This window comes from Ambystoma mexicanum, chromosome 4q, assembly GCF_040938575.1.
Source record: "Ambystoma mexicanum isolate Mex_15411 chromosome 4q, UKY_AmexF1_1, whole genome shotgun sequence".
Classification (NCBI taxonomy): domain Eukaryota; kingdom Metazoa; phylum Chordata; class Amphibia; order Caudata; family Ambystomatidae; genus Ambystoma; species Ambystoma mexicanum.
In genome coordinates this window covers 1,205,486,368-1,205,630,546 of record NC_090928.1, presented here as the reverse complement: position 1 = coordinate 1,205,630,546, position 144,179 = coordinate 1,205,486,368, and positions in this window count along the sequence as shown.

The window sequence follows — 144,179 nt, the reverse complement described above, 5'->3', positions numbered from 1 at the left end:
GAATCCTCTTACAAATTGGGGGCTCGGCCGGACGTTTGGGTTAGAATACCACTTGTGCAGCTTAATACAGTGTGCTAACTGACGGGATACATACATCCGGTCGGATCACCACGCTGCATTACGCTGCGAAGCATTCCTCAAAAGGGACACTCCAAGAAAAGTTCTGTTCTGCAAAAATAAAATACTAACTTCTGTAAGTCAGGACAGAGACCAATCTCTAGAATGACGACCTTGGTAGATATGAAAATAGCCAGAGAGCACTTCTTACATAAACTATTTGTGAGAGGTGAATGGGCTGAGCAGGGCCAGGATGCCTGGTTGCAGGCCATCACGCGACAGGTCACTGAAACAGGGTCAGACTTATGGAGAGATCAGGGTCCATTACATGTGGCCCTGAGTGAACTATATATGGCTCCTAAAGCCAAAGAGGAACACAATAAGATTGCCAGGATAGCAGCATACCTGTACCTATATATGGGAGACATGCAGGATAGATGTGCTGAAAGCCAAAATCTGGCAAATAGGCAACAGGTGGTGTTAGAGAAGGTCCAATCTGACCTGGTCTCTTCTGAGCAGAGGCTGCAGGGGAGCCAGGAGTCAGAAAATGACAGCAGGCAGTACATCATTAAAATAAAAGAGGATATGGGCATCCTACAACAGGAAAAGACAGACCAGGATACCAGATTTCTGGCCCTGCAGAAGGAGCACCAAGACAGTTTGGACTCCTTACTGCAGAACCAGAAAAAGTTGGAGCAACAGATCAATTTCAACAGGGCATGCGCGGAGCAGGTAGTCACCCTGCAAAGCCAGCTAGATAGAGAGAAAGAGGAGAGCAATAAACTGATTCTGAAAGACCTGGATACCCAGGCAGAGTTTGATCAGGAGCGCCAGAAAGCTGGTGCCTTCCAAAGGCAGAGGGACGACCTGGCGGCACAAATGCAGGCTCTTAGTCAGGAAAGAGACGCCATAGGCCAGGAAGTCTGCCATTTAAAAAGGAAAATGGAAGAAAATCACCTGGCCCTCCAGGGGCTGGGTGACCTCCAAAAAGAAAACCAGAACTTGTTAGAGCACACCAGGAGGGTGGAGGATGCTCTAGCAAGAAAGGAGCAGGCCAATAGGGACACAGCTCAGGAGGTAAACCTCCTGCAGCAAAGACTGGCCCAGTTCTCCAGGACCAACCAGGAAGCACAGAGGGAAAATGAGGCCCTCTGTCAACACAATGATAGGCTCCAACAACAGGTAGCGATGCAGGAGAGACTGATAGAGTCTAGTAAGGCCTTAACTGAGGAACTGAAGGCACAAATGCAGGCTCTTGCATTGCAACAGGGAGCAGGGGCGGATAGAGATGAGGTTCGCTGGGAAATGGAAACTCCGGAGCATAACCTCAGGAGCCCTAGTACCAGAGGCCCTCATACCTCTCAGTCCCTGGACTCTGCCACCCCCATGTCCCCTGGCGCACGTGAGCACAGGGCCACAGGGATGGCAGATTACTATCCAGCTAAGAGTATGGGGCTCATAGGCCAGTACCACCCAGGAATGGAGGGGTGGGCATCCGGGTATGGGCACCCAAGTACAGTACAGTTCAGTGGGGAACCCCAGGAGAGTAGGCCCCTTAAGGGCATCCTGAAAACCTCTGCCCAGTTAGGTCAGTGGGGGGGGTACCCATCAAATCCTGGCAGCAAGGAGGAATCTGAAGACTCCTCTGAACTGCGCAGGACACAGGAGACCAGGTCCCCACATTCTGCCAGCCATTCCCAGGCTCGCAGAATCCGGGAAAACCTGGAAGAACAGACGGGAACCTCTGGGAGCAGTGCCTCCGAGTCCGAGGACGAATGGACAAGGGTTACCCGAACCAAAAAGGCCAATAAGGCAAAAAGGGCCTTGCTTAAGGACCCCTTAAAGCAGATTAAGGCGATCAGGAGCGTCATCACGCCTTACCATAAGAACGCTAAGTATTCTGTTTGGGAGCACTTAGAGTTGTTTGAACAAATGATGGAGACTTTCCATTTGAAGGACAGCCAAAGCTGTATTCAATATGTAAAGTGGACCTTCTCCCCGGAATACTCCAGTTTCTTTGCGGGGCTGGAGGACCAAAATCATTTAAGATGGTCCACCTATAAGGCGGCCATCCTGAAACATTTTTCCATTCATAGAAATCCTCAAGAGGCTCGCAAGGCAGCCTACAATTTACAATGTGGGGAGGATCAGGCCCCACAAGAATTTGTGCAGGAACTGAAACGTGCTTTTGCGCAGACCACCAGAAGGGTGCGCACAGACAGTAGAGAATTCATTAATACATTTTTTCATGCCTTGCCCAAATACATAATGACCCAGCTCGTGAGGGATTTTCACGAGAAAAGATCTTTAGACTGGGTCATTGAACAGGCTACCCGGATCTATGAGGTGCAGAAACCGGTAGATAGCAAAAGTAATGCCCAGAAAAACCCCAAAGCCAACACCACCCCTGCTGCTGCCAAGGTGGCAGAGGTAAAGGTCACCCCCGTTTTAGATTTGGAGATGGGGGGGCCTAAAAACCTACCTGCACCTAATAATGCTAGGCCCAGAAGGTCCTCGGGCCAGTCACAGACAGGGAGCCAGGGAGGCAGCCCCACAAATGGGGTCCCTCGCTCTCCTGATTATGTAAGTCCCCGTTACAAGGGAAACAGACCCATCCTGGGTTATGTGTGGACTCCTCCAGCCCAAGGGGGGGGGATCCAGCCAAGCACCTAACCCAGGGAACTTCCCTCCTAACTTCCCACCGGAGGGCAGAAACTCTCCAAATCCTGGGCAGAACTTTTTCCCCAGGTATCCACCCAACTTTCAGCCCCAAAACCATCCATCCTTCTTTCCCCAATTCCCTGAGCCCAGACCACTGAATCCGGGAGAGGGGAGGCCAAGGGTGGAGGGGTACCCAAATCTTCCCAACCCGGGGTATTACCAGAGGAGGGATAGCTACCCTTCCCGGGATCAGCCCAGGGGAGAAAACAGGGCCCCGTATCAGCCTGAGCGGGTTTCCCAGTTAGAGCGCCAGGTTCAAAACATGGCGCGGGATCTGGGTCACATACTGAGGGCTCAGCAGAACCCTCAGATCGGCATGCCGGCGCAGAACGCACCCAACTCTGGACCTGGTGCTCCAGAACAATGACGGGGGCAGCACCCCGATAACTCACCGGTTCCCAGGGAGGAGGCACAAAGGGAAGGGGGGTGTAAAGCCTTGGAGGAAGCTTCCTTCCTCACTTGTAAACAGCCCCTGGAAACCCAGGAACCGGAAACAAAATCTCTTGCCCCTGAAAGTCTGCCTCCTAAGGAGCAGAGGGGGGGTAGGAGAAACAAAAGACCCAAACAGACTCAGTTTGAGGAGGAGGTACAGATCTTCCAATTTGAGGGAGAGGGATCCTCAGAGGATCCTGGGAAAGGGATCTTCTCCTTCAGAGAGGGGGGAACTCCTCCCAAAGAAAAATGGGTCCCTAGGGATGCAAATCCAGACTGGGGAGATGTGGAGACTGAGCTACCGCCGCCCACCATCTCATCCCAGAACCAACAGCAAGAAAATCCCCTGGTTCAAACCCATCCTGGTGACTGCCTCCAAAAAGGGGGGGCGGCCCAGAACCGGAGCCAGGGGAACCCACAATGGCTCTGATCTCCAGTTGCCAACTTTTTCTTTCAGATTCCCAAGGCTCTCCACAGAATTCTGCCCAAAATTCTTCTCTCGCGATGTCCAAAACCAGAAAATTAGCCCACCAGTTGTCCAAAAATGTACATTATCTGTGCCCCCTTGAGGAGAAGGAGGGAAGATATTATGCCCCGGTACAAGTACAGGGGCAGGGTACAATCTCGGCACTGGTGGACACTGGATCTCAAGCTACCCTTCTGTCCAGAAGGGCCTTTGACGAACTGAATGCAGGAAGGGGAGAGAATTACCAAATTCCTCTCACCTCTCTTCCTGGGCAACTCCAGAACTTTGACGGGAAGGAAATTCCCGTCGAGGGGACGGTAGATTTGGACATTAAAATTGGGCGACATAAGTTGAAACACCCGGTCATAGTTGTGACCCCAGAGGGCACCCCTTGTTTACTAGGGAATGACCTCCTGAGAAGGTTGTCACCCCTAATAGATTGTGTAAACAAGGTCCTCTGGACCCAGACTAGCCGACCAATAAAATTAAAACAGAGTGTCAACCATGTTAGTTTAAACGGCACCTGCCACATGGTTGAACAAAAATCTGACCAAGTAGAATTTCACTTCCAGAATAACCAGATTCCAGACGTGACAGTAATAGCAGTAGGACAACAGACTGGTGATGGGGGGTCCTCTCTATTTCTGAAAATCAACCTTCCTTCCAGTCTAAAGTGGTATTCCACGCTGGAAGGAAACACTCTGAAATTCTATACCAATCCACAATCTGAAACTCCCACTCCTATAGTCCAGAAAGATGTGAAATCAGCTCAGAGCCTGGCTGAGATTCAGCAAATTGGAGAGCAGTTGTTCATCCCTGTTCAGTTAAATGATGGGAAGGACTCTGTTCTCGCTCGAGTGTGTGTGAACAACGGTAAGAGCTTCATCAGCGAAGCCATGTTCCGCCAACTCCCAAAAGATCCAGCCATTCCCTCCTTCAAACTGATAGACGAATGGGAAATGGACCTGGAAGCACCTAATTCCAAACATCTCCTGCCAAACAGGTGTATGCTCAAAATCTCCATTGGCAACAAGAGCATAGTCCACAATTGTTGGGTCGTGCGAGACGTCCCTGCCGCCTTTTACTTAGGCAGTGACATTCTCAATCGCTTTGCCATTAGTTTGGACCTAATAAACTTCAAAGCTTGGTCCCGTTTAGCGGATAATCCCATGGGCTGTGATGATCCAGAAAAAGCATTTAGGTCAGCTCAATTGCTACCTTATGCAGTTGAAATTCAGGTTAAAGAGGAAGTCACCATCCCAGAAAGGACCCGACAATTCTCCCTGGAAGTGAGAGTTAAAAGGGGACAAGAATTGAAAAACCCTGATGCTTACATACATCTAAATGCTTCTCTCCAACAGCAAGGGTTGGGGGTAAACCCAACTCCATTAGTCAACATAGAACATGACGCCATTCCAATAGAGGTGGATAACAGCGACTTAAAGAGTATTACTCTAGCCGCAGGCACCATTATTGGAATGGCGGTTGATGACCGACATTTTTCCATTGATTTAGGTAACGAACTGTTAGGGCCAATCCCCAAGGACTGCGTTGACAGTGACAGTGATGACAATACAACACCAGACAGGATTTTTACCCGGCATGGGGGGAACTTCCTGGTGTACACTTCCTGCCCTTATGGTAAGGAAGATGTGACTTGTGACTTCAGGAGGGATGAGGTGATTTTCCAGGTGCATGAGGGCTGCCTTTCCCACCTGAAGCCTCCGGTCCAAATCAGCACTCTGACCAGGGACTTCTCCACCCAGCTGGAGGAGGCCGCGGAGATAGCCAAACCAGAAGTCTTTCCAGGCTTCAGGCAGATGGTGGAAGAGAGAGTCAACCTAGCTGATGCCTGTGTGACTCTGGAACAAAAGCAAAAGTTGAAACAAGTTTTCTTGGATTTCCAAGATCTCTTTGCGGTAGACTCATATGACTGTGGTCGCACTGACATCCACACAACAACAATCCCCACGGACCCTGGCATGACTCCAGTGTTTGTGAAGCAATATCGCTTGCCTCTCGCATCAATGGAGTCCCTTACTGAAATAATTAAGAACCTTGAGTCCCGGGGAATAATCCGTCCAGTCCACAGCACCTTCAATAATCCGGTGCTGGGAATATTGAAGCCAAACGGCCAGTGGAGACTCTGCGCCGACCTCAGGGAGCTCAACAAACGGGTCCATACTTCCCGATGGCCTCTGCCCTACATTGACCAAGGGCTGGCCCAGATTCAGGGGTCACAGGTATTCACTGCAATAGACCTGACCAATGGATACTGGACTGTGCCTGTCAGTAGGGAGGACCAATACAAACTGGCTTTTACCTTTGGGGGCCAACAGTATACATGGACCCGGACGCCCTTCGGATACCTTAACTCCGGTAATGAGTTCAATATTTTCCTACATAAGGCGATGCCCGACCTGGGTGCAAGGGGTAACCTGGCTTATGTAGATGATGTCCTCATCAAAAGTTCATCTGTGGAGGAACACATAGCGGAGATCCGTTATGTTCTGACCCAGTTGAGAGCCGCCGGAGCAAAACTTTCCTTTCAGAAAGCACAGTGATGTAGAACCCGTGTTAATTTCTTGGGGCATGAGATTACTCCTCAGGGTCTCTGTCCCCAGGAAAAGAAAGTGGAAGCACTTCAGAAACTGAAAGACCCCACAACTCTGCGGGAACTAAGGAGCCTCCTTGGACTGACTAATTACAGCAGAAAGTTCATTGAGGGCTACGCAGAGATCACCAGACCCCTGATTCATCTCCTGAAGGGGGGGGTCAAGTGGGAATGGGGTCCAGAACAAGCCGAGGCGGTAAAACAACTCAAAAGAAGCCTCTCACAAGCGCCTTGCCTAGCTTACCCTGTCAGAAACAAGGAGTTCTTCCTGGAGACAGGGTTCTCTAATACGTGCTTGACGGCAGTATTATACCAAAAGCATGACAAGGTCAATAAAGTAATCTCCTATGCGAGCAAAACTTTATCCTCTGTGGAGGAAAAATTCAACGATTGTGAGAAGGCACTCCTGGCAACGGTGTGGGCATTGAAGAATTACCGCCCGTTTATCCAGGGGGAACACATCATAGTGGAGACTCCACACCAGCCTCTGCAATATCTCCAAAGTGACAGAATCCGGGCCGGAAATGTGAGTAATTCCCGAATTACTTCCTGGATTCTGTCAATGCAAGGCTTTCCTGTGGAGGTCAGATATGGCCAAAACAAGAAGAGTCCCCTCGCGCAAGGTCTGGCTGACTTACATGATTGTGCCAGAGAAAACTGTCTCGAGGACGAAAGTCTAAAAATCAAGGACAACATGGAGGCATACCTTAATTCCCCACACAAAGTCTTTGAAGAAGACAAGTGTGAGGGAATGCCCACTGTCTATGTGGATGGATGCTCTTACCATGTTGACAACAACGGGGAGAAAGAACTGGTGGCTGGCGTAGGGAATGCATGGGTGAATGAGTCCCCAGAACCCTCCGCTGGATACAAAATTGGTCCCCGAAGTAGTCAGGTGGCAGAATTGATGGCTGTGCATCAGGCCATCCTCACTGCTGTCCAGCATCAACTCCGCGAACTGGTCATAATCACAGATTCGGATTATGTACGGAACGGGTTCGTGGAGCACCTGGTTAATTGGAAAACCAGAGGCATGTTATGTGCTAACAACAAACCCTTGAAACATGGGAAGTTGATCCAAAACATTGATGATCTGGTCACCTCGAATGAGATGACCATCTATTGGAAAAAGATCAAGGGTCATTCCAAAGTAGAGGGACCAGACAAAACTGGAAATGACTTAGCTGATCAGCTGGCCAAAACCGGGGCCATCCAAGGGGATCTAATTGAGATTGAGTCCCTGTTGGGGGAAATCCAGGTCACTGCTATCACTAGGTCCCAGACAAATGCTCACAACGACCTTTCAATTGCACAATGGAGTAAGGAGACCCCTGATGCTGATTTTATTACAGCTCAGAAGGGGGATCCAATTATTGGTAAATTTTACCAGCACCTTGAGGACCCTGAGAACTTTCCCCTGACGGATACCGATTACATTGGGAAAGAGGACCTAAGAGTGTTGATGAAATGTCCAAAAATGTTCCGGATCCAAGACGGTTTGTTGGTAAGGAAATCCAAAGCTGGCCACGATCAGTGGGTGGTTCCTACCTCATTCCGAAGCCTGATGTTAAGTCACGCCCATGATGCGGCCACCGCCGGTCATAGGGGGTTTCACACAACATTGGAAATCTTAAGAGAGGTTGCATACTGGCCACACATGGGGCAGGACCTCGACCAATACTTGAAGGGGTGTCTTGTGTGTGCACAATTTCAGCCATCATCCCTCACGCACCGTGCGCCTCTCCAAAAGAGGGGGATGACACTGCCATGGTCAGATTTACAAATCGACTTTGTAGGCCCTGTGATTCGCTCGGCTAGGGGGAATAAGTACATGTTGACTGTGACATGCTTGTTTACCAAGTGGGTGGAATGTCTCCCAGCCCCAAATTGCAAGGCAGAAACTGCAGCTGCCTTGATGATTAACCACATCTTTTCCCGTTTTGGTCTACCTCAAAGGATTGAGTCAGACAGGGGTAGCCACTTCACCAGTGAAGTAATGACAAAGATGTGGGAGATACTGGGGGTCAAGAGAAAGCTGCATATTGCTTATAGACCAGCTTCTTCTGGGGCAGTAGAGAGATATAACCGGACAATTGTGAGCATATTAAAGAAGTTTGTGGCAGATTCTGGGCTAAGTTGGGATATCCGATTACCTCTGGTCCTAATGGCCATCAGATCTACCCCTTCATCTGCAACCAAAATGTCACCATTTGAGTTGATGACTGGGCGCAAGATGGTGCTTCCTCAGCATTTGCTCTACAGGACCCAAGAGCAGACACTGATAAATGCCTCCACTACCCATGAGTATGTAGAGAATTTAAGGAAACACCTCCAACATGCTTTTGCTTATGCTCAGCGGAATCTAGAAAGATCAGCTGATAGCATGAAGACCCATTATGACCTGAAAACTTCCAGGAAGGAATATCAGGTGGGAGACCGGGTCTATCTATACAACTTCCAAAGGAACCAGGCCAAGCAGCGCAAATTTTTGCCTACATGGAAAGGACCCTTGGAGATCATCGACAAGATCTCCCCTGTGGCCTACAAAATCCACATCCCCAAAGGTCCTTTGGCAGCGGGGGAAGACAAGTGGGTACACATAAACCAGTTGAAGTGTTGCCATCCCAGGCACGCTCTGCAACAACTGGAGGAATCCTCTGGAATCCTAGCGGGTACTGTCTCAGACTAATTCTGTTCCAATCATAAAACATACCACATCTAGTCTCTAAAATATTGTGATTTGCATGAAACTGTCTCTTAGTTATACTGTTTTTTTTCAAAATAAGAATGTAATGTTTCGTTATGATGAAATGCATATGCTGCCCCACTATCTCAACAGTGGTGGAAAAACGTCTATGAGTAGGTATTGCCGCTCTTCCTTTGTCGTCCTAGGAGAAAGAAAACCTGAAGACGGGCCAAGGAGGGCGATCCGGAGACCGGGAACGAAGATCCAATGGGCCCAGTGGACCGCCCAATATTCCCATCAGGACCCGCGAGGAGGACCGATCGATCAGTACCGGATGGAGAAGAAGATGCTGAACTGTGCCATCTACAGAGTAGGAAGAAGATTATGTGGACAGACCGGTGTGTGGGTCAAAACCCTTGGGCACGCGACTCCCCATCGACTCAAATTCAAAGTGCAGTCGCGTGGGGGGGCTTGTTGGGTGTCCTGACCCACGTTTAAGCTATCATGCTACAACATTTGGTGCTGTGGGCTTAGAAAATTCAAGATGGCGGAAAACCCACATGTGCGCCGAAATCCAGGAAAGCTGCGCAGTTTGTGCGCACACCAAAATGGTTGCCTCACTTGTCACCCACCAGTGCGAGAATGAAAGGCCGGGTTGCCATGAGGGAAATGGGTTGCCAAAGGAAAAACAGTAGCGCCGGTTAGCTTCAAAGCGCTTTAAAACCACCATTGGACTACCCGCACAGTAGTCTGAAACCATTGGGAATGGCAATGCTGATTGCCAAATGCAACCTAGAATTGTGGGGAATTCATTTCTTAAATCCCAAAAATGGGTGCAGTACCAGTACTCACCACTATCCAAAAGCCGGCGTTTTAAAACCACCCTGTGTTTCTCTGAAGGCAGGCTCAAAATGCCTATTTTCAAACATTGCAACATGTGCAAAATATTCACTGAACACCAGCAGACATTTGGCAGAATGGAGTTTTGTGTGCTTACAAAATCTGGGAAATGAAGAGCCCAAAACAATGCTTATAACAAAACTGCTATGGAGTCAGCAGTTTAAGTTGCACTGGATTTAAAGACACTAAAATCGAAAATGTTTAGATTAAATGAGTGACCTATGTTTGGTGTCACATGCCTTTGTAACTGTTGAAATGTCATAGTTTTGCACTTAGAATCAGCATTCTAGCTGCATGTGTAAAATTGCAAGTTAATTTAAAAAGCAACAAAAAAACATGACAGTTAGCTGAAAGTCTGGCTTAAGGAACTTGATTTTGCTTGACAGCTACCCCCATCAGGAGTGAAACTTGAGTCACAACTGTGTTCCCAGGCCTATCTGCCTTTTGCTGGCCACACTAAGGATATGCCATCTATCTGATAATTGAATTACCTGTGCTCTACAGGAGCTCTGAACAAAGCCTGTCTTGACTCAGGCAAAGGTTTTATTACAGCGGTCGTAAAATGTAGCTTCCTCTTGGCAGAAGCTGGGAGGGGCACTGCCTGTGAGAGCAAGCTGGCTTGGCAGAACTGGATAAACCAGTATTTCCACCATGTGACCTGGGAAACCACACCCCTTTGTAGCCAGAATATTGTTTAGAAAAAGATGAATAACTCATGGTGCGGACATGTGAAAATTTTATAAATGATACCATAATTCTTGTGATTTTTCTGCCCACAGTTTAAGAGGTTTTTAGAACCGGTGGCATGTTCAGGGGGGGTTTTAGCGGAAAAGAGGATATTACTCAAAATGTATGCATGTGAAAAATCTGAAACTTCATCAATTAATGTCCATACTCCTTGCGCACATGTGTGTCAATTTGGGTCAATGTCAGAAATTGCAAAATCCGTTAAAAAGTGAAATATGTGCCATTTCTCAATGCAAGCTCTTAGAAACAGCAGATTTGGGACAGAGTATACCTCATGTGATCTGTGACATGGGTATGTAATTTCAAACAACTGTGTAACTGTGAAATATGTGTTTTGATCATATATAGATTTGGGTGCACAGATGACAGGAGTTTTTTCAAGAGATCATAAATGGCTGACATCACTCTGACACAACTTAGCTCCCCCAATCAAATGAGAAATGGAAGTTTGACCAATTAGAAGCTGAGAGAGAGGTAGGGTCAGTGATGCTAGAACACACCCACATTCTAAACACATAAAAGCAGACAGACAGGACAGATAGGGACTTTCAAATCCATCTGCCGCTGGAAGCTCTGCCGGAAAAATCCATACTTTACCTCCATCAAACCTCCAGAGAGCCAAACTAGAGACTTCAATCTATCCAGAACTAGAGACCCAGACCAGAGAACCAGAGAGAGCTGACCCAGATCACTGTGAAGTGCAGAGACCAGAGGCGAGTTTAAAACCTGACCAGATCCATGGCGAGGCCCATTTCACTCAAGAATATAGTGTGAGTACCTAGAAAACTGTGCAGAACCAATCTCCTAGTTAAAATAATATAATTCAATCTAGCTTAATCTAAGTAGAACTGTCTCCTAACTGTCACCTGTCATTTGCATAGCTGTCACTTGTCATTTTCTAGTTGCAAGCTGCACTTGTCTTTTTGAGCTTTTAAAATTTCAAATCTGAAAAACGACCTTTATTTAATCGCTCATATCTCCGTGACCGTTTGTGCTAGAGACTTGCAGTAACTTTCATCTGAAAGCTTAGAATCGTGACTTTCCTACGAACCTAGAACCGCATTCCTACCCCCTATAGTTTTACCGCAATCGCGGAACACGCATCCGCGAATTTTACCGCGATTTGCAAATTTCTCCACGTGTAAAATCAGCTGCTGCTTGCCTTCCATTTGCCAGAAAATCGTTTGCCTCATAAAAACTATCCCTGAATCATTGCAAGAGTGAGCCTGAGCTAATATTAACTAGATACCACTCACCCTGAACCTCTAGAGGGAATCAAAAGCATTTTAGCATACTTTTCACTGAATTGCCAGCACATATCAAAGCATTTTGCCTGTGTTTTAAACTTCTGTTGTCTAAGCTTGCTGGGGATTGAACTGAATTACGTTGATTGCATTTCTGAGAACTGTGTGCTTTCCTCCCATTTCCTTGCATTGCATAAAGAGGGGGGGAGTGAATAGCCAGAGAAAAGTGATTACATTGTTTGGTTGAAATCATATTGAGTATTTTCTGTACTGCATTCATTGAATATTGCATCCACCTGAGCTTACATAAAGCATTCTGTACCACCTTCTTCTTTTGTTCCTATTCACCTGTGTGCTACCTTATCCATTTTATGTCAACTCCTTATTGATTATAGAGAAGCGTGTTAGTGCCAGATTCTCTGTTGTTAATATTTATCATATCAGATTAAGTGTGATATTCAATTATTAATTTATTATAAAGTGTGATATACATATCTATTGTTTAAATTATCAATTAAACCTTTTAACTTGCAAAACAGAACTACTTCTTGGCTCAGTGGGGTCAGGAGGATTCCAAGAGAGGGGTGTTATATAGGGGTAGTCATCCAGAACGCATGAACTGGACATAAAGGTATATCAATAAGGGTTTTCATTCAGTACTATAAACTAGGCGCTGACTTAGCTGTAGTGTTGAATTGAATCCTCTTACAAATATAACGTGAGGATAGCCACATCTTAAAGTGAGGATAGCCACAGCTTAACGTGAGGATAGCCACATCTTAAAGTGAGGATAGCCACATCTTAACGTGAGGATAGCCACATCTTAAAGTGAGGATAGGCACATCTTAATGAAAGGATAGCCACATCTTAACGTGCGGATAGCCACACCTTAAAGTGAGGATAGCCACATCTTAACGAAAGGATAGTCACATCTTAAAGTGAGGATAGCCACATCTTAAAGTGAGGATAGCCACATCATAACGTGGGGATAGCCACATCTTAAAGTGAGGATAGCCACATCATAACGTGAGGATAGCCACATTTTAAAGTGAGGATAGCCACATCTTAACGTGAGGATAGCCACATCTTAAAGTGAGGATAGCCGCATCTTAACGTGAGGATAGCCACATCTTAAAGTGAGGATAGCCACATCTTTAGGAAAGGATAGTCACATCTTAAAGTGAGGATAGCCACATCTTAACGTGAGGATAGCCACATCTTAAAGTGAGGATAGCCACATCTTAACGAAAGGATAGTCACTTCTTAAAGTGAGGATAGCCACATCTTAAAGTGAGGATAGCCACATCTTAATGAAAGGATAGTCACATCTTAAAGTGAGGATAGCCACATCTTAAAGTGAGGATAGCCAAATATTAACGTGAGGATAGCCACATCTTAAGGTGAGGATAGCCACATCTTAATGTGAGGATAGCCACATCTTAAGTGGGACACTCATCCAGGATTGGGAAACTGGGATAATATCTAGTTCTATCTACCATTTAAAATTCAGGGAGCATTTTGGCAGACATAATATTCTACGACAAAATTGATTTTCACCACTTGTAATATGTGCGAATCTTCAAAGCCTCAGATCTCTGAGCTGTATAACCCGATGGCTTTCGGACTTGCTGCATAGATTTCCATGATATGTTATTTATAACGTACTTAATATCCAGAGGTTTCTAAGCACGGACCCAGGGATTGAACCTGTGTTGCTCCATGTTGTCTTGCTTCCAAGGCGAACACGTTGCCCTTGAGCTATCCTCCTATGATGATCGACACAGGCTGTCGCCATATGTTGAAACTAAGGACGCCAATACTTTGGGTCATCTTTACGGGAGATGCCTTTAAGTGGGTAGGACCCCTTCGATTTTTATCAAAGGTTACCCCCAAGTAGGTAGTCTTTTTCAGGTTTCTGTTCAATTGGACCAGTGAAGTAAGTAAAGTGCGATTTGAGGCGCTTATTAGCCGAGAAGGAGACAACCACAGATTTGTCCGTATTTACTCGCAAGTCCAGCCAGGGCATGATGTTTGCATATCTCGTAATGAGTTTTTGGACTGGACCTGGGGTTCTTACAATGAGTGCCACGTCGTCAGAGGTGGGTCATCCTAGGAAGGCTGATGCAGGGAATGTGCGCTACAGAACACACATGTGCTTACACAGTACAAGTCATCATGCATTTGATATTCACTATCATCCTCACTTTGTGTGACAACATTTGTTTTTCGATTTGTGGTTTTTATTCATGTAAAATAAAATGTACATCACACCATCTCCCCAAAAAACAAGGCACTCTAAAAATTCCTACCCACCGACATTTCCCACATTCCCAGAATAATTATGTACCACCCCTCCCGATTAATAAACCATACCCACTCTTCCCCTTATCCACCACTACAATAACAGTGTGCACTCTTCCATAATAAACACACACCTATAGTTCCTACCCACCATTCGCCTTACACATCCACCCCCTAGAACAACAATGCCCACCACCTCATTACTAAACAACACACTGTATGCGACTTCAATTCAACACTACAGCTAAGTCAATGCCTAGTCTGGGATGCTGATGGAAGCCCTTATTGATGTATTTCTATGTCCAGTTCGTTTACTCTGGATGACAACCCTTATATAACACCCCTCTCTCAGAATCCCCCTGACCCCGCTGAGCCAAGAAGTAGGTTTGTTTTGCAAATTTAAAAGGTTTATTTGAAAATTAAACAATATATATCTATCACACTTTTATAGCAAATTAATATTTGATAGCACACTTGTGAAGATGATAGTGATCAACAATGGATAATGTTACAGCGGTATACTCTTTTTGATGGCTTAGAAGTGATATAGAGAGGATAAAGTAGCTGAGAATGCTTTTATGGCTTCAAAGACAATGCAATGATGAAAGAAATGCAGTACAGAAAATAAACTTGATATGATTTCAACCAAAACAATGTAATCACTTTACCTCCTGGTAGCAATTCACCCCCCCCCCCCTTTATGCAATGTAAAGAGATGGAAGAAAAGCACACAGTTCTCAGGAATGCAATCAAATATAATTCAGTTCCCCCCCTACCAAGCTTAGAGGAAAACAGGTTTTAAACACAGGCAAAGTACTTAAAGGTGGTATACAAAGAAGTGAAAAATATGCTAAATGATTTTAATTCCCTCTAGAGGTTCAGGGTGGGTGAGAGATACTTTAAATTAATTCAGGATCACTTTAGCAATGCTCTATAAATGATTGTCAGGTTGCAAACGAATTTCAGCAAAGGAAAGAGTAGCAAGTTGGTGTAGCTTGTTGGAAAGCTTAGAATCTCAGCTTCAAAATGAAAGTTAAATCTCGCTTCTATCACAAACGGTTCCGGAGATACGGCCGATTTAGTAAAGGTAGTTTTTCGGATTTGAAATTTTAAAGCTCAGAATGACAGATGACAGTTTTCAGGTTTAAAGATGACAGAATGACACAATTCTAGGAGGCAGTTCTAAATAGGTTAAAATAGTTTGGATTAGATTATTTTAACTAAGAGATTGGTTTTGCACAGTGAGTACTCACACTATATTTTTTAAATAAGCCTCAAGGTCTGGTCAGGTTGGATGGGACTTCCGGCGGGTGGTTCTGAAGACCCGGCTATCTGGCTCAGCTCTGCTCTCTGGGTCTGTCAGGGACCGGTTCTGCTCACAACGGTCTGGTCTGTGGTTCTCTCTGGTTCCGGATACAGCACTGCTTCCTGGATACTGCTACAGGTTCTTGCAAAAGTTCTTGGCAAAGAATTCAAACAGCTCGCCCGGCTGTTGAATAGTTTGGTTGGTTTTGAGGCCTGCTGACGAGAACTCAGCATGTGGGTTAGGCCTTTGCTTTGAGTTCTGGAGTCAGAGTTCTAAGTTCTGGTCTCTGTCTTGCTGGAGTCAGTCTAGGTCTCTGGAGTTCTGGATGTGAATTTGTCCGTCAGCGTGCTCCGCAGAAAATGGGAATTGAGTGTGTCTACCTGTCCCAGCAGTCTCTTTTTATGTGTTCTACAAGTGGGTGTGTGCATGGACATAACTGAGCCGGCCCCTCGCAATCTATCATTGGCCACGTCCTCCTCTCTCCCTTGATTGGGGAGCTGGGTTGTGTGTCATCTGTATGGCTTACAGAAAGACACTCCCCTTGTCAATGTGCACACAAATCTATTTCTGATCCAAATACATATTTCCCAGACACACAATTTGTTGAAATTACATGTACATATTACAGATTCCTTATGGTCCATGCTTGTCCGACTCTGATCTTCCTGGGGGCTTGCATTAAAAAATGACAACTTAATTTCATTTTTAATTGGTTTACCAATGTTAATCTGTATCAAAAATTACACCAATGTACACCCTCCTTCTACACACATTCCAGTAATTTACTAGGTTTCTAGCATAAACCCGGTGTCTGTAATATCAATAAATAGCAGGGTTTCGCCTCAGAACATGGTACAAAGTTGAATCAAGTCTTGAATTGTGGGTACATTTCTTAGATTGAGGTTCTCCAAATTGCACATTTTGTAAGCTTAATACAATATTTTAGAAGCATTTAACTTAAACATATATTTGCTGCAATATGGTTCCACAAAAGTGTCTGAGCCCACCCCCCAGAAACTTGGGAGTACCACATGTCTCTCCTCTCCCAGGCAGGGCTCTGTTTACAGTCCACACTGAAAATCAACATACCCCATTCAAGTGCAAGAGTCTCATGTGTCGGCTGAGCTCAGCAGGCCAGGGGGCCACTCTGCATTTTGTTAGCATGTCCATGTGATCTCCTGGGCTGTTGTGTGGGTCTCTGAGGTGAGAAGGTTTCCCAGCCTCTTGGCCTGTTAATGCAATCAGATTGTCTCTGGGAACAGCAGGTGGTTAAGAGTTTTAATTAACCAGCGGGCCTTTGAAGGTTTCCAGCTGTCTCAGGAGGCTGATTAGCTTCTGAAGTAGCAGTTCTCCTGTCAGAGTTTAGACCGCTAGCGCCGGTTTGTGGACAAAGCTGGTACTGCACCCATTTTTGGGATCTGTCTTGAATTAATGCATTTCAATAGAGTGGTCTTTTGCTTGATAGTATAGGATCCTTGCTTAACATTGTTTTGATGGCATCCTTACAGTAGAGTGGTGATGTGGCACCCCCCACAAGAAGGTTGTATCTTTAGAGTGGTCTTGTGCCCATGATTTTAGCAATTTTTTGACATCAATAAAAACGGATTTTGAACAGAACCATCTTTCTTTGCACTGGTGGGTGGCAGATTAGGTGACCCTTTTGGTGTGCGCAAACTGCGCCGTTCTCCTGGATTCTGGCGTGAATGTGGGCGGCGACAGCTCATCCCCACATCTACCCAGTCTATTGATTCAACATGGGTCAAAACCCGTGACAAGCCCCCCCGCCCGACTGCCTTTGATTTGGAGTCAAGGGGAAGTCGGGTGCAAAGGATGTTTTTGATCCACGCGCTGGTATGTCCACATCATCTTCTTCCAATTCCGTAGATGGCACAGTTCAGCATCTTTTCCTCCATACAGTTGGATCGATCGGTTCTCCTCGCCGGTCCTGATGGGAATATTGGGCGGTACCCCGGGCCCCTCGGATCTTTGCTCCCGGTCCCCGGTCATCCTCCTTGGTCAGTCTCCATGGTTTCATCTCTCCTAGGATGATAAAGCAAAAGCGGCAATACCTATTCATAGACATTTTTCCACCACTATTGATATAGTGGGGCGGCATATACATTTTATACATCAGGATACATTTTGCAGTCTTATTTTAAAACAAGATATAATTCAAGACAGTTGCCTACAAGAATCATAAGATTTTAGAGACCATATGGGGGATATTTTAGGATTGGAACTGAACTAATCTGGAGCGGTCCCCTCTGGTATTGCAGAGGACTCCTCCAGTTGCTGCAGAGTGTGCCTGGGATGGCAACACTTTAGCTGATTTATATGTACCCACTTGTCTTCCCCTTCCGCCAGACTACCTTTGGGGATGCGGATCTTATACGCTACTGGGGAGACCTTGTCTATAATTTCAAACGGTCCCTTCCATGTAGGCAAAAATATTCGCTGTTTGGCCTGGTTCCTTTGGAAATTGTATAGATAGACCCGGTCTCCCACAGTATATTCCTTCCTGGTGGTCTTCAGGTCGTAGTGGGTTTTCATGCTATCAGCTGATCTTTGTAGATTCCGCTGAGCATAGGCAAAAGCATGCTGAAGGTGTTTCCTTAAATTCTCCACATACTCATGAGTTGTGGAGGCATTTATGAGTGTCTGCTCTTGGGTCCTGTAGAGCAAATGCTGGGGTAGCACCATCTTGCGTCCGGTCATCAACTCAAATGGTGACTTTTTGGTTGCAGATGAAGGGGTAGATCTGATGGCCATTAGGACCAGAGGTAATCGGATATCCCAACTTGGCCCAGAATCTGCCACAAACTCTTTTAATATGCTCACAATGGTTCGGTTGTATCTCTCCACTGCTCCAGAAGAAGCTGGCCTGTAAGCAATGTGTAGCTTCCTTTTAACCCCCAGTATCTCCCACATCTTTGTCATTACTTCACTGGTGAAGTGGCTACCTCTGTCTGACTCAATCCTTTGAGGTAGACCAAAACGGGAAAAGATGTGGTTGAGGTAGACCAAAACGGGAAAAGATGTGGTTAATCATCAGGGCAGCTGCTGTTTCTGCCTTGCAGTTTGGGGCCGGGAGACATTCCACCCACTTGGTAAACAAGCATGTGACGGTCAACATGTACTTGTTTCCTCTAGACGAGCGAATTACAGGGCCTACGATGTCGATTTGCAAATCTGACCATGGCAGTGTCACCCCCCTCTTTTGGAGAGGCGCACAGTGTGTGAGGGATGATGGCTGAAATTGTGCACACACCAGACACCCCTTCAAGTATTGGTGGAGGTCCTGCCCCATGTGTGGCCAGTATGCAACCTCTCTTAATATCTCAAGGGTTGCGTGAAACCCCCTATGACCGGCCGTGGCCACATCATGGGCGTGACTTAACATCAGGCTTCGGAATGAGTTAGGGACCACCCACTGATCATGGCCAGCTTGGGATTTCCTTACCAACAAACCGTCTTGGATCCGGAACATCTTTGGACATTTCATCAACACTCTAAGGTCCTCCTTCCCAATGTAATCGGTATCCGTCAGGGGAAAGTTCTCAGGGTCCTCAATGTGTTGGTAAAACTTACCAATTATTGGATCCCCCTTTTGAGCTGTAATTAAATCAGCATCAGGGGTCTCCTTACTCCATTGTGCAGTTGAAAGATCATTGTGAGCATTTGTCTGGGACCTAGTGATAGCAGTGACCTGGACTTCCCCCAACAGGGACTCTATTTCTATTAGATCCCCTTGGATGGCCCCGGTTTTGGCCAGCTGATCAGCTAAGTCAATTCCAGTTTTGTCTGGTCCCTCTACTTTGGAATGACCCTTGATCTTCTTCCAGTAGATGGTCATCCCATTCGATGTGACCAGATCATCAATGTTTTGGATTAACTTCCCATATTTCAAAGGTTTGTTATTAGCACATAGCATGCCTCTGTTTTTCCAGTTAAACAGGTGCTCCACAAACCCGTTCCGTACATAATCCGAATCTGTGATTATGACCAGTTCGTGGAGTTGATGTTGGACAGCAGTGAGGATGGCTTGATGCACAGCCATCAATTCTGCCACCTGACTACTTCAGGGACCAATTTTGTATCCAGCGGAGGGTTTTGGAAACTCCTTCACCCATGCATTCCCTACGCCGGCCACCGTTCTTTCTCCCCGTTGTTGTCAACACGGTAAGAGCATCCATTCACATAGACAGTGGGCATTCCCTCACACTTGTCTTCTTCAAAGACTTTGTGTGGGGAATTAAGGTATGCCTCCATGTTGTCCTTGATTTTGAGACTTTGGTCCTCAAGACAGTTTTCTCTGGCACAATCATGCAAGTCAGCCAGACCTTGCGCGAGGGGACTCTTCTTGTTTTGGCCATATCTGACCTCCACAGGAAAGCCTTGCATTGACAGAATCCAGGAAGTAATTCAGGAATTACTCACATTTCCGGCACGGATTCTGTCACTTTGGAGATATTGCAGAGGCTGGTGTGGAGTCTCCACTATGATGTGTTCCCCCTGGATGAACGGGCGGTAATTCTTCAATGCCCACACCGTTGCCAGGAGTGCCTGCTCACAATCGTTGAATTTTTCCTCCACAGAGGATAAAGTTTTGCTCGCATAGGAGATTACTTTATTGACCATGTCATGCTTTTGGTATAATACTGCCGTCAAGCACGTATTAGAGAACCCTGTCTCAAGGAAGAACTCCTTGTTTCTGACAGGGTAAGCTAGGCAAGGCGCTTGTGAGAGGCTTCTTTTGAGTTGTCTTACTGCCTCGGATTGTTCTGGACCCCATTCCCACTTGACCCCCCCCTTCAAAAGATGAATCGCTGGTCTGGTGATCTCTGCGTAGCCCTCAATGAACTTTCTGCTGTAATTAGTCAGTCCAAGGAGGCTCCTTAGTTCCCGCAGAGTTGTGGGATCCTTCAGTTTCTGAAGTGCTTCCACTTTCTTTTCTTGGGGACAGAGACCCTGAGGAGTAATCTCATGCCCTAAGAAATTAACACGAGTTCTACACCACTGTGCCTTCTGAAAGGAAAGTTTTGCTCCGGCGGCCCTCAACTGCGTCAGAACATAACGGATCTCCGCTATGTGTTCCTCCACAGATGAACTTTTGATGAGGACATCATCTACATAAGCCAGGTTACCCCTCTCACTCAGGTCGGGCATGGCCTTATGTAGAAAAATGTTGAATTCATTGCCGGAGTTGAGGTATCCGAAGGGAGTCCGGGTCCATGTGTACTGCTGGCCCCCGAAGGTAAAAGCCAGTTTGTATTGGTCCTCCCTACTGACAGGCACGGTCCAGTATCCAATGGTCAGGTCTATTGCAGTGAATACCTGTGACCCCTGGATCTGGGCCAGCCCTTGGTCAATGTAGGCCAAAGGCCATCGGGAAGTATGGACCCGTTTGTTGAGCTCCCTAAGGTCGGCGCAGAGTCTCCATTGGCCGTTTGGCTTCAATATTCCCAGTACCGGATTATTGAAGGTGCTGTGTACTGGACAGATTTTTCCCCGGGACTCAAGGTTCTTAATTATTTCAGTAAGGGACTCCATGGATGCGAGAGGCAAACGATATTGCTTCACAAACACTGGAGTAATTCCAGGGTCCGTGGGAATTGTTGTTGTGTGGATGTCGGTGCGACCACAGTCATATGAGTCTACCGCAAAGAGATCTTGGAAATCCAAGAAAACTTGTTTCAACTTTTGCTTCTGTTCCAGAGTCACATAGGCATCAGCTAGGTTGACTCTCTCTTCCACCATCTGCCTGAAGCCTGGAAAGACTTCTGGTTTGGCTATCTCAGCGGCCTCCTCCAGCTGGGTGGAGAAGTCCCTGGTCAGAGTGCTGATTTGGACTGGAGGTTTCAGGTGGGAAAGGCAGCCCTCATGGACCGGGAAAATCACCTCATCCCTCCTGAAGTCACAAGTCACATCTTCCTTACCATAAGGGCAAGAAGTGTACACCAGGAAGTTCCCCCCATGCCGGGTGAAAATCCTGTCTGGTGTTGTATTGTCCTCACTGTCACTGTCAAAACAGTCCTTGGGGATGGGTCCTAACAGTTCATTTCCTAAATCAATGGAGAAATGTCGGTCATCAACCGCCATTCCAATAATGGTGCCTGCGGCTAGAGTAATACTCTTTAAGTCGCTGTTATCCACCTCTATTGGAATGGTGTCATGTTCTATGTTGACTAATGGTGTTGGGTTTACCCCTAACCCTTGTTGTTGGAGAGAAGCATTTAGATGAATATAAGCATCAGGGTTTTTCAATTTCTGTCCTCTTTTAACTTTCACTTCCAGGGAGAATTGTCGGGTCCTTTCTGGGATGGTGACTTCCTCTTTAAGCTGAATTTCAACTGCATAACGTAGCAATTGAGCTGACCTAAATGCTTTTTCTGGATTTCTGGATCATCAAAGCCCATGGGATTGTCCGCTAATCGGGACCAAGCTTTGAAGTTTATTAGGTCCAAACTAATGGCAAAGCGATTGAGAATGTCACTGCCTAAGTAAAAGGCGGCAGTGACGTCTCGCACGACCCAACAATTATGGACTATGCTCTTGTTGCCAATGGAGATTTTGAGCCTACACCTGCTTGGCAGGAGATGTTTGGAATTGGGTGCTTCCAGGTCCATTTCCCATGTGTCTATCAGTTTGAATGTGGGAATGGCTGGATCTTTTGGGAGTTGGCGGAACATGGCTTCGCTGATGAAGCTCTTACCGTTGTTCACACACACTCGGGCGAGAACAGAGTCCTTCCCATCATTTAACTGAACAGGGATGAACAACTGATCTCCAATTTGCTGAATATCAGCCAGGCTCTGAGCTGATTTCACATCTTTCTGGACTATTGGAGTGGGAATGTCTGATTGTGAATTAGTAAAGAATTTCAGGGTGTTTCCCTCCAGTGTGGAATGCCACCTTAAACTGGAAGGAAGGTTGATTTTCAGAAATGGAGAGGACCCCCCATCACCAGTCTGTTGCCCTACTGCTATTACTGTCACGTCTGGAATTTGGTTGTTCTGGAAGTGAAATTCTACTTGGTCAGATGTTTGTTCAACCATGTGGCAGGTGCCATTTAAACTTACATGGTTGACACTCTGTTTTAATTTTATTGGTCGGCTAGTCTGGGTCCAGAGGACCTTGTTTACACAATCTATTAGGCGTGACAACCTTCTCAGGAGGTCATTCCCTAGTAAACAAGGGGTGCCCTCTGGAGTCACTACTATGACCGGGTGTTTCACCTTGTGTCGCCCAATTTTGATGTCCAAATCTGCAGTCCCCTCGACAGGAATTACCTTCCCGTCAAAGTTCTGCAGTTGTCCAGGAAGAGAGGTGAAAGGAATACGGTAATTCTCCCCCCTTCCTGCATTTAGTTCATCAAAGGCCCTTTTGGACAGAAGGGTAGCTTGAGATACAGTGTCCACCAATGCCAAAATTGTACCCTGCCCCTGTACTTGTACCGGGGCATAGTATCTTCCCTCCTTCTCCTCAAGGGGGCACAGATAATGCACATTTTTGGACAACTGGTGGGCTAACTTTCTGGTTTTGGACATTGAGAGAGAAGAGATTTGGGCCGAATTCTGTGACGAGCCTGGGGAATCTGAAAGAAAAAGTTGGCAACTGGAAATGGTTTCGGGTTCTGGGCCGCCCCCCCCTTTTTTGGAGGCAGTCATCAGGATGGGTTTGAATCATGGGATTTTGGTATTGTTGGTTCTGGGATAGAATGATGGGCGGCGACAGCTCAATCCCCACATCTACCCAGTCTATTGATTCGGTTTTAGGTTCCCCTGGTTCCGGTTCTGGGTCGCCCCCCGCTCTTTGGAGGCAGTCACCCAGATGGGTATGAACCAGGGAAGTTTGGTTTTGTTGGTTCTGGGATAGGATGATGGGCGGCGACAGCTCAATCCCCACATCTACCCAGTCTGGATTGGAATCTCTTGGGACCCATTTTAACTTGGGAGGAGTTCCCCCATCTCTGAAGGAGAAGATTCTTTTCCCAGGATCCTCTGAGGATCCCTCTCCCTCAAATTGGAAGACCTGTACCTCCTCCACAAAGTGGGTCTGTTTGGGTCCTTTGTTTCTCCTACCTCCTCTCTGCTCCTTGGGTGGCAGACTTTCAGGGGTAGGAGATTTTGTTTCCGGTTCCTGGGTTTCCAGGGGCTGTTTACAAGTTGGGAAGGAAGCTTCCCCTAAGGCTTTACACCCCCCCCTTCCCCTTGTGCCTCCTCCCTGGGAACCGGTGGGTTATCGGGGTGCTGCCCCCGGCATTGTTCTGGAGCACCAGGTCCAGAGTTTGGGGCATTCTGCGGTGGCATGCTCATCTGAGGGTTCTGTTGGGCCCTCAGCATGCGGCCCAAATCCTGTGCCATGTTCTGAACCTAGCGCTCTAACTGGGAAACCCGCTCAGGCTGATACGGGGTCCGTTTTTCTCCCCTGGGCTGCTCCCGGGAAGGGTAGCTATCCCTTCTCTGGTAATACCCTGGGTTGGGAAGATTTGGGTACCCCTCCACCCTTGGCCTCCCCTCTCCCAGATTAGGTTGTCTGGGCTCAGGGAATTGGGGAAAGAAGGATGGATGGTTTTGGGGTTGGAAATTGGGTGGATACCTGGAGAAAAAGTTCTGCCCGGGATTTGGTGAATTTCTGCCCTCCTGGGGGAAGTTCTCTGGGTTAGGTGCTTGACTGGATCCCCCCCCTTGGGCGGGAGGAGTCCACACATAACCCAGGATGGGTCGGTTTCCCTTGTAGCGGGGGACTTACATAATCAGGGGAGCGAGGGACCCCATTTGTGGGACTACCTCCTCGACTCCCTGTCTGTGACTGGCCCGAGGGCCTTCTGGGCTTTGAATTATTTGGCGCAGGCAGGTTTTTAGGCCCCCCCCATCTCCAAATCTAAAACGGGGGCAACCTTTAACTCTGCCACCTTGGCAGCAGCAGGGGTGCTGTTGGATTTGGGGTTTTTCTGCACATTACTTTTATTTTCTATGGGCTTCTGCACCTCATAGATCCGGGTGGCTTGCTCAATGACCCAGTCTAAAGATCTTTTCTCGTGAAAATCTCTCACGAGCTGGGTCATTATGTACTTGGGAAGAGCATGGAAAAATGTGTTGATGAATTCTCTGCTGTCCGTGCGCACCCTTCTGGTGGTCTGCGCAAAGGCACGCTTCAATTCTTGCACGAATTCTTGTGGGGCCTGATCCTCCCCACATTGCAAATTGTAGGCTGCCTTGTAAGCCTCTTGGGGGTTTCTATGTACAGAAAAATGTTTCAAGATGGCCGCCCTATATGTGGACCATCTTGAATGGTTTTGGTCCTCCAGCCCCGCAAAGAAACTGGAGTATTCATGGGAGAATGTCCATTTCACGTACTGGATGCAGCTACTGCTGTCCTTCAAATGGAAAGTCTCCATCATTTGCTCATAGAGCTCCAAGTGTTCCCAAACAGAATACTTGGCGTTCTTATGATAAGGCGTGATGACACTCCTGATTGCCTTAATCTGTTTTAAGGGGTCCTTAAGCAAGGCCCTTTTCACCTTATTGGCCTTTTTGGTTCGGGTAACCCTGGTCCATTCATCCTTTGATTCAGAAGCACTCCTCCCAGAGGTGCCCGTCTGATCTTCCAGGTTTTCCCGGATTCTGCGAGCCTGGGAATAGCTGGCAGAATGTGGGGACCTGGTCTCCTGTGTCCTGTGACGCTCAGAGGAGTCTTCAGATCCCTCCTTGCTACCAGGATTTGATGGGTACCCCCCCCCACTGACCTAACTGGGCAGAGGTCTTCAGGATGCCCTTAGTGGGCCTACTCTCCTGGGGGTCCCCACTAAATTGCACTGTATTTGGGTGCCCATGCCCGGATGCCCGCCCATCCATTCCTGGGTGGTACTGGCCTATGAGCCCCATACTTTTGGCTGGATAGTAATCTGCCATCCCTGTGGCCCTGTTCTCATGTGCGCCAGGGGACATGGGGATGGCAGAGTCCAGGGACTGGGAGAGATGAAGGCCTCAGGTACTAGGGCTCCTGAGGTTATGCTCAGGAGTTTCCCTTTCCCAGCGAACCTCATCTCTATCAGCCCCTGCTCCCTGTTGCAATGCAAGAGCCTGCGCTTTCAGTTCCTCAGTTAAGGCCTTACTAGACTCTATCAGTCCCTCCTGCATGGCTACCTGTTGCTGGAGCCTATCGTTGTGCTGGCAGAGAGCCTCATTCTCTCTCTGTGCCTCCTGATTGGTCCTGGAGTACTGGGCCAGTCTTTGCTGCAGGAGGGTTACCTCTTGAGTCCCATCCCTACTGGCCTGCTCATTTCTTGCCAGAGCCTCTTCCACCCTCCTGGTGTGCTCTAACAAGTTCTGATGCTCTTTTTGGAGGTCACCCAGCCCCTGGAGGGCCAAGTGGTTTTCTTCAGTTTTTCTTTTTAAATGGCAGACTTCCTGGCCTAAGGTGTCCCTTTCCTGACTAAGAGTCTGCATCTGTGCCGCCGGGTCGTCCCTTTGCCTTTGAAGGGCACCAGCTTTCTGGCGCTCCTGATCAAACTCTGCCTGGGTATCCAGGTCTTTCAGGATCAGTTTATTGCTCTCTGCCTTTTCCCTATCTAGGTGGCTTTGCAGGGTGACTACCTGCTAGCACATGCCCTATTGAAATCTAATTGTTGCTCCAGCTTTTTCTGGCTCTGCAGCAGGGAGTCCAAACCTTCTTGGTACTCCTTCTGCAAGGCCAGAAATCTGGTATCCTGGTCAGACTTTTCCTGTTGCAGGATACACATGTCCTCTTTGATTTTAATGAGATACTCTCATTTTCAGACTCCTGGCTTCTGTGCATCCTCTGCTCAGAAGAGACCAGGTCAGATTGGGCCTTCTCTAACGCGATCTGTTGCCTATTTGCCAGATCTTGGCCTTCAGCACATTTGTCCTGCATGGCTCCCATATATAGATACAAATATGCCGCTATCCTAGCCATCTTGTCGTGTTCATCTTTAGCTTTAGGAGCCATGTATAGTTCACTCAGGGCCTCATGTAAGGGACCCTGATGTCTCCAGATATCTAACCCAGTTGCAGTGACCTGTTGTGTGATTGCCTGCAACCACGCATCCTGGCCCTGCTCAGTCCATTCACCTCTCACAAATAGTAAGAAGTGCTTTCTGGCTATTTTGATGTCTACCAGTGTCATCATTCTGGAATTTGAGTTCCTTCCTGACTTACAGAAGTTTGTATTTTATTTTGCAAAACAGACCGTTTCCTTAGAGCGTTCCTTTGAGGGGTGCTTTCACAGTGTAAAACAGCGTGGTGATCCAACCGGATATGTGTATCCGGTCAGTTGGCACACTGCATTAAGCTGCACAAGTGGTAAATCTAACCCAGAATATCCCGGCTCCGAGCCCCCACTTTGTAAGCGACTTCAATTCAACACTACAGCTAAGTCAATGCCTAGTCTGGGATGCTGATGGAAGCCCTTATTGATGTATTTTTATGTCCAGTTCGTTTACTCTGGATGACAACCCTTATATAACACCCCTCTCTCAGAATCCCCCTGACCCTGCTGAGCCAAGAAGTAGGTTTGTTTTGCAAATTTAAAAGGTTTATTTGAAAATTAAACAATATATATCTATCACACTTTTATAGTAAATTAATATTTGATAGCACACTTGTGAAGATGATAGTGATCAACAATGGATAATGTTACAGTGGTACACTCTTTTTGATGGCTTAGAAGTGATATAGAGAGGATAAAGTAGCTGAGAATGCTTTTATGGCTTCAAAGACAATGCAATGATGAATGAAATGCAGTACAGAAAATAAACTTGATATGATTTCAACCAAAACAATGTAATCACTTTTCCTTCTGGTAGCAATTCACCCCCCCCCCCCCCCCTTTATGCAATGTAAAGAGATGGAAGAAAAGCACACAGTTCTCAGGAATGCAATCAAATATAATTCAGTTCCCCTCCTAGCAAGCTTAGAGGAAAACAGGTAGGAGTTTTAAACACAGGCAAAGTACTTAAAGGTGGTATGCAAAGAAGTGAAAAATATGCTAAATGATTTTAATTCCCTCTAGAGGTTCAGGGTGGGTGAGAGATACTTTAAATTAATTCAGGATCACTTTAGCAATGCTCTATGAATGATTGTCAGGTTGCAAACGAATTTCGGCAAAGGAAAGCAAGGACAAATCTTTTTACACGTGGCTGAAATTAAGCAAAATGTCAAATCGCAGCAAATTCAGCAGCGTGCGTCGAGCGCAATTACGGTTCTATCACAAACGTTTCCGGAGACACGGCCGATTTAGTAAAGGTAGTTTTTCAGATTTGAAATTTTAAAGCTCAGAATGACAGATGACAGTTTTCAGGTTTAAAGATGACAGAATGACACGATTCTAGGAGGCAGTTCTAAATAGGTTAAAATAGTTTGGATTAGATTATTTTAACTAAGAGATTGGTTTTGCACAGTGAGTACTCACACTATATTTTTGAAATAAGCCGTCAAGGTCTGGTCTGGCCAGGTTGGACGGGACTTCCGGCGGGTGGTTCTGAAGTCCCGGCTATCTGGGTCAGCTCTGCTCTCTGGGTCTGTCAGGCACCGGTTCTGCTCACAACGGTCTGGTCTGTGGTTCTCTCTGGTTCCGGATACAGCACTGCTTTCTGGATACTGCTACAGGTTCTTGCAAAAGTTCTTGGCAAAGAATTCAAACAGCTCGCCCGGCTGTTTAATAGTTTGGTTGGTTTTGAGGCCTGCTGACGAGAACTCAGCTTGTGGGTTAGGCCTTTGCTTTGAGTTCTGGAGTCAGAGTTCTAAGTTCTGGTCTCTGTCTTGCTGGAGTCAGTCTAGGTCTCTGGAGTTCTGGATGTGAATTCGTCCGTCAGCATGCTCCGCAGAAAATGGGAATTGAGTGTGTCTACCTGTCCCAGCAGTCTCTTTTTATGTGTTCTACAAGTGGGTGTGTGCATGGACATAACTGAGCCGGTCCCTCGCAATCTATCATTGGCCACGTCCTCCTCTCTCCCTTGATTGGGGAGCTGGGTTGTGTGTCATCTGTATGGCTTACAGAAAGACACTCCCCTTGTCAATGTGCACACAAATCTATTTCTGATCCAAATACATATTTCCCAGATACACAATTTGTTGAAATTACATGTACATATTACAGATTCCTTATGGTCCATGCTTGTCCGACTCTGATCTTCCTGGGGGCTTGCATTAAAAAATGACAACTTAATTTCGTTTTTAATTGGTTTACCAATGTTAAATCTGTATCAAAAATGACACCAATGTACACCCTCCTTCTACACACATTCCAGTAATTTACTAGGTTACTATCATAAACCCGGTGTCTGTAATATCAATAAATAGCGGGGTTTCGCCTCAGAACATGGTGCAAAGTTGAATCAAGTCTTGAATTGTGGGTACATTTCTTAGATTGAGGTTCTCCAAATTGCACATTTTTCTAAGCTTAATACAATATTTTAGAAGCATTTAACTTAAACATATATTTGCTGCAATATGGTTCCACAAAAGTGTCTGAGCCCACCCCCCAGAAACTTGGGAGTACCACATGTCTCTCCTCTCCCAGGCAGGGCTCTGTTTACAGTCCACACTGAAAATCAACATACCCCATTCAAGTGCAAGGGTCTCATGTGTCGGCTGAGGTCAGCAGGCCAGGGGGCCACTCTGCATTTGGTTAGCATGTCCATGTGATCTCCTGGGCTGTTGTGTGGGTCTCTGAGGTGAGAAGGTTTCCCAGCCTCTTGGCCTGTTAATGCAATCAGATTGTCTCTGGGAACAGCAGGTGGTTAAGAGTTTTAATTAACCAGCGGGCCTTTGAAGGTTTCCAGCTGTCTCAGGAGGCTGATTAGCTTCTGAAGTAGCAGTTCTCCTGTCAGAGTTTAGACCGCTAGCGCCGGTTTGTGGACAAAGCTGGTACTGCACCCATTTTTGGGATCTGTCTTGAATTAATGCATTTCAATAGAGTGGTCTTTTGCTTGATAGTATAGGATCCTTGCTTAACATTGTTTTGATGGCATCCTTACAGTAGAGTGGTGATGTGGAACCCCCCACAAGAAGGTTGTATCTTTAGAGTGGTCTTGTGCCCATGATTTTAGCAACTTTTTGACATCAATAAAAACGGATTTTGAACAGAACCATCTTTCTTTGCACTGGTGGGTGGCAGATTAGGTGACCATTTTGGTGTGCACAAACTGCGCGGTTCTCCTGGATTCTTGCGGGAATGTGGGCGGCGACAGCTCATCCCCACATCTACCCAGTCTATTCATTTAGTTTGTTCTGGGATAGAATAATGGGCGGCGACAGCTCATCCCCACATCTACCCAGTCTATTGATTCAACATGGATCAAAACCCTTGACAACACTCTTATAGTCCCTACCCATTCTTCCCCTTATCCACCACCACTACAACAGTGCACACCCCTCCGTAATAAACAACACAAATCTATAGTTCCTATACACTCCTCTCCCCGTCCACCACCACAATAAAAGCATGCACCCCTCAATAATAAAAGCACACTCCTATTGTCCCTACCCACTCTTCCCCTTATCCATCACCACTACAACAGTGCACACCCCTCCATAATAAACAACACACTCCTATAGTCCCCACCCATTCTTCCCCTTATCCACGACCACTACAACAGTGTGCACCCATCCATAATAAACAACACACTCCTATAGTCCCTACCCACTCTTCCCCTTATCCATCACCACTACAACAGTGTGCACCCATCCAAAATAAACAACACACTCCTATAGTCCCCACCCATTCTTCCCCTTATCCACGACCACTACAACAGTGCACACCCCTCCATAATGAACAACACAAACCTATAGTCCCCATCCTTTCTTCCCCTTATCCATCACCACTACAACAGTGTGCCCCCCTCCATAATAAACATCACAAATCTATAGTTCCTATACACTCCTCTCCCCGTGCACCACCACAATAAAAACATGCACCCCTCCATGATAAAAACACACTCCTATTGTCCCTACCCATTCTTCCCCTTATCCACGACCACTACAACAGTGTGCACCCATCCATAATAAACAACACACTCCTATAGTCCCTACCCACTCTTCCCCTTATCCATTACCACTACAACAGTGTGCACCCATCCATAATAAACAACACACACCTATAGTTCCTATACTTCCCCTAAATGCAATCACTTGCATAGTAACAACAGAAGCAACATGCACATCCATGACAACACATGATTTGATACAGAAAATATGCAGAGAGCACCCACTGCGGAAGCACCACAGGGTGCAAGAGGGTGACAGGACAGATTGTTATCTGCTCAGGAATGCAGTGTACCACAACAGGGAGAGGGAGAGAGAGCGACACTGAGAGGGAAGACCAAGTAAATGCCACATTAAGGAGTACACTGCCGGGCTGGGAGATGTCCAATGACATGCACTACACCACAGCAGGTGCGGTCATAGATTAATTGACCAAGATAGGTAACACAGTGACATGAGTACCACTTAAATAACCATACCAGCATGGTAGCATGCAAAGCACATATAGGTAAGTTACACATGCAGCAAACATGGTGACCAATCACGCATGCTCAACATGCAAGACATTGCTCATGCTTGCCTGCTGAATGCATCGGCATGGTGTTAATCCCGCATTACCTTCACCCAGAACTGTGTCTCCAAATTAGGTACAGGAGTGACAGTGCCTGGTGGCGGGCATGGGGAGCATGGACGTCAAATGGTGCAGGGTGTCCCCCCAGGATAGCAGTCACCACCAAATCACGGATTACTGAAACAACATGGGAGAAGATATTACAACATGCATAGTGAAGTACCATTCACACAGCGCACATGTGTGAGGGAACACAGAACCCATAGTTAGCTGCACATGCCATCCTGTGCACCACCATGCAAACATGCAAGTTGACTTCACTATCACTGCAAATGTCATGGCATTGAGATGTGAACAGCACACCTCAAGGAAAAAATAAGTAAAGTGATAAAAATTAAACCTGACAAGGGCAACTCAAAAAAAGAAATGCCAACATCCGGTCCTGGGGTGAACAAAAGCATACAAAAAAATGTCCATCATGCACTGTGGGGCAGAGGGGGGTTGTATGCAGGAGGGGCAGGGTGCATGTCAACTTCCACATGGGTGGATGTAAAAAAACACTCCATGGGCTCTCGCACCTCACGGCTATGGTGGACCGTGAGGCATGTCTCTGGCGGCACCACCACCCTGGGTTGAATCAGAAGGTGATAGTGGTGCTTGAGGCTGACCAAGCAGTGCCCTGTCCTGGTCCTCAGTGGTAGCGTCCATGGGTGACACTGATGAATGGAACAGCACACTGAGGGCTTCGAGGTCACCATGCACAACCTGATGGTATGCACAGAGTTCCTCCGAGATAATCTGTCTCAAAGATAACATCTCCTGCTGGCTGCCTCTTCCTCATGGATTGCAGCTCTGTGGGCCAACAACTCTTGCCTCAGAGCTTCCCTGTGTGTCTGACCCTCTGCAAGCAGGGATGCCCGCAGAGATCTCAGATCTGCCCATCAGATCTTGATGTTGGCCTCCATGCACAGCCTGTTGGAGTGGCATGTGGACCGCATGACCTGCAGCTGTTACTCCACCTGTGTTACTTGTGAGATCATGGAACTGGCCACCCTATTCATGCGCTCAGCCAAACTCTCATAGGCAGCACCCTGTCAGTGTGTGGAATGCAAGATCTGCGCTGCTCCCACTCTGTCTGCCCAAGCTGCACACGTCCCCCCATGTTGTGTGAGCCCTTGCCTGCCTGACCCAAGGGAGCATGGCCCTTGCTGTGATACCACTGTCTCCGGCTGCAGGACTGCAACCCTCTATTGGACATCTGCCCCAGTACCAGGAACCAATACATGGGACTGTCGCCTTACATCCGTAACCACCACAGACGGCTCTGTCACCACTGACTGGCCTTGTGAAGACACCTGACCCCCTGCAGACTCACAGGCCCCAACAGTTCCAACAACTGGTTCACTCACCTCTGCCAGCATTGAGGACTACACATCCGGTTCAGCATCAGAGCTACTTGAGTCCAACGAGTAAGAGTTGTATGCAGTAAGGCCCAGGATGGTCTGTAGCACCAGTGGATTCTCACGGCTTGTTATGCCACATCCTCCAATGGTGGCCTGTATGGCCAAAGACTCTTCTTTCTCCTCTTTTTCCACCTCCTCTGCATCTGGTGCTTCCTCACCAGCACATGGACGGAAAAAGACATGAGGAGTCATGTGCAACGTGTCTACAGTAAACATGTGTATCACATTGCTGTCATGCAACAAAATGCAGGGCATGTCACCATTAAAGAAACAGAATCCACACACTGTGTACAAGAAGGTATCTGATCATGGCATATGCAGACTGGCAACACAATTCCCTTCACTGGGCCATGCTGCCAGTGGACACATTGGCAACAAACAGGGTCATTACCAAGCACACTATGGCACGCTGAACTATTGACTAATACCAATGAAATGGGCATGGTCATGTGGCTCAGTGATTTGCAATTACATGATATGTCAACAGGCAGACACACATATTCACATACAAGTCTGCATCCATTACATGCCACACCAGTGTTGACCTGGCAGAGGGACTGTACACAATGGGAACATGGTGAAGTGTAGAAAAAAGGAAACAGTTCCAGTTGATGCATGATTGTAAGAGTAACACCTAGCCAAGGTCTGTGAAGTGGAGAGAGTAAGTAAATGGAGTTGGAGATAGGCACAAGGTACAGTGAACCACAAGAGGGGCTGGGCCATGGACTTATGGAGAGTGTGGGCTGAGTGTGGAAGGGAAACAGGGATCAGGCCTCATAACATTTTGCGGCAGCGTGTATGTGCACATTCTAGACACATGCACACTCACTCAGGGAACGCCGTAAGGCGTGTTGGTTGTCATCTTGGATGCTAGCATGGAAGCACCTATGTACATGAACCTATACCCTGCAGTGCATGAAGTGTAACTCGTTTTTCAGACACAAGCACATGTCTAGCAGAGCAGAGTCACTGATATCAAGGATGCAACTAACAAGAGGGCAAGTTGTGGTATTTTGCAGATGTTGAGTGGGTATGCTATTGGGCAATGAGTACTGTCACACAGTCATGTTCAACTGATGTACAACACATTTGTTGTATCCACTCTTGTGCACACTGGACAGAAGTCAGTACACTACAACATGGTTCACCCAGGACAGTCATTAAAATGCAACCAGATGAGCACCACAATCATACATCTTGGTGATGCTTTACTACACGTACTCATGATGCACAATCTTGGTCACTCACCGGACCTGCACTTGTAATTTGGCAAGCCTCCCACGCCTTGCACCTGCTCCATTGGAATGAATTGGCTCATAGTCTCTTCATGCTGAGTGAGCTCCTCCTCCTCTGGTGACCCCCCTCCAGTTGCCATAGCAGAGGTGAGGTTGGCACCCAGCTTGGACTTGGTGCGACGGGTGAGGTAATTCCAGCGCTTCACTACCTGAGCAGCAGTGCGCTTCCCAAACCCTAAGGCATTGATGTCATCCGTGGCATGGGGCCAATGCACCATACGATGAGCAGCTGGATGTTTTCTCCCCAGTTGCAGGCACATGTCATGGTGATGCATGGTCACATAGTCCATGAGGATCTGGAGTTCATCATCATGGAAGTTCCTCTTCCTCAATGTGCCAGTGTCCTTTGCCATGCCATGAGGTTGAGCCGGTTCCTGTTGTTCAGTCTTTGCCTTCTCGCCATTTGGTGTTGGTGTTGACCCTGTTTGACTGGGACCAATCTGGGCTCCAGATGCCGGACCACTAGTGGCCTGGGGCATGACTGGGCTGGGACAACTGCTTCAGCTACATGTCACTTACCCTTTAGGGCTGTGACAGCTGCTTTAGCTGCACGTCACTTACCCTTCGGGGCTGGGACATCTGCTTCAGATGCACGTCCCTTACCATTCGGGGCTGGGACAGCTGCTTCTGCAGGAGGTCCCTGGATCCTTGGGCTGGGACAGCTGCTTACGCAGGATGTCCCTGACCCCGGCCACCTCTGCCCCTTTCCCTCTTGGGCCTTTCCACTCATGTTCCCGGTGTAAGTGAACAATGGTAGGCACACCAAGCAATTGTACTGGGCAATTAGAGTGAGGGGCAGTGTAAGTGATGGAAGACGTACTTCTGTGGTCCAGCAAGGCTTAAAGGTACCCCAGGTGCCAAAAATATGGGATGCATTATGCACAGGGACCCCAAAAAATGAAAATATTTATATGCTAGAGCAGGATAGCTTCCGTAAAAAGAAAAAGCATTACGCGATACGCCAAGCAACACAATAGATTCATATGCGAACCATGGTACACAACTCACCGTTAGCTGGGATAAATGCAAAAGTAGACACGTGTATGTGCAGAGGCAAATCCCCCACCAAAATAAGAAGTTTGTACGGTCCCTGAAGTGAAAGAATTGCGTGGACCTCAAAATTCACAGTACTCCACTCGTCCGTCTCCTCTCCTTCGCACACACGGTCAAAGTTGCTTCTACACGTACTTATGTATCCCCAATTCTGGCATGCTCAATGCCAGCATGCATCGCGTATGACGTAACTTACGCGCTGAGGGCCTTTCCTTAGATTTCACATGTCCACGCTCATTTTTTTTGCGCAACGTCATATCACTCTGTTTCCAGCTGACATCCGAATAATACACTGAAGACCCACGCTCCTGCCTCCGTGCCTTTTTACCTGCCTCCTACTGCCCTGTGCTGCCTCCTACATAGCAATTTGCTGCTGCCTGTCCAGTGTGTGTGCCTGCTGCCCATCTTCACTGCGTTTTGAGTGCCTGCTGTCCAGCCATTGTCAGTGCTCCTGCCCGTGGCCCTGTGACCACCTCAGCTGCTTCATTGGACTCCCACCTTACCATACCACCACCACCGCTCCACAACCCAGCTCCAGGATCATCTTGCTCACCAACACCTGCATTGGGGGTTGTAATGCCTGCACCATCATCTTCAGACCGCAGTGGCAACCCCATGGCAGAGAGGCAGAGGGCTATCAACTTCACCACCAGGGAAGTTGACATTCTAGTGGAGAAGGTCCTGGAGCATTATGATGCCCTCTTCAACCCAGTGATGCAAAGCGGCAAGGAAGGACATCAGCAGATCTGGGACATGATAATGGATGCCATCAATGCTGAGGGGGTGGCATCCCGCACCTTCAAGACCGTGCACAAGGGCTGGGAGTGCCTGGAATCCAGGACACACAGCAAGGCCCTGTGCTACATCCAGGCCAGTTCCACCTCAGAGGTGCACCGTGCGCACAGATGCCGGATATCAAATACCAACATGTGGGTCCTGGAGAGGTTTTACCTGGCACTGCACACCCAGGTCTGCGAGTTAAGTGAACGTCTGGAGTCGACTGGTGAGTATCCATGTAGTGCAATGCTCTACGGTGCATGTGCATGTTGCTACATGTTGGCAGTGAGCCCTTTAGACTTGCAGCAAGTATGCCTCTGAGACGGATGTCTGTGTGCATGCCCCAGACATTACTCTCCATGTGTGCATTCAGACGATATGTATTTTGAATGAGATATCACTTGCATTGTGTATTGTAATGCTACCTTTCAGACCATGCACATGTTTTGTTACTTGTGTCTGAGCCGTGCCATCGTGACAAGTGTGACAGTTGAGGTAGTGTCGCTTGTGTCATGTGCATGCATGTTGTTCATGTGTGTGTGCCAAAGATGAGAATGTGTGACTGGCCATCACTCACGCCTGGATGCAACACGTGCATTTGGATGTGTGAAGTAGTCATGCAGAGGGATTACAGTTCACGGGACTCTGATGTGATTGGTCATCACACTGCTTGGGGCCTCTCAGTTGATGTGTGTGCATGACATGTGCATATGCTTGTTGCTGTGGCATGCTGACATGTGCAAATGCAAATGATTCATGTGCGTGGACCTTACGCAATTGATTGGTTGTGACAGTGGCAAGTAGCCTGACGTGAATGTCTGCACTGATGGCCAGGAATGCATCTGCATGGATGTGGATTATATGTCCATGTGTGTGTGGGTGTGGAGGTTGATTGTTGTTCCCATCATAAGTTATATTCATATGAATGTTGGTATTGCCACGCACAAATTGGTGCAGTATACTTATTTTTTGTGTTCTGTGTCTCCTTTACCACCGTTGCATCTGATGAAGAGGGCAGAACCAGTGCTGTGGAGCATGGCAGCAGGGATGCCTCCACCAGGAAGAGGCACAGGGCGAGCCACGCCCCCATGAAAGTACCGGGGAGCGATGTGGCTGTGGCAGCGCCAGTGACATTGGGCATGGTGGCTGGGGGTAGGTTCAAGCAGGTGAAGGTGGGAGTGGACTCCTCAGCAGCAGTGGGGACAGGTGATGCCACATAGGGGCCATCCATGATGGAAGACACTCCGGAGTCACACATGTTGGTGGAGGGGGAAGAGGTGGCCGTTGATGCCCAGCCCATGGGGTCAGGTGGGGGTGTTGAGGTGGGCGTGCCTACTGCAGTCCTGTCCCAGGGGCAGGAGGCTGTGCAGGCTACCCTCGAGGTGCCTGTGCTAAATCTAATCCCTGGGCCATCGGATTCAGCTGTATGCGCCTGCCGGGATGCCTCCTCCCAAACCCATCACACAGTGTTGGCTGATGTGCCCGCCCAGACTGACACCGACTTACCATCTGGTGTTGCCATCCGGGACTATGTGCTACCCTTGTAGGCCGGGCTGGCGAGGCGTACATCCGTCATTCGTGATGATGTGCAGGCTACTTGTAGTCTGCTTGCACATCATCACAGTGAAGTATGCCACCTCATCAGCTGGATTGCAACATGGCTGTTCCATGTTGTTCTCCATGGGCTGTTCACTGACATGACCCCAATCCTCTTCTTCCTACTCTGTGCGCCAGTCATGCTCCAGGATGCCTTCCGACACAGGTATCAACAGGGCCTTCTGTGCATCAGTCCCACCCACATTGCCCAGTCTGGTGGAGCCAACATCCCTGCCCAAGTGGGGAGTCCAAGGTCAATCAGCTGAGGTGGTCACCGTGATTACCCAGGCACCGACAGGGTCACCAGCAATGGAGGGACAGCAGGCACCCAGAAGCAGTGCATGGGTTGTATGCCCCCACATGGCATCATCAGCTCGGAGGGTGTACGCAAACATAGCAGGCACTGGGCACTGTGGCAGCAGGTGGCCTCCATGCACAGCCTGAAGGAGGAGGCTACATTTCTCAGGGCAGAACATCCAAAGGGGGCAGGTGCGGGGTGTGAGGCGGGAGGCATATGTGGACCTGAGGTACAGGATGTCTTCTGTGCAGATCGGAGCAGAGAGGCAGCAGGCTCGGGAAGCAAGGATTGTTTTGGCCATGGCTGGGATTGTGCTGCGTTGGGCGAGGATGCGGGCTACCATCCTGGAGGCCACTTGCAAGAACGGAGGCCCGCCGGAGGAGTGAGGACGTGGTGCTGGACCTAGCCCTCGTAGAGAGTCTAAGTGAGATTGGTAAGGAGGAGTTGGACTAGCCCGCGGCTTGTGTACATAGTTCTTTAGGTGTAGGCTTCCTTTCTTTATTATTTTTCTCAAGACTTTCCAGACATTCCTTAACCATTTTTATTGTATATAGTTTTTTAGGCATAAGGTCATGATTTGTGTACATATTTAGCATGGACTACTTTTAGCTTCATTCGTGCATATTTCTTTAATGTACATTGTTCTGTTTGTTACATTCCATGTTTCGTGCAGTTCATTTGTGGGTCGGCCTCTTTGATAGTTCTATTTTCAGCAAGAGCTTGTGTATTTTTGTTGTTGGGATGTTTGCGGATGGCAGGATGTACATGTGCCTGACATGTGATGGTGAGTCCATCAGACGAATGGGTCTGCACTGTATTTTAGATTAACATTTACCTGTGCTGTATCACTGTGTGTTTGCCATCAGTGTGGTTGGGATGGAAGGAGGTGGTTCCATGGTCACGTTCATAACACATTAGTTTGTCATTGCTGTGTAAAACACATGTCGTGCAGACACCTTCACCAGCATGTGTAGTCACACAATGCCTTCTCTCATGTATTGCTCAAACTCTACCACTGGAATGCAGTAGTGGGCCATATTTGCTCTTCCATAGTGGATGCACAATTCACCAGTGTCTGTGAGTCATGCTCTCTCTGACTGCCCTACAATTGCCCACTTATGGCCCTGTCATGCAATTGTTCCCTGACAGGTATTTTGCCACCCAGCTCACTCATGCCTAAGCTGTGACACGCCTGGCCATTGTTTGTGGATCTTGCAAAAACTTTTGGAATGTTTGGTTCTGTCGTGGGCATACATTCGGTCATCGTGCTTTGATACCTTGGCAATGTGCCATGGGCAGCATGCACATGTTTTTGCATTCACTTGTCACATGTGAATGGTGGGGGATGATTAAGGCCTGGCAAGGTGTGTAACAGCGCCTCGATGCCTGCGGGCTGTGTGAGCGCTTTATAAATGTAAAATAAAAGAAGATGCTTCAATCATTGATGGACCTTCGGTGATTCCAGTTGAAATTCATGCTGCTGTCAGACTGTCAGAGGGTTGTCTTTGGGGGTGGTTCAGTCTGGAGGGTGCTGTCTCTGAGTGCTTTCACAGGTGAGGGGTGCTGGGGGGGTGTCCCGTCTGGAGGGGGCGGCCTGTGGGTGGTGGCACAGAGGAGGGTGGGCTGGGGGTGGTGTCCAGTCTGGAGGGGGCTGCCTGTGGGTGGTGTCAGAGGTTAAGGGGACTGTGGGGTGGTATCCAGTCTGGAGGGGGCTGCCTGTGGTTGGTGTCACAGGTGAGGGGGGCTAGGGTGGTGTTCAGTCTGGAGGTGGCTGCTTGTGGGGGGTGTCCAGTCTGGAGGGGGCTGCCTGTGGGGGGTGTTCATTCTGGAGGGGGCTGCCTGTTGATGGTGTAACAGGTGAGGGGGGCTGGGCTCTGGTGTCCAGTCTGGAAGGGGCTGCCTGTGGGGGATGTCCAGTCTGGAGTGGGCTGGCTGTGAGTGGTGTCAGGTGAGGGGGTAAGGGGTGGTGTTCGGTCTGGAGGGGGCTGTCTGTGGGGGGTGTCATGGGTGAGGGGGGCTGTGGGGTGGAGTCCAGTCTGGAGAGGGCTGCCTGTGGGTGGTGTCACAGGTGAGGGGAGCTGGTGGTGGTGTCCAGTCTGGAGGTGGCTGCTTGGTGGGGTGTCCAGTCTGAAGGGGGCTGCCTGTGGGGGGTGTCACAGGTGACGGAGCAGGGGGTGGTGTTCTGTCTGGAGGGGTCTGCCTGTGGGTGGTGTCACAGGTGAGGGGGCTGTGGGGCGGTGTCCAGTCTGGAGGGGGCTGCCTGTGGGTGGTGTCACAGGTGAGGGGAGCTGGAGGGTGGTGTCCAGTCTGGAGGGCGCTGCCTGTGGGTGGTGTCAGAGCTGAGGGGGCTGTGGGATGGTGTCCAGTCTGGAGGGGGCTGCCTGTGGGTGGTGTCACAGGTGAGGGGAGCTGGGGGGTGGTGTCCAGTCTGGAGGTGGCTGCTTGTGGGGGGTGTCCAGTCTGGAGGGGGCTGCCTGTGGGGGGTGTTCATTCTGGAGGGGGCTGCCTGTTGATGGTGTCACAGGTGAGGGGGGCTGGGCTATGGTGTCCAGTCTGGAGGGGGCTGCCTGTGGGGGATGTCCAGTCTGGAGTGGGCTGCCTGTGGGTGGTGTCAGAGGTTAAGGGGGCTGTGGGGTGGTATCCAGTCTTGAGGGGGCTGTCTGTGGGTGGTGTCACAGGTGAGGGGAGCTGGGGGTGGTGTCCAGTCTGGAGGGGGCTGCCTGTGGAGGATGTTCAGTCGGGAGAGGGCTGACTTTGGGTGGTGTCACAGGTGAGGGGTGATGGGGGTGTTGTCCAGTCTGGAGGTGGCTGCTTGTGTGGGGTGTCCAGTCTGAAGGGGGCTGCCTCTGGGGGGTGTCACAGGTGAGGGGGCAGGGCGTGGTGTTCTGTCTGGAGGGGTCTGCCTGTGGGTGGTGTCACGGGTGAGGGGGCTGTGGGGTGGTGTCCAGTCTGGAGGGGGCTGCCTGTGGGTGGTGTCACAGGTGAGGGGAGCTGGAGGGTGGTGTCCAATCTGGAGGGGGCTGCCTGTGGGTGGTGTCAGAGGTGAGGGGGCTGTGGGATGGTGTCCAGCCTGGAGGGGGCTGCCTGTGGTTGGTGTCACAGGTGAGGGGGGCTGGGGTGGTGTTCAGTCTGGAGGTGGCTGCTCGTGGGGGGTGTCTAGTCTGGAGGGGGCTGCCTGTGGGGGGTGTTCATTCTGGAGGGGGCTGCCTGTTGATGGTGTCACAGGTGAGGGGGGCTGGGCTCTGGTGTCCAGTCTGGAGGGGGCTGCCTGTGGGGGATGTCCAGTCTGGAATGGGCTGGCTGTGAGTTTTGTCAGGTGAGGGGGGTAAGGGGTGGTGTTCGGTCTGGACGGGGCTGCCTGTGCGGGGTGTCATGGGTGAGGGGGGCTGTGGGGTGGAGTCCAGTCTGGAGAGGGCTGCCTGTGGGTGGTGTCACAGGTGAGGGGAGTTGGGGGTGGTGTCCAGTCTGGAGGGGGCTGCCTGTGGGTGGTGTCAGAGGTTAAGGGGACTGTGGGGTGGTATCCAGTCTTGAGGGGGCTGCCTGTGGGTGGTGTCAGAGGTTAAGGGGGCTGTGGGGTGGTATCCAGTCTTGAGGGGGCTGCCTGTGGGTGGTGTCACAGGTGAGGGGAGCTGGGGGTGGTGTCCAGTCTGGAGGGGGCTGCCTGTGGAGGATGTTCAGTCGGGAGAGGGCTGCCTTTGGGTGGTGTCACAGGTGAGGGGTGCTGGGGGTGTTGTCCAGTCTGGAGGTGGCTGCTTGTGGGTGGTGTCAGAGGTTAAGGGGACTGTGCGGTGGTATCCAGTCTTGAGGGGGCTGCCTGTGGGTGGTGTCAGAGGTTAAGGGGGCTGTGGGGTGGTATCCAGTCTTGAGGGGGCTGCCTGTGGGTGGTGTCACAGGTGAGGGGTGCTGGGGGTGTTGTCCAGTCTGGAGGTGGCTGCTTGTGGGTGGTGTCAGAGGTTAAGGGGACTGTGCGGTGGTATCCAGTCTTGAGGGGGCTGCCTGTGGGTGGTGTCAGAGGTTAAGGGGGCTGTGGGGTGGTGTCCAGTCTGGAGGGGGCTGCCTGTGGAGGATGTTCAGTCGGGAGAGGGCTGCCTCTGGGGGGTGTCACAGGTGAGGGGGCAGGGCGTGGTGTTCTGTCTGGAGGGGTCTGCCTGTGGGTGGTGTCACGGGTGAGGGGGCTGTGGGGTGGTGTCCAGTCTGGAGGGGGCTGCCTGTGGAGGATGTTCAGTCGGGAGAGGGCTGCCTCTGGGGGGTGTCACAGGTGAGGGGGCAGGGCGTGGTGTTCTGTCTGGAGGGGTCTGCCTGTGGGTGGTGTCACGGGTGAGGGGGCTGTGGGGTGGTGTCCAGTCTGGAGGGGGCCGCCTGTGGGTGGTGTCACAGGTGAGGGGAGCTGGAGGGTGGTGTCCAATCTGGTGGGGGCTGCCTGTGGGTGGTGTCAGAGGTGAGGGGGCTGTGGGTGGTGTTCAGTCTGGAGGTGGCTGCTTGTGGGGGGTGTCCAGTCTGGAGGGGGCTGCCTGTGGGCGGTGTTCATTCTGGAGGGGGATGCCTGTTGATGGTGTCACAGGTGAGGGGGGCTGGGCTCTGGTGTCCAGTCTGGAGAGGGCTGCCTGTGGGGGATGTCCAGTCTGGAATGGGCTGGCTGCGAGTTTTGTCAGGTGAGGGGGGTAAGGGGTGGTGTTCGGTCTGGAGGGGGCTGCCTGTGGGGGGTGTCACGGGTGAGGAGGGCTTTGGGGTGGAGTCCATTCTGGAGAGGGCTGCCTGTGGATCGTGTCACAGGTGAGGGGAGTTGGGGGTGGTGTCCAGTCTGGAGGGGGCTGCCTGTGGGTGGTGTCACAGGTGAGGGGGGCTGGGGTGGTGTTCAGTCTGAAGGTGGCTGCTTGTGGGGGGTGTCCAGTCTTGAGGGGGCTGCCTGTGGGGGGTGTTCCTTCTGGAGGGGGCTGCCTGTTGATGGTGTCACAGGTGAGGGGGTCTGGGCTCTGGTGTCCAGTCTGGAGGGGGCTGCCTGTGGGGGATGTCCAGTCTGGAGTGGGCTGTCTGTGGGTGGTGTCAGAGGTTAAGGGGACTGTGGGGTGGTATCCAGTCTTGAGGGGGCTGCCTGTGGGTGGTGGCAGAGGTTAAGGGGGCTGTGGGGTGGTATCCAGTCTTGAGGGGGCTGCCTGTGGGTGGTGTCACAGGTGAGGGGAGCTGGGGGTGGTGTCCAGTCTGGAGGGGGCTGCCTGTGGAGGATGTTCAGTTGGGACAGGGCTGCCTTTGGGTGGTTTCACAGGTGAGGGGTGCTGGGGGTGTTGTCCAGTCTGGAGGTGGCTGCTTGTGTGGGGTGTCCAGTCTGAAGGGGGCTGCCTGTGGGGCGTGTCACAGGTGAGGGGGCTATGGGGTGGCGTCCAGTCTGGAGGGGGCTGCCTGTGGGTGGTGTCACAGGTGAGGGGAGCTGGAGGGTGGTGTCCAGTCTGGAGGGGGCTGCCTGTGGGTGGTGTCAGAGGTGAGGGGGCTGTGGAATGGTGTCCAGTCTGGAGGGGGCTGCCTGTGGGTGGTGTCACAGCTGAGGGGAGCTGGGGGGTGGTGTCCAGTCTGGAGGGGGCTGCCTGTGGTTGGTGTCACAGGTGAGGGGGGCTGGGGTGGTGGTCAGTCTGGAGGTGGCTGCTTGTGGGGGGTGTCCAGTCTGGAGGGGCTGCCTGTGGGGGGTGTTCATTCTGGAGGGGGCTGCCTGTTGATGGTGTCACAGGTGAGGGGGGCTGGGCTCTGGTGTCCAGTCTGGAGGGGGCTGCCTGTGGGGGATGTCCAGTCTGGAGTGGGCTGGCTGTGAGTGGTGTCAGGTGAGGGGGTAAGGGGTGGTGTTCGGTCTGGAGGGGGCTGCCTGTGGGGGGTATCACGGGTGAGGGGGGCTGTGGGGTGGAATCCAGTCTGGAGAGGGCTGCCTGTGGGTGGTGTCACAGGTGAGGGGAGTTGGGGGTGGTGTCCAGTCTGGAGGGGGCTGCCTGTGGGTGGTGTCACAGGTGAGGAGAGCTGCGGGGTGGTGTCCAGTCTGGAGGGGGCTGCCTGCAGGTGGTGTCACAGGTGAGGGGGGATGGGGGCTGGTGTCCAGTCTGGAGCTGGCTGCCTGTGGGTGGTGTCACAGGTCAGGGGGGCTTTGGGGTGATGTCCAGTCTGGAGGGGGCCGCCTGTGGGGGGTGTCACAGGTGAGGGGGACTGGGGTGTGGTGCCCAGTCTGTAGGGGGCTGCCTGTGGGTGGTGTCACAGGTGAGGGAGTGGGGGGTGGTGACCAGTCTGGAGAGGGCTGCCTGGGGTCTGGAGTGGGCCTTTTCGCTGGGGTGCAGCGTGGGCTTGCGAGGGAGGGCACATGTTTTCTATGGGGTGTGGCCTGGGATTGTGCGGTAAGGCGTGCGTTTTCGCTGGGGTGCAGACTGGCTTGCGAGGGAGGGTACATGTTTTCTCTGGGATGCGGCCTGGGCTTGCGATGGAGTGCATGCCTTTTCTCTGGGGCATGGCCTGGGATTGCAGGGGAAGGCACACATTTTCTCTGGGGTGTGGCCTGTGATTGCGAGGGAGGGCACATGTTTTCTCTGGGGTGCAGCCTGGGATTGCAAGGTGAGGTGCACGATTTTGCAGGGTTGCGGCCTGGGCTTGCGAGGGAGGGCAAGCATTTTCTGTGGGGTGCGGCCTGGGATTGCGAGGTGAGGCATGTGATTTCGCTGGGGTACTGGATGCTGGGCCAGGGGTGGTACAGAGGCTTGCTCCATGATGGACCTTTAGCTTGCTTTCTGGTGTGCATGGGGGCGTGTTGTGGGTGTTCCTCATGCAGCTTATTGTGACTTGCATGACGGCTAGTAATGCGTCTTGAAATCCATGAATATGCGTGGCGTGCAATATTTTTTCTGCGCCACAGCTTGCACTGGGCCCTTCTCGCCACGCTGCCCTTGCTCGATTTCTACGCAAGATTCCATGAATCGGGCCCAATGTATTATGGCACTATAGCAGCAGTGAGAGGAGAAAGGAAAGATCAGCAAAACAGGTAGGCTTTAAGTTTAGATTTAAAAAGATTAAAATCTGAAATAGCCCTCAACAGCAGGGGGATCGAGTTCCAGAGCTTAGGGCCTGCTACAGCGATAGACCTGCCGACACATTGAGCCAGCCGGCAGCGGGGAACCTTAGAGAGCAACAGGCTGGAAGAACACAGCGTACACAATGGGAGAGACAGCCTTGCTTGTAAAAGGCTAGATGTATTAGGCAAAGTGCGTTAAACCAATCTTGTGCCGAGACAAGGAGCCAGTGACATATCCACTGTGCTGAGGAGATAGGTTAGCCTTAAGGAATCCCTGTGGCTAGGTGAACAGCAGTATTCTGAAGAACCTGTAGACAGTTAAGATGATAAGGCGGAGCAAGTAGTGTGTCATTGCTGTAATTAAGACTGCCATTGATTGTGGTCTCCATATCTGGAGCATAATAACTAGGAGGAATGTAGTTTTGCACCTTCTTGAGTTGTTTCAGTTTAAAGAAGCCAGCACTGCAAATGGCACTGACCTGTGCCTTCGGCGAATGTGAGGATGTTAATTTAATGCTAAGGTTTATAACAACTTGAACGTGAATAAGCACCCTGACTAGCCAAGATGGCCAAAAATCAGGGGTTCAGCAGAGCAGGTGGGCCCACCTCCAACACCTCTGTCTTATCTCCAGTCTGTACTCATCCATTCACCAATGGCCTCAAGGCAGGACCTAAGACGGGTGGCAATGCCGTCGCGTTCCAGGTGCAGCCTAAGGAGAAGCTGGGTATCATCAGCATAAGTGTAGAAAACGGAGGCCATGGGAGTGGATGAGCTTAGCTAAAGGCTGAATGGAAATGTTAAAAAGCAGAGGTGAGGCACCACACACGTAAGAGAGACTGGAGAAGATCTAAAAGGAGGCACTGAAACAGATTGAGATTGAGAACAAAGAAAAGCATAAAACCACTCCAGAACTGTACCAGAGATAACAGATTCCCACATCCTGAAGAGGACAGTGGCCTGGTCAATGGTGCCAAATTCTGCAGAATGAGACAAGCCATTTATCACTGATACAAGGACTCATTCGGTGCCCATAAGAGGCCATAAACCTCACTGAAAAGGGTCTAAAACGCATGCCAACTTGAGAAGTTCAGAAGTAACCAGCACCTCAAGAAGCTTCATCAAAAAGGGGAGATGAGAGATAGGGCGAAGGTTTTGTGAAATAGAATCATTCAGGATGGGCTATTTAAGAAGGGGGACGATCAAAACATGTTTTAGAGGTAGGAAATTTGGCCCACTGACAAAGAATATTTAACTACTTTGATGGAGACCTCATCAAGATGGCTCACCATCAATTTAACAAGGCGAATGTGAATTGTATCCAGGGGAGAAGTAGATTTGAGACACAACACTACCCGAATAACAGCAGCACAATACGTAAACTGAAAAGAATTAAAACCTGACAAATCACTGATCCGTCGCGTTGTTGTGGGAAAGTGGATAGCAGGAGTTATTGTGTAGCTAGAGTGAGTGATACCATGCCCTAATATTTTCTATTTTCTCCAGAATAATGATAGATTATTGCATAAAATCTAAGAGGCTGGAGCAGAGGGCAGGGATTTGGGAGCTGCCAGATCTCGGAAAGTCTGGAATTGACTTTTGAAAGTGTTCTCTGCAGTTGATAATGACTTCACATAATAAAATACACTTAGCGACTCTAATAGATCTGTGATAAGTTACCTGTTTATCTTTTTGTAAAAAAAAGGTCTTAGCTGTAGCTTCATAATTTTGACACCATTAACGCTCAGCTGGATGCAGTAGAAGACGCATAGCTGTAAGCTCTGGTGTAAACCCAGGAGCTGAGGCACGCAAAGACGCATAGCTGTAAACTCTGGTGTAAACCCAGGAGCTGAGGCACGCAAAGACGCATAGCTGTAAGCTCTGGTGTAAACCCAGGAGCTGAGGCACGCAAAGACGCATAGCTGTAAGCTCTGGTGTAAACCCAGGAGCTGAGGCACGCAAAGACGCATAGCTGTAAACTCTGGTGTAAACCCAGGAGCTGAGGCACGCAAAGACGCATAGCTGTAAACTCTGGTGTAAACCCAGGAGCTGAGGCACGCAAAGATTTACAAATTAGTTAGAGGGGTGCCCATGTGTCAGTCGCACTAGAAAAGGCTGTCACAAGATTCGTAAGAGGTGAAGAAGAAGAAACTGCAGAAAGAGAGACAAAGTTAAAGTTGATAGTCTGGGCCAGGACCAAAGGTTCAAAGGATTTTCAGCTCCTTAATAGAGTTTTGGATGAAGAGGAAAAAGCTTGGGGGGCAGGAAACAATATTTTGAAAGGAATCAGATGATTGTCAGTCCAAGTCAACGGAAGGGTAGCCGATACTTGAACCAGTGAGGAATAAGCGAAAAACAGATCAAGCGTATGACCCTTACTGTGGGTGGGACCCACGATGTGTTGATGCAGAGAAATAGTCTGCATACATGAGGAAGGTGGTGCCCCAAATGAGTAATCCAAACCCTCAAACTAAATGTTAAAGTCACCAGACACTATGAAATGTTGATAGCCTAGCGCTAGATCAGTAATACATGAGGACAAACATGTTAAAAGGTCCAATCACGGATGGGGGAGGGTGATGCTAGACCACCAGGATATGGACTGCTAAGGAGGAAGACTCTGTAATGCAAGCAAACGGAAATTCAATGTTTACATCAGAATTTATTGATAAAAAGAACAAAGACACCTCTTCTTATATACAAGATGTCTGTCAGAATTTTTCTGTGTTTATACTGCGTGTGCATGGCATCCCTTTTCCTGACAATATCGAACATATTCATTTTTGTAATCTAGTGTATCAAGGGAAGGAGCACTAGCAAGTGTTTTTTACCTTTATTACATCTTTTTCAGCCTTGCGTCCATTTCAAGGATTCCGGAATGTGAAGGTGTCCCATTATCTGCAAGGGGTTTACCATGGCAGTGCATACTACTATCCACTGATGACAATATCCAGTTGTACCCAAGAAGGAACTAATCTGGATAATACTTGTGGGCTTACGACGTATTAAAATACATTTTATTCAGGAGTTAGTCATACCTGCTGAAATATGATGACCAGATAATGCGCCTTGGTATTTTACAGCTGTGACAATTGGCCTGATGCCTCATGCCCCTTTTCGGCTAATGTGGTTAGAAGTGCCATTGTCTCCTGTTTTCACCCTTCAGAAGAAAGGGATGTGACCCCAAGGTCCTCCATAGATTGAACCATAGATTGAACCATTCAATATCATCTACAACCTGTGAGAATTTGTGGAAAGGGTGTAAGACTCTCAGTGTGCCCTGTTCAAGCATAGACCATGTATTCTTCAAACCAGAGTGAGTAAAGGTGAAGGAATATGGACTGCTAGGATGTATAGGGTTCATGTGTGACCATGGGAAATGAAGATAAAACCGCTGAATTCATAGATCACAAATCTTGTGTATTGCGATATGTGCCCTTACCCTGATTTGAGTATTGTGTGGGCTAGTAATCAGAGCAATAATACCTCCTCCAACAAAGACTCTATAACCATTGCTATCCTTTTATCTGCTTCTAGCCTCAGGTGGGTGTTGGGTTTTTTGTGATAAAGGTTTAATTGGAATAACATGCATTCAAACTGTCTCTACATTCATGATCAAAACGACATCATTTGCATATTGTGACCACAATTAGTCAGGTGCCTTGGAAAAATGTGCAACCAGATCTTCATCCAATCTCATTCCTTTTGTAGCAAGCCTGTCTGCAATATAGCTAAAACCTTGTTTTTGTTTTCACAAGGATTATCCCCAAACATGCCTTCTTGGGTACAATAAATTAAACACCTTAATTTGCTTAACGGGTCTTGCCCCAATATATTTACCAGGGAATAAGGACTCTTGAGAAAAGCATATTCATCCAAGATTAGACCAACGGTTACTGTCGAGCGCTATAACAGGGTCATTAGAAATATCAACACCTTTTACAGTCATGGAAAAAGTGGCATAGCAGGGAAGTCGTTAGCCCTTACTCTAGAACGATTTGACCCCGATATCTACTAAGCAATTCACAACATTACCCTCAATTGTGCAATCAATATAGGGATCGTCCAGATGGATGGGTTTCAATCTTTGAACATTGTTACTTTTCCCCTTGGTGTCCTGATCCTCATGTTTCCCCTGAGGACTGAAAGGCTGTGCAATCATAGTTGTGAAGAGATGCTGTGAGGGATTGTGAGACTTCAAGCTGCAGTGTTTTTGGTCAGTCATATTCCCAGTGCTGTTCCTGCTTGCAATAAGGACATGCTGTACTACTTCTCACAATCCCATTCTGGAAACCCTGGAGCCTTGAGGATCCAGGTCGCCTCCACTTTCTCCTCCAACTCTGCCTCTTCCACGTCAAGGTCCTCATATAATCATTTGCACTCAACCACCCGCATTTGAATTCTTATTTGCATCCCTGCCCCACCCATATATCCTCCAATTTAAGGGTCGCCGTCGTCTTAAATTCAGTTATTTCTTGTTTTTGTTCTTGACATGGTTCTCAATGATTTGACACAGCCACTAATCCGGCGAATGGCTTTATTCACCACCCCGCGCAAATTCTCGACAGCTGTTCCTTGGGCATCAATTACTGCACACATGCCGTAGCCATGACTTCTTTAACAATTGTGGCATTTTATTCATTCCCAAATACTAATTGATCATGATAATCCGCCGGGGATTCATTATTAGTTTGTTAACCATTATTTTTCTGGGTTCTATGTTATTTCGCCGAACGAAATTTCATTGTGGGACTTTTCATCGCCGACCCTTTCATCGCCAACATTTTTATTTTTTTATTTTTTTATTTATGGGGGGGCTGTGCCCCGCCAACCCCTCCCCTCCTTACTTAAATAATCATACCCCAACCCGCACAAACACCCCCCCTAAAAAAAAATGTAAAAAAAAAATGTTGGCGATGAAAGGGTCGGTGATGAAAAGTCCCACGATGAAAAATACTTTGACGAAATGCGTGTATACCATTTTTCTGTATCCAGTCTGCTTTCCTTTAGCACACCATACCAATCTTTACTGACAGGTGCTCCCCTGCCTGTGCTAATTCCAACTCTTTACCTGCTTCCTGTGTGGGTCTATCACTCCCTTGAGTTAAGCGCTGGCATACTTCAGTAGGTATTAGCACCCTCATCAACTGGTTCATATCTGCCCAAGAAGGGTAACAACACTGCACCACAGCTGTCAGATCCTCAATACACTTGAAACAGCTTTTGACAAATTCCTCATCTGCCCACGTGTTCATGGGGCATTTGATGTCAAATTTACCAGGTCTGTCAGCAGCAACCCTTGGTAGTTGCCACAGCGGGAGATGCAAATATATTCAAGTCTTACCATACAAAATGCCTGCACGAATATGAGAAAGGCTGTTGATGGAAGCAGAAGCGCTTCCCTGGGATGTTCTCCTAGTGGGGGGATGCAGATGTGCCTGAGTGCCGATCTAAGCTGGGGTATGGGTCTGCATATGCTGGGTGGCTGTGGATGGGGAGTATGTCACTGCCCTCGATCTCCTCCACTATGATTAACCAGTTATACTGTGTTGTGAATCAATTCTAATCAATTGATTTGTTCAATTATCACTAATATGTTTACCATCACTTCCCCAGTCTACCCTTACCCCTACTCTGCCTCATTACTGGGTGTACCCAGCTGCCATAGAAAAGTTAATAAAATGGCTTTGGTGCAGTGCAAGAAGAGACACCAACCTCACGGATAGTCCTTCGTGGAAAACCCTTCTACGGGATTCATATGAACCTCTTATGTATCCCTTTGTGTGCACAGAGTCTATTTCTTCTGTTATGGTCTCAGCTGGGCATACATTCAAAACAATAAACACTGCAGAAGCAAGAGAGTCACTTTTTTATTTCTTTACAACTGTAGAGAAATGGACAGAGAAACCAACAGAGTAACCCCATCTGAGGAAAATGACCCCGAAGCACAGACTTCTCAGGAATTCTATAGGGCATTGAACATTAAGAATGATAAATTAAAGGGTAAGATGCATTTATTCCGTTACATTAAAACAATGCACTTCCTAACGCAACATCCGTCAACCTTGAAAGGCATGGCTTAACAACGCAACATTGTGCCTATACAATTCCGTTCTGCCGGCCCATGTGACGCCGTCAGCCCCTGTGGTGGATCGCCCCATAATGCGTAAGGAGTAGCGGTCTGGTGACTGGCACCCACGTGACATCTGTTCCAGTTCCCAGGAAAGGATGTCTCGCACTAGTGTGTGACATGTCACTTAGTACACACTACTCAGAGTGCTTATGTGTCATGATTTGCTCCCTTTGCTCTCTTTCCTGCCACTTGAGGGCCTGATTTGGGACTTATTCCCCATTGGACATTCCTTTTCAAGCGGCACATCTGAGGCGTGTGCTCATTAGTCAGCTTTCAAAAGCTCAGTTTACTTCAGTCCAGCGCTGGTCATTGATGCAGTGTTACCGTTTGTGACCTGTACATTGTTCCTGGTTATTAGCTGAGTATCTAGTTCCTGATTTCTTATTTCTTGTTACCTTTTCCCTGGATTTCGATTTTAGTATTTTCTGCATCCTGGATTCCCTTTCTGTCTTCTTCTGTTTTGCAGGCAGCACGTCCCAGTGCTTTCCTTTTTCTGTGCAGCCCAGTTTGTCTGTGTTATTTATTCCTTTGACTTTGCCTTTTTCTGCAGTGCAGCCTTGATCCTTTAACTTATCTATAGATATTCCATTTGGTCCCATTTCCCTTCCTTGGGTGGGGGGCGGAGAGATTTTGCACTTGCAATTTCGTTTTGCTGCTCCTGTTCCTGTACTTTGTCTTGGAGTCTGTTCCTGGTTTTCCCTTGCACTTCTCCCTTTGTTCCATATTGATTGTTAGGTGTGGTGTGCTGTTGTAGCCAGCTCCTGTGAGAATGCCTACGCTTTCCTCACTATTCTGCAATAACCATTCTTACTTGTCCTTTGTTAGGAGTTGTATGCATTAAGTTATCCTCCCTTTGAAGTTAAAACCTTTCTGGGTCCATGTTTGATCAACAGGGTTCATGGGCTTCGCTGACATTTCTTGTCCTTGTGCCTCATCACGACTTTGGCGGTAACCCTTAAATCCGGCGGTAGCGCTATTACCGCCGGATTTAAGGGTCCGCCAAATCAGGGCTTCAGTGGATTTCGTCCCAGCTCTGAGCTGGGGGGAAATCCGCTGAAAATTCGCGCTCATACCGCCACCGGGAAATCCGCCGGCGGTATGAGCGCTAAATTTCCCCATTGAGCCCAATGGGGAATGGGGCATTCCTGAATGGGCTCAATGGGGAATGGGGAATACCATTACCGCCGAACTCGTGATCTGGTCCTATTAGCGCCGGGGGGTTCGGCGGTAGGGCAGATAGCGCCGGCGTTACCGCCCAAGTCGTGATGAGGCCCCTAGCCTTTATGTTACCTTATAAAATACCAACAAGGGTGTCATCTCACAGATCCTGACGTTGCTTGTCCTGTATGTGGGCTTAGCGCTGGCAGTACCTGTACAAGGAATTGTGGGTGAGGAGCTTGCCGACTTACTTTGTAATCATAAAAGAACTTCTAAGTGTTTACCCCACATCCCTTTTCATATATTTGTATTATGATCACGCTCTACTTGCACATCCAGGTTTTTAGTATACATGTGTCTTGGTTCCTGAGTGAATGTTGTTTGACTCAAAGCTGTTCACTGTGTGATCTTGTGCACATTTCCTTTGCCATGTTCACTGCCCTTGTCCACTCATGATGAATGACCAGTCCACTATTCTAACAAGCTGCCTAATTATTCTTAGCATTCAGATACTTAGCATTCACTTGTGCACTTTGATTTGTTTATTTGAATATGCCAACTTTGAGAAGGCAAAGCCTCTAATAGGTTTGTACAGAATGTTTCCCCTACATTTACCTGTGAAAATCAAATCACCAGTTCTTAAAGAAAGTAACTCCTTTTCATGAATGGGCATTTACGTGCAGAGTATTATTCCCATTGGATGGCACATTTTACATCGCCAGATCCTATTTCTGTCTAATATTCTGATCCTGATTCTATGTCTGCACAAGCCTTAGCAGCAGAAAACAACACACTGTTGTTGAACCCCATGTTTCCAGTTACGCTTCTCCTCAAATTGAACGGTTTAATGATAGAAACATAAAGAATGGAGGGGTTTCTTGCATAACTTCTGTTCTGTTTTCTACCCTCAGTTTGTAGCATTCTTCTCTATCCAAGAACATACTTTTGTCCCTAATGCCAAGATGTCTGATGTTAAAGGTTTGCTCAAGGGACACATAGACAATGTTGGTAAAAGTGTATCTCATTGGGAGCAGTGCTTGCTTGCACCGTTATGCTCAGATAATGACCCCCTCTGCCAAATGTCTGCCATATTGCTTGTTTGGGATGATTTTGAACGATTTCCTATTTTATGTACATACCACTAACGGTGGTCAGTCAAAAGGGCGAAGTAAAAATATCGAATGACAAAAATATGGAAAAAAAATCTCGAAAAAAAAAATCACATTTTTTATTTATTTATTTATATGTATTTTTGGGGTCAGGTAAGTAAAAAAAAGGGGTAAAATAAAAATAAATGAAAAAATGGGGGCTGGGGGGGGAACCCCCCCCTTTCGAAAAAAAAAGTATTGAAAAAGAAAATTCGATTTTTTTTTTTCGAGATTTTTTGGTTCGACCTTTTTTTTCGATATTTTTTTTTCGGTCTTTTCACTATAAACCACCACTAACATGGAGTAGTAGTGCACTTTCTACTTTACCCTACTGGTCTAGTGTGCCCCCCCTCGTACTAGTGAGACTGCATCCCCCAATAGTTATCTGCTGTAATCGTTGGAGCTGTTGCCACCTCCTGCTGTGATATTTCTGGCCTTAGAAGACACTTTGTGCTGTCCCCTGATTTGGATATATGTGGTGCCTACATTTGTTTGATGGTGTCTGGAGACTTCTTTGCTGACAGATATATAGGTCTGGGCATGCAACGGCCTGCTGCCATCACTAAGCCAGTGGTCTATGGTGGCTGGTTGCCCCACCTCCTGTCGGTCCGCTCCACCTGAGTGTCGCCTTTCACATCTGCTGCAAGAGCAGCGTGATGACCCGCTGCCTCTGACTCCTGGCATCTCACGCTTCCCTACCATAAGGAGGCACTGCAGATCTCCACCTTTGTGCCTGTGTCTTTTAACATTCCCCCTCTTCTTTTTTGGCAACCTGTGGGACATCATGCACTTGACGCGTCTACACCTGCCTTGCTGCTAGGCCACCTGGTGAGTTCACTGTGCTTTGTACAGTTTCTCCGTAGATCTCTCTCCCCCTTCATCTCTCTGCTCTTTCCCTCCATGGTGCTTTCCCCTATATACTCTAACTACTACTCTTTCAACTATCCTACCTCTCTTTCGAAACCTGGTAGGAAGAAGTTCAATAAAGATCTCATGGTCTCCAATCCAGGCCTGTCCATTACTGACATCTACATCAACACTTCTTCCAGGCAGACTGTCACTGACATCCTCTTTGTCAGCCCCTCTCCGGACCTATGGACTCCCCGTATGGTCTCAGTCCTCTCCCCTTTCTCTTCTGTGCCCCTTAATGGTGGAACCACATGGGAAGTACTATTGGCACACTTCACATCCTCTAGGTGCATCATTAATGTCTACTTGAATGGCACTGTCATGGACCAGGGTTCTCAGCCCAACCTCCTCCAACATTATAGCCATCTTCCACCTTTCATCCACTTCCTCCCTTCCCCTGCCACTCCTCCTTCTGCCACCACTGACGGATGTATCACATTCCTGTAACCCTCCTCGGAAGACCTTTAAAGGCGACAACCAGCTTCACTTAGCTACCCTCAACTCTTGCTCTGCTGTTAAACACTCCTCTTACATCTGTTACCTCCTTGAAGACCTTGACCTTGATGTTCTTGCTCTTACTGAGTCATGGTTCACTACAAGCTCTGTCACTGTCTTTGACCCACTCCTCCCTGAGGGCTACACAATCCTCTCTAAGCTGAGGTCTATCTGGCCAGGAGGCGGAGTGGCCCTGATCTTCCCTGAATGGTCCGTGCTTCTATCATATCCACTCAGTCCTACTCTTCCTTTGAATGCCATGTCTGCAGGCTTGCTGTCTCTCCTATTCTCTTGCTGACTCTTGCCACCATCTACAGGACCCCTGGTATGGTCTCCCTCTTCCTTTCAGAGTGGTCTGACCCCTCCTCTTCTCTTCTGGCCACCACCTCCAAGCTTCTCTTCCTCAGGGACTTCAATAATCACCTTGACTCTCCTGATGCGGCCACAGGACTCTGCCACAGGCACTGTGACTCTCTTTCCCACACCATTCTTCCCTCAGGTCCGAGGCATTCAGCCGGACACACCTTGGATGCTCTCATCTCAGCTCACACCCCCATCTCCAACTCTCTCACCCCACCTCTTTCCTGGTCTGAATATGCTCTCCTCTCACCTGCCTCTGACCGCACTGTCAGTCTCGTTCTCTGCCATTCGACCGATAAAGCAAGTGTCAGTTGTTGCTTTTACCGCCACTTTCATTCCCCTTCCCACTCCAGCCACTGGCTCTTCACCCCTCCATCTCCAACACCCTAGACATCCCTGCCCCTTTGATGAGGGTCCGCATGAAGCCTGCCTCAAAGCATAACACCTGGTATGACGCCAATCTAGCCTCTCTGAAACGCAATTTCCAGAGTTGCTGAATGGAAGTGGCAGGTTTCTAGCACATCCACTGACAGACTGGCATGCCGCCTGCTCCAAAGGCAATACAGACTCTCCATCTGCTCGAAGAATAGGGCCAATATCCAAACCCACATCTCTGGGCCAAACACAACATGGCTGGATTGTTCGGATTCTGCAAGCAACTCATCAACCTCCTTTCCCCTCACTCTCTGGCCAGCCTCCCTTGACCCTCCTCCTACCCCCACCTGCAAGGCCGAGAACCTCAGGGTAATCTTTGATTCCACACTTTCCTTCTCTGCCCACATCTCTGATGTCTCCTAAAAAAATCAAACTTCCTACTGAACCTCCTCAGAGGTCCTCTGCCTTTCCGCTCCTTCCTCCATGTTACTCACCACTCCGAAATAGGCCGAAGATGCGGAGGAGTGACCTTGGAGATGATGGTGGTACAAGAATCGATATTCAGCCTTCCATCCCAGCTCCACTGAGTACAAGACTCAGGCTTCCTCAAAGAGGGGCTCTTTTCTACAATGTACCTCTCTGCTGTTTCAGTTGGGACAGACAGAGGTGTCAATTGAATAAAAGAGCGGGGAGAACACACACCGCCAATACCAATGCTGCAAAGGAATACAAAGATATTAGACAGTGTTGAAGTTATGGCAAGTAATCAGAACAGTTGAATTAAATGGGAAACTACCTAGATAGGTATTGGAGTGGAGCTTCCCCGGGGTGGATCTGCAAGGAATATAACACAAAATGAGTGGGAATGGTCTTAAGAGCCTTTTAAAGTATCAGTCCCAACTTATATATCGAATTGAAAACAACTAACCTGAATTAGGATATTTTGTGGAAAGGAATCCAGGAAACAGAAGACAACGAAAGGAGAAAATAACAAACAGGAATGTTAGTATAGGGAAGTAGCCCCGGACGGCACGAGGGACGCACTAGTGCCTGGTTGGTGCAGTTCAGCAGAGCGTTTATATGCACTTGAAGACAAGTTCACAGGATAGTCACTCAATGTCCCAGAATCCAACAGGAGACAAATATCCAAACAAGTTGTGGAGAGACATAGTAGCAGAGATGGGATTTGCCAATTAAGTATGTACCTGAGCACACATGTATCCAGAGTTGGTGTAGAAAAGTTCCGGATAGTTGACAGCAAGTTCTCCGCTTTGTTTCCGTATGCAGAAGCGGCAACCTGGAATGAAGTACCGCAAGAGACAGAAAGGAGCCGGATCCAGTAACGTTCCGAGTCAAATAACCAGACGAGCACGACAGGAATAAAGGAGGAGACAAGCCAATCCAATAATCAGGCAAGGGTCAAGACCAGGAATTCAGATGAGGAATCGTGTGGGAAGACACGAAGAAGTAACGGATGTAACCGCGTGTAGCTTGTAACGCTAATTAGCAGCAACAAACCCCTTGAAAGACGGTGGTTTTGTAGCCATAAAGGGGCGTGTCTTGCCGTACGTCTTCCATGTACAAGACGTGTCAGCTGACCCGGAGTCTGTCGTAGTTTGTACAGGCGCCATGGCAGCCTGTATCTGCTCCATAGAGGAGCTTGTAAAGAAGTCGTATTCTGCAAGGAGGCCCACGGAGAAGCCTGAAGTGTAACAGCATCCTCCCCCAAAGACTCTGGCAACCCCCTGGCAGAATGGAAACTCCTCAGAAGATCCGGACAATGTAAATTGGAGAGAGGATCCCATGTACGGTCCTCAAGCCCATATCCCTTCCAATCCACGAGGTAGAACAACGTACCCCTAGACACCCTGCAGTCTGGGATACGCGAGACCTCATACTCCTCCTCTCCATCCACCAAGATTGGCGAAGGACGTGTAGGCAGACGGGTCCCCTGGATGAAAGGCTTGATCAGGGAGACGTGAAAGATTGAATGTATCCGCCATGAGCGCGGCAGGGAGAGCTTTACTGCCACGGGATTGATAACATCAGTAATGGCATAGGGACCCACGTAGGGCAGAAGCGAGCGTTTGCCCGCAATTCGCAAATTACGGGACGACAACCACACCTTCATGCCACTCCGATAGACTGGTGCAGGTGATCGATGCACATCGGCATACTTCTTGGCACGATCTTGAGCTCGGAGTAAATGACAGTGTAAATCCCGATGAATCTTATCGAGATCTCTTATACAATCTCTTGTTGCTGGATTAATGGCCGGTAATACCGGATCAAGTGGGAGTGCCCTAGGATGACCACCATAAAGGGCAAAAAAGGGAGAAACCCCAGTTGATGTATGCATATAGTTGTTATATGCAAACTCTGCATAAGGCAGAGAAGTAAACCAAGACTGTTGGAACCAAAGGCATAAACAGCGTAGGTACTGTTCGATAGTAGCGTTAGTTCTCTCAGTCTGCCCATCCGTCTGAGGATGGTAAGCCGAGGAGTACCTGTCCTCAATACCCAGAGAACCTGTAAGAGCCTTCCAGAATCGTGACGTAAATTGTGTACCACGGTCGGAAACAATAACCGAGGGTAATCCAAAGAAACGAAACACATTCGTCAAGACCAGTCTCGCCAATTCTGGAGCCGCAGGCAAGCCAGAGCAAGGTATGAACAATGCATATTTTGTGAAATAATCAACATTCACCCAAATGGTGGCATGGCCCTGAACGTCAGGAAGTTCCACAATGAAATCCATTGACAGCATCTGCCAAGGTTTGTACGGAACAGGAAGAGGTTTTAACAAGCCTACTGGTTTGGCTCTAGAGGTTTTACACTGAGTGCATATGGAACAAGTCAAAATGTAGTCCTTTACATCACGAACCATGGAAGGCCACCAAGCCCAACGCCGTAAGGCTTCAAGAGTCTTTTGACTTCCTGGATGTGCAGCAATCAAAGAATCGTGAGACCACTGGAGCGCTAAAGCTCTAGCTTGACCTGTGGGTATATAGACGCGCCCTTGAATGAATGGCATACCCTGAATTACTTCCAGGTTGAAGTCAGTGATCTCTTTTGGATGGGTTGAGACCCAATCAAGGATGATTGGACGCAAAGAGGGCTGAACCGAAAAACCACAAACAACTTTGTTCGGTAGGAGAGGAAGTGCTTCGATCTGTTGGGACTGGCCATCCGCATGTAGACGAGAGAGAGTATCAGCCGAAACTTGAGCTTTAGCAGGATGGTAAGTGATAACAAATTGATACTGTGAAAAGAATAAATGCCACCGCGCCTGTCTAGCTGTAAGACATTTCATAGATTTGAAGGCTAACAGACTGCGGTGATCCGAGTATACTGTTACAAGGTGTTTGGCCCCCAGAAGGTGATGTCTCCATTCCAAGAATGTGTCTCTGATGGCTAAGAGTTCGTGTTCTGTGATGGAATAATTACTTTCGTAAGCTGTCAATTTACGAGAGAAGTAGGTAACAGGATGGATCTCGCCCGAATGAGGACAGGTTTGTGACAACACCGCCCCAAGAGCATAACCCGAAGCGTCAGCTTTAAAAAAAAGGAAGCACGGGATCAGGATGTTTGAGGACAAGGGGCGGAAGTGAAGTCTGATTTTAATTGATTAAAAGTTTTCTGAGCTTCTGAAGACCATACAAATGGCACCTTGGCACTTGTCAGAGAGGTAAGAGGTACAAAGATTTCAGAAAAACCATTGATGAAGCGTCTATAAAAGTTTACAAATCCCAGGAATGATTGTAAAGATTTAACTGAATTGGGCACAGGCCATTCCAGGAGAGCACTAATTTTGGACTGACTCATGCGCACCCCATTGTTGGTAAGATCATATTCCAGAAATTCCACCTCTGAGGCATGAAATATGCACTTTTCGGCTTTTACAAACAATTTGTGATCTCTCAGGCGTTGGAGCACCGTTTTGACATGTTTTTCGTGGTCTTCCTGGTTTTGTGAATAAATCAAAATGTCATCCAGGTAGACAACAACGAACTAATCAAGGATGTCATAAAACACATCGTTCATGAATGCCTGAAAGGTGGCCGGGCATTACATAACCCAAAGGGCATGACAAGGTATTCAAATAGACCGTAACGTGTTTTGAAAGCGGTCTTCCATTCATCCCCCTCTCTCATACGGACGAGATTATAAGATCCTCTGAGATCGAGCTTAGTAAATACTTCGGAAGATCCCAATTGATCAAGGAGGACAGAGATCAGAGGAAGAGGGTACTGGTTTTTTATGGTTGCTGCATTCAAAGCACGATAATCAATACAGGGATGTAAATCCACTTCCTTCTTAGGAACAAAGAAAAGTGGTGATGCAATTGGTGATTTGGATGGACGAATGAATCTCATGGCCAAGGCCTTGTCTATATAATCTTTAAGGACTTCATCTTCTTTGAGAGTAAGGGAATACACTCTGCCGGATGGTATCTTTACTCCCAGTATTAGGTCTATTGGGCAATCATAGGCTCTATGTGGAGGTAGAGTCTCCGCCATCCCTTTGTCAAAAGCATCTGCGTAATCTGCATATTGAGAAGGTGCCACAGAGACAGCATTTTTAGAAACAGCTCCAATATGCATAGTAGGAGAAACCAGTGCCCTGACCGGACTATCCTGGGTAATACCAACTAATGTAGTACATCGGGTATTGCATATATTGGAAGGGAACTGAATCTGAGAGGTCGCCAGTCGATGGCAGGGTTATGAAGCTTCAACCATGGAATACCCAGAATGACTTTGTAGGCTGGTGCTTTGATAATATCGAATGATATTTCTTCAGTATGGCCTTCATCGGTACTCATATGTAGTGGAGTCTTTGGTGAGTTACTATTCCTGATACAAGAATTGAACCGTCCACTGCATTCACTGTTTCAGGTATAGCCTTGTGAACCAGTGGTATTCTTGACATAGAGGCAAAGCATTGATCAACATAATTACCTGTTGCACCGGAATCAATCACGGCTGTTGTCTGGAATGAAACACCGTGATTTAGGGAAAATGTAACAGGTAGGCGGACTAAATGACTCGGATTCTGTAATGTAGAGTCCAAAGGTGAGTTTCCCGACATAGGGACTCTGTCTACTGTCGGGATTTGGTGTTTCCCGCCTTTCTTTTGGGTTTTTTGGGACATTCAGGCAATAAGTGGTCAGAGGCCCCACAGTACATGCAGAGATTGTGTGATCTACGATATTCTCGTTGAGCAGGGGTAAGTGGTCCCCTAACCACACCAATCTGCATGGGTTCTGGCGCAGGAAATGAAGAAGACGAGGCCTCTGCTGAAAACGTGCTGAACAATGCTGGTTTCTTTTTGCCACGTCTTTCGAATTTACGGGCATCAATCTGAAGGACTAAATCTAGCAGTTCCCCGAATGCCGTGGGGACTACGGGAAAAGTGGAGAGGATGTCCTTTAGTTCATCTGAGAGGCATTGATAGAAGACGGCTGTCTTCTTTTCTTCAGGCCAGTCAATTTCTGCTGCCAACTGATTGAACCGGACCAAATAGACCAATAAAGAATTGTTCCCTTGTCTATGCTTTAAGAGTTCCAGGTCAGTAGCTTGAGTAGTATAACGTGTATCAAATACTTTACTCATCATTGCAAGAAGGGCATCACAATTGTAGAGAACATGACTGTTTCATTCTAACAATGGGTTAGCCCATGCGGCTGCAGTGCCTACTGAATGTGATAAGACAAAAGCCGCTTTAGTTGTGGAGGTTGGAAAAGAAGCGGGACGGCACAAAAAATGCAGTTTGCATTGGTTAATGAATGCTCGGTATTCTTTAGGATCGCCTAGGAAGCGTTCAGGAGGAGCTAGAGGGAACTGGGTTGTAAGCATGATCAGGTTTGATTCCTGCTGTGGAGGTGGAAACCCTGAACCTGATGCTGTAGCACCAGCACCGGCCATCTGTGGCGCTGGTGTGGTAACCAAGGCCTGAATGGAGTCCATATGTTGGCACAGTGCCTCTTGTGCATTGGTCAAGTCGGTTCGTAGATTCGTGACCATTTGCACGATTTGAGTCAAAGCATCACTGGCCTCCGTGAACATTGTTCGTGGCTGCTAATTCTGTTACTCACCACTCCGAAATAGGTCGAAGATGCGGAGGAGTGACCTTGGAGATGATGGTGGTACAAGAATCGATATTGAGTCTTCCATCCTAGCTCCCCTGAGTACAAGACTCAGGCTTCCTCAAAGAGGGGCTCTTTTCTTCAATGTTCCTCTCTGCTGTTTCAGTTGGGACAGACAGATGTGTCAATTGAATAAAAGAGCGGGGAGAACACACACTGCCAATACCAATGCTGCAAAGGAATACAAAGATATTAGACAGTGTTGAAGTTAAGGCAAGTAATCAGAACAGTGGAATTAAATGGGAAACTACCTAGATAGGTATTGGAGTGGAGCTTCCCCGGGGTGGATCTACAAGGAATATAACACAAAATGAGTGGGAATGGTCTTAAGAGCCTTTTAAAGTATCAGTGCCAACTTGTATATCGAATTGAAAACAACTAACCTGAATAAGGATATTTTGAGGAAAGGAATCCAGGAAACAGAAGACAATGAAAGGAGAAAATAACAAACAGGAATGTTAGTATAGGGAAGTAGCCCCGGACGGCACGAGGGTCGCACTAGTGCCGGGTTGGTGCAGTTCAGCAGAGCGTTTATATGCACTTGAAGACAAGTTCACAGGATAGTCACTCAATGTCCCAGAATCCAACAGGAGACAAATATCCAAACAAGTCGTGGAGAGAAATAGTAGCAGAGATGGGATTTGCCAATTAAGTATGTACCTTAGCACACATGTATCCAGAGTTGGTGTAGAAAAGTTCCGGATAGTTGACAGCAAGTTCTCTGCTTTGGTTCCGTATGCAGAAGCGGTAACTTGGAATGAAGTACCGCAAAAGACAGAAAGGAGCCGGATCCAGTAACGTTCGAGACAAAAAACCAGACGAGCACGACAGGAATAAAGGAGGAGACAAGCCAATCCAATAATCAGGCAAGGGTCAAAACCAGGAATTCAAATGAGGAATCGTGTGGGAAGACATGAAGAAGTAACGGACGTAACCGCGTGTAGCTTGTAACGCTAATTAGCAACAACGAGCCCCTTGAAAGACAGTGGTTTTATAGCCATAAGGGGGCGTGTCTTGCTGTACGTCTTCCATGTACAAGACGTGTCAGCTGACCCGGAGTCCGTCGTAGTTTGTACAGGTGCCATGGCAGCCTGTATCTGGTCCATAGAGGAGCTTGTAAAGAAGTTGTATTCTGCAGAGAGGCCCGCGGGGAAGTGTGAAGTGTAACACTCCAGAAGCTCACTGTCCCCAGAACCCTGGTTCTCTCTAGGATGGACTACTGTAACACACTCTTTCTAAATCTACCTGCCTCTACTCTCCGCCCTTTGCAACTTATCCAGAAAAAGACTGCAATACTTGTCCTTGGCCTCAAGCCATGGGATTGTATCTCTCCAGCCCTGAAATCTCTCCACTGGCTCCCAGTGGATGCAAGGATTAAATTCAAAACCCTCTGCATTGTCCACAAGGCTTTCTGGGGCCTGGGCTCAAAAAACTTTCAGCTATCCCTCCATAAATACTTCCCCTCTCAGGCTCTTTGCTCCTCTAACTCTAACTCCCTCAGGGTCAGTCGTTTTTCAAAGAAGCGAGCTGGGGCTAGATGTCTGTCTTTGGCTGGGACATCCCTCTGGAATAGCCTCCCTGCCACTCTGAAACTTGAGGAGAACCAACTCCGGTTCCAGGAGCAACTCAAGACCTTCTTTTTTGCTTCTGCCTTTGCCCCTCCTCTCCCTTGCTGATCTGCTCTCTCTCAGCACCGTACACCTGACCTACCCTCTGTCTTCCATGCCCATGTACCTGTTGAACCTACCACCCACCCGCACTGCCTCTGGGCCATCCCCTGCACTGGGGTCTGTAACTGTAACCATACAGTCCCCCACCCTTTTTTCCTGCACTTATCAGACATACCCTGTCTGCTGCCTTAGATTCAGCACTTGCCACTTGCTGACTGCACTACCAATGTTTGTTTTTATTATTTATCTGTTTCTCCTTCACTCTGCACTTTCCACTTTCTCCCTCTTCCATGCACTTTACCCCGTTCCCTCTCCAATGCACTTGCGTGTTCTCAATGTCTCTGGGCCTAGTAAGATCGTTGTTTTGTTCTCCCTTGTTCCCCTCCCTTGCCTTGTCACACTCAGAAACACTTGTGTACGAGCGTGATACAAATAAAATATCATATCATGACTCACCAATCCCACTGCAGTCTCCACGTCTCCTCTGCCATCCCTGGCCCTCTGCCAGGGCTTTAAGTGGGCCGGGGCCTGCCGGGGCTGGGCCCCGGCAGGCTCCGAAATTTCGTTTTGAGGCGGGGCCCTGCTGGGGCCCACTAATCTCCCCTGGCAGCCCGGCCACTCCACGAAAAGGCATTTTTTTCTACAGCCTGAAGCTCTCGCTCGTGTGCGAGAGTTTCAGGCTTCAGAAAAAAATGCCTTTCAGCCATAATGGTGGCGCCTCACCTACGAAGCATCCCTTTAATCAAGTGATGCACGTGGGCCGGCGCCACCATTATGGAGAAAACGTGAGGCCGCTGGAAGCAGAGGCCTTGCTTTCTAAATGCTGAAGCTCCCGCGGATTCGCCGGAGTTTCAGTCTTAAGGAACAGGGCCTCTGCTTCCAGTGGCCTCACCCTTTCAGCCTTAATGGTGACGCTGCCCCTCCCCAGCTGGCGAGGAGCAGCACCACCATTAAGGCTGAATAGGGAGGCGCTGTCCCCTGCCAGACAAGCCTATAGAATATAAATGCAGAGATCATCACCCTCTCCCCCATAGGGGAGAGGGTGCTAATCTCTACAACAGGCTGCCTGGCAGGGGTGCCAGTAGCCCATTGAGCCGGGGTTCGTCAAGGGGGCGTGGCCTAACGGGTCATCAAGGCCCCTGCTGTTAGGCCACGCCCCCTCGATGAGCCCCGGCTCGATTTGTAGTGCCACTTAAGGCACTGCCCTCTGCACTGCATTGGCCTCCGACTTTACAACCAAAACTCAGGACATCCTATCGTCACCCTCCACTACTTCCCTCCCTCCTCCCTCACCCACTCTTAAGCCTCCCTTGGCCCTCCTCGCTCTTCCCTCCTATTCTCCTCCTTCTGGCCCATAGCACTGGTTGAGGTCTCTAAACAAGTCCTCTCTATGAAAGTCTCATCCAAACAGGTGATCCACTGCTCCTCCAGAACTATGAAGGACAACATTGCCTCGCTTGCTCCTGCCCATGCTGATTTCTGAAATCACTCTTTTGCTACTGGCTCCTTCCCACTACCCCTCACGCACTCCCTTGTGCAACCTCTCCTCAAAAAGCCTTCTGCTGACCCTTCCTGCCCAGCTAACTACTGCCCTATCTCCATTAGCCCTTTCCTGAGCAAACTCTTGGAGAAGTTGGTCATCTCCCAACTGATCCACCACACTGAATCTCTTGGTTGCCTTCTTGACCACCAGTCTGGGCGCAGAGCAGCCAGAGGCCCGGAATCTGCTAGTCTGAACACCTGTGAAGACTTGGTCCCAAATTTCGATTTTAACTCTCCTTCAATCCTCATTCTTCTTGATCTTTCCTCTGCCTTCCGTACGTCCAATCATGCCACCGTTATAAGTCGGCTCCCTGATACCCTTGGCATCACTGACCTGGCACTGGACTGGTACAACTCCTTATCTCTGAACATTCATCCCAGGTTCACCTGGGCCCTTCTCTCTCCTCCACCGCACGCTCCACCTGCAGCGTCCCACAGGGCTCTAGCCTCTCGCTATGGCTCTTCTTCATCTACCTTGCCCCTCTGGCTCACTTGAAATCCACCTACTCTTCTCACTTCCAGTGTTATGTAGAGGACATGCAGCTCACCTTCCTGCTTCCCTCGACTGCTTCCTCTTCTTTCTCTCTCATTCCTGATTGTCTGACTGCTATTCAGGCATGGTGCACTGCTCACGATTTCTGCTTCAATGCCAGTAAGACATAGATCCTTAGCATTAGGACACCTGCTCGCTCCTTCCCTCTTACTCTCTGGCCGCCCTCCATAGGTCCCCTCTTCTAACCCTCTTGTGAGGCTAAATACCCTGGCGCCATCTTGGACTCCTCTCTCACGCTTTCTCTCCTCACATCGCAGAGCTTGCCAAGAAGGTCCACTTTCAGCTGTACCTCCTCAGAGGCATTCTCCCTTTCCTCACCTTCCCCCAGAAACTCAATGTCTCCAGCTCACTGGTCCTCTCTAGGCTGGACTACTGCAACAGCCTCTTCCTCAATCTGCCTTTAGCCTCCCTTCGCCCCATTCAACTAACCCAGAAAGGTACTGCAAGAGTTATCCTCAAGTCTAAATACTGGATCTCTCCAGCCCTAAAATCTCTCCACTGGCTCCCAGTGGTTGCGAGGATTAAGTTCAAGGCCCTCTGCATCATCCACAAGGCCTGAGACCATGTTATATCCAACTCTCTTTCTCCCTAAATACCTCCCTGCTAGAGCCCTTTGGTCTTCTAGTTCCAACTCTCTGGAAATCAGATGCTTCTCGAAGCATAGAGTGGGGGGGGGTAGATCCCTCTCTTCTGCAGGAGACGCCATCTTGAATGGCCTCCCTGACTCTCCCAGCTTGAGACGGAACTCCTTAAATTCTGGAAGCTTCTCAAAACCCTCCTTTTCTTTGCTTACTTCCCTCACCCTTCCCCTGCTAATGCCCCCCTCTGACACATTGACTGTCTGCCTGGTCCCTTGTGAGTCCTACAGGGCACCAGGCCTTCCTCGCCCAGTCTACCCCAGCACCCCAGTCTCCCTGACCCCCAAACCTGCACTTACCCTCCCGGGCCCCCTTCCCTTGACTGGCTTGTGGGGTGTGCACCCCTACTGAGTCTGGTCCACCCATGTCCTTGCACTTAGCATGTGGACTCCACTTCCTGCACTCCCTGCATCCCCTGGCACTTGCCCTCCTATCCTTCCCTTAGCACTTGCCTAGCACCAGGGGCCTTTACTCTCATCCCCTCATGCCCCCTTGCACTTCTATGCCTCCTCTCTGCCTGCGCTTTCCTTCCCACCCTAGCATTAGCCCTTCCGCACTGATTGAAATCCCCCCTTCGCCTCCCACGTGCAATTATTGTTCTTGTTATGACACAAGGCCTAGTAGGACCGCTATTGTTATTTTTCTTCCCTGCTCCCCCTGCCCCTTTTGTCTTGTGGCGTCTTGAAATACCATTTGATTTACCAGCGCTTTATAAATACTCAATAAATATACAAATAAAAATAAAGAGATGAAACCACAGAACCTACAAGCAGTAAACAAGAATTTACAATCCGTGCACATCCAGATTGCTATTGCAGGACCCAGCTCTGATGTTACCGTGCCTACTGATAGTGATGTACAATTAATGCAGGATATGCTTAGAGCTAAGTTTCACAAGTTCAGACAGCAATGTGTTTCTTTACAAGAAGAGAATAAAACCTTACATTATTTTCTGAATACACTGCAGATCTTATCTGTTGTTGATGATGTGAACACTGTTCAGTCCCTGAGTGCAGAGACTTTAGTAGGCCATGATATTTGTCAGTATGTAAGATATACTGGGACTGAATGTCCTTTATTCGGTAGAACCCAAACTGATCGTATGGTAAATCGGCCGAATTCGGCCAGTACCATTCAATCATTTGGAAACGATCAGATTGGGTAATCACTACCAACCATGAGGAGCGGGGTTTGCTGGGGTGTACCCGCTCCCCATGTTTGTGATGGCCTTTGGGTATAGCAGTGGTGTCCCCCACTTCATGAGGGTTGGAGGCGGGGGACGAAAAAACAAAAAAAACAAAAGTGGAACCCTGCAACATCGAATCCGATCCGCCTAGGAGGGATGGATCTGACGCTGCAAGGTCAGAAGATGAGCGGATGCGAAAAAGGTAAGTAGGGGTTGGGTGAGAGAATGTATTGGGGGCTTTGGGTGGTTTAGGTTTGGCCGTATTTGGACGGTCAACACGGCCACAAACAATTGTGCCATGGACAAATCATATACATCCCTTTTTTCTAGTGCAGCACTTAATCAGGGTACAGTTTCTGATATTTGTCCTCCTGTTTGTCAGGGAATCCAGTTAGCTGAAGATTTACTATGCACTCCTTTACCTAAGATTTCCTGAGTAGCAACTTGTCACACCCCTGAGCAAGCACACACGCAAGCTTCTGTTTTCCAAATGCAATGCACAAGAGTGGCCTTCATAGATTCAGACACTACAGTAGGCCAGACTCTGCTCTTGATCCAGCTGCTGAGACCGAAGGAAATAATGATGCTAACTCTGTGTTCACTCTTCCTCCTACCAAATTGGTTCACAACGAACAGTCAGAGAAAGTATAGATTCCATTTTCTGATCAACTTAATGCACAGTCTACAGAACCAGAATCTTTGCAGGTGATTCCTGAACTGTTTGTTATTAATCTGCTACTTTCAGAGGCTAAGACAGAATAGTGAACAATTGACAAAATCTTGATTAACAGAGACTTTTCTATGGTGAATCCTCTGGTTGATTATTACTTCTACAAAGAAAGAGACTCTGGGCCTCATTAGGAGTCCAGCGGTGCAGATTGGGGACAATTTGGATCTGTTTTTTGCAGATAGGGATAGCAAGCATAAGGAACTGCTTTGCCTGGGTGATTTTAACATCTGGGTGGAGGATTTGACTTCTGTGGATGCGAAGGAATTAACAGGAATTTTGGAGGCTCACAAAATGAAATGGTTGGTAACTTCACCCTTGCAACGCCAGGGTCATTGCCTTGATGTACTGAAGAACACAGGGGATGTCATACACTTCCTGGATATGCTCCCAGTATCATGGACCGATCACTATGCCAGATTGTTTAAAATGCCATTGCCTGAGAAAACATCGGAGGTGCATGATAATTGTGCGATTGGTCAGTTCTGTAAGTCTAATTGAAGCAAGCCTTTGCTCGAATTGATAACTACTTGACTTGTGAAGAGTTTTTTAACAAAGGCACAGAGATCATTGATAGGTTGTGCAAAGAACTGGGCCCTTTCCAACAAAGTAGACCTAGGAAAGAATCCAGTCCTTGGTTTTCGCAAAATCTTGCCAAAAAAAGGAGACAGTTGAGATTCCTGGAATAAAAATGGAGGGAAAGGCGTACATGTAACAATTTAGAGCTGATCAAGATCACCCAAGGAGAGTATAGAAAGGCTATTTTTGAGGCCAAATCAAAATTTATGGTATGGATGATTGAGAAAACAATTAATAGGCCTCGCAAACTGTACTCAGTGATCTCACATTTGGTGGAACCCAGGTGTGTGTCAACCGCACCAGAAATTTCACAACTGCAGGTAGATGCTTTTAACAATCATTTTATGGAAGAAATAGATCTGATTCGAGAAACGATTGCTAAAGCCACGCTGACAGATCCTCCGTAACAACCGAAGGTGGTTGAGGCCATTAGCTCAGAGAATGAAGTGGTTCAGAAACCATTTGTATTTACCAAGGAACATTTAGAGGGGGTTGAGGTCATTAGCTCAGATGATGAGGTGGTTCAGAAACCATTTGTATTTACCGAAGTTTCAGTGGAGAAGATATGTTCTTTGCTTTCTAACCTGAAGGCCACGAATGATGTTTCATTTGCAATTCCATCTTCAGTAGCTAAACGAGTAGCCACGGATATTGCCACATTTATCACAAAGTTTGTGAATAAATCTTTAACTACAGGTGTAGTGCTAGGAAATGTGAAGAAGGCTGTGGTTACCCTGTTGCTAAAAAAAAGCTAATCTAGATTCCAAGAATATCCAGAATTACAGACCAGCGGCAGGAATATCATAGCCGGAAAAACTCTGGAGAAAATGGTGACATCTCAACTACAGGATCATGTGGAACAGGAGAACATATTGGAACCTTTACAATCAGGATGTGGGACAGAGACAGCATTATTGACAGTCTAGGACGATCTCCTAGAAACGGCAGATCAGGCGGACATGTCTTTTTTGATCATGCTGGATCTATCTGCCGTGTTTGATATGGTGGATCACGAGGAAAAAAGGGTTAAGCTCAGAGATTTCCTGTCGGACTCCTTTTTACAAAAGTGTGGGGTTTCACAGGGGTCCTCACTCTCTCCTCTGTGTTTTAATTTATATGTTAAACCTCTTATGGACATTTTGAGGAAACACTGCATTACATTTTATTCATATGCGGATGATACTCAGGTGTTCTTGAAAGTAGAGAGATCAGAGGAGACGTTGAATTAGTGGAACAGTGCCTACAAGAGGTACAGGCTTGGATGTGCGCTAACCAGTTGCTGTTGAATGTCAGCAAGACAGAGGTTGTATTATTCACCTCAAAACACCATTTGCAGCACACCAATCAGGGGCTGTCACCCTGTTTTCTGGGTGCACAACTGGACTTCGTCCAAAAAACAAAATATGTGGGCTGTGTATGGGAAGGCAACATGGGGTGTGGAGCGCAGGTTGGCGCAAAGTTGCAGTCAGTGTTTTATACTTTATGAATGCTGAGATAAATGTTGCCGTTCATAGCAAACGAGGACAGAGCAAAAGTTGTGGGGACCCTTGTTAACTTGCGATTGGATTATGGCAATGTACTGTTGTCAGGAATACCAGTATTCCAAAGGTGAAGACTGCAAGTGGCCCAAAATGCTGCAGTCAGGTTGGTGTTTAGGGTGGCAAAATCTATACACTGGATGGCGGTGAGAGAGCGCAAGGAATTTAAAATTCTCTCTCTGGTCTTCAAATGCATGAACAAAGTAGCCCCAAGTTATCTATCGGATAAAATTAGGAGCTATATCTAAAATCGCCAATTACACTCATGCGATAGGAATCTGCTGCATGTACTGCGGTCTAAATATGTGAACAAAGGTGATCGAAGATTCAGGGTCTATGGACCCAGACTTTCGAATAAGCTCCCAGGAAGCATTCAAGACATAAAAACACTCACTGCATTCCGTAAGGCTGTGAAGACCCATTTGTTCTGCTAGGGAATGCGGAGGGTTAGTTACTGGTTTGTGCAATGCACCATCTATTCGGATAGTAATGGGATGACTGCAGACTCATTGGGCCTCATTACGACCCTGGCGCTCCCGTAATGAAGGGGGCCGGTACGGGACCGGCCCCCTTCATTACGGGAGCGCCTATTACGAGTTTCCCTTTGCAGGACCCGGATCAGACGTCGTAAAACCAGACGTCTTTTCCGGGTCCCGCGAGGGGAAGAGGGAGGTAACAACGGGACACTTGTAATGTGCCCATTGTTACCTCCCTCTCCATTCCCATTGAGCCCTATGGGGGCTCAAATGGGAATGGGGAGTGGTTCCTGCAAGGAGGACTTACCTGGTCCTCCTATGTCGGAATGACCCGGTAAGTCCCCATTGCAGGAACCCGGTAATGGGGCCCGGTTTGGAGGCAACCATAGAGCTAATAGCTCCATGGCTGCCTCCAAACTTGTAATGAGGCCCATTGTCACTTGTTCCATCTGCACCGAGACATGATTAAGGTTATTTGGTGCTCGTTTACAAATGAATCAAATCAAATCAAACCCTGCCGGTGATACCGGCGGGTTGTCGCCAGACTCATAACATTTTACTGGTGCCTGACTTCCCGGTGCCACCGGGATATTAGAAGTCAGGCCCCAGTAAAATGTTAGTCCCCATTCCCATAGAGTCCCATAGTCCATGAATAGTCTGCCTTCCGTGGCCACTGTGCCCGGCATGGTCCGAGCTTTCGGGTGCAGCAGCCCGGAAGGCAAACTCACTGGCGCCTTTGCTTCCGGACCGGCAAACTTGTAATGAGGCCCCTGTGTCATCCACTAAAGAAAGGGACTGTAAATGTACAGCTCAGTCATTGGTTACTGGCGCCAAGGAGTCTACTATCCTAGAGGTGCCTTCTGTTCCTGAGCTACCAATGTGTGTGTCGAATTCTGAGACTTTAGTCTGTCTTCCTACATCCACTGACTCTTCTACGTTACAGTCCCCATCTCTGCAGTCATCTTTGGCACAACTGTCTTCAATCAATGAACCTCTTCCATGTCTGCCATTTAATCAATAGACTCCACCATGCGTGTGGTCAGCCCCAGAGACCTTTACATGCTGATTTTCTGCTGCAGATAGCTACAGCATGCATGTCTTCAGCCTCAAAGGCCACTCTTGCATTGTCTTCAGCTACACGGACTCATCCAGCATATCACCCTTCAGCCATAGAGCCTCGGCAGTCCATCCGAAGGGCATGTCTTAAGTCCCAGAGCCTAATGCATGTCCACCTTCAGTTCATGAGACACCTGTGGCGTGCTTACCTTCCGTGCAGTGACACAGGTGCACCTGGCGACACTGTCGGATCCTGCTGCATTTCCTTCAGCTCCAGAGATTCCTCCTGAATCCCGACCATTTACTACCCAAGAACTTCCAGCCTGACCTTCTTATGCGTCAGGGGGGCCACCAGAATTCCTGCCTCTACACAAGATGGTTTTTCCAACTGCTTGACTTCATCATCAGAGCCTCCAGTGTATTTAGCATTGGATATTGAGACATTTACCAGCCTGCCTGTAGCTTCTATGTCTCCTGCCTGTCCGTTCACAGAAGAAAGGCTAACAGAGTATCTGCCATCATCTAGTGCATGTTACACTAGACTGCCATCACCCCCAAGTGCCCGCTCCCAGTGACTGAGTTTCCTGTGTCTTCTAACACTGCTTCAGATCCTGCAAGTCCTCCCCCCCTTCGTCCACTCACTATCTTCCTCCTCAGTTTTCCTATGATTCTTCTATACTGCAGCCTGATTATTTGCACACCAGTCAATCTAAATTCACCCACAGGCCAACTCAGAAGAGAAATACATCCTATCATGGAAACCCGAGGCCTGGTGCAGGTGGCGGGTATATTGTCTCTTTCCTGCCACTTGGTGGCCTGATTTAGGGTTTATTCCCATATTGGCATTCCTTTCAAACCTTATGAGACATTGTTGTGGTGATTTGGGAGCGCTAAATCCTTATTTTCCATGTCACTTCCCTTTCCGGATCCATTCCAGGTGTTTGGCAGCCAGTATGCTGCTTTAATCAAAAGACTATGCTTCCCAGAATGCTATGGCTCACTGCTTCATCTCCACCCTAGCAGGACAAGGTAGGATGAAGGATAAGCAGCACCTGTGGCTGGCGGGTGCTAGCAAGCAGCACACCTGAGATGTGTGCTTGTTAGTCAGCTTTAAAAACATCTGTTTGCTTCAGTCCAGCGCTGGTCATTGATGCAGTATTCCTTTTTGTGACCGATCCCTTGCTCCTGGTTTTTAGCTTAGTATCTAGTTCCTTATTTCTTGTTAACTTTTCCCTGGAATTTGAATTTAGTCTGCTTATTACTATTTTCTCTCTTCTTCTGTTTTGCAGTTTCTCTCTTCTTCTGTTTTGCAGTCAGCACGTCCCAGTGCTTTCCTCTTTCTGTGCAGCCCAGTTTGTCTGTGTTCTTTATTCCGTTAACTTTGCCTTTTTCTGCAGTGCAACCTTGGTCCTTTAGACTCCCCTCATTTATAGATTTTCCATGTTGTCCTATTTTCCTTCCTTGGGTGAGAAGGTGGGGCTGGGGTGAGTTTGCACTTGTAATTTTGTTTTCCCATCTCCTTTTTCTTTACTTTCCCTTTGCTCCTGGTTTTCCCCGGCATTTCTTCCTTTGTTCCATATTGATTGTTAGTTGTTGTGTGCGGTTGTTGCTAGCTCCTGTGTGAATGCCTATGGTTCCCTCACTATTCTATAATAACTGTTCTTACTTGTACCTTGTCAGGAGTTGTATGTATTAAGTTATCCTCCCTTTGATGTTATAACCTTTCTTGGTCTCTGTTTGGTCAACAGGGTTTGTGGGCTTTGCTGACATTTCTTGTCCTTGTCTTTACCTTATACAATACCAACAAGGGTGTCAGCTCACAGATCCTGACGTTGCTTTTCCTGAATGTGGGCTTAGCGCTGACAGTACCTGGAACAGCAATTGTGAGTGAGGACCTTGCTGACTTTCTTTGTAATCATAAGGAGCTTCTAAGTGATTTCCCTGCATCCCATTCCATATATTTCTATTTGTATCACGCTCTACTTGCACATCCTTGGTTTTAGTGTACATGTGTCTTGGTTCCTGAGTGCATGTCGTTTGACTCAAAGCTGTTCACTGTGTGATCTTGTGCACATTTCCCTTGCCATATTCCCTGCCTTCGTCCACTCATGACACTATGTCAGAAGCAGGGATTACTACTACCCCACAGCCTCATGGTATTCCTCAATAACTGCAAAATTAATCTTCCTTCTTGCTGTCTTGCCATATCTTATCACAACTCACGGTTGCAGTGCTCTTCTGCTCTGTGTAGGTTAAAGATCGGTGATTCCATGGAACAACAAACACGGTAACTGCAGCATCAATGCAAGATCCAGAAATTTGCGTACACTAATATTTATAATTGTCTCGGGAGGATAGCTCAGGGGCAATGCGCTGGCCTTGGAAGCAAGACGATGTGGAGTCCCCGGGCAGCACTTACAAACCTCTGGGTATTAGGCGCGTTATAAATAACCAATTACAATACTGGCGGATATACCTGTTTATTGATTTGCCTTCTGGAGCAGCTGTGTTGACGGTGCTTATGAAAGGCGACCCACAAGGTCCCAAAACGTGAGACAGCACTGCAAATATACAGAGCGAGCTGGCGGATGGCAAGCCATGCTCAGACCAGCAGGTGGGCGGGCACAGAAAGCTCGAAGGTACCGTCTTCTCCCCAAGAAGCCGCCGTGCAAATCACTGGGCGAGATTCCAGACACGCGCCCATCCTCCCCGTCCCCCCACGTAGAGGCGGACCATGGCCAAGCCCCGACTGCTCTCATTACCCAGGCCAGCTTTCCATCCCCTCCACCTGTGAGGCAATCGGAGGTGGCAGCGAGGCAATAAAGCTTTTCCTCATTACTTCGGGTGGGCCCGGTGGACGGCCTGGCCTTCTCATTAGGAGAGCCCTGGGGAGCAGGAGCTCTTTCCATAATGGATAGCCTGGTATTAATAATTCAATATCGCCCGATGATGGACGACGGGGCACTTTTAAATCAATACTCACTTCCTCCACGTGCTTTTGCACGTGTCCTGCTCTTACTGAATGGATGAGAGCGCGTCGTCCCCTGCCACCTGGATGGAATGGCCTCTTACTTGTGTGCCGAGCAGCTGTTGCAAGCCTCATCACGAGTTTGGTGGTAACCTTTAAATGCGGCGGTAACGCTTTTACCGCTGCATTTAAGGGTCCGCCAAATCACAGGCTTGGCGGATTTTTCCTCAGCTCTGAGCTGGGGGCAAATCTGCTGCGATTTTGCTGATTTTCGCCGTTATTACCGCCGGCGGTAATTGCGGCAAACATTCCCCATTGGGCCCAATGGGGAATGGGAATTTCTAGAATGGGCCCAATGGGGAAAGGGGATTTACTGTTTCGCCAAACCCGTGATCCGGCGCTAATAGCGCCAGAGGGTTTGGCGGTAGGGCGAATAGCCCTGGCGGTAATACCGCCGGGGTTAGCGCCCAACTTTTGATGAGGCCCTTATCACATTTGATCATGAGATACACGAATATGTACATATTTCACATGAACACTCAAGATTATACATTGAAAGATCTGTAGCCAACATATCGTACACTCTCTCTTCTCTTTCACTCTCTCTCTTTCTATTACCTCTTTGTGGCACACAGTAAAAAAGCACATTTTTTGGAGGACTGCGCAGAGGTTTAAATGATGCACGTGGCAAGCCCATGGTTATCAGCATCTTCACCGTAGCTTATATTTTATAAGCTTCCGGCTCAAAGCACATTTCGCAGTGACTGGCCACTAATAGGACTGTTATTTTAGAATGTGCAGTGAATGAAAAAAAAAGCATTTCTATCCCTGTTTAAGGAATAGAACTGCAAGTGGAACAGCAGCCGTTCATTCTGATGCTGTTTCACTTAAAATGCACTACAGGTTCAGGAGTGACCCTGCCATGAATTGCACACGCACCTTTATCTGCTCTAAACAGGTGCGTGGCAATGGGCTTCATTATTAGTTTGCCGATCCGGAATTAATGTTCCAGTAATTCCGTTTACCAGCACATTTCTGGACTGGCAAACTACAAGTTTGCCGGTGGGGGTTGACCGATTTGCCTCCAGCTTAGATCTGAGGGTACGTCAAGCATCCCACCAGCAAAAAATATTACTGGCCCTGGGTGCCAGTAATACCAGCAGTCCCCACTTGCAGTCCTATTGGTTCCATGGAATGGGGATAGACCAACCGTTGCTGGCGCCTGTAATCGGCTGTTAATTCAGGTGCCAGTAATGGTATTACCAGCGGTATTTATGGCTTTCATTATGAGTCTGCCGGTACCCTGCTGGTGCTACCAGTGGGCTACCATCCGACATGCTCTGCTCGCGGGTGCCGGTACACCCGCCAGGTGAGACCTGGTGGGCGGGAAGGCACCCGCGAGCAGAACTCGTAGTTTGCCGGTCCGGTACAATGGTACCGGCAAGCTTACCGGTACCGTTGTTACTGGACCGGCAAAATTATAATGCAGCCCAATGTCTTTTTTTCTGCACATTTGAAAGCACATCCCATTTGAGAATACGGGATGCACGTGAAAATGCTGGGAGACAGCCCCTGATTTGCACAAAGAGGGTGAACCAGGCCCTTGAATGTGTACATGTGTGATGTGCACATTAAAATGTCCTTTGTGAATTGGGTGCACATTATTTTGCACAAGTAATGCGTTGGCAGAAGTGACCACTTTCCCCAAAAGCAGGTTTTGAGAGTGTGCTCCTCTTTCTTTCTGTGTCTCTTCCTCTATCTCTCGGTATTTCTCTTTTTACTCTACCTCGCTCTGTGCTTCTGTCTCAGTTACTCTGGGTGTGAGTCACTTTGTCAGGTGAGAGTTTGCAGCAACCACCCCGCCAGTACAAACAGAGGGAAATAAACACATATACATTGCAAGGAGGAGGCTGTGGCTTTTTTTCAAAAGAAATTATTAAAAAAAGGAAATCATTTAATTGCATAAACATTATGAATCCGCTCTTTTTAAAATTGAACAATATGTACTTGACCCATGTTTGTTCTCAATAGAGGGTCTCCCACACTCCTTTGTAAATCTCTAAAACTTGGGGTTTCACCCTAACTAACCAGGGACGTCATTTGGGGGTCGCCAGAGGTCGCAAGAGCGACCGCTGCCGATTGGCCAGCGACCTCTGTCAATCTCTTGCGACCTCTGGCCATCGACCAATCAGAGGAGGAGGGGGCGTGGCCACAGCATGCTGCGACGCTTGTGGTCCTCCATTTTGATTTAGTTGCGCATGTGTAAACACGTGTGCTTGCTCCCTGATCAGCTCCTGCTGCTCCAGTCCATCCAGTGACCCGTGCCCTACTCACTCCACTGAAGAAGGCCAGGCTAGGCCAACTGCAGCGACTTGGTGAGTACTGGTGGGTCAAGGCGGGTGTCGTCGTGTGTGTGTGTGTGTGGGTGGCGGGCGGGCCGCCATTGCAGCACTGCCACCGTCGGCACTCGGTGCGCGCTGCTGCAGTGCTGGGTGGATTTCTTTCGTTTTCATTTTTATTTATAGCCTGCTTACTGCGGGGCGCAGCCCCAGGACTCGGCGGCGACGCCACAGGCGAGGGCACACGCCCCCCGGCATGGCAGAGTCTCTGCCGTCCAGGTGGCCATGTGCCCTCGCGACCTCTGGTGCCCCTGTCCCTGCTGCATGACTCCAGTCATCAATAATGAGCTGCCACTTTATCTAGCAGTAATCACACAGAACCGGAGGAAAGCTGCTGCTCTGTAAGGGCCTGATTCACCGAGGGTTTTCCAACGGGACTGCGCCATTATAAAACACCCCTGTGAATTAGGCCCGGGCACCTCTGCTGTAGCTGTTTCCGGTAAGCATCGTTGGGGCAGATTCGCTATCGCTTTCTGAACTGCACTCCCGGATCGAGAAACAAATTAAATGCTTGGGAGCGCACGGGTTAACGTAGCTAGCGTGGATGGCAGGAGGGGCCATGTGGTATACTCGCAATGTATAGGCACTGAGGTGCTTTATTCCATATCGCGCACGCTGCCAAGATACATAAACATTGTGTGTGCGCGCGTGTCATGAACACTCGTTACTATTTTTTTTAAGTTCATATGCAAACGTGCGCTGCTTTCACCCTGGTATATATAACATGCAAAGAAATCAAATATGTATTGCATCACTTTAATTTCTTTGACGGTATTTTAATTCATATAAAAGGTATGAAAATATTGCATCTTAAGTTTATTTCATTCCTGCAGCGCTTTTCGCGCTTTTTTTTCATAAACATGGTGTGTTCATTGTCTTTCAAGGTATGAAAGCCGTCCTACTTTCTATACTGAGAGCAACGCACGCCGCATGTTATTTACAGTGCGGTCCATGCACGGCCCAAGCAAGGGTTGATTCAAATATAAAGGGGATTTGTGTCCGAGCCGAAGACACCGGGGGTAAATGTCCTGACCTCGGTCTGCGGGCTGATACGAAAGGGCATGAGAAGTGGGCAAAGGTGTGAAAGTTGAAAGGCACATACAAGATTTGGACTTGAACTAAAGGGAATGTGCTGGCGTGTCAGTGATCAGAAAATGGCAAATGCATTTATGTTTACTGGCCATCAACCTGTTTTGTGCTGCCACTGTCAAAGAGGGTGGAACTATAGGGCGATAAAGAACAGCTATCACAACAACACTGGAAAGGTCGCTGAAATTCCACACCTGGCAGCCACAGCCTATAGTGCTGGGCCTTGGGAAGAAAGCAACAGTGCTCAAATCCCGGAACTGACAGGCTGGAACAACTGCACTGCTGCCTTTGAAAGTGCATCATTGTCAGTCAACCTCTGACCTGCAAGGACCTGCTCTGTAAATGATGCCTTTGCCCTGAAGATAGTGAAGTTTAATTTGGATAATCACCCACATTAGATTCTCCTTTGCAGTTTATTTGTGGGAGCGCCCGTATGCAGGGCAGATGAGGGATACCTGCGATTGTGGGGATCAGGTGAGAGGGGGTGGGGATCAGTTGATGGGGGGACTGGCGAGGGTGGGGATCAGGTGAGAGGGGTTCCGTGCGAGGATGTGGATCAGGGCAGATGAGGGGTTTCTGCAATGGTGGGGATCAGGTGAGCGGGGGCTGGCGAGGATGTGGGTCAGGTGAGGTGAGAGGGGTGCGGGTGAGGGTCAGGAACAGGTGAGACGGGTACTGCCGATGGTTGGGATCTAACGATTTTTAGAAATGGAGGCACAGATGCAAAGCAAGTCTGTCCCTCAATTTCTAAAAATCTTTTTGGCACCCTTCTTGCATTACATCTGCGAAATGAGGTGCAGGGAGAGGGCAAATGAGACTGTTTGATATGATAGGTTATTTATAACGAGCTTAATACCCAGAGGTTTCTAAGCGCGGACCGAGGGATCGAACCTTTGTTGCGCGGACCGAGGGATCGAACCTGTGTTGCTCCATGTCATCTTGCTTCCAAGGCGAGCACGTTGCCCCTGAGCTATCCTCTCGAGACTCTGAAGATCTGAAGTACATTTAATGATACAGAACCAGAACTATTGAGCAAGTCTAACATCATCATCAGAATAACTCAACACTGTTGTAGTTATACAAAAGCTAATATATTTAAAGGGATGGAATTACTCAGAATGTAGCAGCACTATTCAATAACCCAAAGTGCTTAAGCATAGGTAATGTGAAAATACTACATTTCTCACCATTGGGACAGTACTGCCACTTCTCACAGAGGCTGCTACACCTTTTATGGGGCAGCACTGATCCAGCCTACTGGACAGCTTCACTTTTAATGGCACTTCTCAGTAGGGCTGCTATACTTCAATAGGAAGTTACCAACAATACCCCGCAGGGAATTGTATACTCTTGATGCCACCGAAGCAGCACTTCCACCCACCACAGCTGCTTTATTTTTAACAGCACAGTTCGTGTACATCTCAGCCATTCTGGTTTACATTTATAAAGACCAAATTGTTATTTCTCAGCAGGACTGCAACACTATACCATTGTGTTCTGTATGTTGGGTGCGTCTTCACCACCAATGTGGGTTCATGACACTCTCCCATTCAATTGGCAACAGGCATGTCCCGAGCTGCCTGCTGTCCATAAGCTGCCGCTCAGGATGTTGGAAGCCATGATGGGGAAAGGGATAGAAGGCTCGAGCCTTTAGGATAGCAGAATCAGCAAAGTCTTAAAACCTGCTCACTCATTCAGCAGTGAGAGGCCATGGGCCAAATTGAGCCTTATCCCACATACAGGGGGTTGTTACCCCTTTAGAATGAGCTCTCTCAGACACAAGTTATCACCCCTGTTTGACTCCTAGCTGGCTCAGCTTCCACTTGTGTGGTTTGTTTCATTTAAGTTCCCCTGTCTTTCACTGCTTGCAATAGACTTTTGATTTTATGTGGGGCAGGCCCGGCTTGATAACAATGAAAGACCAAGCAACAGTTTAAAACACCACCAGCAGGAGCCCCTCCAGACTGCCCCAACAAGTAGCAGATGATTTCTGTGTGTGTGTCCCCTTTATTGCGTGGCCGAGGGGGTTAGCTTGTGTTCAGGTGGGAAACTACCCACTGGTCTTTACTGCAGGGCAGCAAATAATACAGTGATTGTCACCAAATAATACACGTCCCGATATTTGCGCTTTCCCCCTCTACTGTCTCTGTGGAGTCGCCACACTGCACCATTACAGCATCCAGTTTGTCCCCGCTCCACGAGACAAATCTGGGACTGGACCTGTGTGTGTTGTCAGGATAGAGAAAATATGAACTCAGGCTTTGTGGGACGAGGGAGTGTTTTATAATCAACTATTTTATTACATTTTTTCTTTGATAGATCATGTGAAGCAATGATGAGCCATCTAAGCAGCAACTTCCTTTAAGCCAGTCACTAGCTGCCCCACAGCTACAGTTCTGTCTTCACAATGCCAGCACCGTATACTTGATTTGTAGTCACACAAGCAATGATGAGACACACCCAGTCAGTGTCCTCTGTGAAAACCAGCCCGGCACCATCGGCATCACAGCCAGTATTCTGTGACCTCAAAACAGCACCTGCCATACGTGCAACCTCTTCTCTGCCAAACACCTGCAGCTCCACTACCAGAGTTCTGTGACCTCAAAACAGCACCTGCCATACTTGCAGCCTCTTCTCTGCCAAACACCTGCAGCTCCACTACCAGAGTTCTGTGACCTCAAAACAGCACCTGCCATACTTGCAGCCTCTTCTCTGCCAAACATCTGCAGCTCCCCTCCCAGAGTTCTGTGACCTCAAAACAGCACCTGCCATACTTGCAGCCTCTTCTCTGCCAAATACCTGCAGCTCCACTACCAGAGTTCTGTGTCTTCTTGATCTCTTGCCATTGAACACTCACAGACCTCTCCTCTGGTTTCCAGTCACCTAAGCAACAACCTGCCTTCGAGTCAGAATCTTCACCTTTCATGCCATTGAAACAGCAGCACTGGCACGTCTGTCAAGCCACTGTTCTGCTCAATCTGGTAAGAAACTACATTTGAAGTATTATGATCAGAGTGAAGGAAGAGCAACTGTTGGGCATTATCCCAAAATCTATACAATAGTACTAATTGTTGGAATCTGTACCATTATGGAGAGGTGCGGGGTGTGGAGGACAATGAACATGTAGGAACAGAAACCTAGGCATATAAAGAGTGTTGGTGAGTGTGGGAGTAATGCAAAATGCAGCCAGGATTTTTTCCCCCATAAAATATGGGGACAGGACTGATGAGGCTTTTGGTACTGAAGTTCGTATCACTCAGTAATGCACTGTATGCCTTGAACACATTTTGAACTAATCTTTTGGCAGCCAAAATAACACAAGAAGAAGAATCATTAAAATCTGAAGGATGCCATACATGTTTTCTGGTGAAATATTCTCCCTCTCCCCTTTTATCATGGCTTTCCCCTATACCCATGCCCGCCTATCCGTCCCTGTCCCCCCAGAATGTAGTCCGGTTGAAATAAAAGGGCAGATCCACATAAAGAGGGGATTGGGGTTCATACACTTCACGTGGCAACATGGACCTTGACATTGCTCCATATGATGATCCATTCTTGTATGAAACACTTCCTGTGATGTCATGTGTGATGTCATGTGGGGGGGCGTGGTCACATGAAATCACTTCTGGTGGGGTGTGGTCTAATGACATCACTTCCCGTGATGTCACTCTTGGGGGCGTGGCACTGCGATGTCACTTCCGCTACCCCTGGCATTTTGGTGAAATGACGTCCCTGTAACTAACCCTGGGTAATCCAGACGTGGAGCCCTTGCTCACTGTGTCTCAGAGTGGCTCAGCTTCACCTCACTGATGAGGCCCGACTAGGCCGAAACACGTGTCTGGAGTTGCTGATGGTACTCTTGTTCAGCAGAGATTTGCCCAGCATTTCGGTGCTGGACTGTCCTTGTGCGTGGGACAAAGTCCGATGTGCAAAGAGGTATTTCTCCTCTGTGAAGGGTGCAGTGAGCTAAAACGTGGTTGTAGACACTCCTGAAAGGATGAAATTCATAGAACAGGGTATTTGGCCCATGTTCGTTCTCAGTATAGGGGCGCCCACACTCCTTTGTAACTATGTTGGTTTCTATGTATTACTTCCAGCATATGTATTTATTTATTTACATTTTTAAGTAGGGTGCTCCATGCCCGAAGCCCTCAGAGCGGAATAGGCACGGGAGACACAAAGCAACAAGATTGCACTAAAGGTCAAACCGGAAGGAGGCATTGGTCAGCCAGATTGAAAAGAAGAGTTTTTTTAGTTCTTTTATAGCTTACTATAGATTGAGGTGATTGGCTGTTGGGCAGAAGAGCATTCCATTCCCATGATGGATGGAAATCAAAAGTAACTTCTCCAAATGTTTTCGTTCGAAAGTGATGTTGAGTCAACTGAGGAAAGGCAGAAGAACGCAGCTCCTGGTGTGAGAGTTTCCTAGACAATCTCCTCGATAAATAACGGGGGGCACACTTATTCTGACATTTAAAGGCAAGAGACAGTGGCCCTCATTACGACCTTGGCGGAGAACCATGGTGCTATTAGCACCATGGTCCATGGCGCTAAGTTGCCAACTCCGCCATGGTGGTTGGCGGACTTACCGCCCCATTCCGACCTTGGCGGGGCGGTAAGTCCCCAATCCCCATTTACCCTTCCCCATTCCCATTTTTGCCCCATAGGGCATAATGGGAGTGGGGAAGGCGTTAATTACGCCACCGTAAATTACGGTGGCGTAATTAACAACAAGGTCCCTTAGCGCCATGGATTTTAACACCTGCAAAAAGCAGGCGTTAAAATCACCATGGCGCTACGGGAACTCGTACTCAGGCGGTAAGGGTCGGCGAAGTTTACGCCGGCGTAAACCCCTTACCGCCTGGGTCGTAATGAGGGCCAGTGTCTTATGTCGTATTTTCTGCCTAACCTGAAGCCCATGCAATTTCCTCCTAAAAGCATTCACATGATCGTGCCTGGAAAGTCCGAATACCGCTCTCACAGACCCATTTTAGGTTGTCTGGAGGCGGTGGATATTGCCTTGTGAGGTACCTACTAGTAGACTATTACAATAGTTTAACCTTGAGTTCACAAGGGATGATACCAAGAGCGCTCTATTCACAATAGAGAGATAGGGTCTAATCTGATGAAGCAACTTAATTACATGGCCGCAAGATGACCGTAGCTGTGATACTTGCTTCTTGATTGATAACTCAGGGTCTAGAAACACTCTAAGAGTTTATACTGCAGTACAGACTACAATGGAAGTACCAGAAATTTCAAAGTGTGAGTATTTAGTATGAAGCTCCTTCAGCCAAGGACCAGATGCCATGATGAGAAGCGCAGTTTTGGAGTCATTAATGGCGAGGGAGTTTTTCGCCATCCAGATCTGTATTTTAGTATAGACAAAATGCATTGCATCAGTATCCTTCCAGTGCTCACCAGATAGTTCAAAAAGGATCTGGGTGTCGTCCGCATAATTCACAAATCGGACACCCAGATCATCCAGAAGTTGAATAAAGGGCCTTATATAAATATTGAACAACAGGGGCGAAAGACATGACCCCTGTGGTATACCACATGACAGAACTACGGGGTTAGCCTGTGCTCCAAGCACAGCCACTCTAGATGTCCTGGGACCAAGGAAGACTGGCAACCAGTTAGCAGCTGATTCTGAACAGTTTGAAACAGTTAGCAATCTATTATGCAGAAGGTTATGATCGATGATGTCAAACGCTGCTGATAGGTGTAACAATAATAAAAAAGCTGGATGACTTCTCTCGATGATTTCCATGATATTAGATTAAAGATCTAAAAGAGCGGTTTCCGTGCCATGCCGGGATCTGAAAACAGACTGATGGCTATTAAGTAAGTTATTTTCCTCTATAAAATTCTGGAGCAGTACATATGCAACTCTATCAATAATCTTCAGCAGATAGAGAACATTGGTGATAGGTCTATAGTTCTTTAGAGCTGGAGGATCCAAAGTGGCCTTTGTCAATAGGGGAGTAACCAGAACATCTTTGAGGTTGGCGGGTACAGCACCTGATTCAAAAGATAAGTTGATCATTTTGTGATCCAAGGGATGAAGAGATCTAGAGAGCCTTTCCAAGTGTCAGCGGGGCAGGCGTCCCCCAAACCTTTAGGTGGACTTCATGTATTAACAATCTCGAGGACTTCATCTTAGATGCATCTATGAAATGTAAACTTAGGAGTAGATTTAGGTAAAAAATAAATGAGCATTGTTTGTTATAGTAGGCTCATTATTAGAGGCTTAGCTGGTCAGTTGTTTGGAAATAGATACACGGTGACCGCAATTTTATTTTCAACCTCATCCTGAATGGATTGACACCATGGATAGCCTATAAGGATGTGTGGGAAAGTTGACAAATTACTTTGAAACTCCTTCAGAATTTTAAAAAGTTCTTTTGAGTTTGATTTTGCGTTATTAACTTACATTATAGCTTTTCTTTTTTGCTTCAGTAATTATATTTTTATATAGTTTTACACTTTTCTTATAACTCTCGACAGTAGTGGAGCAGGGGTTCTTCCTCCATTTGCATTCTCTTTTTTCGCTTCTTGCTTCCACAATCTCGTCTTTGAAGCATGTTTTCTTCATGGTTTTGGTTTTTAGTGTCTTTACTTTTTCAGGTGCCAGAATGTCAATGCTCTCCCTAAAACAGCGAGGCCAGATTGGATGGATTAACACTAGCTTCAATATGACCAAGTTTAGTTGTAACAATAGCTGAAAAGGCGGTAGCTGTAATATTCTTGGTGTCACAACATGTTATTTTTCCTCTTGGGTTTGTATCAAGTCTAGGAGAGGAGGTGGGGAGAATAATAGGAGTGTTCAGAAAAAGGTGATCTGACCATGGACATGAGGGGGTACGAGTAGTGGTGCTCTGAACATTGTGGGAAAGAATCCAATCTAATATATGACCACCCTGATGGGTTGAATCTTTTACTAGTTGTGTAAATCCAGCTGCTTCCAAAGAGGAGAGCAAACATGCGGTAGAGGGATCTCTTAGGTCATCAACACACATGCTAAAATCACCCATGAAGAGTACAGGAGTTTAACTTTAGTAACGCTGTTTAACAGTTTTTTCATTTATTTTATTTATTTATTTTAATATTTATATTGCGCCGGTAGCTCGCAAGCCTCGGGGTGCAGAAACACGGACACGAAGGACAAACAGTAACAGGAATTATACAATGAGGACGGGACGGCTACATAAGTTTACTCTGGCTGGGGATAGACTGGGGGGCCATTTATTTGAAGATGTGGGTTTTTACCAGTTTGAGAAAACGGGTGTAGTTGGTTTCCAATCTTAAATGATCCGGAAGACTATTCCAGAGACTGGCTGCAAGGGTCGGAAAGGCTCTGCCTAAGCCGCTTTTGAGTTTGTGTGGGGCCGCTGCGATTTTACCAAGTTGGGACGATCTCAATGTTCTATTTGGAACATATGGTTTAATCCTCGTTTTAAGGTAGGTTGGTGCTTTTCCATAAATACATCTATGTACAATGGTTAAGGACTTGAATTGCACCCGGTCTTCGATTTTCAGCCAATGGAGCTCCCTTCTGGAGCTGCTGATATGCTCGGTTCTAGATTTGAGCTTGACAATTCTTACCGCGTTGTTCTGTACAATTCAATTAACTGCTCTTCAAAGAGCACAAGGGCTTGGGGAGGTTTATAGAGGGTAAGTATAGTAAGAGATGTGTTTAGGTTAATTTTCATTTTAACTTCAAGAAACTTGCAACCATCCAAATACACATTGTTGGAGGAGTGGCAGTCAAAGTGAGCTTTTACAATGAACCCAACAAACCCACCCATTGGCCTTTTCGCTTGATACATTTTATATCTGGCAGGCAAGGAGTTTTCAATGGAAATCTGTGCTGCGTCATGTAATCATGTCTCAGAGAGTGCAAAAATTTCAGGTTTGTGGGTATGAATATGGTCCTCAATCACGACGGCATGCTTTACCAAAGAACGGGTGTTTAGTAAAGAAATACTTAATTGGTTCTTTATATGTTCCTTAGGTGTATTTGAAATGCTTAATTGGTAAATTATAGGTTCCTTAGGTGTAGAGTATAGAGTATAGTCTTGTTTAGTACTCTGTTCCACCCGAATGATTGCAGGCAGTTCTAAGGTGAGTGGGGGAGGTGACAGTAAGGCACAACCAACATCCAGATGTGGCAGCCCTTCTGACTTATGCACATGTCCAGGCCAGGTGCCAGCCCTAATTACTAAGGTTTTAGAGAGGGTGATATATTGCAGTCATAATAAAAATTGGAAAAATACACGTACAATGGATATCCTATGAGGTTCACATTGTCATATTTGACCACACTTATGTACCCTGCACGGAAATGCCATAGAACTGTGCAATTACCTTAAAGAGAACGATTTGGTCCTAAAAGCGGAAAAGACAAAATGCATGTGCTATGGTAACAAGGCTTACAGGAAAACCCCAATGTACTCGACTGAAGGCATTGTTGAATTAGTTTGAAAACATAAGTATCTCAGGTTGCAGCTTGGACTAAATGCAAGTATACCGGGGTTATTGCCGAAACAGGCCATGAAGCAATCACTTTGATCGCTCTCACTAGAAGATCTGCCTATGATACAGTTGGCTATAGTATGCAAGGGGTCATCATGCTGTACAGAGAGAGCTTTTGCCCGGCTATTGTGCATGGCCTCGAAGCATAGGGTATGGGTGATGACCTATGGTTAAATAAGCTGGAAGGCAAGTATTGGCGAACCGTTCCGAAGCTCCCTCAAACTGTCCCAGTAGAATTATTGAGACTAGAGCTGGGATTGAGATCGCTAGTGGGTATGGCTTTGAGGAGGACAGGGGTATTACACTATATAATAAAAGTCCAGATGTATGTTTGTCCAACGCCATCCGCCCAGCTTCACCTGTTATCGCCGCTAAAGGGAGCTGTTGCCATAAGCATACAACAATAAGACTTCAAGTGCATCTTCAAGGTGAAAAACCTGAGTATTGGATACCACTTTAACAGCATACTTGAAGTTGCATACACTGAGAAAATATATACATTAAAAGAATATATATATATACAGAAATTGATTTGATTGGCACTATTTCTCTAACAAAACAAATCACCTTTTTTTCAATGTACATATCCAATATGTTATTATTCATTGTAATATGTCGTGGTATGTGTTACTATTTCAATAATATTGTTCATGCATGTTTTAAACTTTATTTGACTTCAATGTACTTTATTTTAAGATCTCATGTCTACCACGAATCATGCTGCACGTGAATCAATTGGCCGTATGCACTATTTTGAACGTTCAATGGATTCTGTGAGATTTTGTTTTAGGTTACTATTGATCCATGTAAAAGGAGCAAGATTCTTTACAAAAAGTATGTTTTTTCTATTAACATAAAATACGTTCAAAACACCATATTTACACTCTAAAAGGGTCTTTATTTATGCAAATTAGGCTGTGCACACAGATTATTCCAATTAGCCTGTGCACACACATTTTTCCACTAGTTATATATAAATGCCATTAACAATCCAAAATGCCCCCTTTTAAACTGTCTGGGTAAGGCCATGATGAATGGTGGCCATCAAAATAAACAGAAGATGCATTGGATTCCAGGTGGGAAGAAATAATGTATTAGTCTAAAACTGGAGTTTGAGTACAAGTTGGATCCATGGGACTGGGGTCTGAATTTTAAACATATTGAGTGGCCCAAGAGATAGACTAATCACCGCCATGTGAGTTAAAACTACATGAAACCTCAGCGATACTAAATGAAATGTCCATCAGGAGTGGTAAAAAGATTTGTTTTACTAGTGCCGATAGACCAAAGTCCTATTTTAACAAGGATTGGCCCACAGCAGCAAAACATTCCTCGGGAGCTAAGAACTGAATTTGTAAAATGCCAAACATCCAAAAATGTTCCTAACATGTGCTGACTTCCTGTAAGGGCTTGACTGCTTTGCATCTGAACAGACTTGCAGTATTCATTTACAAGTAGGATTCTATATGCAGTAATGAATTGTGCTCCTATTGCCTTCATTCCAGAAATATTGCACTACAGACAGCTCTGTTCAGAATCTGGCATGTGGTCAAAAGTAAATTAATATTTGGTCCTGCAAGCGACAATCAAAATGCATTAATAGGTATTTTGGTCAACCGAAACTTGGAGAGATTGGGACTGATTTTGAATTTAATATTGTGTTTTTGTGGTTTTAGGTGCAATTGATACATGTTTCATATTCTGGTCATGTTTAATTGACGTTGATTCTATGGTTAAGTGTTAAAATTGTTGGGGAAATTGCTGTTAACTTAAATGTATGATGCTTAATGTATATATACATGGAACGTTCTTTGGAACTAAAACACAATATCATGTAAAAAATGTTAAAAAAAAGAATAAATCTATATCCTGTGATTTTATCGAAATCATTTTCAGGGAGGTATTTTATAACAAAACAATTATAACAAAAAAACATTGATTTAAAAAAATGTATACACGTGGGGATTGGTAAGGGGTTAAAACGGGTGGAGAGGTTTTGAGGGGGTTAAAAGCATAGGGAAATGGAGGGGTTGGGAGGCAGCTCCCAAAATAAATATTGTAAATATCAATGTTCCTTTGTTATAATTGTATCGTTACAAAACACCTCTCTGAAAATGATTTCAGTAAAATCCCATAGAACTGAAAAATAGCGCTTGTATTACTGAAGAGAACACATTACAAAAACTAGAATAACTATGCATATTATTTTCTGATAGAAGGTTATAATTCCAAGATGGACAGTCTGGTACACCGTTATTGTACTCCTTTGAAATACCCCTGGGAAGGGGGCAAACAGAAGAAATTAGGATTTTTGGTTCCTTGCATGAAATGAAAGAGCATTCTGCGAACATAGAATGACCACAGATCACTATACCAGTGATAAAATGGTTGTATGCTTCAAGCAATAAGCACATAATGCATACTGGGCTTGGTGCTCACTTCATTTTTCACAACACTCACCCTAACATCAACCATGTATGTAACCATGGACCATATCTACTCTTTCGGACAGCATAAGACTTTGATGGGATGATAAATTGGCTGTGACACAGGTTGCGGGTCGCCACCTCCAGGAATGCCCTTATGTGGAATGACTTCAACTACAACATTGAGAAAGAGGGATGCGGTGGCCAGGCTCAACAGGGATGGATGTGATGTCAAACCTACTATGCCTTGTGAATGTTCTGAACGTACAAGTGCAGAAGGGAGGGGGATGAGGGAAAAGGTGCTGAGGTGCTCATGGCAAAGTGATTAGGGTAAAGTGCTAAGAAAAGAAAAACGTAAGTGTAACCTCCTGTGGGGAGGCTGAGGCTAAGCAGGTGCAGTATATAGACAGCGGCTTGCATGAGAGATGTGGGGGGTCAGGGCCCCAAGGATACATAAGAGCCCTGCACATCAGTCATGCTACTGTATGATCATCAGGGAAGAAAGGATGAGAAGGAAGAAGAGAAGATAAAAGGTTTTGAGGCTTTTTCTGAACTTAATAAGGTCCTGCTCAAGACTCAGAGTGAGAGGGAGGCTATTCCACAGAAGGCAGCCCACCGAGGACAGTGATCAACCACCAGCTCTCTGTTTAGCAAACTGCTTCACATGCAGGGAGATGGTGCCAGAGGAACGTAGGAGTCTAGAAGTGGAGTATTTGGTCAGGATGCGTTAAAGACAGAGTGGTCCCAGGCCCCAGATAGCCTTGTGGATGATACAGAGGGATTTGAATGTAATCTGTGCTGGGACTGGGAGCCATTGAAAGCTTTGTAGGGCAGGAGAGATGCGGTCCCTGGGCTTGAAGCCAAGGATACGTCTCGCTGCCCTATTCTGGGTAAGCTCGAGGGGTCGCAGGGTGGACGAACGAAGATTAAGAGGAGGCTGTGGCACTAGTCTAGCCTAGAGAGAACCAAAGCACTGGTAACATTGAGTCTCTGGGGGAAGGTGAGGAAGGATAGACTTCCTTTGTGAAGGAAGAGCTGAAAGTGGGACTTCTTTACAAGGTCCTGAATTTGAGGGATGAAGGAAAGGGAGGAGTCGAAGATGATTCCAAGATTCCTGGCTGCAGAGGAGGAGGCGGCGGGAACCCATGGAGGAAGGCCAGAGTGAATGGAAGAAGCAGGGTGCAGGTGATCCAATAGGGAGAATCTCAGTTTTGCTTGCATTGAGGCAGAGGTCATTAGCAGTGCACCAGGCCTGGATGGCGGAAAGGCAGTCGGGGATGAAGGAAGGGGAGTTGAGTTGTTTTACTATGACGGAAAATCTTTCAGACGAAAATACTACAGTGGTTCTGAATGAAGATACTTTTTTCCGTCAAGGTAAAACAACCCAAAATAAATACATTAACCCCCCTACTTACTTACCTTGCAGTGGCACACTTTGCTCTGTGCCACCGACTCGCTGTGTCCCTGCGACACCTATTCCCTTTAACTTCCGTGATCGGGAACCAACGCCATAGGGTCCTTTTCTTTTTTTAAACTTTTTTCTTTTGCATAGGGGATGGCCACTATGCGGGGGACACTCCCGCAACCCCCAATTCCTAAAATGCCAAACATAGGGATCGGGGGCCACCCTTGCTTCTCATGTTCAGTATTTTCTCATTCTTATCAAAGGTACAGGCCTTTTACCTTCTTGTGTAACATTTGTACGAATGGATACAGTCTTTTTGGCTGTTTCCGAAGGAAGGTGCAAGGGCATCAGTAGCAAGTTTGAAGAAGAGTCGTAAGCATAGCACTGGAAGTTGGGGGAGAAGGAGGCAATGAGGTATGCCAGCAGGGAAAGGTATATGTTAAAGATCGAGGGAGAAAGAATGGAGCCCTGGGGGACGCCACAGGTGGAGGAGGAAGTAGGGGAGGAGAAAGGACCCAGAATGGTTTTGGAGGAATGGTCGTTTAGCACCGAGGTAAGCCAGTCCAGTTGCCGCTACGAGATACCAAAGGTATCATTAAGCATTTTTAGGAGGATGCAATGGTTCACTGTGTCAAATGCAGAAGAGAGATCAAGGAGGATGAGGACAGCAGAGGAGTTGGAATCGAGGGATGCAAGCAGTTCTTCACGGATGTTCAGGAGAGCAGTTTCTGTGCCTCTGGTAGATCAGAATCCAGACTGGTTGTCATGTATAGCGCCAACAAGTTTGGTATGGGCGTTGAGTTGGGGGAGGGTCAACTTCTCGAGCAGTTTTCCCAGGAAGGAGGTGATGGAAATGAGGCGGTAGTTGGCTGGGCAAGAAGTGTCTGCAGATGTTTTTTTAAGGAAGGGGTGCACAAGGGTGTGCTTGAGGGAGGATGGTAAAGAGCCAGTAGCAAAGAAGTGGCTGCAGAAATCAGCAAGAGCATGGGCGAGAGAGGAGATGTTGTTCTTGATGGTTCTGGTGGAGCAAGGGGCAAAATGTTTGGTAGAGACCTTCATGCAGTTGACAACTCTGGTGACTTCTTCAGGGGAGACAGGAGCAAAGGAGAAGAATGTGGAAGGAGGAGGGTGAGTGGTAGGGAGGCAAAAGGGGTGAGGGTTGGGTTGGAAGAGTTTGTGACAGGACTGTTCAGTATGTCCTGGGATTGGAAAAAAAGTGAGAGGTGGGTGCATTACAAAGGGCCTGGCAAGGATTAGGGGCAAAAGTTACTGCAGAAGGGGTGGCAAGTTCCCTGAGGATTTTGAAGAGTTCAGCAGTGATGCAAAGCATAATAATGCAAGTACACACATACTCCCCTCTTGCACTGGAAGGCTGGCCATCAAGGCAACTGCCATGGAAGACATAAGCAGATAAGACAAAGAAGATAAGACAAAGAAAGATGATACTGCAAGGATAAATGCATGCTAAACATAGTATGCAAACTAAAAGTGCGAGCTCAATGCAGACTTCATTGTGATAGCATACAATTGGTTCACTTCTGCATTCAATTGAATGCAGCAGTACCATGCACTCAGCTGCGTTCAACTTGCAGCTGCAAACACCATGGTGCAAAACACCAACACTGCTAAACGTAATGTGCTGGAACACAACATAGAATCCCAGAAATGTGCATCAATGTTCCAATCGTTGTGGCTTTTAACTGGGGCTGCACACCATAATTGGGGAACCCTAAGCAAGAGAGGCCACATGTGCCATAGAACCATTACCCCACAAACATTGCAAGGGATGTGAAGTGTCACTTAGTACACATGGTCAAAGTGTAATGAGATAAACACCAGCACAACCATAACACCTGTTACAGGCCACAAACAGCCAGCCCTGACACCCAACCCCAAACACCCAATAAAGGCACACACAGTTGGAACTCCCACAATTTAGAATATGAAACCAGTGGTCACACCAATTCATACAAACAACACCATGACCAGACCTATTACAAGAACCACACCATGTGAAATATTCACCCACAAAGTAATACTGGTGCCCCACAAGACAAGTCAAACCCAAGTGATCACACACAGTGCAAGACTCCCAGCCAAGCACCACACAAGCGTCTGCAAATGCCCTTTGCTTACACGCACAGGGTACCCACCTGCCTTGCATACGATGCAACACATATGGAGACACGTTCCCTAAATGAAATGACATGCACAGTAACAACAGAAGGAACATGCACATCCATGACAACACAAGAATTGTTCCTGAAAATATGCACAGCGCACCCACTGCAGAAGCACCGCAGGGTACACAAGGGTGACAGGACATAGATTGTGATCTGCCCATTAGGGCAGCGTACCACAACAGAGAGAGGGAGAGAGAGTGACAGTGAGAGGGAAGGCCAAGTTAAAAACACATCAAGGAGTACACTGCCTGCATTGGAGATGGACAATGACATGCACTGCACCACAGAAGGTGAGGCCATAGATGAATTGACCGAGTAGATACCACAGTGACATGAGTACCACTTAAATAACCATCCCGGCATGGTAGCATGCAAAGCAAATATAAGTAAAGTTACACATGCAGCAGAAATGGTGATCAATGACGCATGCTCAACGTGCAAGACAGTGCTCATGCTTACCCGCTGACTGAACCAGCATGGTGTGAATCCTGCATCACCTTCACCAGGAACAGTGTCTCCAAATTGGTGACAGGAGGGACAGTGTATGGTAGAGGGCATGGGGAGTATGGACGTCAAGGGGTGCAGGGTGTCTCCCCAGAGACAGCAGTCACTGCCAGATCACCAATTACTGAAACAACATGGGAGAAGACATTACAACAGGCATAGTGAAGTACCATTCACACAGCACACACGTGCGCGGAAACCCTGCACCCATAGTTACCTCTACATGGCATCCTGTGCACCACCATGCAAACATGCAAGGTGACCTCACTATGCATGCCTGCATGTCTGCACTGGAAACGCCATGGCCTTGAGAGGTGAACTGCACAACTTAAGGGGTAAAAAAGCAAATCAAAATAAAATGGCAACATCCGTACCTGGGGTCAACTTAAGTATCCAAACCAAAAGAAAATTTCAAAATCAAAAATGTCCATCATGGACTAGGGAGTGGGGGTCCACCGAGAAGGCGGGAGGGTCAGGGTGCATGTCAACGTCTACATGGGTGTACGTCAAAAATGAAAAACTATTAATTCCCTTCATGGGCTCATTGACCGAATGTCTTCGATGGACTGGGAGGCATGTCTCTGCTGGCACCAGCACCCTGCATTGATTCAGAAGGTGGAAGTGGTGCTGGAGGCTCAACATGCAGTGCCCTGGCCTGGTCCTCAGTAGCAGTTGCCATGCGCGACACTGATGAATGCACCAGCAGACTGAGGGCTTGGAGGTCACTATGCACAACCTCACGGGTTGCATAAAGTTCCTCTGAGATTGTCTGCCTCAATGATAAGTCTTCTACTCGCTGCCTCTTCCTCACGGATTGCAGCTCTGTGGGTCAAGAACTCATGCCCCAGGGCTTCCCTGTGTACCTGACCCTCTGCAAGCAGGGATGCTTGCAGTCACTGCAGTTCTGCCCGTCGGCCCCTGATGTTGGCCTTTATGCACAGCCTGTGGGAGCGGCATGTGGACCTCAAAACCTGCAGCTGTTGCTCAACCTGTGTTGATAGGGGGATCATGGAACTGGCCACCCTATCCATGCCCTCAGCCAAACTCTCATAGGCAGCACCCTGTCAGTGTGTGGAACGCAGCATCTGTTGCTCCCACACTGTCTACCCACTCTGCACACATCCCCTGCCTGATCCAAGGGTTCATGGTCCTTGCTGCATGCCCCTCTCTCTGGCTGCAGGACTGCAACTCTCCCTTCGACATCTACCCCAGGACCAGAAACCAATACCAGGAGTGTGGCCTTGCAGCTGTAACCACTACAGACGGTCGTGACACCACTGACTGACCTTGTGAAGGCACATGACCCCCGGCAGCTTCACAGGCCCCAACTGCTCCACCCATTGCTGCAGTCACCTCTGCCAGCATTGAGGACTGCACACCCAGTTCAGCATCAGAAATACTTGAGTCCAAAGAGTCAGAATAGTCTGCAGCACGGCTCAGGGTGGTCTGCAGCACCACTGGATTTGCACGGCCTGCCACGCCACGTCCTCCACTGGTGGCCTTAAGAACCACAGACTCTTCTTCCTTCTCTTCATCCACCTCTGCATTTGGTGCCTCCTCACCTGCACATGGACAGAAAAAGGCATGTGGATTCATGTGCAACGTGTCTACAGTAAATATGTGTATCACATTGCTGTCATGCAACAAAATGCAGGACATGTCACCATAAGAAATACAGCATTCACACACTATTTTATCTATTTATTTATTTTAATCTTTATAACGCGCCAACAGGCCCGTGGGCCTCAGGGAGCACACAGAGACAAGACAAAGACAGACAGGCACATGAGGCAGAAAGGAGAGAGGACTCAACAAATTATTCCAAGTTGAAGAAGTGAGTTTTTATGGCACGTTTGAACACGGTATATGGACAAAAAGCTATCTGAGGATCGCATATGCAGACTGGCAACAAAATTCCCTGCTCAGGGCCATGCTACCAGTGGACACATTGCCAACAAATAGGGTCGTTAAGAAGCAGATTATGGCCCATGGCACTGCACACTGTTGACTAATAGTGAAATGGGCATGGCCATGTGGCTCTGTGACATGCAATTATATCACATGGCAACAGGCAGACACATAAATCCACAACCAAGTCTGCATCGATCACATGCCAGACCATTGTTGTCCCGGTGCAGGGACTGTACACAATGGGAACATGCAGTAAGTGTGTGAAAAACGAAACTGTCCCAGTTGATGTATGGCTGTAAGGGTACCACCTAGGCAAGGTCTGTGAAGTGGAGAGAGTAAGGTAATGGAGTTGTAGATAGGAACAATGCACAGTGATCCACAAGAGGGAGAGGGGCATGGAGCCATGGAGTGTGGGCTGAGTGTGGGAGGGTTACAGGGATCAGGCCGCACAACGATTTGCCTCAGGAGGCATTGCCATTATGGCAGATGAGATGTGCACAGTCTAGACATATGCACACTCACTCAGGGCATGACGTACGGCATGTTGGTTGTCATCTTGTATGCTCTATGTAGCATGGAAGCACCTATGTACATATGTGAAAAGAGATTCTATACACTGCAGAGCATGAAGTGTAACTCGTATTCCAGACATAAGCACATGTCTAGCAGAGCAGAGTCACTGACATCAAGGATGCAGCTTACAAGTGTGCACGTTGTGTATCATGTTGTAGATGTTGTAGGGGTATGCGAGTGAGGGATGAGTACTGTCATACGGCCATGTTCAACTGATGTACAACACATGGTTTGTATCCACTCTTGTGTACACCACGACATGGTTCACCGGGGCTGTCATTCAAATACAGCCAGATGTGCACCACAATTATGCATCTTGTTGATGCTTCACTTCACATACTCAGAATGCACAATCCTGGTCACTCACCGGACCTGTCCTTGTACTTTTCCAGGCCTCCCATGCCTTGCACCTGCTCCAGTAGAATGAATTGGCACATAGCCTCTTCATGCTCAGTCAGCTTCTCCTCCTCTGGTGACCCCCCTCCAGTTGCCAGAGCAGAGGCTGGGTTGACACCCAGCTTGAGCTTGATGTGACGGGTCAGGTAATTCCAGCTCTTCACTACCTGTGCAACAATGCACCACATGAAGAGCAGGTGGATGTGTGCTCTCTTGTTGGTGGCACATGTCACAGTGGTGAATGGCCATGTAGTCCATGAGGATCTTGATTTCATCATAGAAGTCCTTCTTCCTCAATGTGCCAGTGTCCTGTGCCATGTCATGGGGTTGAGCCTGTTCCTTCTGTGCAGGCTTTGCCTCCTTGCCACAAGGTTTTGTTGCCTCTCCTGTGTGGCTGGGACCATTCTCGGGTCCAGATGCCAGACCACATGTGGCCTGGGACATGGCATTAACCTCTGGGGCTGGTGCAGCTGCTTCTGCAGCATGTCCCTTCCCCTTTTGAGCTGGTGAAGCTGCTTCTGCAGCACGTCCCTTACCCTTTTGTGCTGGGGCAGCTGCTTCTGCAGCACGTCCCTGAACCCTTGGAGTGTGGGAAGCTGTTTTTGCAGTACGTCCCTGAACCAAATACTGTATGCGTAAATGACACGCAACTAAAAAGAAATAGATGTGCACACGATACCATGATAGCTTCCAAAAAAAGAAAAAAGAAAAAAGCGGTATGCGATACGTAGTGGCACCAGGCAAAATTAAAAATGCGTACGCTACCCCAGAAAGCTACCAGACGGGAAAGAATCGTGGTACACGATAAACAGTGGCACCCACAGTTGAAAATAATGCATACACCACTCACTGTTAGCCTGGCAAAAATCAAAAGTAGATGTGCGTAAATCCCCCACCAAAATAAGAAATGTGTAAGGTCTCTGAAGTGAACGGATTGAGTGGCACTGCAAAATACGCAGTAATCCACTTGTCCGTCTCCTCCCCTTTGCACGCATGCCCAGAGTTGCTTCTACACGTACCAATGTATCCCCGAATATGGCGAGCTGAACACCTGTGCGCAGCGCATCTCACATAAGTTACGCGCTGAGGGCCTTTCCTCGGATTTCACGTGTCCACGCTCATTTCTTACACGCAAAGTCCCTTCACTCTGTTTAAGGCTGCCTACATTGAGAGACACGGAAGACCCACGCTCGGCCCTCAGTGCCGTTTTACCTGCCTCCTACTGCCTGTGCTGCCTCCAACATAGCCATCTGCTGCTGCCTGTCCAGTGTGTGTGCCTGCTGCCCACCTGCACTGCATCTGGAGTGCCTGCTGTCCAGCCATTGCCTATTCTCCTGTCTTTGGCCCTGTGACCACCTTAGCTGCTTCATTGGACTACCACCATGCCATTCCATCACCGCTGCCCCATAGCCCAGCTCCAGCACTACCTAGCCCATCCACAACTGCCTTGGGGGTTGCCATGTCAGCACTATCATCCTCTGACCAGAGTGGCAACCCCATGGCAGCGAGGCAGAGGGCTGTCAACTTCCACTTCCAGGGAAGTTAATATCCTGGTGGAGAAGGTCCTCGAGCATTATGATGCCCTCTTCCATCCTGTGATGCAACGTGGCAAGGAAGGACGTCAGCATATCTGGGACAGGATAACGGATGACATCAAAGCATAGGGGGTGGCACCCCGCACCTTCAAGACTGTGCACAAGCTCTGGGAAGACCTGAAATCCAGGACCCACGGCAAGGCCCTGTGCTACGTCCATGTCAGGGCCATCGCAGAGGTGCTCTGTGCGCGCCGGTGCCAGGTCCTGGAGAAGTTCTACCCGCACTGCACACCCAGGTCTGCGAGTTACGAGAACATCTGGAGTCGAAGGGTGAGTAGCCATGTGGTGCAATGCTCTACGGTGCATTTGCTCTGTGCATGTACCAGCATGTTGGCAGTGACCGCCTTAGTTTGTTTGTTTGTTTGTTTATTAATTAAGTTGTAGGGCGCACCTAACCCTTAGCTAACTGGGCGCAACAGAATACAATGGATACTTAAAGCTTAGTTGCATAGTAGATATAATACATACATACATGCATACAGTAAGATACGTACATACATTGCATATTGGAAGGTTAGGCAAGGTTCATGCATACATGAATATATGATGGAAGAGTATAATACAGTAGGGGGCCAAGGGCAGTAGGTAAAAAGCAAGTGTCGGAGAGGATTAGATGCTAATACATAGGTAGACGTTTGTTAGTCTTAGTGGCCGTTAGGTCGTAACCAGTTGAGAATGTTATGTCTAAAGCTGTAGTAAGACTGGTCTATTCTAAGATCTGGTGGGAGTGCATTCCGGTACTGGGCAGCTTTTACCGGGAAGCTATTTCCGCTTGTTTTGAAGGCAGTGGTAATTAGTGGCTCTGGAGGGGCCGGTCGATGTTCTTTTGACTATTTTCTCCATGAGGTAAGGGGGGGGGCTAGGTTATTCAGACACATATATTAGTGAACCAGTTTTAAGAAGGCTCCTGTCACTTATATTTAGCCAGTGGTGTTCTCTTCTCATATTAGATACATGTTCTTTAGTTGGTAAATTTAGGGCCATTCTAAGGGCATTGTTTTGTAATATCTGAATTTTATCAGTGATGTATTTATTGGCTCCAAGTATAGGGCGTTACAATAGTCTAATTTTGATAATATTGGGGCATTAGCCAGGATAATGCAGCTGGCTTGTGATAGAAATGGTCTGCAAGCCCTAATAAATTTGCACGTATAGGTGGTGGATGATGCTAGGGAGTTTACATGTTTCCTCAAGGTTTGGGTAGAGTCAAGGTAAAATCTTAACGTTTTCACTTCCTTAGCTACTGTGATAGTATTGCCATCAATGTTAAAAGCAGAATAGATGGGGTCGAGTTTTTTCAGATTGGCAGTGGAGCCAAGAATCAGGATCTCAGTTTTGTCGTCATTCAGGCAGGTTCCATGGGTTGCCATCCATGCCTGAATGACGAGATATATTACATTTACCAAGGCCGTATCAGAGACAAAATGGCCCAAAAGGGGAATGAGGATCAGGGTGTCATCTGCGTAATTAGTGTAGGTGACACCCAGTCTGTCCAATTTATCAAATAGGGGCTTGGTAAATATGTTATACATAGTTGATGAGACGCAAGAACCCTGAGGGACACCGCATGTGGTCTGGATTAGGTATGCCGAGGTGGAAAAAACTCCCATTGTTCTACTGTCTAGTAAAGACTGGACCCAGGCTATGGCTTCACTCAAGAAGTGGGCAGCGATGCCAGGTATTTGCTCAAAATTGCATGGTCCGCCAGGTCAAAGGCTGCTGACAGATCAAGGAGGAGTAGCATGGCGGTCTTTCCTTTGTCGTTAAGATCGTCAATTTGTGTCCTAAGATCGAGTAGGGCTGTCTCCGTGTCATGTTGTGGTCTAAATCCGGATTGGCGGGAGCTTAGGAGCTGATTGGCTTCAAGATATTTCTGGATTTGTAAATAGGCTACTCTATCTACTATCTTAAGCAGGAAAGGTACCGTGGTGATGGACCTGTATTTAGTGGGGATGGCCGGGTCTAGAGTTTGTTTCTTGAGAAGAGGTAAAACCCATGACTCTTCTAAATTACTTGGGACACTATAAGTTGAAAAGGAGGCATTACTTAATTTTGTGATAAAGGGGGCTAAGTGTGATGCTGGAAATGCATTGGAGGGACAGGGCCTCCCTGTCCTTGTCCTGTATTCCCTTTTCATTTGTGTTCTGTTTTGTTTTCTGACCAGGAGTCCATGTGGGACTCCTGGCAGTGCAGCTCCTCCTGTTTTTGGTTTGGTGTACAGACCCATGGGATACCCTTATGGCACCCATGGGTGGGGGTACAACCCTGTGCCCCTAGTGTATGTTTTTGGGCACATGTGTGTGGCCCACAGAGATGGGTATGGGCTGGCGGCAGCTTCATGCTGAATTTGACAGGTGCTCTGCGTATCCTCCATTTTGGGATACCCAGGACCTGCCATTGGAATCAGTGATTCCTGATAGGAAACAAGATGGCCCATGTGGCCTCTTGCTTTCTATTGCCTGTTACCTTGTTTTCCCAAAGTCCTGGAAAGCCCTGACTCTGTCCCTTCCCCCTGACTGGCTGTTGGGTGGAAGTTCCATATATGGTGTTGTTGGGAAGTCCAGGCCAGGCTAGCTGGAGCCTTCCCAGTGACTGTATGTTGTGGGTACACCCTGTGGGTGGGAACTGGGTGAATGGAGTGTGTGACCAATATGCACATCCTGTTGTGGCTGTCTGGTTTCGGGTATGAGAGACAAAGACTGAGACAGCCCTGCCCAAAACTGGCCTGAATGCAGTGTGTAGTGTTGAATGGCTGGGTACTTGTCCCAATACACATTCCTTGTTGTGAGTGTCTGAGAGGGAGGAGTATGGCCTGAATGCACTGTTGGCCTGGTTGGCTGACTGACTGCATGAATGCCCTTCTGTATGATTGGCTGCTGAGTGTGACCCAGCAGTGGGGATGAGAGGCAGAGAAGTATGTCTGGGGACCTCTCTCCACTGGAAATTGTTCAGAAGCTGTGTCTACACTTGAACAGTAACTGGAACTGCTGATCCTCGATGCCCAGCTGGAAGAAGAAGATCTGCTACTGCATTTGTTTCGACCCGATCCGAAAGCTGTTGTGTTTGTCGAGGACTGATCTGAGAGAGGACCTGGTAGGGCGCCCTCTTCCCGTGCTTCAATGGACCATCAAGCACCGCTAACCTTCGCCGAAGCTCCCTGGAAGTCAGACCCTCGAAAGGCTGCCGACCGGAGATGGGGACCGCCGAGGAGAACGAAGTAAAGCACCCGGACATCGCCACCGTCGAAGTCCATTGCCTCGCCCAGGGTTCAGAGTATTGCCATAACCGCTGGAGGCCCGTCTCAGCCGTGTTGCCCCAGAAGAGGGGACCGTCTAACGCTGTGCCGCCGATGACCGGAGCCGCCCGCTCCTTTGCCTAGGACTGTTGAATCGAAGGACTCCCTTGTCCGCACCGACGACCACTTTATCCTGCCAGAGAAAGTCGAGGACGCTGACGCGCTGAGGGGAATCCGCTGGTGGGTTTCCCGCCACCTGAAGACCACAAAGACTTCGACGACTCAATGCCCTTGCCGGGCTACAGTTGTTCAGAAACTCTTTGCGGTCCAGAACTATCAAACGCCGAAGTGCCCCGCACACCTCATCCTCACAGGACGTCGCTGACGAGCACCGCCTGGATCAACGCCGTTGTCTCGGCACCCTCGAACTACTCATCGATGCCGTCGACGCCAAGTTCACCTTCGTCGACGCCTCTCAACGATCCGTGGCTCCTGCTTTAAAGGGAGTCTCTCAAGAAGGATCCCTCGACGCTTCTTCGAAGAACTCTACTCCACCAGGTACATTGGGGGAGTAAAAACATTATAGGAGAGAATAAGACTATTGAGCAATATATGGACTGGGCTTGTGCTATATCTTTATTTTACAGGTTGCCCATGTGGTGGGGATCTCCACACAGAACTGTGTCTAGTGGTACGGGGCCAGCATTCTGCCAATTGTTCAACCATCTTGCTTTCCTTCCTCTCTCTACTGTTGGTTTCCTCTTTATTGATCTGTGTGACATTTTGACAGTATAGTGGATGCACTTTAATGAGATCTAATAATATTTGTTGTACCACTGTAGAACTGTATATATTTACCATTGTTGATTTTCTGAGTACAAAGTGAGTTATTGTGATAGTGTACATAACCTTGAATATTAATTATATAAAGACTGTGTTTTCAGTAATACAATGTGTGGACATTCCTTTGTGGGGGCTTGGGGACTACACTGTACTTAAGAACCAGCCTGCATCACATCCTGAGAAGCTAGGCCTTGATTGCTCGACCAGTGCTACCCTATAGAGATTCTTGGCTGTGGTCCTCTGTGCCTCTCCTCTACCACATAGAGAGCAGAAGTACAGACACCCCCCTCCAGTCTTTACACTAAGTCTCTTGCTGCATCCTTAATTAGTTGGGCAGGGCAGTTGTCCCCTTTACAGTTGAAGGGCTTCAGTGATGCAGTGATTTTTTCGGTTTCCAGGGTGGATACTTTGGTAAATTTGAACGGTGGTGGACCAGGCATGTCTTTAATGGGGCTGGTGAGTGGTGTTTCTGTAGGCGGCAGGGAGGCTTTTTTTGGCAATTTCGATTTGCAATGTTGTTATTTTATTGGCTAGGGCATTCTGGATGCTGGTGCACCATTTTTTGTCTGTGAGTACATCTTCAGGAGGGGGTATAGGCGATTCTAGTTCCTGGAGGATCACAAACAATTCCCTTGTATTGGAACTGGCATTGGAGATTATTTCGTTGAAGAGGGCTTTTTTGGTGGGGATAATTTCTTTTTTGTAATTATTCGCAAAAGTGATTTAGTTGCGATTTGTTTTTTATCCAAGGGGGAGTGTCACAATAGGGTTTCCAATTTTCTTTTTTGAAATCTTAATGCTTTAAGGTGAGGGGTGAACCAGGCATTGAGGTGTGCCAGTTGTTTACTCTTATGTAGCTTGAGAGGCGCAATGGTGTTCAGGGCCTTAGTCATTGTGTTGTTGTACAGCTCCACAAGAAGATCGGGATCTGAATTGCTCGGTAGAGTGTTGCTGTTAGGAAGGAGGAGCGGTAAGAGTTTGTCAGGTGTGATATATTTTTTTTATATGGTAGGGAGAGGAGGTGCCATAGCTTTCATTTTGGCTATTTGTTTTTAACTATACTTATGGAGAAGTCAATTAAGTGGTGGTTAGTCCATAGTTGGGATGTATTTCTAGTAATAGCGGTGGTACAGTTAAGGGTGGCTACCCAGTCTATGGTCCTTCCTTTGTCATGAGTTGGAGTTAGGACGTTTTGGATTAAGCCATATTCAGGAAGCATGGTCGTTAATGTTTGGGCTTGTTTATCCTCTGGATCATTGAATCCTAAATTAAAGTCGCCCAGTAAAAGTACTTGAGAGGAGTCTTTGGAATTATTGGCTAGTAGACTGGATAAGTCCTCCTCGAAGGTGCCGATAGGCCCTGGTGGCCTGTATATTAGGTAAATTGTTACGGTACGGCAGTTGTATATATGCAGTTTGGCGATAAGTTATTTGCATTAGTCTTGCAGCAAGTATTGTTCTGAGACGGATGTCTGCGTGTATGCCCCAGACATTGCTCTCCATGTTTGCTTTCAGACCTATATGTATGTTAAATGTGCTATCACTTGCATTGTGTGTTGTAGTGCTGGCTTGCAGACCGTACACATGCAATGTTACTTGGGTCAGAGACATGCCAGGGTGACAAGTGTGACAGTTCACGTAGTGTTGCCCGTGTCATTTGCAAGCATGATGCTCATGTATATGTGCCAAAAATGGAATTATGTGACTAGGCATCACTCATGCCGGGATGCAACACATGCATTTGGATGTCTGGCTCAGTCAAGTAGAGGCATTGTAGTTCACAGGACTCTGATGTGACTGGTCATTGCACTGGTTGCGGCCTCTCAGTTGATGTGTCTGCATGACATGTGTATGTGCTTGTTGCTGTGGCATGCTCACATGTGCATGGGCAAATGATGTGTGTGTTTAGCATACACAATTGATTGGTTGCAACAGTGGCAAGTAGCTTGTTGTGATTGTGTGGTGATAGCCAGGCAGGTTTCTGCTTGAATGTGGATTGCATGTACTTGTGTGTGGGTGTGGAGGTTGATGGTTGATCCCTTGACAAGTCATGTTCATGTGAATGTTGGTGTTGCCACACCCAATTTGGTGCAGTACATTGATGTTTCTGTTCTGTGACTCCTTTTTCACAGTTGCATTTGATGAAGAGGGCGGAACCAGTGCTGTGGCGCATGGGTGCAGGGATGCCTCCACAAGGCAGAGACGCAGGCCCCAGCCACGCCCCTGTGACAGCTCATCTTCGGGGAGCGATGTGGCTGTGGCAGCGCCAGTGACATCTGGCATGGCTGCTGGGGATGAGTCCAAGAAGGTGAAGGTGGGAGGGGACTCCTCAGCAGCAGTTGGGACAGGTGATGCCATACAGGGGCCATCCATGGCGGAAGACACCCCAGAATCATCCAGGTTGACGGAGGGGGACAGGGAGGAGGTGGTTGTTGCAGCCCAGACCGTAGGGTTAGTTGGGGGTGTTGAGGTGGACGTGACTACTGCAGTCCTGTCCCAGGGGCATGCGGCTGTGCAGGCCACCCTGGAGGTGCCTGTGCAAAATCTAGTCCCTGGGCCATTGGATGCAGCAGTATGCGCTTGCCAGCATGCCTCCACCCAGACCCACCACCCGGTGTCGGCTAATATGTCCACCCAGACCGACACCCCCTTACCATCTGGTATTGCCATCCAGAATCATGTTCTACCCCTGTTGGCCGGGTGATGAAGCAGACAGCTGTCATTCGTGATGATGTGCAGGCTACTCGTAGTCTGCTTGCACATCATCACAGCAAGCTATACTGCCTTGTTGGCTGGCTTGTAACATACCTGTTCTGTGGTGTCCTCAATGGGATGTTCACTGATGTCAACCCCTTCTCGTCTTTCTCCTCTGTGCGCCAGTCATCCTACGGGGTGCCTTCCGGCCCAGATACCACCAGGCCCCCCTACCCCATTGGCATCAGTACCAACCAGAATGCCCCGTCTGGTGGAGACCACATTCCTGCCCGAGTCCAAGGCACATCAGCTGAGGTGGTCACTGTGCCTACCCAGGCACCGACAGGGTCACCGGTACTGGAGGGACACCAGGCACCCATGAGCAGTGCAGGTTCTGTATGCCTCCGGGTATTGTTATCAGCTCAGAGGACGTACCCACATAACAGGCAATGGGCATTATGGTAGCAGGTGGCAACCAGGAGGAGGCTATTTGTTTCAGGGCAGACCACCGAAAGGAGGCAGGTGTGAAGTGTGATGCAGGAGGCACTCTACCACCTAAGGGACAGGATGTCTTTTGTGTTTCGTGGCTATGAAGAGCAGATCGGGGCAGAGAGGCAGCAGGCTCGGGAAGAGAGGGTGGTGATGGCCAGGGCTGAAATTGTGCTCTGTCGGGCAAAATGGCAGGCTGTCGTCCTGGAGGCCACTTGCAGGGACACCCAAGTGAAAGAGACATAAATGCAGGACAACCAGCAAGTCCTCCAGGCAACAACGGAGGCCCGCCTGAGGGGTGAGGACATGGCACTGGACTTAGCCCTGGCAGAAAGGCTCAGTGACAATGGAGAGGAGGAGGTCTAGCCCCCTGCCTTTGTACATAGTTATTTAGGTGTAGGTTTCCTTTTTTTATTTATTATTTTCCCAGACTTTTAAGACTTTCCTTCCCAATGTTTATTTTATATAGTGGTTTAGGCTTAGACTATTTGTTTTATTTCATATTTCCCCTGGACCACTTTGAGTGGATTCCACATTTATTTGTGTACATATTTATATCCAGTACCTCATTCTGTTTGCTACATTCCACACTTCATGCAGTTCATTTGTGTCTCTGTCTCTGAGATAGTTCTATTTTCAGCCAGTGCATCTCTCCATTGCAAGTCTTGTGTCTTGTGGCGTGCTTGCTTGTGGGTTGTTGTTGCTGGGATGTTTGCGGATGGTAGTATGCACATGTGTCTGACATGTAGGGGTGTGTCCATCAGATGACTGAGTCTGCACTGTATGTTTTCATTTTCATTTACCTGTGCAGCATCACTGAGTGTTTGGCATGAGTGTGGTTGGAGTAGAGGGAGGTGAGCTCACTGTGGAGGAGTTGCATGAAGACATTAATAGCTTTTTTTTTTTATTGCTGTGTGAAACCCATGTCGTGCAGACACGCCCACCAGCATGTGCAGTCACACACTGCCTTCTCTCAGGTGTCACTGAGCCTGTACCACTGCAATGCTGTAGTGGGCCATGTTTGCTCCTCCGGAGTGGCCGCACGATCCTCCAGTCTCTGTGACTCATGCTCTCTCTGACTGCCTTACCATCGCCCACTAATGGCCCTGTCATGTGATTCTTCCCTGACAGGTATTTTTGCAACCCATTCCACCAAGGACACTGATGCTCAGGCTGTGACACGCCTGGCCATTGTTTTTATATCTTGCAACATCTTTTGGTAGGTTTGCTTCTGTAGTGGGCACACATTCAGTTAGTGTGTTTTGATGTCTTGGCAATGTGCCGTGGACAACATGCACATGGATTTGCATTCACTTGTCACATGTGTATGGGGGGTGGCTGATTAAGGCTTGGAAGGGTGTGTGAGCAGATGCTACACTCATGGATGGACATCTGGTGCTTCCAGTTGGTCGCATTTGCAAAGACATGTTGGAGTTGCATTTCATGGTGCCGTCAGTCCACCGACGTTCAGGTGAGCAGCAGACATGCATTGCACTGGTATTGTGGGAGACTGTCAGGGGGCTGTCCAGTCTGGAGTGGGCTGTCTGTGGGGGGTGTCCAGTCTGGAGTGGGCTGTCTGTGAGGGGTGTCCAGTCTGGAGTGGGCTGCATGGTGAGGGTATCCAGTCTGGAGGCTGCAGTCTGCGCTTGCGAGGGAGGACACGTGGTTTCACTGGGTGTAGTCTGGCTTTGCGAGGGAGGGCATGTATTTTCACTGGGGTGCAGCCTGGGCTTCCAAGGTGAGGTGTGTGATTTTGCTGGGGTGTAGCTTGGGCTTGCGAGGTGAGGTGCCAGATTTTGCTGGGGTGCAGTCTTGCTTTGCGAGGGAGGGTGCGCTTTTTTGCTGGGGTGCAGCCTGGGCTTGTGAGGTGAGGCATGCAATTTTGCTGCGGTGCGGTCTGGCTTTGCGAGGGAGAGCACGTATTTTCACTGGGGTGCAGCCTGGGCTTGTAAGGTGAGACGGCCGATTTTGCTGGGCTTGCGAGGTGAGGTGTGCCTTCTCACAGGGGTCCTGGATGGTGGGCCAGGGGTGGTGCAGAGGCTTGTGCCGTGTTTGTCCTTTTGCTTGCTTTTTGGTGTGCTTGGGGGCGTGTTGTGGCATTCCTCGTGCAGCTTGTTTGTACTTGCACGATGGCTAGTGATGCAGTTCGATGGCTCGCACAGGGCCTTGTCGATGTGCTGCCCTTGCACCATTTCTGCGCCCGATTCCATGAATCGGGCCCTGTGTGCATGCCCAATGCACAGACATCCGTAGACAATTATACATAGATCAATACACAATCAAAGTAGCTGTGCTTTCAGACAGTTCCTCATTTAAATAGTTACCATGCACTTGGAGGGCTCATGCAGTGCGTGTGCCAGCAAGATATTTGATTGTAGCTTTTCTCAGTGCTACCATGGCCGTCCTTCACATGGTCGTTCAATTAGGGCAGTGCATTCGAGATGCCCTAATGGAACTCCCATTTCTTTGCCTGCTCAGGCACACATATTGTATTCTCTAGTGCATAACTCCTAGATAGTGACTTACAGGCAGAGGGGAAAAGGAAAGCGTGAAAGTGAGACAAGCTTGTTTTTCCTCCTTTACTTTCCCCTTTTTATCATGGAAAAGTAATCGCTGCTTGCAGATATGCTTTACAGGCAGCATTTCTTAATGGATTTCTATGGAATCTGTCAGCTAACGGCCAGGTGCCTAACTGAGGAGGATTCCATAGGAATCCATTTATGGTATGCCGCATGAAAATGCCATGCAGGTGTCCAACGAGACGCACTTACAAGACGGAGGAGGAATGCACGGCAGAGATCTTATCCACGCTCCGTGCCCATACAAGGTCTAGTCACTGCCACGAAACGGAATGCAAACAAGGTAGAGTCCTAGCCCCAGAGTTACATTTTTTTCAAAAAGGGGTTCACAACCATTTCAAAGTTGAACTCAAGCTGTAGTCGCGAGACCACCAACAGTTTATCAGGATTTCTGTTTATTTGTCATAACATGTCAATGGTGGTACAAAACAAATGTGATCAACAGAGGTCAATTACTCTGTATATCAACCCTCTCTAACCCAGTACGCAACTACATTCCCAAGGCACACAGTCGCAATCTCACCGCGCAGTTCAGACACTCAACACTCTCTCCTCAAACAAATAAACGCATAGGATGTTAGACCATTGGAAAATGGGGGGTGATCAAGGACATCCTTTGGGGGTTGGAGCTGTGACCCTTGAGGTCCCCCTTGCTATCCCTGTGGTCTCCCTTGCTACCCCTATAGAAAGAATGTTTAAAAAACGTGTTTTTTTGTTTTTAAATGGAAGCTGCTGGGCTCTTTGTTTCTGGAGTGGTTGGCTTTCCTGTTCGGGCCTCTAAAAAAACAGGGGGTTCCCTAAGTAACCACTGACCTTAAATAAGAAAGCATAGGAATAACAAATAATTGTCTTTCTGGAATTCTATCCAATAATTGTTAGACTATTTAAAGGTTTATTTCAGGACCATTTCAGGGGACGGATCACTGATTTAGTCAGCTCTTAAACACCTCAAATTCACAATGCAGACAAAAACGTCCTAAAAGCATTTAGAGTAGAATAGGCTTCCATTTCGGACTATGAAGTTTGCTTTTTATAGCATATTCTTTCTGCCATTGTCTCTGTTACGATTGTAAAACACCGGAGAGGGGTATCTGTACTCCTGCTCTCTATATGGCAGAGTAGAGGCACAGAGCACCACAGCCAAGATTCACTATTATGTTATCGTGGTCGAGCAACCAAGGATTAAGCTCTCAGGACGTGATGCAGGCTGGTTCTTAAGTACAGTGTAGTCCCCAAGCACCCACAAAGGAATGTCCACACTCTATGTTAGTGAAAACACAGCCTTTATATAAATAAGGTTCACGTAATATACACAATCACAATAACACACTTTGGGCCTCATTACGACCCAGGCGGTAAGTTACCGCCTGGGCCGTGACTTTACCAGCATGGCGTAAACTACGTTTACGCCATGGTGGTTGGCGGACTTACCGCCCCATTCCGACCTTGGCGGGGCGGTAAGTCCCCAATCCCCATTTACCCTTCCCCATTCCCATTTTTGCCCCATAGGGCATAATGGGAGTGGGGAAGGCGTTAAGTACGCCACCGTAAATTACGGTGGCGTAATTAACTCCATGGTCCCTTAGCGCCATGGATTTTAACACCCGCCAAAAGCGGGTGTTAAAACCTCCATGGCGCTAAGGGACCTCGTAATTGGCGGTAAGGGGTCGGCGCAGCTAACGCTGGCGTAAACCCCTTACCGCCAGGGTCGTAATGAGGCCCTTTGTACGCTGGCAATACTATAATGGAAACTATGTACAGGTCTACGTGGTACCACTCTTATCTATCGTTTCCTTTGGAATGCTCCCACAGCTAACAGCCCCAAACAGCATACGAATCAGATTGTAAGATGAATCAACGATAGACACAGAAAGAAAGCAAGTTACATTAAGCAATGGCAGAACAGTCCCCTGTCTACCTAGAGACAGTTCTGTACGAGGATCCCCACACCTGTGCAACCTGTAAATAAAGTAGATTGACAAGCCCAGTGCAATTATGCTTATGTCTCGACTCCCTCTAAAAGGTTCCATGACCCCAAAGGACCTGGTTTCGTAGAGTTCTTTGGTGAGCCGTCGACAGGCCCTTCTTGAGTGCACTCCCTTTAAGGCAGGAGCCACGGGTCGTCGAGATTCGGTGAAGAAAAAGGGGTGAAAACTGTCATTGCGGCAGCAGCTTCGGTTCTTGCGGTGCTCGTTGACGATCGGTTGAAAACGTCCTGCAAGCTGAGCCATGCGGTACACCTCGACGACCAGTGTTCGTTACCGCAGAAAGTAAATGAAGAACTTTGGCCCAGCAAGGGCGTTTGGTCGTTGGCGTCTCTGGTTTTTGGGTGGTGGGAAACCCAACAGCGTATTCTCCTCTGTCATCTGCAGCCTTGATTTTCTCCGGCGGGACGAAAGCAGACAAAGTTGATGAGCAAGGGAGTCCTTGAATCAAATTTCTTAGGCAATGGAGCACTACAGCTCTGGTTGGCAACGGCGCTCGTCGACGGTGATGGACTTCAATGTCCGGGTGCTTCACTTCATGATTCTGCGGTGGTTCACGTCTCCGGTCGGCAGCCGTTCGAGGGTCTGACATCCAGGGAGCTTTGGCAAAGATCAACTGGTGCACAATGGCCCCTCGTAGCTCGGGAAGAGGTCTCCTAGCCAGGTCCTCTCTTGGATCAGTTCCTTTACAGTCACGCAGCTTTCAGATTAGCGAAGGACAGCAGCAGCAATTCTTCTTCCAACGGGCTTCAAGGTTAAGCATCAAGAATCAACTTCAGCTTCTGAAGAATTTCCATCAGTGAGAGGTCGCCATATATACTGTTGGGTCTCTCATTCACTCTGCTGGGTCACACTCAGGCAACCCATCATTCAGAAGGGCATTCAGCAGCCAGGCACCCAATCAGTCTCACAGTGCATTCAGGCCATTTTCCTCCCTCCAGACACTCACAACAAGGAATGTGTATTGGGACAAATACACAGCCATTCAGCACTCCACACTGCATTCATACCAGTTTCGGGCAGGGCTGTCTCAGTCTACCAGAAACCCATAACAAGAAGTGCATATCGGTCACACACTCCATTCACCCAGGACCCACCCCAAGGGTGTACCCACAACATGCAGTCACTGGGAAGGCTCCAGCCAGTCTGGCCTGGACTTCCCCACAATACCATATTTGGAACTTCTGCACAACAGCCAGTCAAGGGGAAGGGACAGAGTCAGGGCTTCCCAGGACTTTGGATAATCAAGGTAACAGGCAGTAGAAAGCAAGAGGCCACAGTGGCCATCTTGTTTCCTATCAGAAATCAACTGATTCCAGTGGCAGGGTCTGGGTATCCCAAAATGGAGGACACTCAGAGCACCTGTCAAATTCAGCATGGAGCTGCTGCCAGCACATACCCTGCTCTGTGAGCCACCCACAGGTGCCCAAAAACATACACTAGGAGTACAGGGTCATACTCCCACCCATGGATGCCATAAGGGTATCCCAAGGGTATGTTCAACAGACCAAAAAGAGGAAGAGGTGCACTGCCAGGAGTCCCACATGGTCTCATGATCATCACAAGACATTCCATCTCGGTGTCCTCGATCATTTGACAAAATCCTTGTGCCTAAAAGCTTGTGTACAGTGTAGAAATGTTTGACCATAGCACATGAAGTGGCCCTTGATTTCATTGTGCCACAATGAATGCTTTGTTGTAATGTGACTATCTTTCCTGTCTCCCTGGCATGCTGTTCAGGATTTTTGTTTGCATGTATGAGGTAACGAGTGCCCAGAGTACTGGATGCCGTGTGAATGCACTGCTTTTCCTGTAATTCTTTAATACACCGTTATGACATTTCCCAATGGTATGTATTTTGCCAACTTCTGAAGCCTGAAAAGTAGATCCACACAGGCCTGACATATGGCCAACTTTGCACCAGACCTGCAGATGATCTGGCCTGGTGTTAAATCTCAGTTACCAGTTTAATGGTATCCACTACAGAGTGTAATTTGCTTTCTGACTTTGAGAACATTCAGACATTTAATTGCTTATTTTACTATAGCCGGCAAGATAGATATTGTCGGTAAGATAGCTCAGTGGCCTGAGCGCTTGCTGCTGGAATGTGTTTGTGATATGCAGGTTGTAGGTTCGAATACTGGCAAGGCCAACTCAGCGTTTCATCCTTCTGAGGTTGATAAATGAATACCAACACAGTTTGGGTGGTATTGTATGTATATTTATTTATTCTGCATAAAGCGCATAAGCGTAAGTGCTATATAATAACTTATCATTTGGCCTTGGACGTCTGCTTGCATCACAGTAATTTGGTAATATGGGCCTATACACACTGATATTAACGAAAGTAATGGTGATCCATTCTTGTATGAAATGTATATTACATTACAGTGATATCGTAACCACATTTTTCGTAGTGTGCTTAGGAATAATGCTATATGATGCAACTTCCTGTTTTGTCAATGGGTGAATGGTCGTTTTTCCAACACTCACATGATGTTACTTCAGGGAGCGGACAGATGACATCACTTCCTGTGATGTCATCAGAGGTCAAGGGTCAAGTGATGTCACTTCCACTACACCTGTCATTTTGGTGAAATGACGTCCCTGCTGGTGATACAACTCGTTATCACCGGGCACAGATGTGACTTAACTCATGTGCCACTACTCTCTCTACCATGCAAACAAAAATGCAGAATCTACGTAATTCTCATTACAATACAAGAGTGAAGATCCTCTTATTCAATATAACATGTGTAGTACATTCAACAATTGCCCCCTTCACTGTCAGGCTATTATGCAAGTCTATGCAAAAAGGACGAGCATACTCGTCCTTGGCAAGTAAGGGGAAGGGGCAGGGACGTAAATCAAGGCGTAAAAGCATGTTCTACTTTGCCCCATTTAAAATGCGGATGCATGTGTTTTTGTTTGTGTTTCTTTTCTGACAGGCCCTTCCTAAAGTTGACTTAGGAGCAAGCAATGCGCTGGGGCGTTGCTACTCCCTACACAAGCAGGTGCATCCTGCAGAGCTGCCACTCAGAGACCTGCCAAGCTTTTGAAAATACGATTCGCTTAGGGTAATTATTAGTTAACGATTTTGAAGCTCACCTCAGATTTCTGTGCGCAGAGTGCAGGTGGGGGAGTAATTTGGGGTTGTATGGCTGGGATTGTTACACAAATTGCTGATTCTTATGCCTTTGACGCCTCGTTCGCGAACATTTCATTCGCCATTATTCGCTTTCGTGGGCGCCCTCCGGAGGGGCTTTTTGCAAAGTGATGACAAAGGGGAGCGAAAGAAAGGGAAAGCGCGGGGTGCGCTTATACCATAATGCGTCTCCAGCATGGCGCGCGATTCGAATCCCAGAAACCATTCGTCGCCACGCAGAGTTTTTATCCCGACCGGTCTGCACGATTAAGGTCTAAGCAGTAGCTATGGCGACAATGCACACAACTAGAGTCTGTTTGGAGAACCAGCCCTTTCAAACTAGTCTCAATTTGAGATTTAAAATGTATTGAACAAGTCCCTCTTTTGAAAGGTTTATTCCTGTTGGCGTCCATTGAATATTCAATTGGATCTGTGCAAATTGTGTAGCATCTGTTGGGTGGATCACTGACTGGGACACAACAAAATGAGACACAAGCAAAATACAAAAGCAATGATGAAAGACTGGGCACTGAAAGCTGACTCAAGATCATGTGATGTGCTGTTTGATGGGTCCTATAGAACATCAACCTGCCTATGCAGTCAACTTTTTCCAGTCTGTTTAGGTGTAGGATAAGCGGTGGGGAACTGGAGGTCTAAACACTGAACCCTTTCCCCAACTCAATCCTAACTCCTTTCAGTGATCACCACCAAGATCACCACCAAGAAACCAGGCTTGATTTCTGATCAGTCCCTACCCGTCCCTCAACATTTCTCGTCTACTACAAGAAGCTAACAGGGTACAACCAACCTGCTGCACAAGGCACTCAGTCGCGCCACAAAAACAACAACAAACAGTCAATAGTCCCGGCATTGGTTTTGGTGACACAGGATTACTGTGACATCATTTCACTGGACCGTGCCAAGAACAGATTGCGCAACTACAGACCCTTTGGAGTAGGGAAGCATGGTTAGTATTTGGCTTTAGAATATACAATCATGTCGCAGGTTTATTGGAAATCTAAACTGGCCATGAATAGAGCATGGGATTGACTTCAAGATCCTCTAAATCACTAGAATAGCAGAATGGAATATTGGGCCCAGGTGCCCCTGCAACCACCTCAACAAATACACGCCAAAGTGATCTCCTGAGATGAAGCGTTATGATCAGACCGTCCCTCGCAAACTACAGGCTGAAAAGGTACGGATGAGAAGTCTGTCAGCTACAGGTCCAGACCAATGGATTCAAGACTTGGACCTAAACTGCTAAAATCCCAAAATTCTGGAAAGCGTGAAAAAGACCTCAGTTTAAGGAGGCCTTCCCGGCCTCAGTGTGGTCACACACACACCTGCTTTCCTAAATCAATGATCCTGCACTTCTATAAGATCTGTGCTTTGAAATTGTTCTATTGAACCACAACATGGTAATCTGCTGCTTCACACAACACTTTAAATGCCTTGAGTCATTGATGTATTCTGCCTGGTGTGCTCTGCATGTACCTCCCCCTCCCTGTTCCCTCCCTACCCTTACCCCATCTGTTACCTCGAACTCTGATAGCCTTCTCCAAATTAATCCCATGGTGGGGCATGGTCCAGATTCCAAACTGTGCACATCTGCTGTCATCACCTGGCAGAATCCCAACACCCTCAAGCTTGGAGTAACTGCTCCTGCAATCAAGAAGCTCTGTGCCAGATGCAGGGAACCCATTCAGCACTGGCAGACAGCAATCAGATGTATAAGAACCTCTGTGCCAGATGCAGGGAACCCATTCAGCACTGGCAGACAGCAATCAGATGTATAAGAACCTCCGTGCCAGATGCAGGGAACCCATTCAGCACTGGCAGACAGCAATCAGATGTATAAGAACCTCCGTGCCAGATGCAGGGAACCCATTCAGCACTAGCAGACAGCAATCAGATGTATAAGAACCTCCGTGCCAGATGCAGGGAACCCATTCAGCACTAGCAGACAGCAATCAGATGTATAAGAACCTCCGTGCCACTCTGTGCCAGATGCAGGGAACCCATTCAGCACTAGCAGACAGCAATCAGATGTATAAGAACCTCTGTGCCCGATGCAGGGAACCCATACAGCACTAGCAGACACAGCGCTGAATTTGAGGAACCAATTGTTTCACAATTATTTATATGGGGTTATTTATTGAGCGCAAACCTACGTTCGGAAAGCAACCAAGTGCTTGACAGAGTAATAGGGGCAACTACAGGAAGGGGCGAGGGGTGTAGCATAGGTGCAGGTGCTAAGGGACGAAGGGGGAGGAGCAATCCAGAAACAGTGTCAAAAGTGGGCTAAAGCCAGGCAAATGTAGGAGCAACCGCAGTGTGAACATGGAAGAGGGTCCAGTAGCGATGGGTTGGAGGAGAGGAGGAACAGAGCTAGAGGGACTCTATAAGAGGGGCGAATGATTGAACTTGTTATGGGAAGCCGGTAGGGATAGGAGGCATTTGTGAAGGGAGGCGGGCACAGAATGCGCCCATAGGTACGGTCCACAGGGAAAGCATTGTGCCTTTGTGAGGGATGCAGAATCCCTGCCTTTAGTTCCTTTATCTTTTGGCTTCAAGACAAGGAGCACTTACCAGGAAATCTTTTGAAGATACAGGGCCCGATTCACAGAATCATTTACACGGTTCAAAGTGACTTTGCGCCACTGCAAAGTGACTTCCCACTGCCGACACAAAGCCTGATTCAGGCAACTGTGCAAAGTGTATTTTTGCAGTGCAAAATCAGTGCATCGTCATTTATGCAGTAAAACATGAGTTTGTAGTGACTTTGCACTGCAAAAATACGGTTTGGGTCTATTTGACCTAAAACACTTGACCTAATCACATTTGACCGAATTTATTTGACCTTTTTTTTGGTCTAAAATGCAGGGAGAGACCCCCTGCAACACCCCTATCCACTTCCCCTCAACCTAATCTATATCCTTACCCACCCCCAGTGATATGTTAGGTCAAATGTTTTTAGCTCAATTATGCTAACACCAAAAATACACTTTGCACAGTTCCATGAGTCAGGGTTTGAGTCGGCAGTGCAAAGTCACTTCTCAGCAGTGCAAAGTCACTTTTCAGCAGTGCAAAGTCACTTTGAACCGTGCAAATAATTCCATGAATCGGGCCCACAGTCTATGCCAGAGCCCTCTGCACTGTGCTGCAATGTTAATAATGCAGATTTCCCACAGAAAAGAGGCCTGTGGAGCAGAGGCCTGCCGGGATATCTCCCGAATTCCCTATAGGCCAGTGCACCCCTGTATGACACTGAAACCCACGCCCCCCCCATCGCCACCATTTGTTTGCGGGGCCCCAAGCTATTGATAAACTTGTCAAGTGCCTGTTTTGTGTGCCTAAAATGTTTGCCTTCAACAATGTATGCATTTAGTGCTAATTCCTTCCGAGTGTTGTTAAGTCAGTGATGCCCTGTTTTGCGTGCTGGTGGGTGCACTTTAAGTGTGCGCAAATGGGCTTCCATTTTCCAATGTCTCTATACCAGCCATTAGGCTGTGTAGCCGACAGTTCCATTTCCCGTTCTTTCTGTGGTTACCAGATGCCTCCATGTCACTGGGACACAGCATTTCTGAGACGGGGGTGTCCTTTTAAAAATCATCAGTATCACGTGCCTGGGTGCAATTTCTCCAGTTGAATCTAGCCATGGATATAACTTCCAGAATCCATTAGTTGTAATCAGTGGATGGTGAACATCCCTATGCCTGATTCAAACATGGACGCTAAACTGGACCCAACATCTTTTAACATGCGCCTGATTCAAACATGGACGCCAAACAGGACCCAACATCTTTTAACATGCACCTGATTCAAACATGGACGCTAAACTGGACCCAACATCTTTTAACATGTTTCACCAATTCCTTGCTGGTATTGCATGTACTAATATAGCAATCACCCCACTCATGGGGCATACATGGCTGGTAATGGCCTGCCAGCCTGAGCCTTGGCCAGAGCAAAGCAAGGGCCATGCCCAGGGTTAGGGCCATTAATGGCCATGTATGCCATCCCGAGTAGAGGTGCTTGCTATACACACCCTGGGGTTCGGGCCGGGTGCAAATAGTTGAATTTATTTATTTTCTCGGGAGATGGGCTCCATGCCTATAATGCAAGCCCAATATCCAACTTAAAAAAACAAGATGGCCACTGCAAACATATATAGAAACGATACTGAGTCCCTTTTCTATTATGGCGGTAACCGTGGGTAGGATTGATTGCTGTAAGAGGATTCAATTCAACACTACAGCTAAGTCAACGCCTAGTCTATAATACTAAATGAAAACCCTTATTGATATATCTTTATGTCCAGTTCATGCGTTCTGGATGACTACCCCTATATAACACCCCTCTCTTGGAATCCTCCTGACCCCACTGAGCCAAGAAGTAGTTCTGTTTTGCAAGTTAAAAGGTTTATTTGATAATTTAAACAATAGATATATATATATCACGCTTTATAATAAATTAATAATTGAATATCACACTTATTCTGAGATGATCAAGATTAACAACGGAGAATCTGGCACTAGCACACTTCTTGATAATCACTAAGGAGTTGACATGAAATGGATAAGATAGCAACAATACTTTTATGGTTTCAAATGGATGCAATGTGGAATGAAATGCAGTAAAGAAAATAACTTGACAGGATTTCAGCAAAGACAATATAATCACTTTCTTGTACAATTCACCCCCCCTTTTATGCAATGCAGGGAAATGGAAGGTAAGCACACAGTTCTCAGAAATGCAATTCAAACGTAATTCAGTTCACCCAGCAACTTAGACTACAGATCGGAGTTTTAAACACAGGCCCAAAATGCTTTTATATGTACTGGCAATAAAGTGAAAAATATACTAAAATGCTTTTAATTCCCTCTAGGAGGTTCAGGTTGAGTGTTATCAAGTTAATATTAGTCCAGGCTCACTTTAGCAAGGATCTAGGAGTAATTGGTAGGTTAAACGAATTTTTGGCAAATGAAAGCAAGAAGCTTCTGTTTTCACACGTGGAGAAATTTGCAAATCGCGGCAAAATTCGCGAGTGCGTTTTTCACGATTACGGCAAAACTATAGGGGGTAGGAATGCGGTTCTAGGTTCGTAGGAAAGCCACGATTCTAAGCTTTCAGAGGAAAGTTACTGCAAGTCTCTAGCACAAACGGTTACGGAGATATGAGCGATTAAATAAAGGTCGTTTTTCAGATTTGAAATTTTAAAGTTCAAAAAGACAAGTGCAGCTTGCAACTAGAAAATGACAAGTGACAGCTTTACAAATGACAGGTGACAGTTAGGAGACAGTTCTACTTAGATTAAAATAGCTTTGAATTATATTATTTTAACTAAGAGATTGGTTCTGCACAGTTTTCTAGGTACTCACACTATATTCTTGAGTGAAATGGGCCTCGCCACGGATCTGGTCAGGTTTTAGACTGGACTCTGGTCTCTGCACTTCACAGTGATCTGGGTCAGCTCTCTCTGGTTCTGCTAACAGGTCAGCTCTACTCTGCTGGTCTGGTCTGGGTCTCTGAAGGTTGATGGAGATAAAGTATGGATTTTCCCGGCAGAGCTTCCAGCTGCAAATGGATTTGAAGGTCCCTATCTGTCCTGTCTCTCTGCTTTTATGTGTTTTGAAAATGGGTGTGTGTGAGCAGCATCACTAGCCAGCCCCTCTCCACTTATCATTGGCCAAGCTTTCATTTCTCCCCTGATTGGGGGAGCTAAGTTGTGTCAGAGTGATGTCATTTTACAGCCTGCAGAGAGTCCACTCCTCCTGTCAACTTGCACACAAATCTAGATTTGAACCAAATACATATTTCATAGCTACACAATGGTTTGAAATTGCATGCACCCATCACATATCACAGGAGGTATCCCCTGTTCCAACTCTGCTCTTCCTGGGGGTTTGCATTCAGAAATGGCAATATTTTGCACTTTTTAACTGGTTTGCAATACCGGACATTAACCCAAATTTACACACATGTGCGCAAGGAGTATGGACATTAGTTGATGAAGTGTCAGATTTTTCACATGCACACATTTTGAGTAATATCCTCTTTTCCGCTAAAACCCCCCTGAACATGCCACTGGTTCTAAAAACCTCTTAAAATGTGGGCAGAAATATCACAAGAATTATGGTGTCATTTAAATAATTTTCACAAGTCCGCTCTATGAGTTATTCATCTTTTTCTAAAACCATATTCTGGCTATAGAGGTGTGTCTTTTCATGTCACATGGTACAGAAACCAGTCTTTCCAGTTTCTGCTAAGCTCAGAGACCCTGCCCCTCCCAGCTTCTGCCAAGAGGAAGCTCCATTTACGACTCCCGCCAATAAAACATTTGCCTGAGTCAGGACAGGGCTTTGTTCAGAGCTCCTGTATTCTGTGGGGGCTCCCCTTAATTCAATTATCAGAGAGATGGCATATCCTTAGTGTGGCCAGCAAAAGGCAGATAGGCCTGGGAACACAGCTGTGACTCAAGTTTCACTCCTGATGGGTGGTAGTTGCCAGGCAAAATTGGAATCTTTTTAAGGCAGTTTTTAGCTACATGTCATTTCTGTTCCCCAGTCTTCTGCATTCAACTAAAACTAAACATTTTTACATATGCAGCTAGAATGCTGATTCTAAGTTCAAAACTATGACATTTAAACAATTGCAACCTATGTGACACTCAGAAATAGGTCACTCAGTCAATTTAAACATTTAGATTTGTAGTGTCTTTCAGTCCAAATTTACTTAAACTGCTGAAATCCACAGCTCAGCCAGTCTTGCTATAAACCTTCAAGTCACTTCAGAATATAACTTTACATTGGATCCACCTCTCAGTAAGTCTTTCTTTGGCTTGCTTTGGGTTCATTTATTCAGTTTTCTACAAAATCTGGCGGTTTTAAAACGCCGGCTTTTGGATAGTGGTGAGTACTGGTACTGCACCCCTTTTTGGGATTTAAGAAAATGAATTCCCAACAGTTATGGGTTTGCTTTTGGCAATCAGCATTGCCACTCCCAATGGTTTCAGACTACTGTGTGGGTAGTCCACTGGTGGTTTTAGGCAGCGTCCTTCTGTGCCCATAACATCGGCAAAAATGAGTGGCAGCCTATTCTTCATGCATTTCCCTGTGCATTTTCTGGGAAGCTCTGGCCATCATGATGTTTTCCATGTCAGTACTGCACAGTTTTGAGGTAGGGCTCGGATGCATCGGTAAATACATCCCACAAGCCCCCCTCTTGCGATGGCCATTCTATTTCACGAATGGGACTCGCAAGACCTGGGATGTTTCCTCATCTTCTTCCAATAGATGGCACAGTTCAGCATCTTTTTCTCCATCCGGTCGGATCGATCGGTTCTCCTCGCCGGTCCTGATGGGAAAATTGGGCGGTACCCCGGGCCCGTTGCGTCTCTGCTCCCGGTCTCCGGATCGTCCTCCTTGTCCCGTCTCCAGGTTTTCTTTCTCCTAGGACGACAAAGGAAGAGCGGCAATACCTATTCATAGACGTTTTTTCCACCACTGTTGAGATAGTGGGGCAGCATATGCATTTCATCATAACGAAACATTACATTCTTATTTTGAAAAAAGAACAGTATAACTAAGAGACAGTTTCATGCAAATCACAATATTTTAGAGACTAGATGTGGTATGTTTTATGGTTGGAACTGAATTAGTCTGAGACAGTACCCGCTAGGATTCCAGAGGATTCCTCCAGTTGTTGCAGAGTGTGCCTGGGATGGCAACATTTCAACTGGTTTATGTGGACCCACTTGTCTTCCCCCTCTGCCAAACCGCCTTTGGGGATGCGGACCTTATAGGCCACAGGGGAGATTTTGTCGATGATCTCAAAGGGTCCCTTCCATGTAGGCAAAAATTTGCGCTGCTTGGCCTGGTTCCTTTGGAAGTTGTATAGATAGACCCGGTCTCCCACCTGATATTCCTTCCTGGAAGTTTTCAGGTCATAATGGGTCTTCATGCTATCAGCCGATCTTTCTAGATTCCGCTGAGCGTAAGCAAAAGCATGTTGGAGGTGTTTCCTTAAATTCTCCACATACTCATGAGTAGTGGAGGCATTTATCAGTGTCTGCTCTTGGGTCCTGTAGAGCAAATGCTGCGGAAGCACCATCTTGCGCCCAGTCATCAACTCAAATGGTGACATTTTGGTTGCAGATGAAGGGGTAGATCTGATGGCCATTAGGACCAGAGGTAATCGGATATCCCAACTTGGCCCAGAATCTGCCACAAACTTCTTTAATATGCTCACAATTGTCCGGTTATATCTCTCTACTGCCCCAGAAGAAGCTGGTCTATAAGCAATATGCAACTTCCTTTTGACCCCCAGTATCTCCCACATCTTTGTCATTACTTCACTGGTGAAGTGGCTACCCCTGTCTGACTCAATCCTTTGAGGTAGACCAAAACGGGAAAAGATGTGGTTAATCATCAAGGCGGCTGCCGTTTCTACCTTGCAATTTGGGGCTGGGAGACATTCCACCCACTTGGTAAACAAGCATGTCACAGTCAACATGTACTTATTCCCCCTAGCAGAGCGAATCACGGGGCCTACAAAGTCGATTTGTAAATCTGACCATGGCAGTGTCATCCCCCTCTTTTGGAGAGGCGCACGGTGCGTGAGGGATGTTGGCTGAAATTGTGCACACACAAGACACCCCTTCAAGTATTGGTCAAGGTCCTGCCCCATGTGTGGCCAGTATGCAACCTCTCTTAAGATTTCCAATGTTGTGTGAAACCCCCTATGACCGGCGGTGGCCGCATCATGGGCGTGACTTAACATCAGGCTTCGGAATGAGGTAGGAACCACCCCCTGATCGTGGCCAGCTTTGGATTTCCTTACCAGCAAACCGTCTTGGATTCGGAACATTTTTGGACATTTCATCAACACTCTTAGGTCCTCTTTCCCAGTGTAATCGGTATCCGTCAGGGGAAAGTTCTCAGGGTCCTCAAGGTGCTGGTAAAACTTGCCAATAACTGGATCCCCCTTCTGAGCTGTAATCAAATCAGCATCAGGGGTCTCCTTACTCCATTGTGCAATTGAAAGGTCATTGTGAGCTTTTGTCTGGGACCTAGTGATAGCAGTGACCTGGATTTCCCCCAACAGGGACTCAATCTCAATTAGATCCCCTTGGATGGCCCCGGTTTTGGCCAGCTGATCAGCTAAGTCATTTCCAGTTTTGTCTGGTCCCTCTACTTTGGAATGACCCTTGATATTTTTCCAATAGATGGTCATCTCATTCGAGGTGACCAGATCATCAATGTTTTGGATCAACTTCCCATGTTTCAAGGGTTTGTTGTTAGCACATAACATGCCTCTGGTTTTCCAATTAACCAGGTGCTCCACGAACCCGTTCCGTACATAATCCGAATCTGTGATTATGACCAGTTCGTGGAGTTGATGCTGGACAGCAGTGAGGATGGCCTGATGCACAGCCATAAATTCTGCCACCTGACTACTTCGGGGACCAATTTTGTATCCAGCGGAGGGTTCTGGGGACTCATTCACCCATGCATTCCCTACGCCGGCCACCAGTTCTTTCTCCCCGTTGTTGTCAACATGGTAAAAGCATCCATCCACATAGACAGTGGGCATTCCCTCACACTTGTCTTCTTCAAAGACTTTGTGGGGGGAATTAAGGTATGCCTCTATGTTGTCCTTTATTTTTAGACTTTCGTCCTCAAGACAGTTTTCTCTGGCACAATCATGCAAGTCAGCCAGACCTTGTGCGAGGGGACTCTTCTTGTTTTGGCCATATCTGACCTCCACAGGAAAGCCTTGCATTGACAGAATCCAGGAAGTAATTCGGGAATTACTCACATTTCCGGCCCAGATTCTGTCACTTTGGAGATATTGCAGAGGCTGGTGTGGAGTCTCCACTATGATGTGTTCCCCCTGGATAAACGGGTGGTAATTCTTCAATGCCCACACCGTTGCCAGGAGTGCCTTCTCACAATCGTTGAATTTTTCCTCCACAGAGGATAAAGTTTTGCTCGCATAGGAGATTACTTTATTGACCTTGTCATGCTTTTGGTATAATACTGCCGTCAAGCACGTATTAGAGAACCCCGTCTCCAGGAAGAACTCCTTGTTTCTGACAGGGTAAGCTAGGCAAGGCGCTTGTGAGAGGCTTCTTTTGAGTTGTCTTACTGCCTCGGCTTGTTGTGGACCCCATTCCCACTTGACCCCCCCCCTCAGGAGATGAATCCTGGGTCTGGTGATCTCTGCGTAGCCCTCAATGAACTTTCTGCTGTAATTAGTCAGTCCAAGGAGGCTCCTTAGTTCCCGCAGAGTTGTGGGCTCTTTCAGTTTCTGAAGTGCTTCCACTTTCTTTTCCTGGGGACAGAGACCCTGGGGAGTAATCTCATGCCCCAAGAAATTAACACGGGTTCTACACCACTGTGCTTTCTGAAAGGAAAGTTTTGCTCCGGCGGCCCTCAACTGCGTCAGAACATAACGGATCTCCAGCTATGTGTTCCTCCACAGATGAACTTTTGATGAGGACATCATCTACATAAGCCAGGTTACCCCTCGCACCCAGGTCGGGCATGGCCTTATGTAGGAAAATATTGAACTCATTACCGGAGTTAATGTATCCGAAAGGAGTCCGGGTCCATGTGTACTGCTGGCCCCCAAAGGTAAAAGCCAGTTTGTATTGGTCCTCACTACTGACCGGCACGGTCCAGTATCCATTGGTCAGGTCTATTGCAGTGAATACCTGTGACCCCTGGATCTGGGCCAGCCCTTGGTCAATGTAGGGCAGAGGCCATCGGGAAGTATGGACCCGTTTGTTGAGCTCCCTGAGGTCGGCGCAGAGTCTCCACTGGCCGTTTGGCTTCAATATTCCCAGCACCGGGTTATTGAAGGTGCTGTGGACTGGACGGATTATTCCCCTGGACTCAAGGTTCTTAATTATTTCAGTAAGGGACTCCATTGATGCGAGAGGCAAGCGATATTGCTTCACAAACACAGGAGTCATGCCAGGGTCCGTGGGGATTGTGGTTGTGTGGATGTCGGTGCGACCACAGTCATATGAGTCTACCGCAAAGAGATCTTGGAAATCCAAGAAAACTTGTTTCAACTTTTGCTTTTGTTCCAGAGTCACACAGGCATCAGCTAGGTTGACTCTCTCTTCCACCATCTGCCTGAAGCCTGGAAAGACTTCTGGTTTGGCTATCTCCGCGGCCTCCTCCAGCTGGGTGGAGAAGTCCCTGGTCAGAGTGCTGATTTGGACCGGAGGCTTCAGGTGGGAAAGGCAGCCCTCATGGACCTGGAAAATCACCTCATCCCTCCTGAAGTCACAAGTCACATCTTCCTTACCATAAGGGCAAGAAGTGTACACCAGGAAGTTCCCCCCATGCCGGGTAAAAATCCTGTCTGGTGTTGTATTGTCCTCACTGTCACTGTCAAAACAGTCCTTGGGGATTGGTCCTAACAGTTCATTTACTAAGTCGATGGAAAAATGTCGGTCATCAACCGCCATTCCAATAATGGTGCCTGCGGCTAGAGTAATACTCTTCAAGTCGCTGTTATCCACCTCTATTGGAATGGTGTCATGTTCTATGTTGACTAATGGAGTTGGGTTTACCCCCAACCCTTGCTGTTGGAGAGAAGCATTTAGATGTATATAAGCATCAGGGTTTTGCAAATATTGTCCTCTTTTAACTTTCACTTCCAGGGAGAATTGTCGGGTCCTTTCTGAGATGGTGACTTCCTCTTTGATCTGAATTTCAACTGCAGAAGGTAGCAATTGAGCTGACCTAAATGCTTTTTCTGGATCATCAAAGCCCATGGGATTATCCGCTAATCGGGACCAAGCTTTGAAGTTTATTAGGTCCAAACTAATGGCAAAGCGATTGAGAATGTCACTGCCTAAGTAAAAGGCGGCAGTGACGTCTCGCACGACCCAACAATTATGGACTATGCTCTTGTTGCCAATGGAGATTTTGAGCATACACCTGCTTGGCAGGAGATGTTTGGAATTAGGTGCTTCCAGGTCCATTTCCCATTTGTCTATCAGTTTGAAGGTGGGAATGGCTGGATCTTTTGGGAGTTGGCGGAACATGGCTTCGCTGATGAAGCTCTTACCGTTGTTCACACACACTCGAGCGAGAACAGAGTCCTTCCCATCATTTAATTGGACAGGGATGAACAACTGCTCTCCAATTTGCTGAATCTCAGCCAGGCTCTGAGCTGATTTCACATCTTTCTGGACTACAGGAGTGGGAGTTTCTGATTGTGGATTAGTAAAGAATTTCAGGGTGTTTCCTTCCAGTGTGGAATACCACCTTAAACTGGAAGGAAGGTTGATTTTCAGAAATAGAGAGGACCCCCCATCACCAGTCTGTTGTCCTACTGCTATTACTGTCACGTCTGGAATCTGGTTGTTCTGGAAGTGAAATTCTACTTGGTCAGATTTTTGTTCAACCATGTGGCAGGTGCCGTTTAAACTAACATGGTTGACACTCTGTTTTAATTTTATTGGTCGGCTAGTCTGGGTCCAGAGGACCTTGTTTACACAATCTATTAGGGGTGACAACCTTCTCAGGAGGTCATTCCCTAGTAAACAAGGGGTGCCCTCTGGGGTCACAACTATGACCGGGTGTTTCAACTTGTGTCGCCCAATTTTAATGTCCAAATCTGCAGTCCCCTCAACGGGAATTTCCTTCCCGTCAAAGTTCTGGAGTTGTCCAGGAAGTGAGGTGAGAGGAATTTGGTAATTCTCTCCCCTTCCTGCATTCAGTTCGTCAAAGGCCCATCTGGACAGAAGGGTAGCTTGAGATCCAGTGTCCACCAGTGCCAAAATTGTACCCTGCCCCTGTACTTGTACCGGGGCATAGTATCTTCCCTCCTTCTCCTCAAGGGGGCACAGATAATGCACATTTTTGGACAACTGGTGGGCTAACTTTCTGGTTTTGGACATCGCTAGCGAAGAGATTTGGGCGGAATTCTGCGGAGAGCCTTGGGAATCTGAAAGAAAAAGTTGGCAACTGGAGATCAGAGCCATTGTGGGTTCCCCTGGCTCCGGTTCTGGGCCGCCCCCCCCTTTTTGGAGGCAGTCACCAGGATGGGTTTGAACCAGGGGATTTTCTTGCTGTTGGTTCTGGGATGAGATGGTGGGCGTCGGTAGCTCAGTCTCCACATCTCCCCAGTCTGGATTTGCATCCCTAGGGACCCATTTTTCTTTGGGAGGAGTTCCCCCATCTCTGAAGGAGAAGATCCTTTTCCCAGGATCCTCTGAGGATCCCTCTCCCTCAAATTGGAAGATCTGTACCTCCTCCTCAAACTGTGTCTGTTTGGGTCTTTTGTTTCTCCTACCTCCCCTCTGCTCCTTAGGAGGCAGACTTTCAGGGGCAGGAGATTTTGTTTCCGGTTCCTGGGTTTCCAGGGGCTGTTTACAAGTGAGGAAGGAAGCTTCCTCCAAGGCTTTACACCCCCCTTCCCCTTGTGCCTCCTCCCTGGGAACCGGTGAGTTATCGGGGTGCTGCCCCCGTCATTGTTCTGGAGCACCAGGTCCAGAGTTGGGTGCGTTCTGCGCCGGCACGCCCATCTGAGGGTTCTGCTGAGCCCTCAGTATGTGACCCAGATCCTGCGCCATGTTTTGAACCTGGCGCTCTAACTGGGAAACCCGTTCAGGCTGATACGGGGCCCTGTTTTCTCCCCTGTGCTGATCCCGGGAAGGGTAGCTGTCCCTTCTCTGGTAATACCCCGGATTGGGAAGATTTGGGTACCCCTCCACCCTTGGCCTCCCCTCTCCCGGATTAGGTTGTCTGGGCTCAGGGAATTGGGGAAAGAAGGATGGATGATTTTGGGGTTGGAAATTGGGTGGATACCTGGGGAAAAAGTTCTGCCCAGGATTTGGAGAATTTCTGCCCTCCTGTGGGAAGTTGGGAGGGAAGTTCCCTGGGTTAGGCGCTTGGCTGGATCCCCCCCTTGGGCTGGAGGAGTCCACACATAGCCCAGGATGGGTCGATTTCCCTTGTAACGGGGACTTACATAATCAGGAGAGCGAGGGACCCCATTTGTGGGGCTGCCTCCCTGGCTCCCTGTCTGTGACTGGCCCGAGGACCTTCTGGGCCTAGCATTATTAGGTGCAGGTAGGATTTTAGGCCCCCCCATCTCCAAATCCAAAACGGGGGTGACCTTTACCTCTGCCACGTTGGCAGCAGCAGGGGTGCTGTTGGCTTTGGGGTTTTTCTGGGCATTACTTTTGCTATCTACCGGTTTCTGCACCTCATAGATCCGGGTAGCCTGTTCAATGACCCAGTCTAAAGATCTTTTCTCATGAAAATCCCTCACGAGCTGGGTCATTATGTATTTGGGCAAGGCATGAAAAAATGTATTAATGAATTCTCTACTGTCTGGGCGCACCCTTCTGGTGGTCTGCGCAAAAGCACGTTTCAGTTCTTGCACAAATTCTTGTGGGGCCTGATCCTCCCCACATTGCAAATTGTAGGCTGCCTTGCGAGCCTCTTGAGGATTTCGGTGAACAGAAAAATGTTTCAAGATGGCCGCCTTATAGGTGGACCATCTTAAATGATTTTGGTCCTCCAGCCCCGCAAAGAAACTGGAGTATTCCGGGGAGAAGGTCCACTTTACATATTGAATACAGCTTTGGCTGTCCTTCAAATGGAAAGTCTCCATCATTTGCTCAAACAACTCTAAGTGCTCCCAAACAGAATACTTAGCGTTCTTATGGTAAGGCGTGATGACGCTCCTGATCGCCTTAATCTGCTTTAAGGGGTCCTTAAGCAAGGCCCTTTTTGCCTTATTGGCCTTTTTGGTTCGGGTAACCCTTGTCCATTCATCCTCTGACTCAGAGGCACTGCTCCCAGAGGTTCCTGTCTGTTCTTCCAGGTTTTCCCGGATTCTGCGAGCCTGGGAATGGCTGGCAGAATGTGGGGACCTGGTCTCCTGTTTCCTGTGGTGCTCAGAGGAGTCCTCAGATCCCTCCTTGCTGCCAGGATTTGCTGGGTACCCCCCCCACTGACCTAACTGGGCAGAGGTTTTCAGGATGCCCTTAAGGGGCCTACTCTCCTGGGGTTCCCCACTGAACTGTACTGTACTTGGGTGCCCATACCCGGATGCCCACCCCTCCATTCCTGAGTGGTACTGGCCTATGAGCCCCATGCTTTTGTCTGGATAGTAGTCTGCCATCCCTGTGGCCCGGTGCTCATGTGCGCCGGGGAATATGGGGGTGGCAGAGTCCAGTGACTGAGAGGTATGAGGGCCTCTGGTACTAGGGCTCCTCAGGTTATGCTCCGGAGCTTCCCTTTCCCAGCGAACCTCATCTCTATCCGCCCCTGCTCCCTGTTGCAATGCAAGAGCCTGCATTTGTGCCTTCAGTTCCTCAGTTAAGGCCTTACTAGACTCTATCAGTCTCTCCTGCATCGCTACCTGTTGCTGGAGCCTATCATTGTGCTGGCGAGAGCCTCATTCTCTCTCTGTGTTTCCTGATTGGTCCTGGAGCACTGGGCCAGTCTTTGCTGCAGGAGGGTTACCTCCTGAGCTGTGTCCCTATTGGCCTGCTCCTTTCTTGCTAGAGCATCCTCCACCCTCCTGGTGTGCTCTAACAAGTTCTGGTGTTCTTTTTAGAGGTCACCCAGTCCCTGGTGGGCCAGGTGATTTTCTTCCATGTTTCTTTTTAAATGGCAGACTTCCTGGCCTAAGGCGTCTCTTTCCTGACTAAGAGCCTGCATTTGTGCCACCAGGTCGTCCCTCTGCCTTTGAAAGGCACCAGCTTTCTGGCGTTCTTCATCAAACTCTGCCTGGGTATCCAGGTCTTTCGAAATCAGCTTGTTGCTCTCTACCTTCACTCTATCTAGATGACTTTGCAGGGTGGCTACCTGCTCCGTGCATGCCCTGTTAAAGTCTAATTGTTGCTCCAGCTTTTTCTGGCTCTGCAGTAAGGAGTCCAAACTGTCTCGGTGCTCCTTCTGCAGGGCCAGAAATCTAGTATCCTGGTCAGCCTTTTCCTGTTGCAGTATATCCATGTCCTCTTTTATTTTAATGATATACTGCCTACTGTCATTTTCTGACTCCTGGCTCCTGAGCAGCCTCTGCTCAGAAGAGTCCAGCTCAGATTGGGCCTTCTGTAATGCCAGCAGTTGCCTACTCGCCAGATCTTGGCCTTCAGCACATTTGTCCTGCATGGCTCCCATATGTAAATATAAATATGCAGCTACCCTGGCAATCTTGTTGTGCTCATCCTTGGCCTTAGAGGACATATATAGTTCACTCAGGGCCACATGTAAGGGACCCTGATCTCTATATATATCTGACCCTGTTTCAGTGACCTGTTGTGTGATTGCCTGCAACCACGCCTCCTGGCCCTGTTCGGTCCATTCACCTCTCACAAATAGCTTATGTAAGAGGTGCTCTCTGGCTATTTTCATGTCTACTAAGGTCGTCATTCTAGAGATTGGTCTCTGTCCTGACTTACAGAAGTTTGGATTTTATTTTTGCAAAACAGACCTTTTCCTTAGAGTGTTGCTTTGAGGAGTGCTTTACAGCGTAACACAGCGTGGTGATCCGACCAGATATGTGTATCTGGTCAGCTGGCACACTGTATTAATCTGCACAAGTGATAGATCTAACCCAAACGTCCGGCACGAGCCCCCAATTTGTAAGAGGATTCAATTCAACACTACAGCTAAGTCAACGCCTAGTCTATAATACTAAATGAAAACCCTTATTGATATATCTTTATGTCCAGTTCATGCGTTCTGGATGACTACCCCTATATAACACCCCTCTCTTGGAATCCTCCTGACCCCACTGAGCCAAGAAGTAGTTCTGTTTTGCAAGTTAAAAGGTTTATTTGATAATTTAAACAATAGATATATATATATCACGCTTTATAATAAATTAATAATTGAATATCACACTTAATCTGAGATGATCAAGATTAACAACGGAGAATCTGGCACTAGCACACTTCTTGATAATCACTAAGGAGTTGATATGAAATGGATAAGATAGCAACAATACTTTTATGGTTTCAAATGGATGCAATGTGGAATGAAATGCAGTAAAGAAAATAACTTGATAGGATTTCAGCAAAGACAATGTAATCACTTTCTTGTACAATTCACCCCCCCTTTTATGCAATGCAGGGAAATGGAAGGTAAGCACACAGTTCTCAGAAATGCAATTCAAACGTAATTCAGTTCACCCAGCAACTTAGACTACAGATCGGAGTTTTAAACACAGGCCCAAAATGCTTTTATATGTGCTGGCAATAAAGTGAAAAATATACTAAAATGCTTTTAATTCCCTCTAGGAGGTTCAGGTTGAGTGTTATCAAGTTAATATTAGTCCAGGCTCACTTTAGCAAGGATCTAGGAGTAATTGGTAGGTTAAACGAATTTTTGGCAAATGAAAGCAAGAAGCTTCTGTTTTCACACGTGGAGAAATTTGCAAATCGCGGCAAAATTCGCGAGTGCGTTTTTCACGATTACGGCAAAACTATAGGGGGTAGGAATGCGGTTCTAGGTTCGTAGGAAAGCCACGATTCTAAGCTTTCAGAGGTTACGGAGATATGAGCGATTAAATAAAGGTCGTTTTTCAGATTTGAAATTTTAAAGTTCAAAAAGACAAGTGCAGCTTGCAACTAGAAAATGACAAGTGACAGCTTTACAAATGACAGGTGACAGTTAGGAGACAGTTCTACTTAGATTAAAATAGCTTTGAATTATATTATTTTAACTAAGAGATTGGTTCTGCACAGTTTTCTAGGTACTCACACTATATTCTTGAGTGAAATGGGCCTCGCCACGGATCTGGTCAGGTTTTAGACTGGACTCTGGTCTCTGCACTTCACAGTGATCTGGGTCAGCTCTCTCTGGTTCTGCTAACAGGTCAGCTCTACTCTGCTGGTCTGGTCTGGGTCTCTGAAGGTTGATGGAGGTAAAGTATGGATTTTCCCGGCAGAGCTTCCAGCTGCAAATGGATTTGAAGGTCCCTATCTGTCCTGTCTCTCTGCTTTTATGTGTTTTGAAAATGGGTGTGTGTGAGCAGCATCACTAGCCAGCCCCTCTCCACTTATCATTGGCCAAGCTTTCATTTCTCCCCTGATTGGGGGAGCTAAGTTGTGTCAGAGTGATGTCATTTTACAGCCTGCAGAGAGTCCACTCCTCCTGTCAACTTGCACACAAATCTAGATTTGAACCAAATACATATTTCATAGCTACACAATGGTTTGAAATTACATGCACCCATCACATATCACAGGAGGTATCCCCTGTTCCAACTCTGCTCTTCCTGGGGGCTTGCATTCAGAAATGGCAATATTTTGCACTTTTTAACTGGTTTGCAATACCGGACATTAACCCAAATTTACACACATGTGCGCAAGGAGTATGGACATTAGTTGATGAAGTGTCAGATTTTTCACATGCACATATTTTGAGTAATATCCTCTTTTCCGCTAAAACCCCCCCTGAACATGCCACCGGTTCTAAAAACCTCTTAAAATGTGGGCAGAAAAATCACAAGAATTATGGTGTCATTTAAATAATTTTCACAAGTCCGCTCTATGAGTTATTCATCTTTTTCTAAAAGCATATTCTGGCTATAGAGGTGTGTCTTTTCATGTCACATGGTACAGAAACCAGTCTTTCCAGTTTCTGCCAAGCTCAGAGACCCTGCCCCTCCCAGCTTCTGCCAAGAGGAAGCTCCATTTACGACTCCCGCCAATAAAACATTTGCCTGAGTCAGGACAGGGCTTTGTTCAGAGCTCCTGTATTCTGTGGGGGCTCCCCTTCATTCAATTATCAGAGAGATGGCATATCCTTAGTGTGGCCAGCAAAAGGCAGATAGGCCTGGGAACACAGCTGTGACTCAAGTTTCACTCCTGATGGGGGGTAGTTGCCAGGCAAAATTGGAATCTTTTTAAGGCAGTTTTTAGCTACATGTCATCTCTGTTCCCCAGTCTTCTGCATTCAAATAAAACTAAACATTTTTACATATGCAGCTAGAATGCTGATTCTAAGTTCAAAACTATGACATTTAAACAATTGCAACCTATGTGACACTCAGAAATAGGTCACTCAGTCAATTTAAACATTTAGATTTGTAGTGTCTTTCAGTCCAAATTTACTTAAACTGCTGAAATCCAAAGCTCAGCCAGGCTTGCTATAAACCTTCAAGTCACTTCAGAATATAACTTTACATTGGATCCACCTCTCAGTAAGTCTTTCTTTGGCTTGCTTTGGGTTCATTTATTCAGTTTTCTACAAAATCTGGTGGTTTTAAAAAGCCGGCTTTTGGATAGTGGTGAGTACTGGTACTGCACCCCTTTTTGGGATTTAAGAAAATGAATTCCCAACAGTTATGGGTTTGCTTTTGGCAATCAGGATTGCCACTCCCAATGGTTTCAGACTACTGTGTGGGTAGTCCACTGGTGGTTTTAGGCAGCGTCCTTCTGTGCCCATAACATCGGCAAAAATGAGTAGCAGCCTATTCTTCATGCATTTCCCTGTGCATTTTCTGGGAAGCTCTGGCCATCATGATGTTTTCCATGTCAGTACTGCACAGTTTTGAGGTAGGGCTCGGATGCATGGGTAAATACATCCCACATTGCTGGGACCGGAGCACAAAGTTCCAGTCCAGCAGGTTAGTGGGGAAGGACGTAGGGAGTTGAGGGAATAGTGTGGGATGTCTCTTGAGTGATGGGGGAGGGTGGCAGTGTGGGAGGCACCAGGGAGAGGCTCCCTGTTCCCTCCGCACAATCAAGATGGTGCCACCTAGGGAAGGACCTCGGGTGGCTGGAAAAAGCATGCAGTACACTGCGTATTCTTGCCTGCATTTCCAGCCACTTGATTGTCTGAGCGTCCTTCGTGGGTGCGAATGATGCAACATTCATTAACACCTCATCAGGCGTGATGTTCCCCTTTAGAGGCAAGCAGTGATGAGCATATCATCTCTGCATTTGCAATCCTGAGTGTCCCATTTTTAGTTTTGCTAATAGGTGACGTTGAAAACACTACCTTGAAGCCAGAACTATTGTCATTAAAATAAGAGCGTTAACATAAGAGCTTCAAATAGGGGCTTTAAATGAGGGTCTCTAATGCTTTCCAAATCAAATGGCATATGAGGAAAGATTTGTGTTGTTTGGCTATGTGTGCCACCTATTTACCACCCATCTCAAAGTGAAATCTATATGATTTTCCTCCTAATCCCACCCACCTCACCCCAAACCACATCCCTTTTTGCACTCTTTGCCAAACTGGAAGTGTTTTTGGAGGAATTTACTAGGATTGCATAGCAAGTGGGGCCTGGAGCTAGTGTAGTAGCGTCAACCGTAGCGGGAGCCTGCAGAGGCACGTGCCTTTGTTGTAATGGCGCAGCAGCGCCAAACATAGATAGGGAGCCCAAACCATTCAAGGGGCATTCATTAGAAGAGCCAAGTCACCAACAATGCACAGAATAAGTTTCCAATGCATTTTCATAGTGTAGTACCTTCCCCCTACACCAAACTCTCCTCAAATAATAACACTCAATTTGGCTTTTTTGCACCCATAAACATCAGTTAAACATTCCATGTGCCTGTTAAAAATTGTTCATGGTCTTATCATAGACAACTCCACCGTTCCAGTCTCAGCGGCAGTAAAAACTCTAGGAGTTTACCTTGACTCCACAATGTCTATGTCACGGCAGGTCAATGCCATAGCATCCTCCGCTGCACTCAGCACCAAAATAATCAATGCTGTGAAACCATTTCTCTCCACGAAAATCTGCTTGTCAATAGCCAAAGCCACAATAGGCACCAAATTGGATTATTGTAATGCCCTCTTCCTAGGCACATCGACAAAAAACCTAAGAAAAATGCAAGTCACCCGTAACAATGCCCTCAGAGCAGCCCTGAGCATTCCAAAAAGGGAACACATTTCCCAGGCCAGGAAAGGCGCCCACTGGCTGCCAATAAAAGATTGCATTCTCTTCAAATCCATGGCCATCACCCACAGGCGCCTCTCCTCAGACGCCCAGCCCTATTTATCTGAACGGATCCCCCTCAATGTTTCCACCAGAACGACTAGATCTCACCTGACTAATCAGACATTTGTACCCACATTCAAAAGATGCAAAGCCGGAGGTTCTAGCTTCCGACATCTGGCACCCAAAAACTGGAACGCCCTTCCTACTGCACTGAAAAGTCATACCCTGCCTTCCGCAAACTGCTAAAAACCGCCCTATTCAAATAAACTACACCCACACTCCCCATATGCACACCCTCCACTTGATTGTTATGCCTGTAGGGGTGCCTCAATGTGATGTATCGTCTAAACGCACTGACGCATGATAACTTCTGTATGTACTGAATGTAAACTATGTGCTTCAATGTGGTGTATCGGCTATATGCTCTGACCTCCTATAATTTCTGTATGCTCCGAATTTAAACCACACCCTCAAATACTTACCTGTTGTATACCAAGCAATTTTGCATGACATGTACTAAGTAAGCCTACCTTTCAGCGCCACGATGCCCTCGGGCAGCTGTGCGCTATACAAATGCAAATAAATAAATAAATAAATAAAGACCCTCCCCGGGCCCCAGCCTCTCATAAAAAGACACACACACACACAAATACACATACAAACACACACACGCACAAACACACACACGCACAAACACACACATGCCGACACACAAACTCAAGGCATTTATACACATTCATCCACCAGTCACATACACATAGTTTCTCTGTCATTCACACAAGCACCCAGAACATTCATAGTGCATTCTTATTCACACCTGTTCTCGCACCAATGTACACCATTCACACTGCAATAATTCATATGAATGCACTCACAGCCACCCCCTCGAATACACACATATGTACATACACACACACGTGCACATACACACACCCTCCCAAGCATGCAAACATACATTAATACCTACATACAATCCTCTCACACACGCATGCACACAAACAAAAACACTTTTTCTACCATTACCTGTTTCCCTCCAGACTCGCCACACCACTACCTCCTCGGCTGCTCCGTAGGCCTCCGGCTCCTGCAGAGACAGAAACCAGGAAGCAGAGATAGCTTCCTGATTCCTTTCATGCACGCAGCAGGCAGGGGTGGACTGGGAACTAAAAGAGGCCCTGGAAATAATTACTGGGGACCAAAAGAAGCCCTGGAAATAATTACTGGGGACCAAAAGAGGCCTGGAAATAATGTTCAAAGTGGCCCCATACGACACATTTTCAGCAAGACTAATGCTTTTCTTATGAGAACATTTGGAAATACCACACAAAAGAGGACCAGGGTGCACAGGCCCACCGGGAAATCTCCAGAGTTCCCTATAGGGCAGTCCACCCCTGGCAGCAGGGTCATCTGCGCAATGCGCGGTATCCCGGAGAGTGAACCCTGCTGCTCAGGCTGCACAGCAGCATTTACAGATTTTGGGTGGGCCTTGCCCCTCAGGCTCTACGTCCCCGATTTTACTGAAGAGGTTGAAGAATAGTTGGCTGCGTTTCCGGTAAGGTCATGCATTGCGAGGCAGTACTACCCACGCCCCTGTCTGTGGGGCAAACAGGCTGCTTTCCTTCTGCATCAAGACCATTATCCAAGCCAGTACTATGTTGATTCTAGCCACCCAAGTCCCGCTGTCACATGTCTCCTGCATTTTATCGTACTTGGGATTTGAAGTCTTCCCACAGTTGACTACGTTTAGAAAAGCGTCAGGAAAACTGTAATTCCCAGCACACCTGCATTTGCTACCAAACTCTGTCCCTCACCGCCTCCTCCTCCTGTCAATTCTCCTGCCCCACACATACCCAGCTTTCCTTAAACTCCTTCCCAACCCCCGAAGTCTCCTCCTGTATTCGCGCTTTCCATTATGGGATTTGAAGTCTAATTGGTGCTTCAGAGAGCGTAAATAAGAACTACAATCCCTGGAGTGCCAGCCTAAGGCCTGGTGTAGCCTGTCTGTAATTGTTATGGATAAGAGGTCAGTGGCACAGCTGATGTAGGGAAAGAGATGCTGTGTCAGTTCAGGGCTCTTGGCTACACTGGGGGAAGGGTACTTGGCTGTGGGTCCATCAGAGATCGAAGTGGGCGGGAGCAGTTGGGAGCGGTGCTCCTATACTTTTTATTTTTAAGTTTCACTGTTCCTATAGATTTATTTTAAAAAGAAACCGTTCTGCACTGCACTGAACATTCCCTTAAATAACAGGTGTGTTTGTTTGGGGGTTTGGATTGGGTGTGGGAGGGGGCGCAGTGATGGGGTGTGTGGAGAGCTGGAGCAGACCAGCAGGGAACATAGTTCCACTACTTCTTTTTGTACACTTCGACCACGGGGGTCCAAGAATGGGCAACGGGGATCTGTCTCTGATTAAGTAGGGGGTCGAGATGTGCTTGTCACCACTTTTCAGTGTTTAATCCTTGGACTCTGGGAGGCCTGTAGTTGCTACACAGGAAGCTGTCCCATCTGCTGCCTCCCCCACCCCCCGCCGTGTTTCTATGGTACTGTTGTTTAATATTGCATTTTTGTAGTGTGATTGAATAAACAATATCCTTGTTCTTTGAATCAAAAGGAAAATGCAAGTTCATTTTACGTGTATATGTTCCTCCCCTATGTACATACTGGCCAAAACATAGCACATTTTATGTAATGGGTAGTAAAAGAACGTTCGAAAATAGTTTCCATTATTACGTTCAGTCATGAAGGGGGATCCAGTGATCACGTGCTTGTTAATCCTTGACCTGCAGCAGCCCTTTACCACGAGTTCTCACACCACAATCAAGCAACAAGGAAAAGGTGTGGGCGTGACAATTCTGTGGAAGGCACATCTATTTATTTTAAAGTTCTTTTCTACTTTTGGCCATTAGGTGGCTCTTTAGTGCCACCTATAAGCCGAAACTATTTCATTAGAGTAAGATAGGAAGGAAATGAGATCTGAGGAGGGGACACAGTCTGTGTGCACTGCTTGGTCATTTACCTAACCACGCCCATGTTAATTACCATGGTAATTCCAGCCTTGTACCTGCTCCTCCCCACCCAAAATACATGCACCTGTGACTTGTTTGAGCTAGCTCTATCACACAGTACCATTAAACTTAGTGTTGGATTAGCCTGACCGTATTATTTGTAAGTAGTCTTCTGAGTGTTAACCACTGAATGCTGCTGAATATGCCCTCTTGGTCTATTAAAACTGTCTTAACCACTTGCTCTGTAAACAATATATGTGTCCTCACATCCGTTCCTTGCACTGAGGCCTGTGAAAAACAAGCATTGGCAAAGTGAACAGTTCTGGCTTGTGGATAGGTATTAGATGGGAATTTGCCAGACACTGACATAACATGGCCAGGTACCCGCACCATTTTCTCTCCTTCCAGTTGGTCTGTGAATTTGCAAAAGGGTGTCTGAAAAGTAAAGACCCAAACTAATCTAACTTCTTTGAAAGGGTAGAACACGCCCCAAGTCGGGATCAGTATATCAATTTCACACCAATATATCTTAATGAACACAATCGCTGTGTGCAAAGGTGCATATCGATTCAACATGACTGGATTACTAAATAAATGTGTTTTCCCCTCGTGGCAGTGAAATGTCTGGACTTTTGCGGTTTTTAGTTCTGTGCTTCAGACTTGTCTGTAATAATTCAGCACTTTATAGTGCTACGAACTCTCAGGCATCTGAGCGCTGCTTATTATTACCCACGGTGTGTGGTGCTCATTTATCGACTTCAGAGGAATGAAAGGCTGAGGTTGGCCCTGCCGGGATTCGAACCTGTGTCGACTTCAGAGAGATGAAAGGCTGAGGTTGGCCCTGCCGGGATTCGAACCTGTGTCGGCGGGCTCTGCACGGATATTAAAACAAGCGCTCTGCTATCTGGTCAGTCTAAATTATGCCACCACAATGGCTGGTGTACTGATGGGGTTGCTGTTCTGCCTGTTAGACCCATACCAAAATACTCCCCACTAGCGTCCTTTGATCAAGAATTATTGCAAGTCTAAAGTGGAGCGGGAAACTGAGCATGGGACATTTCAGTGAGGGTCGCCAGCCTTTTCTCTCAATTAAGGTGTTATGTTTAACAACCTTCCCTGGGTACTTTAGCTTGGAGCCGGTCACTTCATATTCTGAAAATAAAATAACTCCCTATTCGACAAGGCCTTTTTCCGTGAATGGCTGCTGTGCAACATGAACTTCCGGGTTATTTTCCCTGTATCCCATGTATGCTTGCTATGTGGAATGTATTGCTACCGAAGGCTGTGAAAGGTACCCACTTAACTTTTCCCATATTCCTTTCATGTTACTCTCACCAGCAACCCCTCCTCCCCTTTGTTCTCTCGTGGCACTCGCATGCGACTCTACATGCCACCGGCCGATGTTTCAAATATCTACGATGAATCTGCGATTGCCTATCTTGCACCCGTGCCAGTTTAGTTTAGTTTATTATTTGGTAATGCGCTCCAAACCCAGAGGTAGCCAGGCGCACCAGATACAAGGTTACTTAAGCTTAGGTTACATGTATAGGATACATACAGAGCGAACATTGCATGAATTATTGATTATTGATTAGTGTTTGCGATACAGATATGCGGTGTACAAATTATGAATACAAGATGCAAAAATTCAAAGGAGTGGCACTGTAGACCCGCGGGCATTATTTGAAGTGTGGGTCCCAGTACCGGATTCGGTTGAATCAGTAACGTCACTGCTTGTTTTTGTTTGAGCTATTATGTGGCACTTTGCGCCGCTTGTAAACTGAAACTATTGTATTGGAGTACAGCCAGAAAGTAGGTGGGATATGAGGAGCACAAAGCTTGCAGGTGTTTTTTAGTCACTTAGCCACCCATTTGTTGTCTGAGCAGGGTTAATTCTTCTAGCCATTTCAACCCACTCACTGCCCCTCTCTGACCAAAACACATCCCCCAGGAATCTTTTTGAGATAGCCGTGTCAAGCAGTAACATCAAACTTTTTCTGTAAGAAGGCTATTCCTGCTTTTTCTAAGCAGTCATCTGAGAGTTAACCTTAATTGTAGCTGTCCATGTGATACTGATGTTATGAAAACATCTTAAGTGTGCCATCAGACACTTGATTTATAAGCAGTGTGTGTGTGCTCACATATGCTCATTATACTGAAGTCCTATTAAACACAACCATTAGCAAAGGCAAACGTTTTGCCATGTGTGTAGGTATTATGCATTTGTCAGGCACTGATATTATGCCAAGGTACTTGACGCACCATTTCACAGCTGCTACCATTAATGGTCTGTTGTACCCCTAAAGCAGTGCCCGGCAAATGCCTATCCCATGCCTGCACAAAATCCAAAACTGTTGGCATTTCCAATGCTTGTTTTCTTTCTCAATGACTTTTCCTTCGAGATAACACACTGTCAACACAAATGCAGCCTTTCCATTAAACATAATTCACCAAAACACTCAAGAGTACACCAACTGGACGGGCCCCGTAGCCTCAGCAATGAGGGCGAGGGTTAAATGGGCTTAGGAAACCTATGCCCCTGGGCTCCTGCGGGAAAACTGCGACACTGCTGCCGTGCTGCCGTGCATGCTTGCTGCTCTGACCCAAGTGATTCCGGGTTCACTGTTGTCAACTCAGAACCTGAACTGTCTTCACCCATAAGACAGAAAGAGACGAGGGAAAAAGGGAGAACTAATGTCAGACACACATTTACTGAACAAGACGTGCTTACCACAGCAGCCGCTCTGCATCTGCTCCCACGTGCGTGCGCCAGGGTGTGTGGAACTCCACAGGGAGCGGCGACCTGCGCTTGTTTACGCGTGCTGGCAGATCAGGAAAGGATTGCACAGCACGCTGAGACTCGTGCTATATCAAAGGTTTAAGCTGTGTGCTGCGTAAAAGGCGCCGGGCGATGCCGCAATCAAAAGCAGCAGCGTGCACTCACCGTGGCCTTTGAGGACATTCAGGAAGCGGCTCCCAGGGTGGTGCACGGCTGATCAATGTGTAATAAAGAGAAACAAAGATTACGGCAAATATGAAGAAATTGCCTATTGCCCTTATCAACGTGTCATCGCCGATGGCGGCCTTTCGTCAGTAAGTCCATGCAACAGCATTTCTGTAGAGACAATGCACTTCAAAATGGCGCCTTCAACTGCTAGGATATCACAAGAGTAGACAGTGAAGATGTAATTACACTGGCATGATGAGGTTTCAATGAATAGTGTTCCCTGTGCCTCTTTTGGGACTCCTCGGGGCAGAGGGAAGCAGAGAAGGCACTACCACATTCCCTACAATGTTCTCAAAAGCAAGCCTGTAACAATGACAAGACAAGCTGCTTCCCCTGTGTAAAGATGCAGCGCCATACTGGGCCTCCAACCATGACAGGGTCAATCAGACGACCCTGTCAGAGAGTCCTGGGACCCCTATCAACCTGGGGTAGGTGGCCCCTCAGGGAAATGCCAGAGCCAGCCCTACTCCAGAGGTGGTCCGGGGCACAGTGGGACCTCCTTCCCTGGCTCCTCAGTATGCTTGGAGCCCTGCATATATATAGATACCCCTTTCGCTAACCGGACGCCTAGCAGTCTTTGTCCATCTTGCCATACTTCTCTTTCCTCTACAGCATCGATCCAAGAAGGCGAACGCCCAGAACCCAGGATACGAAAGCCCTTGTGGAATTCAAATCTGAAGGTGGAAACTACAGGTCCCAGCATGCAACACTCAGTCTCCTGACTGTGGTGGTGGTGGCATTACCGAAGAGGAGTGCAAGTGTGGTCCCACTGGGCAGATCAGCAGACAGAGGAGGAGCCTAGCCACATCCAGGTAGCCACCAGAGTAAACCAGATCCTCCAATCCAATCGGCTAGGTGAAATAACACACCCCTGGTACTCCCAGAAGCCAATCAGATGGGCCCAGAAGACAGGAAAAGGAAGTGCAGGGCTACAAAAGCCCAGGGAAAAGACAGCTGCCATGAGCGACACCGGAAGACTCTTCAGATAGTCCAGAACAAGACCCTGTGGAAAGCATCTGGAAGTCCACTCTTTACAAGGATAGCTGACCTTCATACAGAGTTGGACATCTGGGGACTCCTGCTCCCGCTTTCCCACTCTCCCTCTGGCCGGCCTCCCCTGGTCTTGCGCCTGCACCCACCTGCCAGGCAAAAAACCGTGGGGTCATCTTCAACACCACTCTCTCCTTCTCCACTCAAATTTCTGATATTTCTAAAAAGTCCACCTACCAAATGCACCTCCTCAGGGGTAGTCTTCTTTTTCTCATCTTCCCCCAGCGGCTCACTGTCTCCAGAGCCCTGGTTCTCTCAAGGCTGGACTACTGCAACAACCTCTTTCTCAACCTCCCTTCTTCTGCCCTGCGCCCTCTGCAACTCATCCAGAACAGAACCGCAAGACTTATCCTTGGCCTCAAGCCCAGGGACTGCATCTCTCCGGTGCTGAAATCGCTCCATTGGCTCCCCATGGCTGCAATGATCAAGTTCAAGACCCTCTGTATTTGTATTTATTTTACTTATATTGCGCACCTTGCCATGGGGCATCTGGGTGCATGGTAAGAAGAAAGTGGTTACATACAATCATTTGAAGTTACATAAATCCGTTTTCGGGTAAAACAGGAATAGAGCAGGCAATGACAATATTGTTGCAAAAATGTGCAATCAGTTGAGGTTACTTACAATCAAATGACAAGTGAGCAGGAACAACGCGGTCAATAACAATAACGTTGCAAAAAGAATCATAGGTTGTACCATGAATACAAAGCAAAATGTAAGGAAAGTTACTGTTAGGACAATGAGCTTAAAAGGGCGTGGCAGAAGCAACAAGTTCATGTAGCCATACTATGTTTTTTTTTTTTAATGAGTAGAAGGAGGGATCAGTTCTGAGTGTCGTGGGTAAGGTATACCATAGTTTAGCAGCCAGGACAGGGAAACTGGATCCTCTGGCAGTCTGCAGCTTATAGCTAGGTATAGTGAGTGTATGTATATGTGCAGACCTCAAAGGCCTGATAGCTGTATGTCGCTTGAAGTGGTTGGTCACGTATGCAGGGCCAGATTGTTCTGGGCCTTATGAGTTAGGGCAAGAGTTTTGAGAGAGATACGGTGGGCGACAGGGAGCCAGTGTAGATTACGTCTTGTTTCAAAGATATGGGATCTCCTTGGGAGGTTGAGCCCCGCCCTGATGGCATTGTTCTAAGTGACCTGTAACTTATCAATGTTTCTTTGGCTGGTTCCTAGATAGAGAGTGTTACAGTAGTCAATTGTAGACATGATGAGGGTTCTGGCAAGGATGATGCAGTTGTCAGTCGTGAGGAAGGGTCTGCAGGCAGTGATGAGTTTGCAGGTATAGGCCGACGTGGAGAGTACGGCATTCGTTTGTCTGGTCAGGGAAAGTGATGAGTCTAAGTAAATGCCAAGAGTTTTTGTATCCTTGGACACTTTGATAATGTTCCCATCAATCGCAAATGATTTGTAAGCTGGGTCAAGATTACTTTAGTTTGATGTGGGATCCCAGGATGAGAAGCTCCGTTTTTTCATCATTGAGGCAGAGCCCGTGATGAGCCATCCACGCCTGGATGGCTGAATAAACTTCATTAACAGCTATAGAGTCAGTTACATAGTCGCCAGAGATGGGGATGAGTATCTGGGTGTCGTCAGCATAATTGGTGTATGAGACACCCAGTGAGTCAAGTATGTCAAAGAGTGGTTTAGTTTTAGTAAACACATTGTACAGTGTGGGGAATACACATGATCCTTGTGGGACACCACACATGACTGGGGCTGGTTCAGCAGAGGCCGACAGAGAGAAGACCCTCATAGTTCAGTTAGCCAGGAAGGAACTGATCCATGATGTGGCGGCGTCAGAAAAGTGGGCAGCTGTTTTAAGGTGGTGGCAGAGAATGGGATGATCGACCAGATCAAAAGCAGCTGAAAGATCAAGAAGAAGTAGTAGTGCCATCTTGCCCTTGTCTTTCAGATCCTCAATTTGTGTTTTTAAGTCGATCAAGGCTGTCTCTGTCCCGTGTCTGGGTCGGAATCCTGATTGTCTTAGGCCTAGTAGTTTGTTTGATTCGAGGTAGTCCTGGATTTGTAAGTAGGCTGCCCCGGTCCAGGATTTTTGGTAGGAAGGGCACCGTAGTAATAGGCCTGTACTTGGAGGGGTTCCTTGGGTCGAGTGTAGGTTTTTTGATTAGTGGGATAACCCAAGCGTCCTTGAGATTATCCAGGACAATACCAGTTTTGAATGAGGCATTTATGAAGGTGGTGATGAAGGGAGCAAGATCATGCGCAGCTTCCTTGATAATGGGAGCGGGTCATGCGCAACCTTGACAGTTAGAAGGTTTAAGCTTCTTAATGATATTTTCAATTTCCCAGATAGCGAGAGGCATGAAATTGAAAGGTTTGAAGGAATGTTTAGGCATAGGGAGGTTGTGAGACGGAGAATTAATTGGAGAGTCGGAGAGATTGCTCTTTTGCTCTTTTTAGTGTTGATTTTGGTCTGTAACGTAGAGATTTGATCTAAGAGTGCCTTTTGAATGTTAGTACACCAGGCGGTGTCGGTGGCACAGGTGTCCAAGGGGGCTACTGGAGACTCTAATTCCTTGAGGATTTTAAAGTGTTCTTTTGTGTTAGATTGTGCCAGCAGAATACGTTTATTATACACGTCTTTTTTGGCATCCAATATGGCTTCTTTGTAAATAGAGGAGGCAGTGGTGAGGTTGTTTTTGTTGACAAATGACTGTGTACTTTTCCAGTGTGCCTCAGCCTTTCTTTTTTCTTTGCGGAGGTCTCTAAGATTCAGGGTGAACCAAGTATTAAGATGGGAACAAGGTTTTTGTTTGCGCAGTTTAAGTGACGCAATGGTGTGGATCGCTTTTAGCATAGCTTGATTGTAGGAATCTACTAAAACTGAAGGGTCGGTACAGGAGGTAGAAGTAGTGTTCAACGGGGGAGGATCAGCGGTAGCAGTTTCTCCATTGTGATATCCTTCTTGTTACGAGTGTGGATGGGTGGGGCGAGGTTAGATTTAGGAGTTTGTATGTTAGACTTAAGGGTAAAGATTATTTTATGATGATCCGACCAGAAGCAAGGGGTCACAGAAATCAGATTGGTTGAGCAATTCTGGTCAGCATCCCAGTCGAGAGTGCGTCCTTTATTGTGAGTGGGCTCGTTGACATGTTGGGTGAGACCGAAGTTGGTTAGCATGCTTGCTAAATCAGAAGCTTTGGTGTCATTCACATCCTTGTACCCAAGGTTGAAATCGCCAAGTAAGAGGATTTGTGAGTTAGGTTTAGTATTAGTGGCAAGGATAGAGGAAATGTCTTCCGTGAACGTAGAAGTAGGACCTGTTGCTCTATAAATGACGTATACAGTGGCAGTTTGGTTTGAATATATAGGGAGTTTAATAGAGAGTAGCTCAGCAGATGGGATCTGAAGGTTAGGGATAGTTCTAAATTCAAGTAAGCTCTTGAAGATAAAGGTTAGTCCTCCACCCTTAATTTGATTAGTATCCCTGTCGCACCTGATGATGGAATAGGTGTCAGGGATGGCAAGGGATAAGGCAGGACCCGCTGCCGTATGCAACCAAGTCTCTGTAATAGCAAGGAAGTCTAAATTTTCGGTAATGATAAAGTCAGCGATCTCTAAGGCATGATCAGGGAGGGATCGGTCATTGATGAGGGCGCCTTTGATCTTAAAGTCCTTAACGTTGGTGGTACTGGTAGGCAGTAGGGCTGGAGCGATTTTGTTGGCCGGCAATGCGGTGGCTAAGTTGAGGCTAGGTGTTGGTGATTTGTTATGAGAGTCATAGGGCTGTGGGTAGGTAAGGTGGAGTCTTGAAGCTAGTCTTTGGTTTCTGGTCCAGGTGTTGCAAGGTAGACTTCAGTGTGTAAGTGTGGTCTGTGTGGAAGTAATAGGCGGAGCAGCTGTGTGTGTGGACAGTGGGCTGTTGGCGAGGGGGAGAGTATTGCAGGGGGTTGGGTAGAACCTGGTACCTAGACTCTGGTTTCTCGCAAGAATAGA